Consider the following 102,577-nt stretch of genomic DNA (forward strand, 5'->3'; position numbering starts at 1 on the left):
AATTTGATAAAATGGAATTTGATCAAGTCCGATTTAAAATGGAATTGAATAAAATACGATTTAAAATGGAATTGGAATAAAATACAGTCTAAAATGAATTGGAATGCAATGCAATAATTTAAGATATAGATAAAAATACGATAAAGTTATATTTCGGTGTCACCCCTGCAATCTACCCCAATCAGTCCCACATATGCAGCTCTCAAATGAACCATTTTGTTGAAGTCCTGTGCTGTGTTAAATGTTATTTTCCACACATAAACTAAGTTGTTTTGCTATGGGGATCCCAATGGGTCCTTCCTTTAGGATATGGACCAAGGTACCCCCCTGTCACCCCTTATACAAATAGGATTGTGAGCCAGGTATGCTACCTCTGCCACTCCGCAAATGCAAAGACGCTCTTTGTAGGGTACAGAACGGAATCTGCCATATCTGACTATGTGTCAAGCTGTTCGAATCTCACTCGCATAAACATCTCCCTAAGATATTTTGGCAGTTGCAACTTCAAATAGCTGTCTACTTGGAAAGTACATTTGTTTTTGCCCAGCCATTTCAAGCTACCCACCTTATTAAGGATAGCTATATGGAAAGAACAGATGTTGGGTTTCAAGCTTTTATGAGATACGAAAGGAACAGCATGTTGCCAAGAGAAGTTTAAGAAAGTAACTAGAACATTAATGCTACAAATGGCAAGAGATATAAGACCATACTATTACTGGAAAGATACAGGTTGATGCAATGAAAATGTATAATAAAAATTAAGCTAAATTTAGTTTACTAGTAGTATGTATAAAATGAAGCAACAATAGCTAGAGTTAAATAATGATTAATAATGATAATACATATAGATATATCAGTTTGATAGGAAATTTTATATAAACAATACATGGAGATTATGAGAGGAGGTTTAAAAGCTTTATCTAGAATATGTTACAAAGATGTATTGTGACTGGATGATTTTAGGATTATTTAATGAATGTTATCATATAATCCTATATCTAGATTTATGAATGTTATATATAACAGGACGTAAAACAATTATAGTCAAATTAAGGTTGATATAATAATTGTGATATACATGAATATAGGTGAATTTAAAATATGCGATTTGATATGAAAAGCAGGTGGTGACTATGGAAGAGATGCATGGAAATACTGTAACCAATGGACCACTTTCTACAATTTGTCATGGAAGGTGAGGGTTTTTTTTAATTTTAATTTTTATGTTTGTTTGTCCTTGTTCAAAAACAAATAAAATTGTTTTTAAAAAAGGATCGCTATATCATTTTTGAATATTCATTACATTTGAAATAGCCTAATCAATAGTTCTTGATTGAGGATGCAGATAAATCTAGCAGAGACGATTCGAAGCTACAGTGGTACTGAAAAAAGGGACTTGTGGCAAGCTTTTCACACTTCCAACGGTGGTCATGTGATCAAAATTCAGACGCTTGGCAACTGACTCGTATTTATGACGGTTGAAAGTCTCACGCGATCCCCTTTTGCGATCTTCTGACAAGCAGAACCAATGGGGACGCCAGAGTCACTTAACAACCGCGCGGCTCACTTAACGGCGTGATTCGGGTAATGACTTTGGCAAGAGAGGTTGTCAAATATGGTAACATTCGCTTCATCTCACTTACCAACAACAACCAAAATTGGGCTCAATTGGGCTTGTAGACGGAGAACTACCTGTATAGCAATGGAGGCAGATAGTTTGTTCTCTCTCTCTAAAAATCCCTTCAGATGAATAAAAGACCTTATGCACATTTTCATCTCTTTTTTTTTTGAAAAAAAAGGGACAAGATCAACCAAGCTTAGGAAACAGGTTGTGCCCCGCGCCGATTTTAAAAACTCACCTTGCATTCCTGGAGTTTTTCCAACACTCCTGGCAAACCTTCTCATAGTTGAGGCGAATTCTCATCATGGACTGGACGTTGTGAGTGTCTTGAGGTGAGAAAGAAGAAAGAAGAAAGAAAGAAGGAAGGAAAGAAAGAAGGAAAGGAAAGAAGAAGAGAAGAAAGAAAGAAAGAAGAAGAAAGAGAGAGAAGAAGAAAGAGAAAGAAAGGAAAATAAAAAAGAATAAAGAGAAGAAAGAAAGAAAGAAAGAAAGAAAGAAGAAAGAAGAGGGAGGGAGGTGAGAAGAGGGGGAAAGGAAGGATAGAGAAAAAAAGAAAGGAAAGGGCAGAAGAGAGAAAGAGAAAATAAAAAGAAAGAGAAAGAAAAAAGAAAGAAAGAAAAGAAAGAAGAAGAGGAAGGGAAGTGAGAAAGAAAAGGGAGGAAGGGGAAAGGAAGGAGGAAGGGACAAAGGGAGGGACGGAGGGAAGGGGAAGGAAGGAAAGAAGAGAGGAAGGAGAAAGGAACGAGGGGAAGGAAAGAAAGAAGGAAGGGAGGAAAGAATGAGTGAACAGATAGAAAGAGAGAAAGAAGAAAGGAAACCGAGGGAAAGAATGAATTTGGGGAACCACCTTCTTAAAATCCCAAGCCTCCTGCCAGGCAATGGAATGGGCTGCTAAGTGGGGTTGACTTATGAGAAAGCGAATTCAGCCTCAACTTAAGTGGGGGACTTTGACTTAGTCAATAGTCTTTCTCTCTCTGCCCAGCCTACCCCACAGGGCTGGTTGTTTTAGGGAAGGAATCCAGGGACCACCCCGTCCGTCCGCGTCATTATCCCCACCCCCCCGTCCCCCTGATCCCCGGACGACTCTGCTCCTTACCTATCGTTTATTTAAATCCACCAGCGACTCGTACCATGCGTTGATTTCAGCCTTGGTATGCTCCAAAGGCAACAAGAGCTATGGGGAAAAAAAAGGGGGAAGGAGCAAAAACACGTTGAAGCGAAGGAGGGTTTCATCTGGGCAGAAACACGCAAGGTTTGGGTTGAAAGGATAAAGGAAAACTCCCCCAAAATTGGTAATTAGAATTGAGGTTTCAGGGCAAGGATTTCTGGCAAAAGGGCCACCTTTTCAACATTTCAGGTTTAAAAACAGAAATATACAGGTTGTCCTTGACTTGGAAGCATTCATTCACAAAGGCACTAAAAAAATGAACCACTGTTCACACTTTAACAACCGTTGCTGTGGTCACGGGATCAAAATTCAGACCCTTGGCAACTGGCTTGCATTTATGACGGTCGCAAGTGGTCACATGAGATCCCCCTTTGCGACCTTCTGACAAGCAAAGATCACGGGGGGAGACAGATTCGCTGAACAACTTAAACAATTGCCGTGATCCGCTTAACAGCTGTGGCAAGGAAGGTCGCAAAATAGGGCGAAGCTCACTTAACAACCGTCTTGCTCAGCAGCGGATGTTTTGGGCTGATTTGTGGTTTTTAAGTCAAAGACTGGAAGCTTCTTTTGGGATGGTAAAGGTAAAGGTTCCCCTCGCACATCTGAGCTAGTCGTTCCTGACTCTAGGGGGCGCTGCTCATCTCCATTTCAGAGCCGAAGAACCAGCGCTGTCCGAAGACGTCTCTCTGGTCATGTGGCTGGCATGACTCAATGCCGAAGATGCATGGAACGCTGTTCCCTTCCCACCAAAGGTGGTTCCTATTTTTCTACTTGCATTTTTACGTGGTTTCAAACTGCTCAGTTGGCAGAAGCTGGGGTAAATCACAGGAGCTCACTCCGTTACGTGGCGCTGGGAATCAAACAGCCGAACTGCCAACCTTTCTAATCGACAAGCTCAGCATCTTAGCCACTGAGATGGTAGTTGTCTACTAGTATGCAGGTAAGTTCATATAGTGACCGTTGAAAGTTACAATGGCAAAATTCACTGAATAAATCTTTCACTGAGGAACAGAAATTTTGACTGTGGTCTTAAGTGGAGGGCTACCTGTAAATGGAACAGTTCCTTCCAACCTTCCTCGGCCAGGTCTGGGCCCTCCCCAGAAAGGAACCTGCATTCTTATTTTAATATTTTGTTATATTTATATATTGTATAAACAGGGGGATGGAATCAAGATCACGTGAAGTGTTAATACCATTTATAAGGCCTTGGTAAGGCCACACTTGGAATACGGCATCTAGTTTTTGTCACCACATTATAAAAAAGACATTGAGACTCTAGAAAGAGTGCGGAGAAGAGCCACAAAGATGATTAGGGGACTGGAGGATAAAACATATGAAGAACGGTTGCTGGAACTGGGTATGTCTAGTTTAATGAAAAGAAGGACTAGGGGAGACAGGATACCAGTGTTCCAATATCTCAGGGGCTGCCCCAAAGAAGAGCGATTCAAACTATTCTCCAAAGCACCTGAGGGTAAAACAAGAAGAAATGGGTGGAAACTAATCGAGGAGAGAAGCAACTTAGAATAAGGAGAAACTTCCTGACAGTTAGAACAATTAATCAGTGGGACAGAATTTGCCTCCAAAAGTTGTGAATGCCCCAACACTGAAAGTCTTTAAGAAGAGGCTGGATAACCATTTGTCTGAAACGGTATAGGGTTTCCTGCCTAGGCAGGGGGTTGGACTAGAAGACCTCCAAGGTCCCTCCCAACTCTGCTATTGTATTGTATTGTATTGTGTATTTTTTGTGTTCACCTACCCCAGGGAGAATAAATGCTCGTTCCTTCTTTGGGCCAGAATTCTCTGATCTTCTAGCATGGACTCCAGTTCCATTTGCACAGAAATTGGGTTCTGTATTCTTTCACTTTCCATAAACTCTCTGTAAGATTAAAAGCAAACGCCGGGTGAGGAAAAGGGGAAGATTTAATTTTCTTTTTAGAAAGGAAAGGCTTTCAGAAAACTCCAAAGGAGGAGGCTGACTGTGGTTTTATTTAGTAGGTCAACGTTTTTAAAACTATGTTCTGCAGAATCAGGAGGAGGAGGAGGAGGAGGACTGTGGGGTCCTTGGTGCTCCCTGAGCTTGGGTGGTTTTCTTGTAGACGTTCATGACCCAACTAGGTAACATCGTCAGGGCTACAAAGGAGGGGGTTTGTGAAAAGGAGGAGGAGAGGAAGAAGAGGAAGGGAAAAGAGGAGAAGAAAAGGAGGAGGAGGAGGAAGTAATATGGGATCCTTGATGCTCTCTGAGCTTGGTGGTTTTCTTGAAGACGTTTCATGACCCAACTAGGTAACATTATCGGTGCTAGGAGGGAGTAGGGGGTTTGTGGAAAGGAGGAGGAGGAAGAGGAGGAGGAGAAAAAAGAGGGGGGGAAGGACTGTGGGGTCCTTGGTGCTCCCTGAGCTTGGTGGTTTTCTTGCAGGCGTTTCATGACCCAACTGAGGCAGGAGAGAAAGATAGTATAAAAGAAGGGATATGCTATTCTTATACTCATTTATACTCACCGGAAACTGGAAATGAGATGCTTCTTCTGCACGCCTTTCCAGACCTCCTTCCTCTCTTCCAGCTGATAGCGATAAGAGGAATCCCTCTTCAGGTCGGCCTCCATCAGGTTAAGGAACAACTTAGAGATCGCCCTCCGATTGGCCAGGAGAGCTTGGTTGATCATCTAGGAGTAGACAGGGAGGCAACCAGTTAGATTATGCAATACAAGAGCAGAGTTGGAAGAGACCTTGGAGGCCTTGTAGTCCAGCCCCCTGCCCAAGCAGGAAACCCTATACTGTTTCAGACAAATGGATATCCAACATCCTCTTAAAACATCCAGTGTTGGAACATTCACAACTTCTGGAGGCAAATTTTGTTCCACTGATTAACTGTTCTAACTGTCAGGAAATTTCTCCTCAGTTCTAGGTTGCTTCTCTCCTTGATTAGTTTCCACGCATTGCTTCTTGTCCTGCCCTCAGGTGCCTTGGAGAATAGTTGGACTCCCTCTTCTTTGTGGCAACTCCTGAGATATTGGAACACTGCCCTCATGTCTCCCCTAGTCCTTCTTTTCATCAAACCCAGTTCCTGCAACCGTTCTTTATATGTTTTAGTCTCCAGTCCCCTAATCATCTTTGTGGCTCTTCTCTGCACTCTTTCTAGAGTCCCCACATCTTTTCTACATCGTGGCGACCAAAACTGGATAAACTATTCCAAGTGTGGCCTTCCCAAGGCCTTATAAGGTGGGATTAACCCTTCATGTGATCTTGATTCCATCCCTCTGTTGATGCAGCCTAGAACTGTGTTGGCTTTTGGGGCAGCTGCTGCCCACGGCTGGCTCCTATTTAAATGGTTGTCCACTAGGATTCCAAGATCCCTCTCCCAGTTGCTACTATTGAGCAAGGTACCACCTATACTGTATCTGTGCATTTCGTTTTTCTTGCCTAAATGTAGAACGTGACTCTTTTCACCCTTGAATTTCATTTTATTAGATAGTGCCCAATGTTCAAGATCCCTCTATATCTTTAGCCTGTCTTCTGGAGTGTTGGCTATTCCTGCCAGCTTGGTGTCATCTGCAAATTTGATGAGTTCCCAATTTATTCCCTCATCCAAATCATTGATGAATATGTTGAAGAATACTGGGCCTAAAACAGAGCCCTGGGGTCCTCCACTGCATACTTCCCTCCATGTAGATGCAGTTCCAATGAGGACTACACGTTGAGTGCGGTTGGTCAGCCAGTCAGGTTGATAGCTGCCCTCGACTTACAACCATCTGTTTAGTGACTGTTCGAAAGTTACACCAGCGCTGGGAAAAAAGGGGACTTAGGTAAGGTGACCAGATTTTCAGATTGGTAAAGAGGGACACCATTGAGGGGGGGGGGGGGGGGGCTTGATTAAAAATTTTATTTTTTGTCAAAAGGTCACCCCAGGATACTGAAACCAGCATAAATACAAATCTGTTGCCAAACAAAATTTTGATCACGTGACCATGAGGATGCTGCAATGGTCGCTAAGTGTGAAAAATGGTCATCAGTCACTTTTTTCAATGCCATTGTAACTTTGGTCACTAAATGTTTTCCCCCTCCTCGAGACTCCTCACTTCTTCCTTCATTCCTCTTGCTTATCCACCTTATCCGTCTTCTGCTCTTTCCCTCTCTTCCTTCCTTTCTCCATCATCTCTTCTTTCCTCAGTCACTCCCTTCCTCCTTTTTTCTCTTCCTTCCTCCTTCCATTCTTTCAGCTTCATTTCTTTTGCCTATCTACCTTCTGTCTTTCTGCTCTTTCCATTTCTCTCTTCCTCTTCGCTTCTGTTCCTTCCTCCTTCCCTCCTTTCCTATTTCTTCCTTCTTCCTTTCTTCTGCCTATCTATCTTCACCTTCTCTGTCTTTCTGCTCTTTCCCTGTCTTCCCCTTTCCTCCCTCCATCCCTTCTTTCCTTTCTAGTTCCATCTTTTCTTCTTTCCTCTCTCCCTCTTTTTCTTTTTTCCTTCCTTCCCCCTTCCTCTTGCCTATAAACTTTATCCTCTTTGTCTTTCTGCTCTTTCCCTCTTCCCCTTTTCTTCCTACCTCCTTCCCTCTTTTCTCCCTCCCTCCCTTCTTCTTTTTCTTCCTTTCTTCTTCCATCTTCCTCCTCCTTCCATTCTTTCTCCTTCCATCCATCTTTTCTCCTTCCATCTTCTCCCCCCTCCCTTCTTCTTTTCCTCCCTCCTTCCTTCCTCTCCTTCCCTTTCTCGCACACAGGAAGGGGAGGGGGGCTTTCTAGTCGCTTTCACAGCATAATATCTTTATCTAACTTTTAAAAAACAGTGTGCAAATCAAACGAGATTTTTGTAACCTGCGAAGCACCACGTTATATTATGTTGTTACAAATTCGCAGCTACTCCATTCTTTCGGATAGGGAACTGCAATTCCCAAGATGCCTCAGGTCCTCAAAGCGCTGAACGCGGTTTTGCAATTGACTCCAGCGAGGCCCGGTAGCCGCCGGCTGGGGTGGCTGTCAGGGCACTGCGGAGCGGACGCGCCGTTTGTTACTGCTTCCAGCAATCAAGACGGACAAGGGAAGCGACTGAAACGGACGCTGGCCGCAGGAGAGCGAGGCGGCTGCCAGCCGTTTCACCTCGCGCAGAGAACTTCCACTCGGTCCTGGGGCTTCTGCCAGGCAGCACAAGCCCCGGAAGCGAGTGGAAGTTCTCTGCGCGACTGAAACGGATGGCGCGGCAGGAGAGCGAGGCGGCTGCCAGCCGTTTCACCCCGCGCAGAGAACTTCCACTCAGTCCCGGGGCTTCTGCCAGGCAGCACAAGCCCCGGAAGCGAGTGGAAGTTCTCTGCGCGACTGAAACGGACGCCGCAGCAGGAGAGCCGCAGGAGGGGGCGGCGGGACGCGACCACACCTCGCGGACTCGCAGTGTGGTCGCTGGGAACCGCGCAGCACAGGCGCTGCCACGCCGGCAGAAGCTCCGTGAGTCCGTGACCGAATGGAAGTTCTTTGTGCGAGCGGCGGCAGCTGTTTCACTCGTGCAGAGAACTTCCACTCGGTCACGAAGCTTCTGCCGCCCGTGGCGGCGCAGCACAGGGGCTGGCTGTGACCAATGTTCCCTCTAATTTTTTTTCAGTGTGAGCGGAAAAGTATAGTGTTTGAGCGGCACATTTTCATGCCTGAGCACCTGAATTTTTTTCACAGATGTCACCTAAGACAACAACGAAATCAGTATTATTTGAAACTCAAAGTTATGTTTATTCAAGGTACCCGCTTAATTAAAAGTGTTTTATAATATCAGTATCACTTAACAACGGTCCTGCTTAGCAACCAAAATGTTGGCTCAAAAAGTCTGGCTTTTGAAGCACGCAAGTCTTAAAGCTGTCAAGTTACAAGACTCTTGCACCCCTGACCCTTTAGGAAAAAACCCCAGGGGTGTTCAAACTTGACAGCTTTAAGACTTGTGGACTTCAACTCCCAGAATTCCTCGTCCAGTCATGTTGGCTCAGAAACTCTGGCATTGAAGCATGCAAGTCTTAAAGCTGTCAAGTTACAAGATCCACCAGGTTCGGGTCGTGAAGAAGAGAGAAAAGAGCGCTGTTCCCTTGTTGTCTTCCGGGGGCCCTGGAGGGAGGGAGGGAGGGAGGGAGAGAGGGCTCCTAGGGAGAAGTTGCCCACAACCTGGCAACGGTAGTGCTCAAACGTCCTGGTTACCCCGGTTGTGTGAATGCAGCCACCGCGATGCCTTCCTCGCTAATTTTGCTTGCGAGGCTACTGATCGTTTCCATCTTCGCCCCATAGAGCTTTGGGGGAAGATCTGAAGGGGATCGCCGCGTGTTTGGGCAGCGACAGGCTCGGACCCCGCTCCCTTTCCGCCAAGGGCCCCAGCAAGACTCACGAGGGACTCGCGCCCTTTTCCCCTCGTGCTTCTCACCCCCACAGTCCCAAAGGACAAAGGACATGAAGGCGGCGCTCCTGGAGCAAAAGCGTCGCCGGGCAAAACGAGCATTTGCACCTGCAACGGATGGTACCTTCGCTCCGCCAATGATAGCGCCCAGTCTTCACCCTCGCCCCGCCCCTTCAACCCCTATCCCGCCCCCTCCGAGCTAAGCGGAAATTCTCCTCCAGCCCACAGATTGCGGTTTGTAAAACTGTAATAGGTTTTTTTCGTACGGTAATAAAAGGCGCAAGGAAGGGTGGAAACTGGGAAGCCGCAGCTGTTTATCTTCAGAGCTGGAGGCAGGGAGAAAGACCCAAACATGGACCCTGGCTATCTCTCCTCCCACCTCCCCGCCCCGCAAGAGAGACATCAGCGCCGCCCCGAGGAACAGGAGAGGTTGCGGCCGGCACAAACTACCGTCAGTCGCTCCATGCTCTGCTCATCAAAACAAGTCTGGGGAGGTCCTTTGCGGGCGGCCAGTTCTAGCCGCCTGCAAAGGACTTCCCCACGTTTGCTTTGGTAGAAATCTCTGCGCGGGAGTTAGAAACTTCTGCGCGGGGATTTCTTGCCACGTGCGCGGCCACGCAGGCGCGCACCTTAGAGGGAACAGTGGCTGTGACGCGAGGAGGTGAAATGAACTCCACAAAGGGGGAGAAGGAGAAGAGGAGGGCTGTCTCCTCCCCCCAGCGCCTCCCGATTCCCACCGGTACCAATTCATAACATGATTACTCACCAGTGAGTAAGCGCAGCTGCAACCCCAAAAGATGAAATGAAATGGAGACTCGCGCAGGCGTGCTCAGCTAAGCGGAGTCCAGCCAATCAGTGAGCTGGTTGGGATGGAAAATTCTCAGCACGCGCCGTGTTGAAAATTTTCCATCCCAGCCAGCTCACTGATTGGCTGGAGTCCATGCCAATCCAATCAGTGAGCGGCAGGCTGGGCTGGTTTAAATTTGTAGGATAGAACGGAACAATGAGCCCGCCCAGCGAGCTAGCAGCTGATGGGCGGGGGAGCGAGGGAGCTGCGAGCGCCAAAAAAAGCGTGTTTTTTTAGGAACCTTGCGGGACGCGGGAAAATTTATGAAAAGGCGTGCCTGCCCCGCCAAATGCGGGACGTCTGGTCACCCTAGACTTAGGACAGGTTTTCACACTTACGAACGTGGCTGCGATCAAAATTCACAGCAGGGGTGAATTCCTATCAGTTCGGATGAACCGGCAGTGGTTTGGCGGGGTGGGTCGCAGGAACCCGCAGTGACCCAGGCCTGCCACGCCCACCAACCGGTTCTCCTATGGCACCGCCATCTTGGTTTTTGGCGCTGCCAAACAATTCTCATTGCACAAATTTAATTCCCCCTCTACCAACTTTCAACGTTTCGCCCACGCGCGGACCTATTTATGAGGAAATGTGCGAAGCGAGCGCATGTGCGCATAAATTTTGCACACACCGAACCGGCAGTGATGCCGAAAGCAACCCACCCAATTCAGAGGCTTGGCAACTGGCATGTACTGATGACGGTGGCAATGTCCCGGAGTCACATAATCCCCTTTTGCGGCCTTCGGGTGAGCACGGTCAATGGGGGAAGCCAAGTTCGCTTTTCAACGGGGCCGCTAATTTAACAACGGCAGTGATTCACTTAATAACTGGGGCAAGAGAGGTTGTAAAATGGGCCAAAACCCGCTTAGCAATTCTCTTGCTTAGCCACAGAGATTTTGGGCTCAATGATGCTTGTAAGTCAAGGGATGCGGTGGCTCAGTGGCTAAGATGCTGAGCTGGTCGATCAGAAAGGTTGGCAGCTTGAATCCCTAATGCCGTGTAATGGAGTGAGCTCCCGTGACTTGTCCCAGCTTCTGCCAACCCAGCTGTTTGAAAGCACGTTAAAAAATGCAAGTAGAAAAACAGGGACCACCTTTGGTGGGAAGGGAACAGCATTCCATGCACCTTCGGCATTGAGTCATGACCACGGAGAGGTCTTCAGACAGAGCGGATTTGAAATGGAGATGAGCACCGCCCCCTAGAATCGGGAACGACTAGCACAGATGTGCAAGGGGAATCTTCACCTTACCTTATGCTCATAAGTGGAAGAATATATGTATTGTTTTAGGTTGTGAAAGGAGATCACAGGACACGCGGGCACTGCAACCATCATAGATGCATGCCACTTACCAAGCATCCAAATTTGGTCACGTTACCATGAATTACTACAAGGGTCGTAGCTTGGAAAACTGGTTGTGGTTTTATGCTATGTCGTAACTTGGAAGAGTCAGTAAATGAATGGTTGTAAGCCCAGGATTTGCCTGTATAATGTTTCAATGGATTCTTACTGTCGACCACCCCCAGGCCTCAAAGAGAAGGATTTTACCATGGCTTCCTTGTGTATGAATCTGTGGACATCCGAGGATAAGACGTAAGAAATATCCTCCAGCATCTTGGTGTATTTGCTCAATACGACTGTGATCTGGAAAGATGGAGGAGAAGGTTAAGAGGAGAGCAGGCTTGGAAGGGACCACGGAGGTCTTCTAGTCCAACCCCCCTGCTCAAGCAGGGCACCCTAGACCCTTCAACTGATCCTTGGCGCAGTGGTTAGAATGCAGAACTTGCAGGCAACTTCTGCTGACTGCTGGCTACCAGCAGTTCGGCACTTTGATCCTGGTTGACTCATCCTTCCCAAGTCTGTAAAACGAGGACCCAGATTGTTGGGAGCAAGATGCTGACTCTGTAGAGAGAACTGTAAAGCACTGTGAAGCAGTATATAAGTCTAAATGCTATTGCTGTCTGCCTGTCAGTCTGTTTCTATCTATCATCCATCCATCTATCCATCCATCCATCCATCCATCCACCCACCCACCCACCCACCCACCCACCCACCTACCTACCTACCTACCTACCTACCTACCTAGGTCTGTCTGTCTGTCTGTCTGTCTGTCTGTCTGTCTGTCTGTCTGTCTGTCTATCTATCTATCTATCTATCTATCTATCTATCTATCTATCTATCTGTATCTATCTATCTATCTATCTATCTATCTAATCTATATATCTATCTAGATGTATCTATCTATCTATCTATCTGTATCTATCTATCTAATCTATGTATCTATCTAGATGTATCTATCTATCTATCTATCTATCTATCTATCTATCTATCTATCTATCTAATCTATGTATCTATCTAGATGTATCTATCTATCTATCTATCTGTATCTATCTATCTATCTATCTATCTATCTAATCTATGTATCTATCTAGATGTATCTATCTATCTATCTATCTATCTATCTATCTAATCTATGTATCTATCTAGATGTATGTATGTATGTATGTATGTATGTATGTATGTATGTATGTATGTATGTATGTATGTATGTATCTATCTATCTATCTATCTATCTATCTATCTATCTATCTATCTATCTATCTATCTATCTAGATGGTGGTGCAGTGGTGAGCCATAGAGGCAAGATTTTGATCCTTCCCAGGCCTGTAAAATGAGGACCCAGATGCTGACTCTGTAAACCATTTTGAGAGAACTGTGAAGCACTCTCTCTCCTTCTCTCCGTGTGTGTGTGTGTGTGTGTGTGTGTGTGTCTATATGATGATGCAGTGGTGAGCCAGAGAGACAAGATTTTGATCCTGACCAGCTTAAGGTTGACTCAGCCTTCCATCCTTCCGAGATGGGTAAAAGGAGGACCCATATTGTTGGTTGTGGGGGATAGACTGACTCTGTAAACCACTTAGAGAGGGCTGCAAAGCACTGTAAAGTGGTATATAAGTCTAAGAGCTATTGCTATTGCAGGCTAATGGCTGTCCAGTCTTATCTAAAAACCTCCAGTGATGGAACACAACTTCTGGAGGGAAGCCATTCCACTTTTGTTCTCACTGTTAGGATTTTTTCCCCTCTTGATAAGTTTCCATCTTGTTTTGCCTTCAGGTGCTTTGCAGGATAGACTGACCCCCCCACCTTCTCTGTCTTCTCTTTATAAATTTAGCCCTCCTCTTCCAGCGGCACTCACCCGTTCCGCTCGGGTCACCTCGGCCTGGCATAAAGCTTCATCCAGTTCTCGAATCCACTGCCTTCTTTGCTGGCTCTCTTGGAAGAGAAGGACCCACATTTTCTCAAAGTCCTGGAAAGAAGGGATGAGACAGCTAGTCAACACGTTCCTCTTCTGTTTCTCCTTTTATTCTGGACAATAACTTGGTCCTTAACACCAAGGAGCTTATAGTGGACTACAGAAGGAATATATCAGACATCCAGCCCTTGCTTATCAAGGGAGACCGAGTGGAGCAAGTGGCCAGTTTTAAGTTTCTGGATGTTGTCATAAGAGGAGGAGCTGACCTGGGGCAACTCACAATTGCAGCCCTGGTCAAAAGGGCCCAGTAGAGATTACACGACTTCTCAGGAAACAACAACCGAAGGGAAAACTGCTGGTGACCTTCTACCGCTGCACCATAGAGAGTATCTTAACTTACTGCGTCTGTGTCTGGTTTGCCAGTTGCCCAGTGGCAGATAGGACAGAGCTCCAGAGGGTCAACATCATTGCCCAGAGGATCATGGGTTGCCCCCTACCCTCTTTGGAAGAGCTTTATAGCTCCCGCTGGCTTAAGAAAGTTCAAAACATTCTTAAAGATTCATCTCATCCTGGGCACCCCCTTTTTTTTGAACTATTACCATCTGGCAGACGGTACAGGACAATGAAAACAAGGCTAAAGAGGCTGGAAAAAACAGCTTCTATTCCAGGGCAGTAACCCTATTGAAGTCTACGGTATAGGGCAAGATGAATGCAATATCAGGTTTTCAATTTCAATTATACAGAAAGTTAAAGGATGTGCGTTTGTGTTTTTATTTTGATAGTTACAATGTACATTTAATTTCGCTGTACCACGTGCGATGACAATAAAGTAAACAAAACTAAACTAAAGGCAGGCTTAGGATACTCAACTGGAATAGTTTTCACTTCAGATTTCCATGGAGAAATGTCTCTTACCAAGCTACAGATAGTCCTCAAGCTTACGACGCCCACTGAGCCCAAAATTTCTACGTTTGCTAAGCAAGAGAAAGTGAATTTTACCCCATTTTGTGACTTCGTCAGAACGTCGCAAAAAGGGAATCAGGTGACCCGCCAGGACACTACGACTTTCATAAATACGAATCGGTTGCCAAGCATCTGAATTTGGATCAGGTGACCGCAGGGATGCGGCCATGGTCGTTAAATGTGAAAAACAGTCCCAATTGACTTTTTTAAGTGCAGTTGTAGCTTCCAATCGTCAGTAAACAAACAGTTGTAAGTTGAGAACTGCATGTCGTGGTTTTCCCAGAAAAATGCAGTTTTAGAAGGAAAAAAAAAACATCCTGCAACTGGTAATTTCCAGCAGAAAATTTAGAAAAATGGGGGCCTGGATCAAACTCCACAGCTGGTTTATTTGCTCCCAAAGTGGGAAAATTAAGCCCTGGTGACTGAGAGTTTTGGAAAACGAAGCACTCACTTACCTCTATGGCGTAGGAGATTAAAGTGATATCACTTTCAGAGGCACGAAAATAAGATTCAAAACTCTGGTCGGATTCCTGCAACTGGGTCAACAATAATTTCCCAGGCTTCACATAATATTCTTCAATTTCCTGCAAACAAAGGTGGTTGGTTTTTTTGACGAATGAATCAGGACCTGTTTGGGTTCTGACATGATTATAGCTCGTTCCTCGAGCTGCTGATTCTGTTCCACAGAGCAATGATTGACTCTGTCATCTGCACCTCTATAACTGTCTGGTTTGGCTCTGCAACCCAACAAGGCAGACACGGACTTCAGAGGAGAATCAGAACTGCAGAAAAAACAATAGCTACCAACCTGCCTTCCATTGAGGACCTGCACACTGCAGGAGTCAGAAAGAGGGCTGTGAAAATATTTACAGAAGGAATATTTCCCTCCCTTCCGTCCTCTCTCTTTTACTTACTTACTTACCCCTCACATCCTGGATATAAATTGTTCCAACTCCTACCCTCAAAACGATGCTATAGAGCACTGAACACCAAGACAACTTGACACAAGAAGAGTTTTTTCCCAAATGCCATCACTCTGCTAAACAACTAATTCCCTCAACACGGTCAAACTATTTACTAAGGCTGCATTACTATTACTATTAGTCTTCTCATCGTTCCTATCACCCATCTCCTCCCACTTATGACTGCAGGACTGTAACTTTGTTGCTTGTATCCTTACGATTTACTTTGTTTTCTAATACCATTCCATTGCATATTTGTACCCTATGACTATCATAAAGTGTTGTACCTTATGATTCATGACAAATGTATCTTTTCTTTTATGTACACTGAGGGCATCTGCATCAAAGACAAATTCCTTTGTGTCCAATCATTCTTGGCCAATAAAGAATTCTATTCTATTCTATTCTATTCTACTCTATTATCAATTCTTATTCTATTCTACTCTACTTTATTATCAATTCTTATTCTATTCTATTCTACTCTATTCTACTCTATTATCAATTCTTATTCTATTCTACTCTACTCTATTATCAATTCTTATTCTATTCTATTCTACTCTATCAATTCTTATTCTATTCTACTCTATTCTACTCTACTCTATTATCAATTCTTATTCTATTCTACTCTATTCTACTCTACTCTATTATCAATTCTTATTCTATTCTATTCTATTCTACTCTATTATCAATTCTTATTCTATTCTATTATCAATTCTTATTCTATTCTACTCTATTATCAATTCTTATTCTATTCTATTCTACTCTATTATCAATTCTTATTCTATTCTATTCTACTCTATTATCAATTCTTCTTCTATTCTACTCTACTTTATCAATTCTTATTCTATTCTATTCTACTCTATTCTACTCTACTCTATTATCAATTCTTATTCTATTCTATTCTACTCTACTCTATTATCAATTCTTATTCTATTCTATTCTACTCTATTATCAATTCTTATTCTATTCTACTCTATTCTACTCTACTCTATTATCAATTCTTACTCTATTCTATTCTATTCTATTCTACTCTTATCAATTCTTATTCTATTCTATTCTACTCTATTATCAATTCTTATTCTATTCTACTCTATTATCAATTCTTATTCTATTCTATTCTACTCTATTATCAATTCTTATTCTATTCTATTCTACTCTATTATCAATTCTTATTCTATTCTACTCTATTATCAATTCTTATTCTATTCTACTCTACTCTATTATCAATTCTTATTCTATTCTACTCTACTCTATTATCAATTCTTATTCTATTCTACTCTATTCTACTCTATTCTATTATCAATTCTTATTCTATTCTATTCTACTCTATTCTACTCTACTCTATTATCAATTCTTATTCTATTTACTCTATTATCAATTCTTATTCTATTCTACTCTATTATCAATTCTTATTCTATTCTACTCTATTATCAATTCTTATTCTATTCTACTCTACTCTATTATCAATTCTTATTCTATTCTACTCTATTATCAATTCTTATTCTATTCTACTCTACTCTATTATCAATTCTTATTCTATTCTACTCTACTCTATTATCAATTCTTATTCTATTCTACTCTATTCTACTCTACTCTATTATCAATTCTTATTCTATTCTATTCTACTCTATTATCAATTCTTATTCTATTCTACTCTATTCTACTCTACTCTATTATCAATTCTTATTCTATTCTATTCTATTTTACTCTATTCTACTCTATTATCAATTCTTATTCTATTCTATTCTACTCTACTATCAATTCTTATTCTATTCTATTCTATTCTATTCTATTCTAATTCTATTCACGACCACAAATTGGGACTGAAATTCCGGTCCTAAGTTGAGACACGATCGGACCAGATTTCTCCACCATTTTTGACGGCAATTGTGAAGTGAATCTCGCAGTCATAAAGCCAAACCCACTCATCTGAATAGGCATTATTTATTTATTTTTGCCCTTTAAATAACTGGTCATAAATCAAGGACTACCTGTAAAAAGGAAAAAATCTGGCACGAGCTTAAAACAGCCGCCTCACCTTCCCGATGCATGCTAGTTCATGCCTGAACTGGGCCACATATTCTTCATAACACAACTTTTTGTTCTCGTAGATACGCTCCACAATATTGCTGGTCCTTTTCTCTGAAACTGAAAGGGTTGGGTTTCAGACAGTGATCGGGGGTCCTGCTAAGCCTTGCTTTGTTTAATTATTGGATATTAAGAAGCTGGATTTGGGGAAAGGCTGTTTCCTGAACTTCTTAACAGGCACAAAAATAGGAATAAGTGTCGGATTCGAGAGGCAGCTTCGGCTGCCTTAGGCATGGAAGCCAACTGGGTAACGTTGGGCCAGTACCTCGCTCTCAAGCCCAACCCACCGCACAGGATTGTTGTTATGGGGAAAATAGGAGGAGGAAAGGGTGTTAGGTACTTTCATTGTCTGGGGTTATTTATAAAAATAATAAAGTCAGGGTAAAAAATAAATCTTTTTTTTAAAATATATTTTTATTCTTTTTAAACAAAACAACACATACAAAACAAAGCAAGAGAAGGAAAAATAACAACTTTCCTCCATTTCATCAAGCATGTTGTTTGGTTACAAGTTTTTGTACATCAATTCTTAAGCTCAGGATTAAAATCACTGGTTTGCATTAAACATAACTGAATATTTCGCTGTCATTGAGCATTATGTGTTCAAATTACCATTAATATTCTTTCATTTGTAACAATCCTTATTTTCTTAAATTCATAATTATCTATCAAATAACGAGTCTTTAAAGTATTATAGTGTCACCTATCTCTCAGGAGAAAGAGCAAAGAATCGAACAAAGAATTCCCATTAATTTATAATATACATTCATATTTTCAATTGACCATAAAAAATAAACCTTAAAAAACCCGCAAGATCCTTCTTCCAGGATCCTAAATGGGGCTTTGCAGTGATATAACTAAATAAGTAAATTTTAAAAAAAACCAGAGATTTCAGTTCAACACAAATGGCAAGGCCCACAATTAAAAGTGTTAATAATTTACCTATGACATCGGCAAGGCCTCTGACTTCCCGCGCAGCAATGACGCTCTCGCTTTCTTTAGCCTTCGCATGTGCCAGAGCGACAGCCTTCCTGTGAGAGAAAAGGAGGGGAAAAACTTTGAAATTGAGCCAAGCCGTTTCTTAGAAAAACAGGCACGCCGCCATTCGCAAAGCTTTCCCAGATGGCTTCCCAGAAGCAAAGTCGAAGAGCAGGATTCACTTAACAACCGTTGTGACTTACAGGTATGTCCTCGGTTTACGACCACAACGGAGCCCAATCTTTCTGTCGATAAGCGGGGAAGCTTTGTTTAGGGACTTTCGTCCCGGGTGACCATCTTTTCTGGCCACAGTTGCTAAGTGAATCACAAGGTTGTTAAGTGAATCCGTCTTGCTCCTTGACTCTTGTTTGTCCGAAGGTCGCAAAAGGGGATCGTGTGACACTACAACCGTCGTAAATCCGAGTCGGTTGCCAAGAGTCCCTAATTTTGATCACGGGACTGTGGGGATGCTTTCATCAGTGTGGAAAACGGTTGTAAGTCACTTTTTTCATTCCCGCCCTAATTTCAAACAGTCACTATCTGAACTGTTGTATGTCGAGGACTACTTGTACTTGACCATTGCAGAGATTCACTTAACAATTGTGGCAAAAGGGTCGTAAAATGGCTTGTGATTCACTTTGCTTAGCAACACAAATCCTGGTCTCCATTCTGCTCATACTGACACGAATAACAGAATAATAACAGAGTTGGAAGGGACCTTGGAGGTCTTCTAGTCCACCCTCCTGCTCAGGCAGGAAACCCTACACTACTTCAGACAAATGACTGTCCAGTCTCTTCTTGAAACCCTCCTCTGTTGGAGCACCCACAACTTCTGGAGGCAAGTTGTTCCCCTGGTTTATTGTTCTTGCTGTCAGGAAATTTCTTCTTAGTTCTAGATGCTTCTTGTCCTGCCTTCAGATGGAGGTTGACCTCCTCTTCTTTGGGGCAGCCCCTCAAACATTGGAAGACTGCTATCCTGTCTCCCCTGGTCCTTCTTTTCATTATACTAGACATATCCAATTCCTGCAACTGTTCTTTGTATTTTTTAGCTTCCAGTCCCCTCATCCTCTTTGTTGTTCTTCTCTGCACTCTTTCTAGAGTCTCCACAGAGACTCTAGAACCCAGAGGTGGGTTCCTACCAGTTTGCACCTCTTCGGTGGAACCAGTTCGTCAAATCTACCTAACTGGTTAGAAGAGGTCCCACCAGTGGACCCGGAAAGCAGGCCACACCTACAGAAGAGGTTCCAAAAATTTTTGAAACCCACCACTGGGGCAGGCCAAGTTGGTGCAAGGCAGCTTTGCCAAGATTTTGTGTGTTTCTGTGTGATACCTGGTTCATTGTTTAGGTAATTGTGAGGTGGTTGCTGGTTCTGTGAGCTTCCTGGCACTGTCCTTTATAATTTCCCACAATGCCTTGATGGTTTTTATTCCAGTGGCTTTGTCTTTCCTGTTCTTAGGGTTAGGGAAAAAAACTGGTTTCATCTGCAGTCTTTGCAAGGTCCCCCACTCGGTCACATGGCCGGCCAAGCCACTCCCACCTGGTCACATGGCTGTCAAGCCACTCCCACAAAGGAGGCCACACCCACAGAGTAGGTTCGAAATTTTTTTGAAGCCCACCACTGCTCCACATCTACATGAAAGCTGCCTGGGTGACTAATCACCAGGAGACGGTGAATTCTAGTCCCAGCTCAGGCCTTAAAACCACCTGGGTGATTTCGGGCCAATCACCAGGAGACCCTGTATCTGGCTTGGCACCTTCCTTACTTGTATTGCACTGGATTTTCAGTGAGATCATCGTTGGGCATTGCCTCAATCCACGTCTGCTGGCGTTCGGACAAGAATCCATAGGTGGTCCTTCTTTCCAAATTTCTCACCAACGGGATCTTTCCTGGAAGGACTTTATGCCGGGAGATCTTGCTCCTAGCCCGCCCCAGAGCATGCACCAGGTTGATCTTGGCAAAGCAAAACAGAAAAGTGAAGAAAAATAGAAGTGGTTGAGACTATTATTATTATAATTATTATTACTTTTTTTACCAGCCATCTTGCCATGAAGATACTCTAGGCCAGTGTTTCTCAATCTTGGCCACTTGAAGATGTCTGGACTTCAACTCCCAGAATTCCCCAGCCAGCGAATGCTGGCTGGGGAATTCTGGGAGTTGAAGTCTGGACATCTTCAAGTGGCCACGGTTGAGAAACATTGCTCTAGGCAGCTCAGAACCATGAACCAAAACAAAGACGTAAGAAGGAAATTTAAACAACATAAAAATAATAAAAACAGACAAGAAAAAGGAAAACAATGAAAATACATTGATAGTAAAATGACAGGCCACTTTTGATTAAGGATTAAAAAATTGACTATTGTTCTTTCTAAATGGGGGGGGGCACCTTGGGACATTTTGCTTGATAATGATAAAAATGATTCTGGGATTTGATTATTAGATTTGTTAGAAATCTAATAATTCTAATTTCTACAGAAATACTGGGTGACATTGGAGTTTTATATGTTTATGTCTTTATTTGCTTAAATTCAAAATCAGATGATTACAGACATTTCATTGTAGAAGTATCTAGTACTGTTAGTGTGCATTTGTAGAATTCTAATTATGCATTTATGGGTTATGTTTTATTTAGAGTAAGAGGCTAGGATATAATATATTGGTGTTATTAGTTGATTCTTAGGCATGAACATTTTTAATGTTAGGTTTGCATCAGTGCATACAAGAGATGATTGGAACTGTACTAAATGTTCTTTTTTGTGTGTGCATATCACTGTTTAAACTTTCCCTATTGCCCCCTCTCTATTTTTCATAATTTTGTCTATTTTTGAAATTTAATTCTAAAAGGAAGGAAGGAAGGAAGGAGGGAGGGGGAGGGAAGGCAGGGAGGGAGGAGTCGGAGGAAAGTTAGAAAGGCAAGTAGGAGAATAGAAAGAAATAAGGTGGAGGGAGGGTGGGAAGGAGGAAAGAAAAACATGAGAAAAGAGAAGGAAGCAAGGGAGGATGGGAAGAAGAAATAAAAGGAAGAAATAAATATACAGAATAAAAGGAAGGAAGAGAGGGCTAGGAAGAAAATCAGGTAGGCAGGCAGAATAGAGAAAAAGGAAGGAGGTGAAAGGAGGGAAGGGGGAAGGAGGAAAAAGTTAGGAAGAAAGGCAGGAAGGAGAATAGAAAGAAGGTGGAGGGAGGAAGAAAGGAAGGATGAGAAAGAAGCAAGTGAGGGTAGGAAGAAGGAATAAAAGAAAGGAAGAAAAAATGTACAGAATAAAAGAAAGGAAGAGAGGGCTAGGAAAAACGGTAGGCAGGAAAATAGAAAGAAAGAAGGTGGAGAGAGGCAAGGAGGAAAGAAGAAAGGGGGAGGAAGAAAGGCAAGAAGGAGAACAGAGAGAAAGAAAGATGGTGGAGGGAGGGAAGGAGGGAGGAAGAAAGTAAGGAAAAGGATGAGAAAAAGCAAGGGAGGGTAGGAAGAAATAAAAGAAAGGAAGAAATAAATGTACAGAATAAAAGAAAGGGAGAGGAGATGTTGAAAGGCAGGCAGACAAATAAAAGGAAGCAGGAAAGGAGGGAAGGAAGGAGGAAAGAAAGGAGGAAGAAGAGAGGAAAGGAAGGGGGAGGGAGGGAGGAAAAAAAGAAAGGGCGAAGAAAGAAGGAAAGAAGGGGAGGAAGAAAAGGGAGGAAGAAAGGGAGGGAGGAAGAAAGGGAGGGAGGGTGAGGAAAGAAGGGTGAAAGGAAGAAAGGGAGGGGAGGAACAAAGGGAGAGAGGGAGGAAAGGAGCAAGGAAAAAGAAAGGAGGGAGGAATTCCAGCTAAAGTGTGCAGTTCAACTGCATAAAAAAGGCGGCGGGGGGGGGGGGGCTGAAGCTGAGGTTTTGGCGGGAGGGAGGACCCTTCCCTTCCTGCCTTCCCGGGCTCTCTTGGCACCTCGTCGTCGAAGATCTGCCTGTAGACCTTCCCGCTGGGCAGGACCCGGGCAACCCCCACCGTGGAGGTGATGGGGAGCACGTGGGAACTCTTGCTGGATTTGCACATGGCGGGGCGCCTCCCGGGTTAGGCTACAGAAAGAACGAAAGAAAGCAAACGGCGGTTAAGGAAGGAGGGGCATTGACGTATATCCCCCCCCCCAAAAAAAACATCTCTCTCTCTCTTCCCTCCGCCAACCCGGCCCGCCATCCACACGGCCACCTCCAACACGAGTCTCCGGTTGCCATGGTAACCCCGGGCGCCGGGACGAAGCGCGGCCTTCGTCTCGCGAGAACCTGCGGGAATCCCGAGCCGGCTTCCTGGTCCTCGAGCAAGCCGTTGCCTGGAGACGCCCCGCGGTTGCTAGGGGAGACGGGAAAAAAGCGAGGGGATGCTCTTGTACTCTCGCTTAGGTCCTTTCCCGGGGGGTGGGTGGGTGGGTGGGTGGGGTGGATCAATTAATGGGCAGGGATAAATAAACAAACAAACAAACAAATTTTATTGGTCGTCTATCTTCCTGCAGGGTAACCATTGTCTTCCCCCTCCCTTGAACGGAATGGGTTGGGCATCACTAAAAATATGCCCCCCAAAATATGCATTTCGCCCATTTTGGATCACGTATGATGGGGCTGAAAAGAAATTATTCTCCAGACTAAGGTGGGGTGGGTGGACTGATTCCAAGCTTGCCAGAGCTCCTGCCTTTGATTTTTTAATTACAAATATAAAAGTTCCCCTCGCACATGTGTGCTAGTCGATCCTGACTCTAGGGGGCGCTGCTCATCTCTGTTTCAAAGCCAAAGAGCCAGTGCTGTCCAAAGATGTCTCCGTGGTCATGTGGCCGACATGACTCAATGCCGAAGGCACAAGGAACGCTGTTCCCTTCCCACCAAAGGTGGTCCCTATTTTTCTACTTGCGTTTTTTACGTGCTTTCGAACTGCTAGGTTGGCAGAAGCTGGGACAAGTCACGGGAGCTCACTCAGTTATGCGGCACTAGGGATTCGAACCACCCAACTTTCAAATCGAGAAGTTCAGTGTCTTAGTCACTGAGCCACCGCATACCGTTACAAATATAAAATCTGCCTAATCAGAGCCCAATGCAAAAGACATATGTGTGCTCACTGACCAGCCTTGACATAAAAATCTTTTGAATTTAAAGACACTTTACTTCGGCATATCAAACCTTGGATAGAGTTGCATGTGTTTCAGTGCGCATTACTGAAAATGGGATAGAGTGAGCTTTATTCAACTCAAGTGTATACTGCAGCTGGCAAAAAAAGCCAACACAGTTCTAGGCTGCATTAGAATCAAGATCATGTCAAGCGTTAATGCTACTTTATAATGCCTTGATAAGAACATACTTGGAAGATTGCATCCAGTTTTGGTTGCCACAATATGAAAAGATGTTGGAAAAGAGTGCCGAGAAGGACAATGCAATGATTAGGGAGCTGGAGGCTAAAACAGATGAAGAACAGAAGCAGGAATTGGGTATGTCTGATCAAGAAGAGATTCAACCTATAACTAAAATGAAATTTCCTGACAGAATAATTAACCAGTGAAACAGCTTGCTTTCAGAAGTTCTGAGTACTCCACCACTGGAGGATTTTAAGATATTGGATAGCCTTTTTGACAGGATATTGTAAGGTCTCCTGCTTGAGCACGGGCTTGGACTAGAAGATCTCCAAGGTCCCTTCCAACTCTGTTATTGTTTTTGTCCTGAGGAATGCATACCCCATTTTTCCAGGAAAAGATTCATCCCCAAGCCAGTTCCTGACAAAATCTGCATCCTGTAATATGTTTAACCAGGCCATTTAAAATCTAGGAACTTATAAAACTCAAGGTTAATATTTGTTTACTTTTCAACACGCTGGACAAATCTTGGGTTGGTTTACAGTAAAACAATTGGGTTGGTTTACGGTTCCAAATACCAAATAATACACCAAATCAAAGCAACAGGTTAAATCACCAAGCAAGCTAAGAATGCAGACCAGGATAGAATGTTTAATGATTCCTTCCTTGCTTCAATGCATTTCTCAGATTTAAGATAGGATAAATGTCATCCTTTCACCACATGATTCTACGTAACAAGATTTCAAATCTCACTCCCTAAAACAGGAAAGGATAATTTGAGAACAGCTGGAAAGAGGCAATCCAATGACTCAACTTTGGTTGAGAGACTTCAGAAAGAAGTATCTGCCACGCTTGAGGTCCTCCTCAAACCCAGGGTTGACCCAAACAGACTTGATTGCATCATCTCCATGCCCCGTCAGCTCAGAGGATGGATTCTCTTAACATCCACATTGTTCGTTCAAACCCGAAGCGGGTTAAAACTCAGTTCCGTTTAGGGCCAGCTTTCTTGAGATCTTCAGGAAGGATGCGTCCTTTCTTCCGAGCTTTAGCCTTCTTCTTCTCGATCTTGGCCAGCTTCTTCTCCTGGATGTTCTTGCGACGTTTCTCTTGCCGCTGCTGCATTCTCTCTACCACCTGTTCCGTCCGCTTTTCCCACTTCCTCTGACGCTGGGCCTTACGTTTCTCTTTGCGTTTCAGGGCGGCCTTCAGCTTCTCTTCGTCATCGCGGATCTTCACGCCTTCGGCCTTGTAAAGGACATTGGTCCATTGCATCTTTGCCTCCAACTCCTTAGCCTTCTCCTCGTCTTTGGCCTTCAACTCTTCCAACTGGGTTTTCCGAGATTCCAGCCGGTTTAAGAGTTGCTTATAATTCTTGCCGGTCAGTGGTGTTATGTTGCCTTTGATGGATTTTCTTTTAACCTCCTTTTTCTTCAGTTTGTTCAGCTCCTCTTCTGCATGGATCTCCACTTTGTTAAACAAGATGTCAGGTTTGCTCTCCGCCTGCTGGGGCTCCGAAGCCACGGCGGGTGACGCCTCTTCTGCGGTTTCCTTCTCTAATTTCTCCTTCATTTTGATCTCCTTCCTCCGGCGTTTCTTTCTCTCTCGTTCGTATTTCCTTCGCTGGCGCTTCTCCAGCACGGTGGGTGAGAGAGTTTTGGCGCTAGCCTGCAAGGAATAGGAAACAATCCAAAATGTCATTTTGACCTGCTCGAAATGGACAACCTCGTTCCTAGTGGGCAACTTCGCTCCTAGCACAATCTCCAGAATTTCCACACAAATTAGACCCTTTTAAAAAACTTCCTATGAGGGTGTGAAAAGATAGGAAATCATTATAGTCCCAGACAAGTTATTTACTGTATAATTTAGACTATAAGACGCACCCGAGTATAAGATGCAGCGTGATTTCCAAGAGGTAAGAAAGCAAAAAACGTTTTTGTCCTCCCCAGCCCCTAGGAGCACTCTGCAGGCTTCAGCAAGGCTGGGGGAAGACACAAAAACACCTCACTTTTTGCCAATTTTCACCAAAACAGGGGCATTTTCCCCCTCCCCCAGCCCTGTTGAAGCCTGCACAGCAGTGGTGAGTTGCAGGAAGTACACCCTGGTACAAGCGTACCGGTGCCTGCCCGGAGCACCAGATACCATTCCAGTACGGTGCTTCGGAGGGCCCACCCGTCATCCTTACCTGTTTTTAAACTCTGCAGTGCTTCCGTGCACGCCGCATACAGCACCTCTGCGACGCTCCACTGAAGCGGAGCGGAATCCGGAACCTACCACTGCTGCAATGCTTCTAGGAGATGGGGGAAGGCAAAAATGCCTTTTTGCAAAAAAATGACCTGTTTTTTGCCCATTTTTCACAAAAATGGGATGGGGGGGCGGGCTTTGGGAGGCCAAAAATGGCTGTATTCAATGTATAAGACGCACCAACATTTTCACGCTCTTTTGGGGGGGGAAGGCGTGTCTTATACTCTGAAAAATACGGTAGGCCTGAAGGCAAAATTCAGAATACTACTCATTTTCCTCTGGACCTGGGAAAGCTAACTTTTAAAACCCATGTCTCCATCCTACCTTCCCAGATATTTCTTCAATTTTGTTGTGTAGCCTCTGCCGCAAGAAATCCATTGCAAAATTTGTGTCAGGTGCCTTTTTATTCCCTGGGTGGATTTAGGGGGGAAAAAAAAAGATTAAAAATTATAGCCCATCCGTGCAATACATCACAAGCCTTTCTTATTTTCCTCACGACAACCCTGTGAGGTGGGTTGGGCTGGGAAAGAGAGGGACTGGCTCAAAGTCACCTAGCTGGCTTTCATGCCTAAGGCAGCACTAGAACTCTCTGTTTTCTGGTGATTGGCCCAAAGTCACCCAGTCAGGTTTGGTGCCTCAAGTGGCGTGACCCGACAAAAGCGCGCCGACAAAACCGCGTTGCTAAAACTGCGGCGTCATCAATGCGCCGACAACAGCACGTCGACAGAAGGGCGCTTTACAACAGCGCATCGACAGAAAGCCGATTTAAGTTAAGGTAAGGGTTAGGTTTAGGGTTAGGTTTATGGTTAGCGTTACATTTAGGCTTAGGTTTAGTTTTACAGTGCACTTCTGTTGCCGCGCTGTTGTCGGCGTGATTCAGCGCTCATTCGTCGGAGCGCTTTAGAACTCGCAGTTTTGTCACTGCGGTTTAGTCGGGTGCGGTTTTGTTGTTCGCCCTTTTGCCGGTGAACCTCAAGTGGGACTAGAACTCATCGTTTCCTGGTAACTGAGCCAAAGTCATCCAGCTTGGTTTTGGGCTAAAAGAGGACCAGAACTCACCATCTCCTAGTGATTGGCACAGCCGGTTTTCATGTCTCAGGCAGGTCTAGAACTCACAGTCTCCCGGTGATTGACCCAAAAATCTAGCCAGCTTTCACGTCTAAGATGGGACTAGAACTCTGTCTCCTGGTGATTGGGCCTAAGTCACCTAGCCAGCTTTTATGCCTAAGGCAAGACTAGATTTCCCATTCTCCTGGTTTCTAGGCCAGCATGTCCACCATTAGACCAGTCTGGCTCATTTCCCCTTTCTATCACATTTTTACCTGTACCGCCAGGTGTTACCAACGTTTCTTTCCCATTTCTTTCCTCTGCACTGGCACCAGGTGCGATTGCAGTAACTGGCCCCATCTTCTTCGCATCGTAGCTTGCTGGTTTGGCTGGTCCTTGGCTGAATTTGCCCCTAGAAGCCCCCACTGTATTCTTCTTTTTCTGATTTTTTTCTTTCTTCCTCTCCTTCTTCTTCTTCCCGGGCTGAGTGCTCTCGTCCCTCAGCTTGCTTCCAGGCCCTCCTTTGAAAACAAAGCAATGGATTTATTATTTATTCACCTTAATTAATGGAATGATCGGACAGGGGGGAAAAAAAACCCTCTAGTGACTTTGCATAAAAAGCTGCAATTTGAGCTTTCAAAGAGTTTTAATCTCTGAAGGAAATCAGGGTTGCCGATGCTCAGCTTGTCGATCAGAAAGGTCGGCAGTTCGGTGGTTCGAATCCCTAGCGCCGCGTAGCGGAGGGAGTTCGCGTGACTTGTCCCAGCTTCTGCCAACCTAGCAGTTCGAAAGCAGGTAAAAAATGCAAGTAGAAAAATAGGAACCACCTTTGGCGGGAAGGGAACAGCGTTCCGTGCACCTTCGGCGTTGAGTCATGCTGGCCACATGACCCTGGAGACATCTTTGGACAGCACTGGCTCTTCGGCTTTGAAACGGAGATGAGCACAGCCCCCTAGAGTTGGAAACGACTAGCACATATGTGCGAGGAGAACCTGTACCTTTACTTTAAACCCCTACTGCTCTGCTCAACCCTAAAAACATCTTTACTCTTCTATCGGAATCTTCCTTCGAACCCCCAGAGTCACTCAATAAAAAGACGGGAGGAATATCAATTTAATCCATCAATAATGAAATTAAAAACTAAAATTAAATTAGTGGGGAAAACTCAAAAGGTGACTCTTCCACGTTCCAGTATAAAGCAAGGAGGCCAACTGGTGTATCAGAAATCATACCAAACTTCCTTTTCAGCGGTTCACGGAGTTCCTGGGCGCAAATTTTCTTCGCCAGAGTCTGCAAGTAAAAGTCTGCGGCAGCTAAGTTGGCCATTTTGAAGTGATAACCAACCAAGATCAAACCAGATCTTCTCCAGAAGAAAAGGGCCTCTGAAATGATGAGGGTTTCATGTGACCGTTCAGCCCGTCATCTGTTTGGCCCCCGAGATGAAATCCTGTCCAAAGAAACAACACCGATGAACAATGGGCAAAAAAGTTTTATTGTGAAGCCATGAAGCTGGCCTTCATGTTTTTTAAAATGCAGAGGGAAGATACAGCCGATAAATATTTTAAAGACTTAAATGTCAAGTTAGATTAACATTAATATCTATCATTAGATGTTTCATCTTGTTGTTTTTATCATCTATGCTGCCTAGAATCAGTTGATGGAAAGTAAGTAAAAGAAAGAGGAAGGAAGGAGGAAAGAAAGGAGGGAGGAAGGAGGGAGGAAGGAGGGAGGGAGGGAGGGGAGGAAAGAAAGGAGGAAGGGAAGGAGGAAGGAGGAAAGGAAGGAGAGAAGTTAGGAAGGAGGAAAGAAAGAAGGGAGAAAGGGAAGGGAGGAGGAAAGAAAGGAGGAAGCAGGAAAGGAGGGAAGGAAAGAGGGAAGGGAGGAAGGAGGAAAGAAAGAAGGAAGGAGGGAGGGATGGAGCGAGGAAAGGAAGGAAGGAAAGGAAGGAGGAAGGAAGGAAGAAGGAAGGAGGGAAGGAGGAAGGGGAGAGGGAAGGAAGGAGGAAGGAAGGAAGGAGGAAAGAAAGGAGGAAGGAGAGAGGAAAGGAAGGAGGGAAGGTAGGAAGGAGGAAAGAAAGGAGGAGGAAGGGATGGAGAGGAAAGAAAGGAAGGAAAGAAAGGAGGAAGGAGAGGGAGGGAAGGAGGGCAAGGTTAATAGATTAGTTAGTAAGCCAAACCCCATTTCCGGAGCAGGGAGGCTTCGGGGGCCGGGGAGAGAAATCCATCACCTGGTGGGGGTGTATCTGGAGCGGGCTGAGGCTCGAGGGCGCAAAAGAGGCGCACAAGGGAAGCCCCGTGCGCAAAGCAGGGCGCACTCCAGCGGCTTTTGCCCCCACGTGGCTGGAAAGGTAGGCTTTGCCAATCGATCCATTCGATCCTCTTTTGCAAACCAGCTCGGGGCTCGATTCCTGCAGCCTGGGAAGGGTATGGGATGGCGGAAGGGGTGGGGCCAAGCAGGGGAGGGGCGGAGCAAAAGGAAAAGCAGGGGAGGGGCGAAGAGGGGGGGGAGCTTTTGCACACGTGGTTTTGCTGCTGGCTGGTGCGCCGAAGCAGCGCTGGTCCGCATCTCGGGCGCGCGCTTCCCCCCGGATCGCGATTGAGCGGCTTTCTTTGCAATCCAGAGGATCGAGCTAAGCAGAGTCCTGACCTGAACCATTTCCCCATCCTGCTTGGTCGTGATGTTGGAACGTTTTAACTTAAACAGCCCAGTCCTGCCCCAAAGACAAATTCCTTGTGTGTCCAATCACACTTGGCCAATAAACTATTCTAGTATTCTACTCTACTCCATTTCATTTTTCTATTCTATTCCTTATTCTACGCTATTCATTATTCTATTCCTTATTGTACTCTACTCCATTCCATTTTTCTATTGTATTCCTATTCTATTCTACTCCATTCCATTTTTCTATTCTACTCCATTCAATTATTCTATTCATACCATTATTCTATTCTATTTTATTCCTTACTCTATTCTACTCCTTTCCATTTTTCTATTCTATTCCTATTCTATTCCATTCCATTTTCTATTCTATTCCTTACTCTATTCTACTCCATTCCATTTTTCTATTCCTATTCTATTCTACTCCATTCCATTTTTCTATTCTATTCTATTCCTTACTCTATTCTACTCTATTCCATTTTCTATTCTATTCCATTCCTTACTCTATTCTACTCCATTCCATTTTTCTATTCTATTCCTATTCTACTCCAATCCATTTTTCTATTCTATTCCTTACTCTATTCTACTCCATTCCATTTTCTATTCTATTCTATACTCTATTCTACTCCATTCCATTTTTCTATTCTATTCCTTACTCTATTCTACTCCATTCCATTTTTCTATTCTATTCTATTCCTTACTCTATTCTACTCCATTCCATTTTTCTATTCTATTCCTATTCTATTCTATTCCTATCCTATTCTACTCCATTCCATTTTTCTATTCTATTCCTTACTCTATTCTACTCCATTCCATTTTTCTATTCTATTCCTATTCTATTCCATTTTCTATTCTATTCTATTCCTTACTCTATTCTACTCCATTCCATTTTTCTATTCTATTCCTATTCTATTCTACTCCATTCCATTTTTCTATTCTATTCTATTCCTTACTCTATTCTACTCCATTCCATTTTTCTATTCTATTCCTATTCTATTATACTCCATTTTTCCATTCCATTCTATTCCTTATTCTATTCTTTATTCTATTCTAATCCTTACTCTATTCTACTCTATTCTATTTTTCTATTCTATTCTTTATTCTATTCTTTATTCTATTCTACTCTACTTCATTTTTCTATTCTATTCTAATTCTATTCCTTATTCTATTCTATTCTATTTTATTCTACTCTACTCCATTCCAGTTTTCTATTCTTTTCCATTCTATTCTATTCTAAGAAGAGACTGGCCAGCCCTTTGTCTGAAGCGGTCTAGGGTTGGACTAGAAGACCTCCAAGGTCTCTTTCCAACGCCGTTATTCTGCTAAATAACCCGTGTGGATGCCCAGAGCTGAATTTCCATGCTGCCACAGTGGTTGAAAGCGAATTAATAAAATCATCAAGAAAAAGAAGTGGCAAAGAGCCGTAGAGGCTCATTCCATAATTTAAAATTATGAATTCCGTGGTCCAAGAGGTCCGAAAGGTTGGTGACCCCTGGACTAGGACACTAGAACATAAACTAATCCACACAAATAAACTAAATTTTTTCACAGTTCGGTTTTATAGCAGTCTTTCAAAAGAGACTCTTCTGGTTCACATCTTTTCTCTTAGAAAGAATCGTCCACGCCTTGGGCACTACCAAACTCAGCTACCTTTATTTCAACAGTATTTTTAAAAAAACATAGTAAATTTTTCCATGAACAGAAGAAAAAAACCTGATTGGTGTCTTCGCATTTTCAACACTGTTAAAGGTTACCTGATTTTTAAAATCACATGTCTAGTGGAAAAGGTGTAGGTCTCTTAAAACTCGCTTTCCAGTACCTTAAACCCTGTTGGCTGGGTATTTTAGAGTTTGTCACAATATTTGGAGGTCCTGACATTTTCTCCTTCTCAAAGTCAGGGAAAAATAGATCTCACAACACAGGTCATTTTTTTTTTCTAGTCTGAGCATCTTAAAAACATCTCTGGGTTATGATGTGAAATATGTCAGGGTAATAATGATTTAATACTAACAAGCTGTTATAAGGCTGTAAACCGAGATGAGGATGAGGATGAACCAGCAGGGTTACTGCCACTTTAAGAAGCTGTATATATAAAGGAGGCCATGTGAGAATGTGTCTCTTCGTCTTCTATCTCCATTGTGGTTCTCCTTGTAGAAGACTGATTGCTTGCCTGGTATTTGCCTAACATGTGTATGTAGGTATATATAAGTCTTGTATATAAACCACTGTTTGAAAGACAAAACCTGTGTACTGTATTTTGCTCCCGAGTTGCCTCTAAATAGTAGTCACGCTGTGCGCAAAGAAAAAAAAAAGCTTTCCAGAATATCAAAACCGCGTTGCAAACACAAGAGCAACAAGGAGACAGCTTCTACAGATAGTCCTCGACTTACGACGGGAGCCCAAAATTTGTTAAAGGAGACAGTAGCGAAGTGAGTTGTGCTCCATTTTACGATCTTTCTGCGCCACTGTTGTGAATCGCTGTAGTCGCTAAATTATCCCGGTTATTAAGTGAATAGCTTCCCTATTGACGTCGCTCATCAGAAGGTTGCAAAAGGGGAATCACATGAGCTTGGGATGCTACGACCGTTGTAAATAGGAACCAGATGCCAAGTGTCCAAATTCTGATCGTGCGACCACAGGGAGGCTGCAATGATCGTCCACGTGAAAAACGTTGTTTTTTTTCCAGTGCCGTTCAAGAATGAAAACTCCAAGTATAAGCCCCTCGGCTTACGGATTGAATCCGATATTTCGGTTGCTGAAGTTTATTGTTGAAATGCCGCCCCTGCCCGGAGCGGGGAGCGATCCCTTTTTAGGAGTGCTCGGGGGCGCCCACCCCATGCCCGTTGATGTGAGGGTGTGAAGGCACCGAGGCCTGCGGGGCGGGAAGATTCTGCTCCATCGCGCTGGCGGCAGCAGCCAGGGAAGTGATGAGGCTTTCCAGAGGCGAGCCCGCCGATTCCTCTCTCCCGTAGGCTTCGGAAAGAGAGAGATTGCTGGCATCGCAGACGCCGTAGCTTGGCGGAACGAGATGCCCGTGAAGGCAGCGGGGAAAGAGACGAGAGAGAGAGGGAGAGAGAGGAAAAAGGGGGAAAGAAGAAAGCGAGAGAGAAAGAGAGAAGCAAATGCGTTACGAAAACAGCCATATCTTTCAGAAGGCAGTAGCAACAATTTGCAGGCTCCCTCTTCAGAATCAGATTTATATATATATAAATATATATATATGTATTATGTCACAACCCCTGTTATGCCCAAATATGGAGGTAGCATACTGCTTCCTTTCTCTGTCTATCGGCTCACCCCAGGAGACCATCCAGACAGAAAGCCATTATTTTTAATGTTGTCTTTTTGTTACATTTGTGCTGATACTTATTTATATATATATATTCAGCCCCAGGCAGTCCTGGGTTTACGACAATTCACTCTTGCTAAGTAAGACAGGTTGTTAAGTGAACGGTGCCTCACTTGATGACCTTCCTTGCCACCGCCGTTAAGGGGATCACTGCAGCTGTTCCATTAGTAACGTGGATTGTTCAGCAAATTGGGCTTCCCCCCCTTGAGTTGGCTGGACAGAAGGTCACACCAGCTGGGGAGATTTTAAAGGGAAAAAAGCAGTGCTTTTCTATCTAGGAGCCTTTGGTTACTCTTTCCTCTTTTTAGAGGTGGCCCTCGACTTACAACAGTTCATTTAGCGACCGACGTTACAACGGCACTGGAAAAAGCGACTTCCGAACCGCTTTTAACACTTACAAATTTCAAAATTCAGACGGTGACAGAAGCAACTCATGTTGAACCCTGACTCATGTTTTTGCGACCTTCTGACAAGCAAAGCCAATTGGGGGGGGGAGCCTGATTCACTTAACAACCATTTGACTAACTTAACAACGGCAGTGATTCACTTCACAGCCAGGCCAACAAAGGTGGTTAAATGGGACAAAGCTCCCTTAACAACAGGAAGGTTGGGCTCGATTTGGTCGTAGGCCAAGGACTACCTGTATTTTGTAGGGGATAAATCTCACAACTCCTGCCCCTCCAGGAGCCTTGCTCGAAAGCCAACAGAAATTGCAAAAGATGGCAGATACAGTAAATTGCCAAAAAGAGAAGGCACAAGCTAAGCATAAGAAACAGAAGGAAGAGTAAGGGGATCATCAGACAAGCCGTTAAATATATATAATACATAATCAAGAAATAAAATAAAAACTAGCCCAAAGTTGACATTTTTTTATCCTACCAGAGTTTTATTTATAATAAAGCTGCAGCAATCATTAGGAGATTGGCATATATTATTAAAGATATACGATTAAAAAAAAAAAAAAACTAAGAACATCATCGAACTCTTAAATTAAGATCCCGGCAATTGCAGACCAAGGTTGGGGCAAAAAAACTCCCACCACTACCACATTTAAATCCCAAACTAGCAAGATTGTCTTGGGGCATTTCCCTTCTTAAAAGTTGCACGGAATTGCAAGCAAGGAAATAGGAGTGGCTTGACGGTTTTGAGGATGGACAGAACCAGCCCCGGAAATATTTAATATTAAGCACGGGTTTAAAAAAACAAAACAAAACAAGAGTTTTAAAAAGTTTCAGAATGCAACCCCTGGTCTCCAAAAAGAGGCCACAGTCTGGTTACCCCGAGATTTCTCCGTGGATTTATTTGTACCTGGAAGAGTAATACTCCTCTTCCAGTTCGTAGAGGTCGATGGAGATTTCGTCCCGCAGGGCGATGAGTTTCTTGTCGCATTCCTCCTGCAGAGCCCGCAATTGCTGATTGCGCTGGTTGATGGCTTCGTTGACCGAAGGAAAGTCATTAAGGATTAAGAACTGCTTCAGATCGGACACCAGCTTCATTAAGGACTCGCCAGCTCGGACCTGACGGGGAAAATCCATATACAATGGTTACCTGGGCAGTCAAATGCTTTGAAATTCAGCGGATTTGACACGGAAATTTTATCTCGGGAATAGAATAGAAATTAGAATAGAATAACACAGTTGGAAGGGACCTTGGAGGTCTTCTAGTCCAATCCCCCTGCCTAGGTAGGAAACCCTACACCACTTCAGACAAACGGCTATCCAACATCTTCTTAAAGACTTCTAGTGTTGGAGTATTTACAACTTCTGGAGGCAAGTTGTTCCACTGATTAATTGTTCTCACTGTCAGGAAATTTCTCCTTAGTTTTAAGTTGCTTCTCTCCTTTATTAGTTTCCACCCATTGCTTCTTGTCCTTCCCTCAGGTGCTTTGGAGAATAGCTTGACTCCCTCTTCTTTGTGGCAGCCCCTGAGGTATTGGAAGACTTCTATCATGTCACCCCTAGTCCTTCTTTTCATTCAACTAGACATACCCAGTTCCTGCAAACGTTCTTCCTATGTTTTAGTCTCCAATCCCCTAATCCTCTTGGTTGCTCTTCTCTGCACTCTTTCTAGAGTCTCCACATCTTTTCTACATCGTGGCGACCAAAACTGGATGCCGTATTCCAAGTGTGGCCTTATAAACTGGGATTAACCCTTCACCTAATCTTGATTCATCATTTGCTTCTTTCGATGCACAAACTAGAGTAGAGATGCCAAACCTTTTCGGTATGGTGCTGAAAAGGGAGTGCGCGCACACTCTTCGGGAACGCGCCTCATAAGAGAAGCTGCCAAGCGGGCATGAGCACGCCGGGAATTGAACTTCCGGTTTCCGGCAAGGGCATGCGCTCTGACCAAGCTTGTCTTCTGGTCACTGACGTGAACGCATGCACAGTAATAACCTGGCCAGAGCATATGAGCACAACAGAAACTGGAACACTAGCTCTTCCAGCTTCCGGCACTGCCGTATGTGCAAATAACCAGCTGATCGTCACATGGGTGAGAGCCAACATGGCTCCGTGCGCCATTCGGGCACGCATGCCATAGATTAGCTAGGCGTTGCCAGTGTCAGCTGCCTTGTGCCTCACTACATTATTCCTTACGGGACAAATTTGGTCTTCATCATTTTCGTTATAGCAATAGCAATAGCAACAGCAGTTAGACCTATATACCGCTTCATAGGGCTTTCAGCCCTCTCTAAGCGGTTTACAGAGTCAGCATATTGCCCCCAACAACAATCCGGGTCCTCATTTCACCCACCTCAGAAGGATGGAAGGCTGAGTCAACCCTGAGCCGGTGAGATTTGAACAGCCGAACTGCTGAACTAGTAGTCAGCTGAAGTAGCCTGCAGTACAGCACTCTAACCACTGCGCCACCTCGGATGGTAGATGATAGAGGAAAAGAGGATAGATATAGACAGATAGCTACAGATAGATGATAGAGATGATAGGTGATTAGATAGATAATAGGATAGATAGAGATAGATAATAGGATGGGTAGGTAGGTAGGTAGATAGATAGATAGATGATAGATAGATAGATAGATAGATAGATAGATAGATAGATAGATAGATAGATAGATCTGCGCCACCTTGGCATCACACCTCCAAGAATCAATTCATGATGAGTAACAAGGTACCGCTGTGTTTGAAAACATGGCCAAATTTTATCCAAGTTATTAGCAATTTTGGTCATGGATGAATTTCTTTCCCGCCCATCTGGTGGGACAGGATTAAAACCTAGACTGATCCTCATGCCAAAATTTTTCAACAATTGGTTTAGTTAAATTGATTTCTTAAATGTATACGCATCAAGTTAAATTAATTAAAGGCAGGTTTTGCAACTCAGCTCCGAGCAGAATCCTCTGCAGAATATCTCAGCTCTAATCCACTCACAATATTTGCCGCTCGGACGTGCATCTCGTAGTTATCCTGTTCGCCTTGGGTAGCGCGAGACACTTGGGTTTCTTCTTCGATCTGGAAAAGGAAGTAGGTACAAAAACTCCAACCAACTGTGTGTTATTTGAAAAGCTGTCAAGCATTTTTTCCCTCTGCCCTAATAAAAAACGGGTCCTCTCTTTCTTTGCACTGTGTAATTGCACAGAGAATAGAATTGCACTTCGCTTACTAGAATAATCCTGTTCTGGCCGAGGCTTCCCGAGAGCATGAAAAAACTCCTTGTTGTCCCGACAAAAAACCCTTTTATTAATTTGCTGTGAATTCTGCCCATTCACATTCAGCAAAGTCTTTCAAGGGAGGATTTATAGTCACAGACCTTATCTGGCTTGGAGAGCTGCCAGGCCAATATCTGCAGAACTTGGCAAGGAGTCTCGGAAAGTCATGAACCAATTAAGTGAACTAATTGTCTCCTGCAAACTCCACTCCCCTTTCGCTCCTCTTTTATTTCCTCTGGGAGGGGCCATTCATTGTCCACCTGTGGCCTTACTCCCAAGTTGACCCCTGTTCCTTAGCTGTTCCCTTCATCGGGCAACTCTGCGCACACTGGGAACAGGCTCCAGCTGTTCTTCTGTCCCACTGATGTCCGACTCTGAAGGCAGCTGATAACTGGCTCTGACCCTCTCTCTGCCTTTGACACAGTGCCCTCGTCCGAGCCTTCCCCAGACTCCAGGACTGGCCCAGGTTCCTCCCCAACCTCCTCGCTGTCCGAATCTGCTGCCAGTTCCGCTGGCTGCTGGCAGGCCACAACAATACCTACTTTTGCAGACTTGATTATTTCTGTAAAGTTGTCCATGATGGATTTGACATCATCTTTCAGCCGCTTGTTGTAGGACTGGAGGAGAGTTTCTTTACTTTGGGTTAGGACTCGTTGCTGCGACATGACTTTAGGAGAGAAACGGACCAAGAAACGGCATCGCAAATAACAAATCCAGGGGAAAAATGTATTAAACAAACCCAAATCTATAAACATTTAAAAAAAAATATTGCCCACAAACATTCCATTTCAGCTTTCAGGGTTAAAATTTGTGCCTTGTGTCAATGTTATTCCCGAGCCATACATTGGCCTGCAAGCACATCGATATTAAAAAGAAGTCATAAATAGTCCCCCAAAAAAGGTGATGGTTTTTTTCTGGTATATACATAGGTATGTATAAATATGAAGCCAATAATCAAGATTGAGAAGCCGAACATCACATGTCAGAAAACTATATAAATTCCATCTCTATTTAACTAAACATAGTGGGGAGGCAGATCTGGAAGCAAGTCTGCATTCACACAACAAATGAACCACAAATAATCCCCTCCATTTTAATCTACTGGATCGAGCTATTCCTTGTATCTTTAAAATGTATATTGTTTTATTTGTTTCCTAGTATAATTTGACAAATTCCTTGTGTGTCCAATCACACTTGGTCAATAAAGAATTATATCTATCTATCTATCTATCTATCTATCTATCTATCTATCTATCTATCTATCTATCTATCTATCTATCTATCTATCTATCTATCGGAGGGAGCACTGTAAGAATAAGGCTAATGAGGACTAGAACCTTGCTCCATACATTTAAAAGACCTGAAACAAAGTATTGCAAAAGTGGTTTGAGACAGCAATGCAATTACTTTAAAATTGAAGCTCTTACCTTATCAACATCCACCCTTTTCACTTCCACTCCTTAATCAAGCATTTCTAATCCGAAAAGGGAGTTTTTTCACGATGGCATGAATCCTGAAAGCTGATTGGTTGCTTGGGGAGCGAGACCCTCTTCCTGTTTTATTCAGTTGCGCCGCAAGGGGTTGGACACCCCCCCTCGAGGACTCTCTAGGAGCTCGCGGAAGCCCGGTAGTCGCTTATCGTCTCTATGATGACAAAAATCGCCCAAGACCCGTCTTCCTCTTCCGCATCTTCCCGCGTGATCGAGCGCCAAACCTCTCGCGAGAACCAGCGTGGCTGCGATATATTACCCAGAAGGCACCGCTCTCTCTTTTTCTTCTTCCAGCCAAGATGGTGAGTCCCTGCGACGTGTTGGGTCTGCCGGTGGAAGGGAGGACTTCCAATCCGGCGCCATCCGCCCGTCGGAGGCCCTACTTGGGGGTCTTTATCGCGCCCCGGAGGGCCAGGAACTCCGCCGAACCGGAGGCCGCTTCTATTGGGAGGGGAAAATGACGGGAAGCCGGTCTTTGGATAGGCTGGAGTTTTCGGCCTCGCTGGTTTTTGCAAAGATCGGTCGGCTGGAAGCAGCTGCTGAGCTACTGCTGCTGCTGCTGCTTCGGGCCTATCGGCCGATTCAATCCTACCAATTGGGAGCCAGAACAATGTATTAGGCCAGGGGTCCCTAACCTTGGGAATAAGCAATGCTTGTGGACTTCAACTCCCAGAATTCCTAAGCCAGCCTTGCTGGGTTGAGGAGTTTTGGGAGTTGAAGTCCGCTATTCTGAAAAGGTGCCAAGCTTGGAGATCCCTGAAATTAGGCAACAGTTGCTTTGGTACCGTCTCGATTTAGAGCAGCGATCTTCAAATTTTAAGATTTGTGGACTTCAACTCCCAGAATTCCCCAACCAACATGGCGTGATTAGGTTAGTTGGGAAATTCTGGGAGGGATGAAATCGCCAAGTTTGGCGATTTGGAGGGATGGAAGCAATAGTCTTAGTTGGGCGAGATTAATATTTATGCTGCTCTATGAGATTAATAGAGAAGGTAAAATTGGTAAGTGTAAACGGATTTGCATTGCATTGGCGACAAGTTTCCAGATCTGTTTGAGCAGCGAGGTTGGGAGTTCGAATCCAGCGCCGAGTCTGATTCCCTAGCTTGGGAACAGTCCTTTGGACATAGCCGTCACCCACTTGAGCAAAAGGTGTATAGGAGACGATGCATTTACATATTTGGCGGTAGGTGGAACGATCCAGATTTGACTTGTGCTTCACTTTTGCAGCCCAAGGGGAAGAAGGCCAAGGGGAAGAAGGTGGCTCCGGCCCCTGCTGTGGTCAAGAAGCAGGAGGCCAAGAAGGTGGTGAACCCGCTCTTTGAGAAGAGGCCCAAAAACTTCGGCATCGGTGAGTTGGGAAAGAGAAGGAGATGGATGGGATGGGGGCCTTATTTGCTGATCATGCAGGGAATTCGAGGAAAACTGCATTACATCTTCATAATTTGTTTGGCTTGGGAGTCCTTGGTGCTTCTGAGCTTGTTTTCTTGCAGTTTATACAGTCTTTGGACAAATGCAGGGATATTTCCATTTGGAGAAAACAGACACTGTTGATTTTGGTTTCAAAACTTTCTTGAGATTGCATTTCTGAGCTTCTTAAAGCCATTTTGAAGAGGCACCATAGGAGTGAATAAATATTGAGTCTCCAGAATCTATGCAACAGTGTTGGAGATGTTTTGTTTTTTTTAACTTCCCTGAAGAATCTGTAAAATGTTGAAAGGTGAAAGAAAAATATTAGCCATTCTGGCTTTAAAAGGATATCCTTGGGGGTCTTGAAATGCTTATGATCACTTAAGAAAGACCCTCTCAAAAATCCTTTGGAGCAAGACACTGAGAAAGATGCATTGGTTATGTACTTTAGTTAGCATTTTGGGTGGGATAGTTAGATCTACAAAGGTGCTTTTAATGTATCCTGTGCTGAAAACCATATATTGACTGCCAGTTAGCTTTCAAGCCATTTTCTAGGTGTTACAAAGTCCTGAACAGGTTGGGATCAATTTATTGGGGGATATTTATTACTGGATTTTAACATTCTGGAGAAATTGCCCTGCTTCAAGTTCATTACAGCTGTTGGGTGAGGCACCTGAAGGTTAGGAGGAAACCACATTCTTTTATTATATATTAGAAAACATTATTGTTGCCCTTGATTCTTCATGGAACTGTTCATTCTTTGTTGCTTTTGCTATTAATAAAATAAGGTTTGCTATTTCATATAGAAAACTCAAATTATAGGTCGGGTTAATGTATAGATTAAGGAGTGGGGGGAGAATCTGGCCTTTTGGGTGTGGCGGGTCTGTTTTTTGGGGAAGTTTAATTAGTTTATTAACTTGACATGTCATCCCCCAAACTTACAGTTGAGCAACTTTTGAACTTAATGCTGTGAAAAGGGTGCAAGCAAATGATGGAAAGAATATTTGCTAACTGAGTGGCAGTGCTGACAAGCTTTTCCACCAAGATCTCTGATGCTGATGCCCCTTTTTTTTGCTCGGGGGGGGGGGGGGAAGCTCCCAAGCTTTACAAAACGATCCTCTGAGTTGATGCTGTTATATAAATAAAACAAAACTTCAAACTTCTTTCAGGCCAGGATATCCAGCCCAAACGAGACTTGACCCGCTTTGTGAAATGGCCTCGTTACATCCGCCTCCAGCGCCAGCGGGCGATCCTTTACAAAAGGTTGAAGGTGCCCCCAGCGGTCAACCAGTTCACCCAAGCCCTGGACCGCCAGACGGGTAAATGGTGATTTTCCCCCCTGTTTTAATTGTCAGAGGAAGGAGGCTGAGCAGAAGGCTGCAGGGGAAAAATGGGTCTTCCTATATAGAGATACTCCTTGACCTATGATGAGAATTGAGCCTGGAATTCCATCCATTAAGTTGTGCGGGTTGTTAACCAGTTCACCCAATTTTATGTCCTCCATTGCGGCAGTCATTAAGTGAGCAGGTTAGTTAAATAATTTTAGGGGGTGTTATTTGCCAGAAGCTAGAAGTAAACATTGTTTTCCAGCAAAAAAAAAAAACATAAATTGCACTCGTGACTGTGGGACACTAAAAATAGCCATAAATTTGGGGGTGGGTTGACACACACTCAAACTACAATTATGGGAGGAGGGGGCTCAGAAACTTAGAAGTAGCTCTGGGGAGATTTGCGGTTGCTAAGTACAGCATGCATTTCATTGCTCACAAGCATTTTGGGGTGCAAAGAGCATAGTAATCTGCATGCCAATAAAAATTTGACTTGGGGGTGTGATTTTGCTGGCTAGATAATGAGCGGTATGTGAAAAGGGGGGGGGGGAGGAATCCCTTTTTCGGGTTCAGCCTGAAGGTGAAAAGGTTCTCTAATGTGCAGATGATGGAATCAACTATCTGAGCTTTCTTGACGACCCCCAACCACCAAGATCGCTGATGCACAAGGATTCTCTGTGAAGCTGCTAGGAGAATGGGCAGAGAAATCCTCCGGTCCTCATTTAATGTCTCCTCTCCACAGCGACTCAGCTTCTAAAGTTGGCTCACAAATACAGGCCTGAAACCAAGCAAGAGAAGAAACAGAGGCTGTTGGCTCGGGCGGAGCAGAAAGCGGCGGGGAAGGGCGATGTTCCAACCAAGAGGCCACCTGTGCTGAGGGCAGGTAACCTTTTGAGTGTCTCTGCTGTCTTTCCCAAGCTTGGCTAGCTAGAAAGGACAGCCTTCCCCGGGGTTTTTCTCTTGACAACCAGCTATCGCAATGATGTATGAATTTCTTCACCTGAACTGCAGATTGAAGACCAAAAGACATTGGCTATTTAACTCTGAGCTTTAGCAGGTTGGCCCATTCCGTACAATCCCGCTTGGTTAACGCTGTAAATTTAGCTCACTGGTCTTTTTTTCCCCTTCTCTCAGGTGTCAACACAGTCACGACCTTGGTGGAGAACAAGAAGGCTCAGCTGGTGGTGATCGCGCACGACGTAGACCCCATTGAGGTAAAGCACATGGGGCAGGCTTTGTCCTTTTGCATTTCCAAATTCTGTGCTGTAGTTTGGCTGAGTCCCAAACTCAACGCTGCCGTCTCCCGGGCTTTGGGTTAAAGGAGCAATAGCTTTCAAAATAAACCTTGACTCCCAGACAGGAATATGTAGCATTTCACCGCCATTCTCATTTTTCCTTTCCTCTTTGACAAACGTTTAGGGTACAAGTTAGTCTTATATTTGAAGGGGGGGGGGGGGAAATGCAGGAATAAGGAACCTGAGATCTGTTTCCTCAATTTTCTAATGTGAAACTTAGATCTAGGGACTTCATTGTTTTTTGGGGGGGGATAGTTCCTTTGTCATTGCTCTTCTCAGATTCTTTCATAGTGACTCTCTTGGTTCATTTGTGGGGAGGGAAAGCCAGACAATTTTTAAGTCTGGAAGCGGCTGTTCCCAAAACAATTCTCAACGTTCTTTTGTGACTTGCTTGGGCTTGGCAATTGCAGTGATGTTTGAATTTCTTCGTCTGACTCCCCTGTGGAGAGCAAAACTACACGAGCTTTTTAACCCTGAGCGATTGCCATTCCCCAAATCTCCCCCACCCCACCCCCATTTCTCTAGTGTTGAAGATGCAGCCAGGGTCCCCTTATTGAAAAAGGTTTTATTTTCTTCTCCCTGGGGCAGCTGGTGGTTTTTCTGCCCGCCTTGTGCCGGAAAATGGGGGTCCCCTATTGCATCATCAAAGGCAAAGCCAGGCTGGGTCGCCTCGTCCACCGGAAAACCTGCACTTGCGTGGCCTTCACCCAAGTTAATCCGTAAGTAGCCCTGAGTGGAGGCTGGTCCTGCCAACCGCTGTACATGGCAGATCTGATTGGGGATTTGGGTGCCAACTGAGCAGTCATCATTTCAATAACTGCTAGAAGGTCATAGACTTGTGGGTGGCCGCACCATTAGGAGAGCAGCTGAATACAGGTAGTCCTCCAGTTAACGATCACAATTGAGCCCCTTGCTAAGTAAGGTGCTTGTTAAATGAGTTTTGCCCAATTTGCTGCAGTTGCTTTAAGTGAATTACTGCAGTTAAGTTAGCAACATGGTTTAAGCAAATCCGGCTTGACTTTGCTCATCAGAAGGTTGCAAAAGGGGCACTGCGATTGTCATAAATACGAGACAGTGGCCAAGTGTCTGATTTTGGATCATGTGACTATGGAGAGGCTGCTATGATGCGAGACAGGGTAATAAGTCAACTTCTTTCAGTGACTTTGGGCAGGGACTAAAACCCACCTGTATGTTTCTTGCATGACACTTTCATCTTGAAATGGTGGCCTTGACCCCTGCAAATTGCTTGGCCATAACTTTTTTCTATAGGGCTCTATAGGTGGCTCAGCAGCTAAGACGCTGAGCTTGTCGATCAGAAAGGTCGGCAATTCAAATCCCTAGCGTCACGTAACGGAGTGAGCTCCCGTGACTTACCCCAGCTTTTGCCAACTTAACAGTTTGAAAGCAGGTAAAAATGCAAGTAGAAAAATAGGGACCACCTTTGTTAGGAAGGTAACAGCGTTCCGTGCACTTTTGGCGTTGAATCATGCTGGCCACATGACCACAGAGACGTCTTCGGACAGCGCTGGCTCTTCAGCTTTGAAACAGAGACGAGCACTGCCCCCTAGAGTAGGGAACGACTGGCACATTTTGTGCGAGGAGAACCTTTACTTTTAACTTTTTTCTATGCAGTGAGGACAAAGGAGCCTTGGCTAAACTGGTGGAAGCTGTTAAGACCAACTACAACGAGAGATACGATGAGGTAAGACTGAGCCTGTCTGATTTTTTTTGCTTTGTTTGCTTCTGCTTGCGTAGCCTGCTAAAACATAGTTTCTTAAGAGGCTTGAAATATATATTATTTAGCACTCTAATTTATAGCTTCTGAGTTACTGCAATACACAGTAATTTGGAAAGAGGCTGTAATTGCAAAGAGGTGGGCAGTATGGCAGAATCAGCATTTCTTCCTGTTTGTAAATAAATTATTTTTTTTTTCCTTTCCAGATTCGTCGTCACTGGGGAGGAAACGTCTTGGGTCCCAAATCCGTCGCTCGGATTGCTAAACTTGAAAAGGCCAAAGCAAAAGAGCTGGCCACCAAGCTTGGATAGATGTGTCAGTTTTTCTGTACATAAAAATAAAATTCTAAACAAAAAGGCTTCTGCGTGTGCTTTGATGTTACTTTAAAGGGTTTTTTTTTTTTAAGTCGTGGGTAACATGCAGCTCTCTCCCATTTTTATAGAAATAAATGGAGGAAATACTAGGTTTGACCTAATGCTGCTATTGCCCTAATAGGCTAAGCTTGTCAATCAGAAAGGTTGGCGGTTCGAATCCCTAGCTCTGCGTAACTCCCGTGACTTGTCCCAGCTTCTGCCAACCTAGCAGTTCGAAAGCACATAAAAAAAATGTAAGTAGAAAAATAGGAACTATCTTTGGTGGGGAGGGAACAAGCGTTGAGTCATGCCGGTCACATGGCCATGGAGACGTCTTCGGACAGCACTGGCTCTTCGGCTCTGAAACGGAGATGAGCAGCACCCCCTAAAGTCGGGAACGACTAGCACATGTGTGTGAGGGGAACCTTTAATACTCCTTCCCCTTCCTATTTTCCTAACAAAAACCCTATGAGGTGGATTGGGCTGAGAGAATTACTGGCCCAAAATTATGGGCATTCTTTGCAATAGTTCTTTGTCGTATTTTCTATTACGCCCTCATTAAATACCAGGAAGAGTTGAACACTCATTTTATTCACATATTTTAAGAAACATGATTCAAATTGTCACAAATATAGAGTCCAATGCTAAAGCCTCTAATTTTAATTGATTTCTTGTTCATTGACGCACCCACATTTGAAAAGACTTTTTCCTTCAAAACTCTCCATTATTTGTCTTCTGCTAACCAGTAACATTTCCCCAAATACTTGAGGATCCGCTTACTTTTCAGAGATGCTCTGCCTGGTTTCCAGCAACTCCTGGCTTGGGTGAGGTGTCCATCAAGAAGTCCCCAATCATCTTCCAAATGCTCCACTCTCTGACTTGGGATAGGTGGCCACTTTTTAAAGCCGCACCCCTAAACCACGTTCTTCAGCAGTTGTAGGATTCAGAAAGGCACCTTCTGAATGAACCTCTTGTACCACAAAAAGGAAGTGGCTGCACATAGGGTGTACCTGAACAGAAAGAAAAATGTTTGATTTTAACAATTTGGAGTACAAATGTGTGGATCGCTTGAGGGTTTACTCCTCATCTTTCCCACTCTTGGCCGCTCCCACCCCACCAGCTAAAACCAATGTGTTGCTACTCACCAAGTAAGTATATACTGCATGTGCTCGTTTCGTAAAGTTACTCTGGTCTGGCCCCCGATTGGCCCCCCGGGAACTGAGCTTCCTGTGGGTATAGAGAGAATTGGAGCGCGATTCAGTAAGATTTTCCGTGTGTTGCTCACCCATAAGTTCAATAAACTTCACTTCAAAGCGCTCTCTTTAAATATTGCTTCAAGAAACATTCTGTCCTTTGATGTGCATGGATTTTTTTTTAAGTCCCATAATTACCAAAAGTTGGGCTTTTCGTTGGAGACAACCTCTCTGCCAATAAGACTATTGGCCTATCTTCCCAAGGGGAGTGTATATTAGGGTGTTTATCGATTGCTTCCCATTACTTAACACCTTGAAGCAGTTTTTAAGCTTCAGTAAATCTTGACTCTATTTAGTACTAAATTAACCAAGATAATCACGCTGATTACATGTGAGGGATTCTGTGCCATTAATCCATAATGCCACTGCCACACATGAGCCTTCTGGTGTTGAATTTCATCAAGATCTACATTCTTCACGTGTGCAGCTAAACTAGAAGCAGGCATCTGTGCTTGGTTTGGCCTTACAAATCAGAGGTAATATTCAGCAGGTTCTGATCAGTTCTGGAGAACCAGTAGTGGAAATTTTGAGTAGTTCGGAGAACTGGTAAATACCACCTCTGGCTGGCCCCGCCCCCATCTATTCTCTGCCTCCGGAGTCACAGCTGATCGGGAGGGAATGGGGATTTTGCAGTATCCTTTCCCTGCCACGCCCACAGAACCGGCAGTTAAAAAAACATGAACCCCATCAGTTGCAAATCCCACAATTCTTTGCCTTTGGTGAAAAATTTAAATCTAAAGCACCGTATTTGGGGCCCACCCAAGTAGGCTCACCTGTTCCACTCCAATGATTCCTTAACCGATCAAGCTGACATCTGATGCTAGTCAATTTTAAATTTTGCCTAGGGAAAATTTAACATCCAGGAAAATCAGAGGGCAGGGCAGTGTTCGGGCGGGGCAATGTTCGGGAGGGACTTACTATAGTCAGCGTCGATAAAAATGGGCTCGGCTCCGGTGACTCTAGCCATGGCATCCAAATCACGGTAAAACCAAGCGTTTTGTTCGATGTTGTTCTCCGGCACAAAAGCCCTCCGAGGTTCTGATAGCCTCACCAACCCGGTGAGTTCAATATCGTCTTGGATCTAAAAAAGAAAAAGGGGTGGGGGGGAATCCAACTGCAATTTCTGTTCTTCAAAACTTTTTGACTAGTTCAATCCAAAACAAATATATAAAGGAACAAAACCCGTTTTGACACGTATTATAAATTATTTCTATCGTGGGATCTGGTTGTCCCAGGCAGTATGTGCATGGAAAAAAAAGAGGATAGATGCTCAGCATGAAAGTGGGGTGGCAGGACTGACTGGAACAGACCGAGGCGGTGAGGAACAACAATTTTGAGACAGGCTAAGGACATGGTTGGCTTAGCCATTAAGGTGCTAGCTTTGTTGACCAGAAAGTTGGCAGTTCAAGACCCCATCATCGTGTGATGGTGTGAACTCCCATTCCTACTCTATAAAACCTTATTAAGACCACACCTAGAATCCTGCATCCTGTTTTGGTCAAAAGATGTGGAGAAAGAGTGCAGAGAAGAGCAACCAGGATGATGAGGGGACTGGAGACTAAAACATATGAGGAAGGGTTGCATGAACTGGGCATGGCTAGTCTAGGGAAGAGAAGGACCAGGGGAGATGGGATAGCAGTTTTCCAATATTTGTGGGGCTGTGACAGAGAGAAGGGAGGGTCACGCTATTCTCCAAAGCACCCGAAGGCCAGACAAGGAATAATGGATGGAAACTGAAGAAGGAGAGATTTAACCTGGAAATAAGGAGGAATTTTCTGACAGTGAGAACAATCAACCCATGGAAGAGCTTGGCTTTGGAGCTTCATCCCTGGAGGCTTTCAAGAAGAGTCTGGACTGCCATCTGTCAAAAATGGTGTAGGCCAGGGTCTCCTGCTTGGTCAGAGAGTGGGACTAGATGACGTACAAGGTCCCTTCCAACACTGTTTAATCTGTCTTTCTAAGTAGAGAGGACTAACCCATGGAAAGCCAACAGCGTACCTGTCCCTTTAATCTGGTCTCTGGATTCATCTTCTTTCTGGGAACAAATCCTCTGTTGACTAGAATCGTTATCCTGCAGGTTTAAAAAACCACAATAATAAAAGTCACTCAGGGGTGACAGCAAGGCTGCATTTTATTTACTTAAATCATTTATACAGCCGCCTATCTTTCATCCCAACTCTCGGTGGCTACTTAAACCTTGGAGATGATAATATACACACCCGAGGTCAGTGCAGTAAAAGGGAGTGATCACGTGGGCTCCGCTCTCTACGTTAGACATGATACGGCCGGCATTCCTGGCTTCTTTCTCGGGATCTACTGGGGTTCGCGGGATCACATACAGCTCTTTGGTGTGGTCAAAATGACCTCTGACCTTGACTGGCACGTATTCTAATTCGTTCAGTTCATAGAAGCTGCAGAAAAGGAGCAAGGCAGGAAGGGGAATCTGGGTTATAGCTTAGACAGCAAAAGAGAAATTAAAATGTTTTGCCAATTAATATTGCCGTTTATGAACGAGAGCAAGGGAAAACGGACCAACTACACTGCCTGTAACGGTAAAGAAAGAGACAACGCCCTGAACTTGCTACAAAGAGAACTTAAACAAGCCAGCTGCTTGAATGTACAATACATATCTGTTTTCAAATGCTCAGAAAATTGTAATGTCCTGCTACTTTTGTGTCCCCGTATGACATAGTTTCTGCCAATTAGCTAGCAACTGGAACAATTATGTCTGCCAGGGCTACAGTTCTCATAAAAGTAACAACCAAAATAGTTTGCAGTGAAATGAGGCAATCAGAATTCCGAAAGGTGAACTAAGCATGTGGGGAAACCTCTGTCCTGGCAGCCATTTTATTGTTATTTATATACTATACTAGCTGATCATTCAGTGTTGCCCGGGTATTTATAGCGTGGAAATGTCCAGGCCAAACGTAATTTCTAATGTTGTATTTTCCCCCTTACCAGAGGGAGCCCCATTGCGCTGTACAGTAGAAGCCATTTTAAGGCACAACAGGCTGTATCTTAACAGAACACACACACACACCAAGAGGTGTTAGGAGTGTCTCTCTTCCCCCCACCCCCTATTTTTTCCAGAGGCTCAAGTTAGATCAGAGTTCTCCAAACTGGGCCGTTTTAAGACTTGTGGACTTCAAGCTCCCAGAATTTCCTCAGCCACCTACGCTGAGGGAATTCCAGGAGCTGAAATCCAAAGGTCTCTTAAAAATTGCCAAGTTTGGAGAACCCATGAAACAGACAAAAAGAGAATGTGTTTTTTAGAGAACTGAAGAAAGCAAGAGTGCATTCTGGGCAGGAAAAAGGAGCGGCAGCCAACAGTGGCACCGGTTTTCTTCCTGATGAAAATAAATTAAAAAATTGTGAGTGGTCTTCCCACCAAAATCAAAGTGGAGGTACCTATTTGATGCTCTCGGTAATATTCTAAATTCTCTTTACCATTCCCAAAAAACACTTACTCTGCTGGCAGTGGAATTGGCTCAGCAGTAACCCTGCTGTCCAGTTCGGCAATCAGCTTCCTCTTCCATTCCCGCCGCCGAACCTGAGGTAAAGCACAAAATATTGGACTTTTGTTCCATTGTCAAGTAGGAGAAACACATCTCAGTCTACAGAATTCCTCTCTCACAGCAGCACTATCTATCTACCCAGCATAGTAGGAAGCTTTTAAAATTCGCTTTTCTGAATAAATTAGAATAATAAGAGTAACACTCGGAAGGAGTGCCGCACACACTTAAAAGAGCCTTTGCTCCACAAGAGCAATTATTAATAGACAGGCATTTCTTTAAAGGAAGATTTTGCTGTCTAGTAATTGAAAACCAGAAGATTAAGCACACTGATTGTTAAGCACATCACGCATGTCTTTTATTTACAGATAGTTCTCAACTTACAACCAACAATCAAACCCAATCCAGCTCTTTGCCACTAGCAGCACTTCCCTCCAGCCGTTGCCCAAAGCCCCCCCACCAGGAGGTTGAAGCAGACCCTAAGTTGGAATTTCTGCCCCCCTCCAGCCCCCATAAAGTGACCCCAAAGGGGGAGACTCTCTGCAACAACACAAGCGTTCATTGCAGGTACCCAGCTCAGGGGCCGTAGTTTGAGGACCCCTGATTTAGTGCAATATAAAAAATGCAGATAATTTTTCTACGGACCACCAAAGTTTTCTCACTGACCACCAGTGCTCCACGGACCACCGGTTGGAGACCACTGCACTAAGCTACCCAAAGGTTCCAAGCAGCCAACCTTCACTTCATCCGTCTTATTTACCTGCCAAGAGCCAAGGAAAAATGAACCTATTGGGATGAGCAGAAGTCCCCATTTTAGTATATTTTCTTCTGTGGATCTGGCAGTAGCAGCTGAGGCAAAATTTCTGGCTGGATAAAGCCTCCAGGATAAAATCTCTGGGAGGGGAAGAGAAAAAAAAAATACTATTAGTGGCAAAGCTATTTGTAAAAACTCAGGTTTATTTCTCAAATTTCTACCTCACTCATCTTACCTAGCTGACTCTGAGCAGTTTATTAATAAAATAACATACTGTTGAATATTTTATTGTAAGCTGCCCAGAGTTACTCAGAGCAGATGGGCAGCATAGAATAATCAACCCGACTGCTGTTTGTCCCTATTTGTTGCACGGATGCTTTTACTGTCTGAATATTGTTTCAATGTTTTTATGGTTTTTAGAATGGCAAGAATTGCAAGGTTTTTAAAAAAATAATTTGTAGAATTGCCCAGAGTCCCTTGATTAAGCTAGAGAAATTGAATGAATGAATGAAGTAGAAATGTCACGAGTGAATGAATAAAAATATAAAGCAACAGTGGTTTAAAAACAAAAAAACCCACAGGTGGTTCAGTGGCTAAGAAGCTGAGGTTGTCCATCAGAAAGGCCATCAATTCAGCGGTTCGAATCCCAAATATAGGTCTCCTGCGTGAGCAGGGGGTTGGAGTAGATTACCTCCAAGGTCCCTTCCAACTCTGTAACTGTTAACTCACTTGGGGGCTGCTGTAAAGTATCTTTCAAACAGCAGCGGGCGAAGGACCTCCTTCCATCATTCAGGCAGGAAAACTGAAGGAAAAGAGTAGAAGTTGAAGGAAGCCTGGGAAAAGAAATCTTAAAGTCAACAAATTCCAATTTATTTGATTTATTTCACCACTGAAATAAAGTGGTGAACTTCAACCCAACCCCTCAACTCATTGAGAAGAGGGACCGGCCTACCTCGCAGGGCTGTAAAGAGAGCGAAGCTAGGGCCTTCCAGCTGCTTGGCACGCCAATGCCCACAAACCTTAGACATGGGCTTTCAAACAACCCCATGCCATTGAAACCTGCCCCCCCAAATATTTGGCACTCCAATGCCCATCATTCCCATTTCAAACTAGCCATGGGAATGCAAGCTGGGGCTCTCCCAACTGCCTGGACACTCCAATGCCCATAACTCTCAGCCAGGCCCTTTCAAGCTACCCATGCTACTGAAATCTGGGTTCCCCCAACTGTTTAGTACTCCAATGTCCATAACGCTCAGCTGGGCCCTTTCAAACTACCCATGTGACTGCAAGCTGGGGCTCCCACATCTATTTGGCACTTCAATACCCATAACTCCCCGACAGGGCCTTTTAAACTATCCATGCCACTGAAATCTGGGCTCACCCAACTGTTTGGCACTCCAAGGCCCATAATTCCCCTTTCAAACTAGCCATGGTAATGCAAGCTGGGGCTCCCCAACTGCCTGGACACTCCAATGCCCATAACTCTCAGCCGGGCCCTTTCAAGCTACCCATGCTACTGCAAGGGCATGGTATTGCAATGCCCATCGTTCCCCTTTCAAACTAGCCATGCTAAAGAAAGCTGGGGCTCCCCCAACAGTTTGGTACTCCAATGCCCATAATTCCCCGCCGGGGCCTTCCAAAGAGCCCCGTCCTGGGCTGAAAGCGGCTGCGGGGACAAGGTCAAAGGAGCCCAAGCGGACGAGCGAGGCTCGACCTGCCGAACAGCCGCCTGCGAGGGGCCGAGCCGGCGTCGCTTCCCTCACCCGGAGCCTCCCGAGGGCGCCCCTCAGTCCCCCGTCGCTTAGTAACCGTTGCCACGCCGCCATCTTGCCCTGGAGGGGAAGAGGAGGTCAAACGGGAGGGCACTTCCGGGTCGCGCCGCCGCGACTTCCGGTGCGGCGTGGAAAGATGGCTGAACCGCCGCGCGGGCGAGAAGAAGGAGACGGAGAAGAAGGCGAGGCGGGATCGTCTCTGCTTTCCCCCGAGCTGGAGCGTTTCCTGCAGCGGCACCCGAGCTTGCGAGTCCTCCCTCCGGGGAAAAAGGTGACCGGCGCTCCCGCCCATTCCAGGGTCTGCAGAGCTCGGATGGGATGGTGGATGGGAGACCACGAGGAAATCCCAAGGGGGTCCCGTCCCCCCCAGGTTGCGCGTGGATTGGGCTTTTGTCTTAGGGAGGCGGCTCTTGTGGAGAGGTTAAATTGACAGCGCCTGCCCTGCTTTCTCCAGCCTCAGAAGCTGAAAACAGCAGATGGGATGGGAGACCACTCAGAAATCCCAAAGTGTAAAACTCAGTTTGAATTGGTCTTGGCGGAGGCAGGCTGTTCTTGAGGGCATGTTGGCTTGGCCAACAGCTGGGCTGGTGGATGGGAGACCACTCGGAAATCCCGCAGGATTGGACCAAGCTGGTAAAGTTCCCATGTGAAACTTGGAAATCTGGAGGATGCGCTGGCTTTGGCAGCACCTGGTCTGCCTCGCCTGGTCTCTGATGCTGGAGAAGGCTAGGAGGATGGACCTTCAGAGGGGAGACCACTCAGAATAGCAATAGCAATAGCAGTAGACTTATATACCGCTTCATAGGGCTTTCAGGCCTCTCTAAGCGATTTACAGAGAGTCAGCATATTGCCCCCAACAATCTGGGTCCTCATTTTACCCACCTCGGAAGGATGGAAGGCTGAGTCAACCCTGAGCCGGTGAGATTTGAACCGCTGAACTGCTGATCTAGCAGTAGCCTGCAGTGCTGCATTTAACCACTGCGCCACCTTGGCTCTTCCCAGGGTAGGCAGTTGCCCAAACTGGAGGGTTGCGTTTGAGTTGCTTTTCACTTTGGCATGTTGAACGTATGTTGACTTGGCAGCGTCCGCCTTGTCCAGCCTCTGAAGCTTAAAAAAATTAAAAACAAAAAAGCTGGACAAATGAACGGGAGACCACTCAGAAATCCTAGGACAGGCAACTCGGAAATCCCAGGGTGGACAGTTGACCGTGCTGGAAAATTCCATTTGAATTGGCCTTTGCTTAGTCAGCCAGTGGCTCAGTGGCTAAGATGCTAAGCTTGTCAATCAGAAAGGTCGGCCGTTCGAATCCCCAGCGCCGTGTAACGGAGTGAGCTCCCGTGACTTGTCCCAGCTTCTGCCAACCTAGCAGTTCAAAAGCACATTAAAAAATGCAAGTAGAAAAATAGGAACCACTTTTGGTGGGAAGGGAACAGCGTTCTGTGCGCCTTCGGGCATTGAGTCATGCTGGCCACATGACCACGGAGACGTCTTCGGACAGCGCTGGGTCTCCAGCTTTGAAACGGAGATGAGCACCGCCTCCTAGAGTGGGGAACGACTAGCACATATGTGTGAGGGGAATCTTTACCTTGAGAATGGCCTGCCTCAGCTGGTCTCCAAAGCTCAAGAAGTCTGGGCTGATGGACACTTGGATGGGTCACCACCCAGAAATCCCAACAACATTCTCATTGGTCTTTATTTACTCTGCTTTTCTCTTCCAGGTGCGCTTCATGCTGACTGGCCATGAGCTCCCTTGTAGGTTACCTGAACTCCAAGCTTTCACAGCTGGGAAGAAATACCTGCGCATGAGCAAGACCTCCGAGGTCTTGGACTACAGCGAGTACGAACCGCACATCGTGCCAAGCACCAAAAATCTGTATGTGTGTTTGGGAGACAGTGCCCCAGCAGGGCTAACGGTTGAGTTTGTGCAATGGGCTCAACCGTGGTTAGCTCAAAATGGGGTTTCTTTCTTTCTTTCTTTCTTTCTTTCTTTCTTTCTTTCTTTCTTTCTTTCTTTCTTTCTTTTTCCTTCTTTCTTGCCAATTTTTTTTAATTTTTTTAACCTACATATGATATAATCCAAAGTATACCAATGCATTTTAGCATTTTTTGAGTATTCAATAATATATCAATTCCTTTTGCCATTAAGCCTCTTCGATTTTTATTTGTTCTTCTGCTTTCCAGACACCATATTATAGTCGATTTCATCTTCAGCTCTCCCTCTGTTCTCCTCCCTACCTTCTTTCTTCCCTCTACCCTCTCTCTCTCCTCTACTTCCCCTTGCTCTCTCCCTCTCCTCTCCCCTCTTTCCATACCTTCCCTCTCTCCTACTCTTTCCCTGCCTGCTACATCCTTCTCGCCTATCTCCTTTCTCTCTCTTTCCCTCTCTTTATCTCCCTTCCATTCTCTATTTTACGTGGTGTATTTCCACCGCATTTTAGCAAAGAAATTGGGGATTCTTCAGTAGGCAACGTGCGATGCATTTAACTCAAAACCAGCCAGCCATGTTACAAGTCCGTGGGGTAGATTTATGGCGGAATCGGATGGGCAGTTTGGTGTACCATAATGTGCAAACCTGCTCCAATTCGGTTACACACCACCAATGGCTTCCCGAGATTGCAATTTGCAAAAATCTCAGCCACATTGGAAGGTTAGGTGGACGAATGCTTGTTAACCTGTACCAGGCAGTTCGCTTAGTGACTGGTTCGAAGTTATGGCACTGAAAAAAGTGACTTTTGACACATTTTTCACACTTAGGAGTGTTGAAACATCCCTATGCTTGCGTGATTTACATTTGTATGCTCGACAACTAACTCAAATTTATGATGCTTGCAGTGTCCCGGGGTCATGTGGATGCTTTTGCGACCTCCTGACAAGCAAAATCAAGGGAGAAGCCCGATTCACTGAACAACGGTGTCCCTAATTTAACAACTGCAGTAATTCGTTTAACAAATGTGGCAAGAAAATTTGAAAAATGGGGCAAAACTTGCTTGAATTTCTCACGTCGCAACATAAATTTTAGGGTTAATTGTGGCCGTAAGTTGAGGACTACCTGTATTCATTTAATAGTCAATCTTTTTCATAGGTAAAAGTTCCTTCTCTTTTTTCTTCCTTCTTCCTTCCTTTCTTTTTTCTTTCTTTCCTTTTTCTCTTTCTTTCTCTTTCTTTCCTTCCTTCTTCCATTTCTTTCTTTCCACCCACATTTTTTCCCCTTTTTTTAGGAATCAGCTATTCTGCAAACTCACCCTGCGTCATCTCAATAAGATCCCAGAGCATGTTCTCCGTCACGTCCAAGGCCGGCGTTATCAGAAGGCGCTCCGACGATGTGAGTTGGCACCGGTGCCATTTTTCTTTTCATCTTGTCTTTTCTTAAACGGTTCCTTTGTTCCCTCTTCTTCCTCAACCTACCCCAGGAAGTGGGCAGATCAGGTGCTCCAATCCTTCATGTTGTTTCTAAAGGCGCGGGGGGGGGGGGGAGCTTTCCTCCAAGGGGTAAGTAGTAAAATCTTTATTACGGTCAAGGACCAGCAATACACATTCATTTTTACACTATATTAAAAAATGCTAACCTTAAAATATAATTAAAAAGTATTGACATTAAAAGTGGATAATAACATAATGGTCCCAAGATTGTTAAAGGTATGTCCAGATAATTGGTACAAGATAGTACTATACTTCTGTAGCCAATTTTTTTCTTATGGACATTGCAGCAGCACAGAACTTTGCCACTGCATACATGGTAACCGGGTTAGTGTCCTGGAGGAGAAAGCCTAGATAAAAATTGTCTGCCCTCCCTGGCAATCTCTTTAATAAGGGGAGAATATGTGCAGACCTACAAGCTCTGTATAGCTCGCAGTGTAATAGAACATGTGAATTATCTTCCACTTCTCCTTCACCACATATACAAACCCGTTCTGCTATAGGTGTTCTCTTATACCTGCCCTGGAGGAGTGCTGAAGGAAGAAGGTTAAATCTGGCTCTGAAGAAAGCTCTTCTTTGTTTTGGGGAGATCAGGTCATTTAGATATCTTGCCGATTCCCACACACACTGTTTGATTCTGTCCCTACTGTGGAGAGGCAACCTATTTAGTTCTTCTTGGAACTCCATCTCCCTCATTCGATTAATTACTACTTGCTTTGCTTGCTCAAAGCCTCGAAAAGGAAGAGCAGAAATCTTTCTTGACGGGATCCTTTTCTCTCTCTTCTATACAGATGAAGATTGTCAGAAAGAAGGGCTGGAATATGTCCCAGCTTGTCTCTTGCATAAACGTCGACGGCCCCGGCAAGAAACAGACAACGGTCTTTGCGAAAGGAGGGGGAAGCCAAGGGGGGCATTCTGGGAACCTCCCGCCAGTGATGAAGGGGGCAATGAAACCGACGACAGCCTGAGTGATTTGTACCCAGGTAAGTGAGGTACCTCCTGGGGTGGAAAGCGATGGCAAATCTAGACAGCATCCTAAAAAGCAGGGACACCACCCTGCCAACAAAAGGGCGCATAGTCAAGGCTGTGGTTTTCCCAGTTGCAAAGGACGGCTGTGAAAGTTGGAGCATAAGGAAGGCTGAGCGCCAAAGAATGGAGGCCTTTGAACTCTGGTGCTGGAGAAGATTCCTGCGAGTCCCTTGGACTGCAAGGCCATCCAACCGGTCAGTCCTAGAGGAGATCAACCCTGGCTGCTCTTTAGAAGATCCTGGAGAGGAAACTCAAATACTTTGGCCACCTAAGGAGAAGGAAGAAGGACTCCCTGGAGAAGAGTCTCATGCTGGGAACGATGGAGAGCAAAAGAAGAAGGGGACGGCAGAGGAGGAGAGGGCTGGATGGAGTCACTGAAGCAGAAGGCGTGAGCTTAAATGGACTCCAGAGGGTGGGAGAGAAGAGAAGGCCTGGAGGAACGTTGTCCATGGGTTCGCAATGGGTCTTCGCAACTAACAACAAGAAAGTGAGCTAGAATGCCAAAAGGAGATCTGGATGCAAGCAAAGACGTAGCAAGTCCTGGGTTTTTCCTGTTTTCCTCTGCCCACACCATTCTCTTTCCTTGTCTGTTACATCTATTGTAATGCTTAAGGGGAAACGCATCACTGCTTTTCACAAGCGGCTGTGGGAGACCCTTTTTCACTCAAGTTGCAAATGTTTTAAATGATGAACCAGCCAAGAAATCCCAGTTTGTTTTATGTGCATTCCTTCCTTCTTGGGTGGAGATCTTAACGCTTCCTGCAGCAATCCTTGCTTTCTTCCTTTCTCTCCCCCCTTTAACCTTTCACTGATTAAAATTTGTAGCCGTTAACTGTGATGATTGTTATCTTTGTAAGGTTTCTGGTTTCAATGTTTCTAAGGACGAGCAGCACACACAAATCCAATAAATAAATAGAGTAGAATAACAAGAGTTGGAAGGGACCTTGGAGGTCTTCTAGTCCAACCCAAAACTCTACACCACTTCAGACAAATGGTTATCCAGCATCTTCTTAAAATGAAATAAAAAATATTTTTACCTAACTGCGTTATGAGGAATGGCAGCTTATTCATTCAGAGTTTAGCTGTCTTCTAAAGCCGTAACTCTGCTCTTAGGAATATGCCACCGGATTTGGTTTCTGGAGGCAGGATTTATAAAGGCCCGGGTGTTGATTTTAAGGGGTTTTTCCCCCCCTCCCCTTTAATGCTGCTTCGTGTTTAAACATTAACGTTGCATGCTTTATTTTCAAAGCTGAACTGTTCCCAAGGAAAAGCGCCACAGGCGAGGAGACCCCCGACAAATGTATGAGTGACAGCGACGACGAACCGGCGAGGCCAGGGGTGGAAAACGGCAGCCGAGTTGAACCGAGGGAGATCAATTCACAGACAGCCACGAAAAGGAGGAAGGTAAACTTTTCCACTTTTTTGCTCGCTTTGGTTAAGATTTAGGAGACTCCCATAATGCTCCACTTGTCTCCTTTTAATCCCTGCTTACACTGCATCCATTTCTGACCCGTTAGGAATTTGGGGATAGTCCCATTCCTTCACCCTATTAGTGCCACTTAGATATTAGAAGTCATTGCTGTTTTCCAATTCTTCACACATTTGTTCTTAGACAGACTGAGACTGTTTGCTATTGACACAATGCCGGGTTTTGCAGGATTTAAATAACCCTTTTTATATTCCCAGGAGTGCTCAGATTAAATAGGTGGTCATATTTTGGGTAGTAAGATGATTCTGGCACAGATTGCCAGTCTTCTGACCGAGGTTTCCCGAGAGCCTGAAGCAAACTCCTTGTCCCAACAAAAAAAACCTTTTATTAATTTGCTGTGAATTCTGCCCATTCACATCTAGCAAAGTCTCTGAAGGGAGGATTTACAGTCACAGACCTTATCTGCCTTGGAGAGCTGCCAGGCCGATCTCTGCAAAACTTGGCAAGGAGTCTTGGAGAGTCACGAACCAATGAAGCGAACTAATGGTCTCCTGCAAACTCCACTCCCCTTTTGCTCCTCTTTTATTTCCTCTGGGAGGGGCCATTCATCATCCACCTGTGGTCTTACTCCCAAGTCGACCCCTGTTCTTTAGCTGTTCCCTTCATCTGGCCATTCTGCGCATACGCACACTGGGAACAGGCTCCAGCTGTTCTTCTGGAGAGCCAAGGTGGCGCAGTGGTTAAATGCAGCACTGCAGGCTACTGCTAGATCAGCAGGTTAGCGGTTCAAATCTCACCGGCTCAGGGTTGACTCAGCCTTCCATCCTTCCGAGGTGGGTAAAATGAGGACCCAGATTGTTGGGGGCAATATGCTGACTCTCTGTAAACCGCTTAGAGAGGCCTGAAAGGCCTATGAAGCGGTATATAAGTCTACTGCTATTGCTATTGCTATTCTGCCTCACTGGTGTCTGACTCTGAAGACAGCTGATAACTGTCAGACAGCCCTGGCCCCCTCTCTGCCTCCGACACAGAGCCTTCATCCGAGCCTTCCCCAGACTCCAGGACTGGCCCATCTTCCTCCCCAAGCTCCTCACTGTCCGAATCTGCAGCCAGCTCCACTGGAGGGCCACAACAGCCATACATTCCCATGGTTTCCTTTCAAAAACCATCTGAGCATGGATAGTGCATAATTCTAAACATTACTGAGGACTTTCCCTCAGGAATATATAAAAGTATTAGATTCCGATTGCCAAATCCTAGTTAGTAAGCCTTTGCCCTGTACTCATGAGGCCTAGAAACTTCTTTTTTAAAAAAAAACAACCAATTTCTCTACAAGTTTCCACTTACTGTCTGCTTTTTTTTTTTTTTTTGTCCGTCCAGAAACAAGTCGGCCCTCACAAGAAGAAATTTAAAAAGTGGAACAGAAAATCTAAAGAGCTTCGGAAGAGCAATTAACAGGAATGGAGTCTTTCTGTTGGGTCAAGTTCCAGTTTTTTCGTGTGGCGAGAAGACTCTCTTTAGACCTCAGGAATGTTGCATTTTATTTAACTATGGTCCCCTTTTTGGGGGAGTGGGGGATTGTATACATATCATTCAGTGGTGGGTTTCAAATAATTTAACAACTGGTTCTCTGTCCTAATGACCAGGTAGGTGGGTAGGTGGGGCTTAGTGGTGATGTGACCGTGTGGGCGTGGCCAACTCAACATTACTCAGGTCGATGGGCACTTTGCCTTAGCTATTACAATGTAATAAGCGTTAACCGGAGAGGCAGTTTCTGTAAGCAGGGCAATAAAAATTAAGCTAGAAACAACACCAGAATGTTTCCTTCCTGCCTTCCTTACAGGATTAGCCCTGTAAAGTGGGGAAAAACAAAAGATTTCTTCCAACAACCGGTTCTCTGGACCTCTTAGAAAGTTAAGAACTGGTTCTGAGTCCGAGGTGGCGCAGTGGTTAGGGTGCAGTACTGCAGGCCACTTCAGCTGACTGTTATCTGCAGTTCAGCAGTTCTAATCTCACCGGCTCAAGGTTGACTCAGCCTTCCATCCTTCTGAGGTGGGTGAAATGAGGACCCAGACTGTGGGGGCAATATGCTGATTCTGTAAACCGCTTAGAGAGGGCTGAAAGCCCTATGAAGCGGTATATAAGTCTAACTGCTATTGCTATTGCTATGTTCTCCCAAATAGGTGCGAACTGGCTGAATTCCACCACTGATATCATTGTACTTTGTTTAAATAAAGTTGTTCAACTGGTGCTGCGTTTCCAAAATTCTTCACCTGACAATCAAAGGCAGAATTGCCACGTGGAAATAGTTGCCAGAATCCCAAACTTTGATTCAATTTCTAATTCTGCTCGTCGCTAAGCAGGGAATAACTGCAGACGGTGGGCCAAACAATACTTATTTTTCTAGGAATGGATTAAAAGAGGGAGCCTCGGCAGGGACATTTCCCGTTTTAAAAATCGTGATAAAACAAGAATACGAATGCAAAAAATGGAATAAACAGCAACTGCTTCACTTGGGGGTTTGACCTTGAACTTGGAAAAGAAGGCGCCACAAATATTTTCAGTTTTAACATCCCAGCTCGGCCTTCTAGCACAATCAGATTAGAGGTTCTTGAAACTTTTGTGCTGTTAAAAATCTCTGGAGCAGTGAAAGGTCCCTCAGCTGAAGCGGGAGACCAATTATAGGTAATCCTCAATTTATGACATTTGTGCCCAACACTTAGGTTGCTAAGTGAGATGTTTGTTAAGTGAGTTTTCCCCCTATTTTACAACTTTTCAGCATTTTCATGTGATGGGAATTTTGGCACTTGGCAATTGAATCCTATTTATGATCTCCTTTTGCAACTTGACAAGCAATGGGGGAAGCCAGGTTCAGTTAACGACCGTGTGAACTGCAGCTGCAGTGATTCACTTAGCAACTGAAAGGTCGTAAAATGAGGCAAAATTAACTTTGCTCTCTTGCTGAGCAACAAATTTGAGAGGCTGAATTGTAGCCATAAATCAAGGACTACCTGGGACCTGGGTACTTGAGAGACCGCCTGCTGCCAATTACCTCCCAAAGTCCCGTCAGATCTCTCAGGGTTGGCCGCCTCCGGGTTCCGTCTACCAGCCAATGCCATCTGGCTACCACCCGGGGGAGGGCCTTCTCTGTAGCAGCTCTGGCCCTTTGGAATGAACTCCCCGCGGAGATCCAGACCCTCACCTCTCTCCAGGCCTTCCGGAAAGCCGTCAAAACCTGGCTGTGCCGGCAGGACTGGAGTTGATGAGTTCCCCTCCCCTCTCGACTGGTATGGCTGTGTGATTTTCGTGTATTTTAATTATGTGTACTGTTATTTATGTTCCCTTTCCCCTTTGAGTTGTTCGCCGCCCTGAGTCCCCCCTGGAGAAGGGCGGCATACAAATAAACCAAATACTAATACTAAATACTAATACCTATGCACAATTCGTTTGTTGGGGGAAATATCCCCTCCTATCCCGAGTTAAAAAGTGGCTGGGAGATATCCCGAGTTTGCTCTTCCTTGTCACAGAAGGAATATTTTTCAAGTGCTGCAATCATATAAAAATTCTCTTTTAACTCCTCTTTTTTGGGGGGTGTGACAGTTACGATTTATAACTTGGATGGCCTGTTCTCCATCTGGGATGTGACTTCATTTTAATTACAACTTGAGTGTCAACCCCCCAAAAAACCCCAAAAAAGATAAGACGCAACACCCATCACACTGGAAAAGTACACAGCAAAGGTTTATCGGATCACAGTAGTTTAAAATTTAAAAACAAAAACACAGTTGCCAAAAAGAAATTTTAACCCTGGCAGAGAGACGCAGCCAAGGCAGCTGCTGTTTTCGTTCCAATTTTGCAGAAGATTATAGGAGAGAGGAAAACAGTGCAAGAGAAAAAAATAAAAAACCCCAAAAACGTTCTCGAATGAAGAATCATCCATGAATCGGGATGACGATCAGCGCAGTCGTGAACTAAAGCAACATTTTAAAAAGAAACAAACATGAAAAGAGATTGCGCCTTTAAAAAGGGAGAGAAAAACAGAGGCACCTCTATTAAAAAAAAATGATGCCAGTTTTGTTTGGTTTTCAATTCCCAAAACTGTGAAGTCAGTTCCCAGATGCTGAGATGCTGTGTCGCTTATTTTTCCCCCCCCTCCTCATCCTCCGTTCTTCTCTACCATTCCTTCTTCTTCTCGTCCATGGAGACGCCGCCGGGACCCAAGGCCACCACGAGAAGCAGGCCTCCGATGACCGACATGGTCTGGAAGAAGTCGTATTTCAGGAAATCGTGCATGGGTTTGTAAGTTGGGACAGTCCAGAAAGCGTTGAAATACAGGTTGATGGCAAAGAGCCAGATGACCAAAGTTAAGGCCGCCAGTTTGGTTTTGAATCCGATGGCCACCAGGATGATCAACGCCGTGCCCACCAGGTTCTGCAGGATCTGCGACAACCAGGGAGAACATAACCGTGAATGAGAGCTAGGCAGAAACCCAGCTAAACCCAACAAAGCTGGCCTCTCCATCAGGGTTTCCCCTAATGGTGCTGTTGTGGCCTCTCAGACACCGGCCCCTCCGGCAGCCGAATCGGAGGAAGAGGAAGAAGCGTGGGAGTCAGGCTCAGCATCAAGGCAACCTGAGAGGTCCAAAGGGGAAGAGGGAGTGGACAGCTGGCAGAGAGAGTGAAAGAGACAGAGGTGAAGCCTGGGCTTCAGCCCTCAGATGGAGAGTCAACAGCCCCCAGGTCTGGAGGTGCCTGATGAGGAAAAGGAGGAAAAACTAGGTCCATTGCCTGATGTACGGATGCGCAGAAGGCAGAGGAGAGGAGAGCAGTGGAAATCTATGGGCCGGTCCTCGGGACGGAGGAGCCACTGCTGCTAGTAAAGCCCCACCCTATCTCTGGGGATAAAAGGCAGGGGGTGGAGATGAATAGATGTGGCAGAGGAGAGGAGAGCAGTGGAAATCTATGGGCCGGTCCTTGGGACTGAAGAGCTACCGCTGCTAGCAAAGCCCCACTCTAACTCTGGGGATAAAAGGCAGGTGGCAGAGATGAACGGATGTGGAAGAGGAGAGGAGCACAGTGGAAATCTATGGGCCGGTCCTTGGGGCGGAAAAACCACCACTTCTAGCGAAGCTCCACCCTAGCTCTGGGGATAAAAGGCAGGGGGCAGAGATGAATAGATATGACAGAGGAGAGGAGAGCAGTGGAAATCTATGGGCCGGTCCTTGGGACGGAAGAGCCACTGCTGCTAGCTAAGCCCCACTCTATTTCTGGGGATAAAAGGCAGGGGGTGGAAATGAATAGATGTGGCAGAGGAGAGGAGAGCAGTGGAAATCTATGGGCCGGTCCCCGGGACAGAAGAACTACCGCTGCTAGCAAAGCCCCACCCTATCTCTGGCGATAAAAGGCAGGGGGTGGAAATGAATAGATGTGGCAGAGGAGAGGAGAGCAGTGGAAATCTATGGGCCGGTCCCTGGGACAGAAGAACTACCGCTGCTAGCAAAGCCCCACCCTATCTCTGGGGATAAAAGGCAGGGGGTGGAAATGAATAGATGTGGCAGAGGAGAGGAGAGCAGTGGAAATCTATGGGCCGGTCCTTGGGACGGAAGAGCCACTGCTGCTAGCAAAGCCCCACCCTAGCTCTGACGATAAAAGGCAGGAAGTGGAGATGAATGGATGTGGCAGAGGAGAGGAGAGCAGTGGAAATCTATGGGCCGGTCCTTGGGACAGAAGAGCCACTGCTGCTAGCAAAGCCCCACCCTAGCTCTGGGGATAAAAGGCAGGGGGTGAAGATGAATGGATGCAGGGCAGAAGCCGAGGAAATAACAGAGGCTCGATGTTAGTCACTTACCGAAAAGAAACTAACGTCTAAATGCAGGAGGGTCATAAACATGAGGACTAGAAGCACCCGTCCTCCCAGCTGCATGTATTGCTTTGGGGAGCTTTCCCGCATGGTCGGTACCCCCGCGAACATGCTTTTCCCTTCCGACCGAGACTCCGCCAACAGCAGCAGTAAACCCCCTCCCAGGGCAAGATTTCTGCAGGGGGAAAAAAACGAGAAAAAAGACAACAGACCCCCAAGATGTGGGTCTTCAACAGAGATGGAAACATTTCAAGGCTGCCTTCTATATCATTCTGGGGTTTCCCTGTCCCCTTTGGGCACCGTTTTATTTTATTATTATTTTTGATCAAATTTTTATTGTTTTTTTTCCATCTATAACAACTTACAATCATCACCTTAACGTTGTGTCATCCTACCTGTAAATATCAATCTTATCCTGCTTCTCTATGTACATTCATTTACAGTTCTATACATTTCTCTATTGTTTCTTGGCTAGATTAATTTTATTTCTGTTATGCAACCACTTATACCAATTACCCCAAATTTCATAGTATTCAGACTCTTCTTTATCCTTTAATCTTAATGTTAACTCATCCATTTCTGCGCAATCTAGAATTTTCTGAATCACTAATTCATCCGGGGGAATATGACTCTATTTCCAACATTGGGCAAACATCATTCTGGCTTTAGTATTTAGTATTCATAGATATTTAATTTTCTTTCTACATTTCCTCATGGTTATTCCCAACAGAAAGAGTTACGGTTTGCATTCTATTTGATCCTCTGTAATTTGTTGGATCCATTTCCAAATTTTAATCCAATATTTTTTGAGTTTTCGGACAGCTCCACAATATATGATAGAAAGTCCCTTGTGTTTTTTTGGAGGTTGGATTCATTTTGGCCAATCTCATTGGTGGTAACTGCCAACCGTGGCACGACAAAACCGCGGTCCACTAAAGCGCGCCTGATTAAAGCGCGTCGCTGACATCATCAGCAGCGCGACAACAACGACCGCGGAGAAAAAAGGGCGCTTTAAAAAGCGCTTTTAAAGCAAGCCGATTCACGTAAGGGTTAGGTTTAGGGTTAGGTTAAGGGTTAGGGTTACGTTAAGCGTTAGGGTTAGGCTTAGGTTAAGGGTTAGCGTTAGGTTTAGGGTTAGGTTAAGGGTTAGGTTTAGGGTTAGGTTTGGGGGGGTTAGGTTTACGCGTTAATTTTAGCTTTACCGCTCACAGCGTGCTTTTTTCGTCGCGCTGTGATGACGTCAGATACGTGGTTTCGTCGAGCGCGCTTTAGTCGACTGTGGTTTTGTGGTGGAACCATGCCAATGATAACACATTTTGTACATGTTTTCCTTGTACGCTACCGATCTTGTTCGTTTATAATTTGGGTTCCAAATTCTTTCCCAATCCACTAGATCTATATTGTGGCCAAAATTTTTGGACCACGCTATCATGCAACCCTTAACTACCACTACTCCCAATGTCACTTCTAATAAATATTTATACATTTTTGTTATGAATTTATCTTCCATTTTAAAAGGACTGTAAATTTGACGGACAAGGCAGTGAATTTAAAGAGCCAATTTGGTTTTGATCCCTGATTTCAAACCTATCTACCCTGAAGGCGGCATTTATTTTCGTTGTGCCACGTGCAATGACAATAAACTAAATTAACTAAACTAAGAAGGTTCTAAATTCGGAATACGTTTGTGAAGCCATGCAAAATGAGACATACCTCATCAAAAACTTCACGTCCCATAAAATACTGTATGCAATTGTCTAGAAGGGGGAGGGAAAAAAAGAAAACAAGATAGAGATGAGGAAAAGCTGGAAAATATTCTTCCTTCTGGTCAATCCCACTTCAATCCCTTTTTACAAAATTCACTCGGGATTTTTTCCTGCAGTAGGTTTTGGAATGGAGAAATTCACAAGCTAGAACAATTAACTAGTGGGACAACTTGCCTCCAGAAGTTGTGAATGCTCCAACACGGGAGGTTTTTAATAAGATGTTGGAGAAACGTTTGTCTGAAGTGGTGTAGGGTTTCCTGCCTGGGCAGGGGGTTGGACTAGAACAGTGTTTCCCAACCTTGGCAATCTGAAGATGTCCGGACTTCAACTCCCAGAATTCCCCAGCCAGCATTCGCTGGCTGGGGAATTCTGGGAGTTGAAGTCCGGACATCTTCAGATTGCCAAGGTTGGGAAACACTGGACTAGAAGACCTCCAAGGTCCCTTCCCTGTTCTATTTCTTACCTGTAATGCAATAATTCCGAATAATCCAAAGCAGGCATATTGAACAAAATTCCTGCTCAGCACAAGAATGCAACCGCCTAGGAAGAAAATGTAAAAAAAAAAAATGCAGAATTATGACCCCGATAAAGACCCAAAATTTCCACCGCTAAGTGAGACATTTGTGAGGCGAGTTTTGGCCGACCGTTTTACCCCTTCCTTGCCACAGTGGTTTACAGAATCACTCCCCCACCCTGTTGACTTGGGTTGTTAGGAGGTTTGAAAGGGGGAATCACCTGACCAAGGGGATGCTGCCAACGGTCGTAAGTTTGAAAAATGGTCATAAGTCACTGTTTCTCAGTGCCGTTGTAACTTTGGTCACTAAGCGTAATTGTTGTAAGGCAAGAGCCAATCACCAAGAGACTGGGAGTTCTAGTCTCATGCATGAAAGCCAGCTGGGTGACTTTGGACCAATCACCAAGAGATTGGGAGTTCTAGTCCCATCTTACGCATGAAACCCAGCTGGGCGGTTTTGGGCCCAGTCATTCGGTCTTAGCCCACACCTCGCAGGGTTGTTTTTGTGGGGAAAACAGGCAGGCATATTAGATACGTCCACTGTCTTGAATTATTATCTTGAATTATATCTTGAATTATATCTATCTATCTATCTATCTATCTATCTATCTATCTATCTATCATCTATATATATATATATAATCTCTCTCTCCTCTCTCATCTATCTATCTATCTATCTATCCATCCATCCATGTATCATCTATATCTATCTATCTATCTATCTATCTATCTATCATCTATCTATCTATCTATCTATCTATCTATCTATCTATCTATCTATCTGTATATATAATCTCTCTCTCCTCTCTCATCTATCTGTCTGTCTATCTATCTGTATATACAATCTCTCTCCTCTCTCTCCTCTATCTATCTATCTATCTATCTATCTATCTATCTATCTATCTGTCTATCATATATATATATATATATATATATATATATAAAATCTCTCTCTCCTCATCTGTCTATCTATCTGTATATACAATCTCTCTCCTCTCTCATCTATCTATCTATCTATCTATCCATCCATCCATCCATGTATCATCTATATCTATCTATCTATCTATCTATCTATCTATCTATCTATCTATCTATCTATCTATCTATCTAATCTATCTATCTATCTATCTATCTATCTATCTATCTATCTGTATATATAATCTCTCTCTCCTCTCTCATCTATCTGTCTGTCTATCTATGTATATACAATCTCTCTCCTCTCTCTCATCTATCTATCTATCTATCTATCTATCTATCATCTATCTATCATCTATCTCATATATATATATATATATATATATATATATGTATGTATGTATGTATGTATGTATGTATGTATGTATGTATGAATGTATGTACATACATATCTATCTATCATCTATCTATCTAATATATATATATACACACACACACACATACATACACACATACATATATAATCTCTCTCCCCTCTCTCTCTCTCTCTCTCTCTCTCTCTCTCTCTCTCTCTCTCTCTCTCTCTATATATATATATATATATATATATATATATATATATATATATATATATATATATATGTGGGATGCCAAGCCAACCAATAAAGGTGCCTTGTGAACTCCAGCTTCGTGGTTCCAATTCCTGATTGCGCCCCCCGCCCCCCCAAGAAACCCATCCCATCATCCACCCCGTTGGGTCACTTACTTAACTGCCCGAAGAGGTTAATGAAGACAAAGATGGAGGCCAGGAGATAGCCGCAGTTCCATGTGCTGTCGATGTAGTCCCTCTGCTCGCTCCACTGGAACCACATGCGAATCCCGTCTTCCAGGAAGGTGCTGATCAGGCACAGCCGGGCCACGTGGGGAAGGTACTGTTTCGTCACCCGTAGGAACTGGCGCACGAGAGGAGGGAGGGGGGGAAACAAGGCAGGTAAAGAAGGTGGCGAAAAGCCACGTTCCCACTTCGCTCCACTTCCTTTCCAAGGAAGACCCCAGAAACGCCAGGAAGGGATCGCGTAGATCCTTCTCCCCTTCCCCGCCCTCAACCGGATCTAATTCTTCTCTTGAGGATGTATCCTGAGTCATTGTAGGCACGCCTCGACTTACGACCGCAATCAAACCCACCCCCCATTCCCATTGCTAAGAGTGTGGTTATGCGAGCTTTGGGTCCCGTGACCCCGGGAGAATGTGACCGTCATAAATCCGAGTCAGTTGCCGAGTGGCTGAATTTTGATCATGTGGCCGTGGGGAGGATGCGGCAACGGCCGGAAGTGTGAGAAGCAGTCATAATTCACTTTTTTTCCTGTGACGGTTGTAAGTGTGAGGACTGAGTATAAGTCACCTCTTTCAGCGCCGCCGTAACTTCAATCCGTAAACAGATGATTATAACTAGAGGATTACTATACTGCCATCTGTCAGAAATGGTGTAAGGTCTCCTGCTTTGGCAGGGGGTTGGACTAGATGACCTACAAGGTCCCTTCCAACTCTATTCATCTGTTAAAGCTCTCAATCCCTCTATTTAAAATCATGCAGAGATCCCAACCCAATCGTAAACTTTTCGGATACTCCCTTATTTCAAAAGGACTCGCTGTCTCTAATCAAAAACACCATCTTCCTTGGAAAACACCCCAAAATTTGGAAACCCCCTATCCCAAACATCCAGATAATTAAACAGATAAAAGTATACAGGTAAATTAAACAGGTAAAATTACACAGATAAGAACCTGCATATGTTCAAACCCCAGAATTAACTCTGGACTGCCCCGAACATGTTTATTTTATTTCTTGATTGAATTTACATTCCGCCCATCAAGCGGCTGCTGGAACACTGAGCTACGTATTTTGATTCACAACAGGACAGAAGAAGGAGGTTTTCCTATCAGCGGAACCATCTATAATTGTCAGATAAGCTTAGCAGAGAAGCGGAAACTTGATCAAAACTTGGTGAAGGCTTCTCTGCACTAGGAAGCAACTGTAAAGAGCCTCCTCAGATGCCACCAGATACACACAAACATACATATACATACAGACATACAGACATATACAGACAGACAGACAGATAGATGGATGAGAGAGAGGAGAGATTATATATACAGACAGATGATAGATAGATAGATAGATAGATAGATAGATAGATAGATAGATAGATAGATAGATAGATAGATAGGAGAGAGATTATATATACAGACAGACAGACAGACAGACAGATAGATAGATAGATAGATAGATAGATAGATAGATAGATAGATAGATAGATAGATGCACTTATATACCGCTTCACAGTGCTTTCCAGCCCTCTCTAAGTGGTTCAGAGTCAGGATAGATAGATAGATAGATAGATAGATAGATAGATAGATAGATAGATAGATAGATAGATAGATAGATAGATATAGATAGATAGATGATAGATAGATATAGATAGATGAGAGAGAGGAGAGAGATTATATATACAGATTGTATATACAGATAGATAGACAGACAAACAGATAGATGAGAGGAGAGATTTTATATACAGATAGATTTATAGATAGATAGATAGATAGATAGATAGATAGATAGATAGATAGATAGATAGATAGATAGATAGATAGGAGAGATTATATATACAGATAAATATACAGACAGACAGATAGATGAGGAAAGAGAGATTATATATACAAATAGATATACAGATAGATAGATGAGAGAGAGGAGAGATTATATATAGATAGATAATAGATAGATAGATAGATAGATAGATAGATAGATAGATAGATAGATAGATAGATATCAATGTAATGTAAGAAGACAATGTTATTTGTATATCATCTGTTTTTTATGTTAATCTGTATGGCAGAGATAACACTAGGATGGTTGCACTGCATCCAATACATACATACATACATACATACATACATACATACATACATACATGAAATGAATTTAAAAATTGTTTTGTAAAAAAAGTTGTGGAATATAGCTATTGAACTGTTTGTTTTTAAAGGCAATTTTACAGCAGCCGGCTCTTCTTTTGCTGCCAATGAAATGGCTACGGCAAATCAATCAATTCATGATAAATTAACCCGTCCACATTAAGGGCAAACATGACCCCCGGCCTCTCCAGGTGGTTCCTATCGAAGATGCAGAGACCTGGAAAGGAAAGAAGCAGCAGGCAAAGAACAAACAAACATCAAATGTTCATAACAAAGTAAAGAGGAGGAGAACCGAGAGACGGGATGGTGGTTTGTCCTGATTGGTGGTTTTGATGGCTTCGCCATCAGGCTTAATGCAGTTGTGGTTTAATGCAGGTTTAATGCAGTTGTGGTTTGCTATGAGAAAACATCACGGCTCATAGATTTACTGAAAGGTATCGTTTTCTACATGTTTAGTGGCTCGGCATGTTGTGTGAATTAATCCCCAATGAACAAACGCATGGAATGGGGCAGGGTGACCCTGGTTACAATTATATAGCTTGCTGGGTTTCCCCTACGTTGCCAATAAACCCAGTTTATCAAGATAAGAGAATATTTGTAGCTGGATTTGAACCATGGAGTCTTTGGTGCTCTCTGAACTCGTGGTTTTCTTAAATATGTTTCGTGACCCAGCTAGGGAACCTCATCAGTGCTAGAAGGGAGTGGGGTGTGTGAAGAGGAGGGGGAGGAGAACTGTGGGATCCTTGGTGCTCTCTGAGCTTGGTGGTTTCCCTATAGACATTTCATGACCCAGCTAGGGAACATCATCAGTGCTAGAAGGGAGTGGGATGTGTGAAGAGGAGCAGGAGGAGGAAGAGGAGCAGGAGGAGGAGGACTGTGGGATCCTTGGTGGTCTCTGAGTTTGGTGGTTTTCTTATAGACATTTCATGACCCAGCTAGGGAAAATCATCAGTGCTAGAAGGGAGTGGGGTGTGTGAAGAGGAGGGGGAGAACTGTGGGATCCTTAGTGCTCTCTGAACGTGGTGGTTTTCCTATAGACATTTCATGACCCAGCTAGGGAACCTCATCAGTGCTAGAAGGGAGAGTGGGGTGTGTGAAGAGGAGCAGGAAGAGGAGGACTGTGGTGCTCTCTGAGCTTGGTTGTTTTCTAACAGACATTTCATTACCCAACTAGGGAACATCATCAGTGCTACAAGGGAGTAGGATTTGGATAGAGAGGAAAGAATGGAGGAGAGAATAACAATGACTATGGGATCCTTGGTGCTCTCTGAGCTTGGTGGTTTTCTGGCAGACGTTTCATTATCCCCAGCCCTCCTCGCATAACACTGATGATGTTACCCAGTTGGGTAGTGAAACGCCAGCAACAAAACTACTAAACATGGGGGGGCGGCAAGGGCTCCCCAGATCCAGTTCCTATCAGGTTCTCAAAAGGCCCCATGGTTGATTTTGTTTTTAATTTATAGCCTTTTTTGGGGGGGGTGGGGGCAGGAGACCAGCCAAGTCACATTGTGGATCCTTTCTATGGTGAAAGATTGTTGGCAAGGTTCTTTCTGCCAATTGTTGACCAGACTTCTATATTTTTCCAATCTTCCTGTTTACTTTTTAACAGCAGGTGAATTCTTCTCAGAAAAAAAAGAGAAGAAAAAAGGCAACCTGACCTAACTTTTTGCCCTGCTCATAAGATGCTGGGGGGTGGGGGTGGGGGAATAACACAGCGACAGAATAGAATAGAGTTTTGGAAGGGACCTTGGAGGTCTTCTAGTCCAACCCCCTGCTTAGGCAGGAAACCCCATACCGTAAACCAATGGTTAGCCAATCTCTTCTTAAAAAATTCCAGTGTTGGAGCAGCCACAATTTCTGGAGGCAAGTTTTGTTCCACTGGTTAATTGTTCTCACTGTCAGGAAATTCTTCCTTACTTCTAGGTTGCTTCTCTCCTTGATTAGTTTCCACCCATTGCTTCTTGTGCTTTGGAGAATAGCTTGGCTCCCTCTTCTTTGGGGCAGTCCCTGAAGTTTGAAGGAGGGCTAACTTACAGCTTTCATTCATTCATTCATTCATTCACAGAGAAGACTAAGCAGAAAGTTCTTTTAAATCGTTGCCTCAGTTCCCCTAGCACACCTGTGCTAGTCGTTCCCGACTCTAGGGGGTGGTGCTCATCTCCATTTCAAAGCCAAAGAGCCAGCGCTGTCCAAAGACGTCTCCGTGGTCTTGTGGCCGGCATGACTCAACGCCAAAGGCGCACGGAATGCTGTTCCCTTCCCACCAAAGGTGGCTCCTATTTTTCTACTTGCATTTATTTACGTGCTTTCGAACTGCTAGGTTGGCAGAAGCTGGGATGAATCACGGGAGCTCCCTCCGTTACGCGGCGCTGGGGATTCGAACCGCCGAACGTTCTGATGGACAAGCCCAGCGTCTTAGCCCCTGAGCCGCATTGCGTCCTCACAATATATAGAAGCAAGACTCATCCTTACCACCCAAAGAGCGCAGAAAGTCCTCAACTTACAACATCCCCTTTAGTGGACCGTTCAAAATGACAACAGCGCAGGGGAAAAAAAGTGAGTTGTGATTGCTTTTCACACAACCGTTGCAGGCATCCCCGCAGTCACATGATCAAAATTCAGACCCGGCTCATATTTATGACGGTTGCAGAGTCCCCGTGTGTGTGTGTGTTTGTGTGTTTTACAATTCGCTTAACCACCAGGTCCCTAATTGGCCAACGGCAGTGATTTGTTGCACAATTGTGGGAAGGAAGGCCGTAAACGGAGCAAAACCCGCCTTGGTCGTAAGCCGAGGACTTCCTGTATTTTACAATTCTGCGGGACAAGAGGGGGGAATCTTAAGCTGACCCAGAGTCATCATAAAAGCAAGATAACCTAGATAGGCTGACCAGATTTTTTGGTGTCCTCCAAAAAAGAATTTTTTAAATTTAAAAAAAATCATTCTTTCTCAATCAGGCATTTTCAAAACACGCCAGTCTGCAGTTTAAGTTGTCCAGGGCTTTCAAACCGTTCCTTTACGCGTCCGTTTGAAGTAACAATGGCACGAGAAAAGTGAATTATGATCGGTTCTCGCAGTTATGACCGTCGTAGCATCCCCACAATTGTGTGAAAATTCAAGCGCTTGGCAACTGGGGTGTATTTACAACGGAAGGCGCGCCCCAGGATAGTGTGAAGCTTTTTTTTTTTTGCTTCCGACAAGCAAAACCAGAGATTTGCTTAACAACCAAATGATTCACTTAACAAAAAAAGTTTGTAAAAATCAGGCCTGAGGCCACTTAGCTTAGAAACACAAATTCCGGTCCCGATTGTGATTGTTAATTGAAGGATTAGGCTGTCCCCATCGGGCTCCTGCCCACCGTCAAGCAGAGGCATAACCCAAAAGCATCCAGAAAAAGGAGCACGGAGAACAAACCAGCCTACCGATCCTGCATCAAACTAGGTTAAATCCTAGCCAGTGGACCCCATTCCTCAGTGCTACTAGAGAAAGATGAAGGAAGACAAAAATTCAACACCACAAACACACACACACACCTCTGTTAGGCCAGATCTACCATTTTGTCAAAGAAGCCGCGTGTGCGTTTTTGCCCAAAACGGCAACCCCTTACCCTGGCCTCGAAGTGGTTTACGGCTTAAGGGTGTGTGTGTGTGCCAGGCTAAATCCAAGCTTGTTCAGCAATCATGGTTAAATGCACGCTGATCTTCGCTTCAGGGTGGGCGCCTTCTCTCCAAGATGGCAAAAAAACCCACCCATCCTTTCTTTTAAAAATAATAATATAATAAAAGGACTCTTTTGTTCAGCCAAATCTACCTATTCAACTCCAGGGTGAGATGGGGCAAGTGCCTGGTCACCCCCTTCCCCAAAAAAGCAGGGTCAGCTCTGATAGGGTGGGAGAGGGGGGGTGGGAGAGTCATGCGCCCCACCACCCTGCCCCTCCCTCCCCAAAAGGACCTAGACTTTTCTTAGCTTTCCCTCTTTCTTTGGCTTGGTTTATTTATTTATTTGGCAAATAATTTACAAATGGACACAATCTATTTCCAATCCCAGGAGCAAGGAAAGATCAATGGGAATTGGCACGGGCTTCTTTTTTTGAAAGGAACCCCCCCCTCCCTCATCTCTTTGCAAACCAAAGGGAAAAGCCCCCCTCCCCAATTGGAGACCCTCTGCCACCCACCTCCCCAAACTCACCTGATCTGCAAAATCTTCGGCGCTGCCCATCAGGTCGTTTTGCCCCATGGCTTGGCTGGCTGGCTGGCTTTATATTGATGGTTTCTTTCCTGGGGGGCAAGGGGGGGGGCAAAATCTGCTGGGAAAGACGATTTGTAGGCAGCCGCCGCCGCCCCCCACGGCTGGTTGGAGAGATGCTGCTGCCGCCCCCGCCGCGATTGCCCAAGGAAGTGGCGGAACCGCTTTTGCGCTCGCCTCGCCTTTGCCTTGCCTTGCCTGGGCTGTGCCACGTAGGCCGATTCTTAAAGGAACCGCGCAGCCGGCAGGGAAGGGAAGGGAAGGGCGGGCCGACGGCGGGCCAGGCCCACGCGAGGGCGGGCAATGGGGGCGGGGGGGAAGAAAGGAAGGCCGGCCCCACCCCGTCTCCCGGTCCCGCCCCGGTGTCTGGATCCCCGCCCGCAGGGCCGGAGGTTGGAGAGATGCGTAAAAACGCGCGCTCCGCCCGGCGTGCAAAAAGAGGACCAAATGCGGGGGGTGGGGGGGAGGCGTTCGGTTCCCCCCCCCGCCAGATGTTGCTTTGGGACTTGGCTTCCCAAAAATGAAAGGGCGCCTTGGTTTAGGCTGCATTTGGCATTTTGAACCACCCGTTTAAATCCTCTGGCCAGATGTTTTAGGCTGGGTGTGTCATTTTGCCTTTTTTGATCCGCCTGTCATGTCAGCCAGCCAACCAGATGTTAAGGCTGTCTTTGGCATTTTAAGCCACCTATTTAAGTCATCCAGCCAGATGTTCAGGCGGGAAATGGCAATTTGTTTTGCCTTTTGAGCCACCTATCATGTCAACCAACCAGATGTTTAGGGTGGCTATGGCATTTTGGGCCACCTATCAAGTCACCCAGCCAGATGGGTATGGCACTTTCCATTTTGATCCACCTGTCATGTCAGCCAACCAGATTTTTAGGCTGCATTTGGCATTTTGAACCACCTATTTAAGTAATCTGGCCAGATGTTTAGGGGGGAATATGGCATTTTTGACCTGCCTATCAAATCATCCAGCCAGATGTTTTAGGCTGAATATGACATCTTGATCCACCTATTGTGTCAGCCAACCAGATGTTTGAGCTGGATTTTGCAGATTTTTTTGCCTAGCTATCAAGTCATCCAGCCAGATGTTTAGGCAGGATATGGCATTTTGCATTTTGATCCACCTGTCATGTCGGCCAACGAACCATATGCTTAGGCTGGATTTGGCATTTTACACCACCTATTTAAATCATCCAGCCAGATGTTTAGACTGGATATGGTATTTTGATCCATCTATCATCATCAGTACGAGCACCTCACTGAGGACTAGGAGCATGGGCTGTCCAAGCAGAGGGAAGACCTGCGGGAGTGCAAGGCCAGGTGCCGGCGCCTGGAGGCTCAGTGGGCTGAGATGGTCAGCCAGTCCAAGGCCATGATGCAGTCCCACTGGAACGAGGCCCTCCGGCTCTTCCCCACCAGCGGCTCTTCCCTCCAGCCTTCACCCAAAGCCCCCCACCAGGAGGCTGAAGCAGACCCCAAGTTGGAATTTCTGCCCCCCTCCGACCCCCACAAAAAGACTCCGAAGGGGGAGACTCTCTGCAGCAACCCAAGCGTTCATTGCATGTATCCGTCCCAGGGGCCGTAGTTTGAGGACCCCTGATTGAGTGCAATATAAAAAATGCAAATAATTTTTCTGCGGACCATCCAAATTTTCTCGTAGACCCCCAGAGACCACCAGTTGGTGACCACTGGGCTAAATGGTACTTGGGGAGTTTCACATTTCAGGTATTTTGTTGTGTTTACTTTTCCAAAGCTTTCCTCTTGGACTTGGTACTGGGTTAATGTTTGATGGAGGAATAAAAGCTGCCCATTGTCTTTCCCCCCTCTTCTATTCTTAAAGCAGCCTTTCTGGAAAAAAAAAAGTTAATTTGGGCAGGAGTTTTGTGCCTCTATTTTTTTTTTTCTGCAACACAGACGGATGCAAAGAATGAATTGAGCTGCTTCTCTTGTGTTTTTTAGCTTCAACACAGTTTGAATTGGTGGGGTCCTTGGTGCCCTTTGAACTGCGGGGTTTTTTTTATTGGTTACCTAGTTCAGTGTTTCTCAACCTTGGCAACTTGAAGATGTCCGGACTTCAACTCCCAGAATTCCCCAGCCAGCATTCGCTGGCTGGGGAATTCTGGGAGGGGAAGTCCAGACATCTTCAAGTTGCTAAGGTTGAGAAACACTGACCTAGTTGGTAACGAGCTTTTTCCCTTAACAAACTCTTGCTGAGAATCACGGGGGCAAATTAATCTCTAAATATATTCTGTACTTGCCCAAGGGGGAGAAATAGGGGTGGTACATTTTTTTTACAGAACAAACTGCCTCCGATTGGGAGAATTTTTTCACCCCAACTTTCCGCATCACTTCGCTTTCCTTTGCAATTCCTCCCAAGGGATTCTGCAGCGGCTAAGAAGACCCCTTGATTTTCCCAAACGGAAAAGACCCTCCCCTTCTCAAAAAAAAAAAGTTTGCCTGTTTCGTGCGGGGTTTTTTTTGGGGGGGGGGGAGGTTGGAGGGGAGAGACAACTAAAAGCACTTTTACAGATGCGGCGGGCGCGGCGCGAGTTGAAATCTTATTTTCCTCGGAGCGTCCGGATGGATGGATAATGAATGGATGGATAATGGATCGAGAAAAGGAATACGGAATGGGGCGTGGACGGAAAGGGGAGGGGAGGGGAGGGGCAGGAAGGAACGATCTCCGCGGGGAAGGGGCTGCAACAACCGTTTGCGACCGACGCCCCCGCCCCATTATTGTTCAGAAGCCATGGAGAAGTACCAGGTGGGGCGTGGCGAAGTTTGCGTCGGGAAGGGGTGGGGGAAGGACATTGAAGACCCCCTCCTTTTTCCCCCCCAGGAAAGAGAAAAGACTCATTTTTGGAAAAAAAAAAAAAAAAGGGTGGGTGGGCGGTCCGTATCCAGACTAAAATTTAAAAATTGACCCCCAGATTTAAAATTGATGGGTTTAACATTTTTTTGGTCTAGTGGGGAAAGCACCAGGCTAAAAACCAGGAGAGGGGGAGCTATGCTTTAACTTGTCTTCCTGCTTATCCAATCAACCACAGGTTAAACCAACCAGGGTTCAGTGTAATGCGTGAAATCAATCGGTGATTGTGTGTATGTTTATAATATATACATATATATAGCTAGAGAGAGGAAATAGAGATATTGAGAGAGCAGATGAGACAGAGATAGATTAGAAGATGAGAGACAAACAGACAGACAGACATAGATAAAATAGGTAGGTAGGTAGATTAGATGATATTGAAGAGTGGCTAGAGAAATAGATTAGATGGCATATATAAAACAGACACAGAGAGATGATAGATGATAGATAGATAAATAGATAGATAGATAGATAGATAGATAGATAGATAGATAGATGATAGATAGATAGATAATAGGATAGATAGATGATAGACAGAGACAGACAGACAGACAGATATAAGGATAAATTAGGTAGGTAGGTAGATTAGATTAGCTTGATAAAAGATTAGCTAGAGAAAGAGATTAGATGACAGATAAGACACACTTACATATGATTGATTGATTGATTGATTGATTGGTAGATAGGTAGGTAGATAGGTGATTAGATTAGATTAAAGATTAGAGAAAAAGAGATTAGATGACATATATAAGACAGACACAGATAATAGATAGATAGATAGATAGATAGATAGATAGATAGATAGATAGATAGATAGAATAAATTAGACATGTAGGTAGGTAGATTAGATTAGCTAGATAAAAGATTAGCTAGAGAACTAGAGATTAGATGACAGATAAAACACACAGACATATGATAGATAGCTAGATAGATAGATTAGATTAGATTAGATTAGATAGAAAATTAGAGAAATAGAGATTAGAAGACATATATAAAACATAGACAGATAATAGATAGATAGATAGATAGATAGATAGATAGATAGATAGATAGATAGATAGATAGATAGATAAGACAGATAGGTAGGTAGGTAGATTAGATGAGATTGAAGATTAGCTAGAGAAATAAAGATTAGACGACATATATAAAACAGACACAAGACAGGCAGACCGACAGATAGATAGATAAAGACAGACAGATTTGATGACATAGCTAAGAGACACCGAGATTAGATAGCTAAATTAGATGGGATAGGTAGACAGACAGACAAATGCTTGGCCATTATGGAGGACTTGTATAACATTACTAAAATATTATCTGTTTGCTGGCAATGCAGATTGTGAAGGAGCTGCCCCCGGGGGCTCTGGGAATGATGCTGGAAGTAGAATCCAGGGCCAAAGGAAGAGATACCACAAGAAAGAAGCACATGTTGAAAAAGGTGAGGGGAGAGCAAGGAAAGGCATGTCACTATGGCAACTGGATGGGACTCCCAAATACATCCCCGTGAATTATCTCAAGAGGCCAACCCGCAGGTCGAAAAGGATGCAGAAGGCACCAACAAAACACTCTTGGAATAAAATCACCTTATAAATAGAACAAAATTAGGCTTATGGTTCACCAGCCCAGCTTTAGCCAGGATTTCACCGATGGCTTCGGCCTTGCCGTCACTTTCAAAGGATTTTGATGTTCAGCCTTTGATATCCTGTTTAATATTCACCAAATCTTTCTGCTTCTTTCAAGCATTAAATTAGAATAAAATCAGCCCGCTGGCAGGAATGGATATAAACAGAAACAGAGTTGGAAAGGGACCTTGTAGGTCATCTAGTCCAACTCCAAGCAGGAGAATCAACACCATTTCTGACAGAGGGCAGTCCAGTCGCTTCTTGAAAGCCTCCAGGGATGAAGCTCCCACAACTTCCGAAGGCAACTTCTGTTCCTTTGGTTGATTGTTCTGTCAGGAAATTTATCCTTATTCCCAGGTTGAATCTCTCCTTGTTTACTTTTCATCCAAACAGGGCGCGCACGGGCTGAAAACGGGATGCAGAGGCCAAAAATAGGGTGTGCGGAAGTGGCGATAAGCCATGGCAATCCCTGCAGCCTGAAACAGCTGATGGTCGGGAGGCTGATGTAACCGACAATCAGCTGCTTATGGTAATCAGGCTGAAACTGAAACTGAAATAGTCTGTTTGCTGTTTGCTGCAAGGAGGCAAATTCCTGGGAGACACAGGCAATTTTTCCCCCTTGTTTTCCTCCCCAAAAGCTAGGTGTGGTCTTATACTTTGGAGAGTCTTATACTCTGAAAAATATGGGTATTTAAACTTTATTAAAAAGGATGATCTGTTTTGACTCTTTGCCTCTTTGGGGCAGGTCGAATGCATTGATGAAAATCAGGCGAACAACGCTCTACAAGAGGTAATGTGTCTTAATTGTCCTTATTTAAACTATATTCCATAAAATAATGATCTTTTGCTTATGCTGTAATTATGAAACAATATGCTGGTGATTTATTCCTGCCTTATAAAGAAAGAGGAACTTTAGGGCTTATGTGATGTGGCGGCTCAGTGGCCAAGATGCTGAACTTGTCGATCAGAAGGGTTGGCAGTTCGGCGGTTCGAATCCCTAGTGCCGCGTAACGGAGGGAGCTCCCGTGACTTGTCCCAGCTTCTGCCAACCTAGCAGTTCGAAACCACGTAAAAATGCAAGTAGAAAAATAGGATCCACCTTTGGTGGGAAAGGAACAGCGTTCCGTGCGCCTTCGGCGTTGAGTCATGCCAGCATGTGACCACGGAGACGTCTTCGGACAGTGCTGGCTCTTTGGCTTTGAAACGGAGATGAGCACCGCCCCCTAGAGTCGGGAATGACTAGCATATATATATATATATGCAAGGGGAACCTTTATCTTTAGCTGTGGGTTAAACTGGAGTTTTCCAACTTTGATTCTAGGGCTTGGGTTCGCACAAAATTATTAACAAAGTCGGTGAAAGTCCTAGCAACACCATTCTCACAATACGTGAAGTGTTAGTGTTTAATCACACTTGGTAGTTTTCTTTTAAAACGACTTTGTGAGTCTGCTTAGTCGGGTTAATTTATCGCGCAAATTCAACATTGGAAGAATTTAGTCAAAGAGCAGAGTTGAATGTGACTGAGTTTTACACACCTTTTCCCCCCCCTGATGGGCCATTTTTTTCCTTACAGGTAATGGAGCTGTTGAAATTAAAGCATAAGAATATTTGTGCTTACACAGAATTTTTTATCATTTGGGACAATAAGGTGAGAAACAGGATCACTGAAGTTGCAAGCATTCTTGTTATGGCCCGCCAGTGGCCAGCAGAGCTGGCAGCAGATTCGGACAGTGAAAAGGTTGGGGAGGAAGATGGGCCAGTCCTGGAGTCTGGGGAAGGCTCTGATGAGATGTCGGAGGCAGAGAGGGGCCAGGGCCATATGCCAGTTATCAGCTGCCTTCAGAGTGAGACATCAGTGAGGCAGAAGAACAGCTGGAGCCTGTTCCCAGTGTGTGCATGCACAGAGTTGCCAGACGAAGGGAACAGCTAAAGAACAGGGGTCGACTTGGGAGTAAGGCCACAGGTGGATGATGAATGGCCCCTCCCAGAGGAAATAAAAGAGGAGCGAAAAGGGAATGGAGTTTGCAGGAGACAATTAGTTTGCTTCATTGGTTCGTGACTCTCCAAGACTCCTTACCAACTTTTGCAGATATCGGCTGGCAGTTCTCCAAGCCAGATAAGGTCTGTGAGTGTAAATCCTCCCTCGAAAGACTTTGCTGGATGTGAATGAGCAGAATTCACAGCAAATTAATAAAAGGGTTTTTTGTCGGAACAAGGAGTTTGCTTCATGCCCTTGGGAAGCCTCAGTCAGAATAATTCTGAAGGGTTTTTTAAAGAATTTAATGGGGCTGGGAACAGGTTATTCCAACCGTTAATTCTCTTTTCAGATTTCTTCTCTCTTCCTTTGTCTGGTGATGAACCATTCCCATCACGAGGATCTCTCCTCGCTTATCAAGGCCAAGAGGCTGAGACACGAGGGATTTCCGAACAAGGTCAAACCAAAGCTAGCTGAATCATCGAGATCTTTGCAAATCCGGGCCCATGTTTCCCCTGTAGCCATGATGTCTTTGAAACAGCATCCTAGATCAGCTGAACATGGGGACGAATAATGGACGCAAATTCCAGTTCTTTCTCCCCACTTTGTAGAAATCAATCTACTTCTTGGAATGTTGGGTGAACCAGATATTGTTATATATTAAGTCATCACATGGTTGATTTGTTTAAGCTAAGCGTGCTCCTTGTACACAGTGTGGTTTTCACAGAATAGAGCTGGAAGGGACCTTGGAGGTCATCTAGTCCAACCTTAAACCATTTCTGACAGATGGCAGTCCAGTCTCTTCTTGAAAGCTTCCAGGGATGAAGTTCCCACAATTTCTGAAGGCAACTTCTGTTCCACTGGTTGATTGTTCTCCCAGTCAGAAAATTTATCCTTATTTCTAGGTTGAATCTCTCCTTGGTCAGTTTCCATTCATTATACCTTGTCTGGCCTTCTGGTATTTTGGAGAATAATTTAACCCTCTTTATAGCAGCTCTTCAAATACTGGAAGATTGCGATCACGTCCCCATTAGTCCTTCTTTTCTCTGGACTGGCCAAACTCAAATCTTGCAACCGTTCTTGAGACTAAACATATAGGATATGTTTAGTCTCAAGTTTTAGTCTCACCTTTAAACTTTTTTTGTTTACTTGGATGAGTATGAGTATGAGTAGTTTATTTATATGCCGCCCTTTTCCCTGGGGGGACTCAGGGCGGCTTACAATTCGGAAGGAAGGGAGAACAAACAGATTAACACATAAGACAGTACATCATTAAAAGCACAACATTCATACAATTCGGGTGGGTTACGGTCTTTAACCCCAGGCCTGTCGGAACAGCCAGGTTTTAAGGGCTGTGCGGAAGGTCTGGAGGGTGGTGAGGGTGCGGATCTCCACGGGGAGTTCGTTCCAGAGGGTCGGAGCTGCCACCGAGAAGGCTCTCCTCCGCGTGGTTGCCAGTCGACATTGACCGGCAGATGGAACTCGGAGGAGGCCTAATCTATGGGATCTAATTGGTTGAGTGGAGGTAATTGGATGGAATAGAATAGAATGGGAATAGGAATAGGAATAGGAATAGAATAGGAATTCTTTATTGGCCAAGTGTGATTGGACACACAAGGAATTTGCCTTTGGTCCATATGCGCTTAAGTGTACATAAGAGAATAAAATACATTCATCAAAAATATAAAGATGCAACACAGTGATAGTCATAGGTTACTAATAAGCTATCAAATTGGCAGTAGGAAACAAATAAAAACAATATAAATTGAAAGAAAGAAGCAACCTGCTTATAGTCATAAGTGGGGAGAGATAGATGCTAGGAAGAGAAGAATAATAGTAATACAGTCTTAGTAAATTATTGACAGTATTGTGGGAATTAATTGTTAAGCGCAGTGATGGCATTTGTGGGAAGAGGGGAGGGTTGCAAAATTGTGTAAATCCAAGTAATACCAATCTCAAAGTTAAAAAGGAAACAAAAGAAAAGGTTCAGATGCAGCAAAACAAATTCTTTTAAATTTGCAACTCGACTTAATGAGGGACCGGAATTAACGTTGTTAAACGAAGCGGTTCCCAAGGGAGCTGCTCCTGCCCCTCCTTTTTTTCTTGCAATGGTTGATAAGCAGACTGTTGCAGTCATTAAGTGAATCATGCGGTCGTTAAGCAGATCCGGCTTCCGCCACTAACTTTGCTCGTCAGAAACCTGGGAAGGTCCTTTAATCCAGTGGTCTCCAACCTTGGCAACTTTAAGACTTGTGGACTTCAACTCCCAGAGTTGACTGGCTGAGGAACTCTGGGAGTTGAAGTCCACAGGTCTTAAAGTTGCCAAGGTTGGAGACCACTGCTTTAATCAACCAACCAATCAATCATCAATCAAATCTCTCCTGCTTTTATGGGCATCCTTTGATACATTCCAGGATGAGATAAATATCTTCCTTCGTCCACTTGCATAACTGTAATTTCATTTTTTCCACCCTTTTCATTGTGAGTCAAGAAATCTCGATTCTTCCTAAACCGTCTATATATTTCTCTCCGCAGGTCATTCGGATATTCATAGGACAGATGGTGGATGTGTTAGTTTACATCCATCGGCTAAATATTTTCCACCGGTGAGAAGGATTTGATTATTTTGGGGGTTTTAGCAGGAGGGACACACACAAACCTCATCAACTCGGGGGTGGCTAGTCTAGAGAAGGACCAGGGGAGACAGGAGAGCAGCCTTCCAATATTTGAGGGGCTGCCCCAGAGAGGAGGGGGTCAAGCTATTTTCCAAAGCACCTGAAGGCCAGACAAGGAACAATGGATGGAAACTGATCCAGGAGAGATTCAACCTGGAAATGAGGAGGAATTTTTCTGACAGTGAGAACAATCAACCAAAGGAACAGAAGTTGCCTTCGGAAGTTGTGGGAGCTTCATCCCTGGAGGCTTTCAAGAAGAGACTGGACTGCCCTCTGTCAGAAATGATGTTAGGGTCTCCTGCTTGGGCGGGGTGTGGTGGACTAGAAGACCTCCAAGGTCCCTTCCAACTCTGTTAAATCTGATCTGATTTTCAGACGTTGAAGTTCCAACGGTCAAGGCCAGCCGTGCTCACACAATTGAACTTCAGTTGTTCAGCAACTCAGCTTCCCTCATTCGACGACGGTTTTAACTGTTTTGGTTTTTAGCAAAAACTACAGCTAACCGTTTTATTTCCTTAACCACCACTCCAAAAAAAAAAAAAAGGGTCCCCTTTTCCTAGACTTATGACCACGAGGGGCAGGTTCCACTGCAATTGTAACTCGGGGACTATCTGTCTGCTTAGTTTGGCAGGATTTCAGTCAGTAAGCGAGGAACAATAAACTGCTTAGACCAGTGTTTCTCAACCTTGACAAAGTGAAGTCCTGTGGACTTCAACTCCCAGAATCCCCCAGCCAGCATAGCTGGCTGGGGAATTCTGGGAGTTGAAGTCCACAGGACTTCAAGTTGCCAAGGTTGAGAAACACTGGCTTAGACAAAAGAAATTCCATGCAGGATTTTTTGTGTGGGTTTTTTTGGGGGGGTGGGTGGGGGTGGCTAGCCTGCCTGACGGTGGCCCCTCTTTCTGCTCTGTTTCAGGAATCTCAAGCCATCGAACGTCCTTTCCACTGGTGAAGCCTCCTTCATGGTTTGCGACTTCGGCTCGGAAACCCTCATGACGGATGAGATGAAATGGAGAATAAGGGCTGAAGAAGGTCAGTTCCTCTCGCTGGTTTCCATCCCTATCAAAAATTAAAAAATAAAAAAATTTAGGTATTTTTTTAGGTATTTATTGAACATTTATAGGCCGCCCTTTTCCCTGAGGGGACTCAGGGCGGCTTACAACAATGAGGGAAGGGAGTGCAAGACGAGACATAAAAGAAAAACGTGAGTAAAAAAATTAACCATAAAACACAACATTCACTCAACATTCGGGCGGGGAGAGAGTAAAATCCTATCCCCAGGCCTGACAGGATAGCCAGATCTTGAGGGCCGTGCGGAAGGCCTGGACTGTGGTGAGGGTGCGGATCTCCACGGGGAGGTTGTTCCATAGCGTCGGAGCTGCAACTGAGAAGGCTCTCCTCCGCGTAGTCGCCAGTCGGCACTGACTGGCGGATGGAATTCGGAGGAGGCCTACCCTGTGCAATCTGATGGGACGCAGGGAGGTAATTGGCAGGAGGCGGTCTCTCAGATAGCCAGATCCACTACCATGGAGCGCTTTATAGGTGGTAAGTAGGACCTTGAAGTACACCCGACGATCAACAGGTATCCAGCGCAGCTCACGGAGGATCGGTGTTATGTGGGCGAACCGTGGTGCGCCCACGATCACTCGCGCGGCCGCATTCTGGACTAGCTGAAGTCGCCGGATGCTCTTCAAGGGCAGCCCCATGTAGAGCACATTGCAGTATTCCAGCCTAGAGATCACAAGGGCTCGAGTGACTGTTGTGAGGGCCTCCCGGTTCAGGTAGGGCCGCAACTGGCGCACCAGGCGAACCTGGGCAAATGCCCCCCTGGTCACAGCTGACAAATGATGGTCAAAGCTCAGCTGTGGGTCCAAAAAATCTGGGAATGTGCTGAAATGAGTAAATTGACATTTGAAATGAGAGAAGAAGAAGAGAAAACAATTTTATAAGATATGGGATTTATTTTACCAATGGTTAGACCAAAAAAAGATGGAAATGAAATATGACTTGAGAATTTTACAATACAAAGACAATGGAACGGCACAGAATATAATATAAAGATGTACTCCAACAGGATGGATTTAGGAGGATGTCATGAATTGTTATAATATAAATTAATTCAAAGTTTAGAATATCTCGTATAAAATGAAGGAATAATAGTCAAATAAAAGATTAATAATGATAATGATGTATAGATATATATTAGATAATATGAGACTTGATATAAACTGTAAGTGAGGACTATGGAGAGAATGCACAAAGAACAGGAAGTTCCTGTTCGTATTGTTAATTGTATAAATGTGGTGCATGTCTAATTTGTGTGTGTGTGTGTGTGTGTGTGTGTGTATTTTACATGTCTGTTAATAAAGATCTTTTTTAAAAAAAGTTTTGTAACCAACCGACACTCTGGATGTAACTGGAAGATGTTTTTATGTTGTGTTTGTGAAAGTTTATCTTTAAAAAATAATAATTCTTTTGATTAAAAAAAATCTGGGGGGCTTGGAAAATATTATAAACTAAAGAGAGGATGTATATGTACGACCCCTGTTAGTTTCAAGGGAAGGGGGAGTGATGGAATACCAGGCACTTCTCCCCTTACAACAATTTGTTCAATGGTGAAAAAAGTCAGGTTCTACATTTAGGCAAGAAAAACGAAATGCACAGGTACAGTATAGGTGGTACCTGGCTCAATAGTAGCAACTGTGAGAGGGATCTTGGAGTCCTAGTGGACAACCATTTAAATAGGAGCCAGCCGTGTGCAGCAGCTGCCAAAAAAGCCAACACACTTCTAGGCTGCATCAACAGAAGGATAGAATCAAGATCACGTGAAGTGTTGATACCGCTTTATAAGGCCTTGGTAAGGCCACACTTGGAATACGGCATCCACTCTTGGTCCCCATGATGTAAACAAAAGATGTGGAGACTCTACAAAGAGTGCAGAGCAACAAAGAGGATTAGGGGACCGGAGATTAGAACCATTCCATTCCCCACCATCCGTTCAGAGCTGAAGAAGCTTCTTGGATGAGAAGTGAAACGTTTTCAGAGAAAAAAAGCAGAAAGTTCCCGTGCCTCTTGAAAAAGACAACCATGAGCTGAGAACTTCCATGGACTCTCACTTAACAACTGCCTTGCTTAGCAACAGGCGTTTTCAACTTTTCTGCTCAGTTTCATAAGTAAAACACCGGCCTTGGCTATCATTGGCAGGGATTTTAAAAATGGTTCTGGGTGGGTTTCCTTTTCTGCAGAGCCCGACTCTAAATGCTGGATGGCTCCAGAGGCGGCCAATTTTTCTTTTAGTGACAAATCCGACATTTGGTCGTTGGGCTCCATGTTGCTGGAGATGATAGCCTGCTCTTACTCAAAGGTATGTTTTATCCTTCCCGTTAGAGCACTATAAAGGGAAAGGTTCCCCTCGCATGTATGTGCTAGTCGTTCCCGACTCTAGGGGGCGGTGATCATCTCCGTTTCAAAGCCGAAGAGCCAGCACTGTCCGAAGACGTCTCTCCGTGGTCATGTGGCTGGCATGACTCAACGCCAAAGGCACATGGAACGCTGTTCCCTTCCCACCAAAGGTGGTTCCTATTTTTCTACTTGCATTTTTTTTTTTGTGAAAAAGATTTTTTATTTTCCATTTTCATACGCTTACATATATACTGTGCATAGCCGGGGCCATACAACATTAAACAATAATCGCAGCAATTCCTCTTGTCAACAATACCCCCAAAAATAGAAACCCAATATACCTCTTCCACTCTCCGTACACCTCTTTCTTCCACCCCCCTCCAACTTTCTATCTTCCCTCCATCATCCCCCTCTAGCCTACTTCCCCTCCCCCTCTACCACTCCTCTCTCCCGATCCACTCCCTCCCTTCCTTCTCACCCTCCCTCCCATCCTCTCTCCCGCCCTCTCTACCCATTTTTCTTCTATCCCTCTCCTCCTCCCCTTGGTGTACCTCCACTATATGTCAATGTACTTAACTTATCCTGTTTTTACAGAGAAATTAAAGAAAAACAGTATACATGTGAAATTGCATTACATTGAGATCTAAACCATCGTATCTAACCTAGTATATATCCCTCCCTCCCACCACCCTCCCCACCACCACCCCACCTCCCTCCCCCCCGACTTCCCAGAGCCCGTACACGGTATAGATTTTTAACAAACACAGTCTAAAATATATTGAGAAATAAGAAGTAAAAAAAAGGGTTAATATCTCTACATTGATCTTAGCTTCTTGCTACGCTAACTTTGAAGAGTTTAAATCATTCCTGATCTACTTGCATTTTTGACCTGCTTTCAAACCGTTAGGCTGGCAGAAGCTGGGACAAGTCACGGGAGCTCATATGAAAAGTTTTTATTTTTATTTTTCCATAACCACTCTTAACATTAGTAATCTTACAGTGTGTCACCTGGGTACAATCTTTGTGTCATCATATTTAACAGTTACATCTTTTTAAATCTATTTTTACCTTTACCTTTTAGTTGCCTTCTAATTCAACTCTTCCTCAATCATTCTGCGTTCTTTTCCAAATTATTCAGTTTTCTCTTTCCTTTTTGTCTATATTCATTTTCTATCCAGGGATAAAAACATCCCCATATCTTAGAATACCCTGATTCTTCCTTATCTTTGATTGCCAACGTTAATCTGTTCATTCCTGCACAGTCTAATATATATTTTAATTGCATCTCCCTGAGGGATTTTTTTCCATTTTTCCAATTTTGTGCAAATACAATTCTAGCTGCAGTTATTACATGAATAATTAAATATGCATTTTCTTTACTATATTTTTCTGGTAAAATACCTAACCAAAACAGTTCCGGCTTTAAATCAATATGCTGCTGTATCCTTCTTTCCAACCACATATGAATTTTTGCCCAATATTTTTTTTTGCGCATGATCCCGGCATCTGGTGACACTTCCAACACTTTGTTGATTTAGCTTTAAACATTTTTTGCCAATCTTTCCGGCAACATGTGCCATCTGTAAAACATGTTGTCCAAATTCTCTTTATATACTGTTGCCATTATATACTGTTTATAATTCCTTTCCCATAATTGCTGCCACTTCTCAAATTGTATTGCATATCCGACATTATTCGCCCATGCTGTTGTGGGTATTTTGTAGGTGAAGGAACCCACGTTGTTGCTGCACAACATTAAGAAGGAGGCCAGAGCTCTTGAGGAAGCTGTGAGTGGTATGAGCCAGCTGCACCCCTTGCTGTCTTCCGTCCTCTTTCTGATGCTGAAGATTGATCCTTCTGTGCGGTCAACTGCAGAGTGAGTCCCAGCCGAGATTGTCCCATTAGAATATAGAAGAACAGAGTTGGAAAGGACCTCAGAGGTCTTCTAGTCCAACCTCATGCTAAAGCAGGAGGCCCTATTGTCAGCGTTCCAAGTATCATGCAGAATTAAATCAGAGTCCAAGGCAAAACGATCCTTAAAGTTCCAATTTAGTAAACCAGACATCTTAGCACATCTGTGGAATCCCAATTCTGGAAGTTATGTAGGATTCCCACCTAGCTGAAAGTTCATGATCTTGTCCTGACACCCACAAATCCATCACATGGTCCAATCTTCTTTTTCCACGCTGGCATCTCCACCCAGCTGGTTCCGGTCAGGTGTCGAGGTGCGGAGACAAAGAATAACCTTGAGCTTCCTATACCATCTCGGACAGATGGCTGACCAGTCTCTTCTTGAAAGCCTCCAATGATGGAGCACTTGCAACTTCTGCAGAGAAACAATTGCACGGATTAATTTTTATCTCACTGTCAGGAAATTTCTCCTTAGTTCTAGGTTGCTTCTCTCCTTGATGAGTTTCCATCCGTTGCTGCTTCTCCTGCCATCAGTTGTTTGGAGAATTTATTGACACCCCCACTCTTCTTTGTGGCAGCCCCTCAAATATTGGAAGATGCTATCATGTTGTCCTGTTGTAGAAAATGACAGGACACACAAGCCAGCTCTTCAGAGAAGGAAGTTTATTTGTGCAAAGAATAAATGTCCTGATCACTGAGTGAAATTCAGGAACTTCCTATTATAATTTATCACTTTCAGCTAAAGCCATCTGTTAGTTTTGGAAACACCCCTCAAGATTTGCCCTTGAGTTACAGCAATATTATGTCTACAGGATGTCATAATACATGGGTCAGCTAACCGACATGCATAGCTCGTATTTTGAGGAACTAACAATATGTGTCTACCAAACAGATTAACAGCCAAGCCACCAATGGGCTAAAATAGATGTTTTGCCTCAGCATATTTCATGTACAGACTTGCTTCTAACCCGTTTCTAACCGTACTACGTCCTAAAAGCAAACCTTGCAATTTCTATGTGAACAGTTAAAGCTTAATATCATGAAACCCTAGTTTGGTTCAGGCTTGAGGCCTACTTTGGTTCAGCCTGCCACCTTAGTCCCTAGTCCTTCTTTCCTACTAGACATATCCAATTCTTCACCCCTCGTCCTGCCGCAACCGTCAACTTTGAAAAACGTCCATGTGTGCCTTTTTTAAAAATTCGGTTGTAACTTGTGGTCTCTAAATGGATGGTTGTTAAGTCGAGGATTACATTCTTCAGCCAAGTTGGATTCAGGGAAAACTGTTTCTCTCCTCTTTTCCTGTAATTATAGGGAACTGGTGGAAAACCCATTTATCCGAGAATGCCTTGTTGAAGCGAAATCTCCTCTAATAAAGGTGACAAAGAAATTCCCCGGGTTTCCTGGACATAATTCAGACTGATAGGATCCAGACAATTCTAGGTAATGCCGGCTAGTAATTTAGCACGCCCCTTTTTGTGTTTTGTTTTGTGAAGTCTTAAGGAATCCAATGTACAATATATACCGTATTTTCCGGAGTCTAAGACGGAGTATAAAAAGTTGCTTTTTGCTTTTAATCCCCTGCAGAATTCATGATGTCTTACCCGGAAGCCGAAGAAGCCCAAGAAAAGGCTATCGAACGGCTCCAAAGCCTGTTGAACGAGGGAAAAGGTACGTCGGATAGTGGGGAGAATGGAAGGATTTATGTTCCTTGCAGGCAACTGCTCGCTTGCATCCTTTTAGAGAGTCGTTGAGGCCACTTGGAGGTTTATCTCTCTCCTCAGGGTCACCTGAGTGGTGCAAAATGGGCCTGGAGCCTCCTTAGCACTGCCGACTTAAGGATTTTCCAAGCATTTCTACACTGTTCCAAAGAGAAATAAAAAGCCGTGCTCCCAACCAGTGACGTGCAGTCAGGGGAGGCAGGGCCTCACCACTGTCATCATGAAAAGAAAAGAAAAAATTAAAAGGAAAAAGGCTGAGGTAGTTGCTGCCAGAGTCACAGTGGATGACTCTGCTTAGTGCTTCACTGTTTAAAAAAGCCTCTAAAAAGTGCCCTCTACAGGAGGAGGAGGCGGGGGAACCATGTGCCTCATTTAGTCTATCTTTATGATCACTCGAGCAGAGTTAAGCAAGGGTTAAAGCCGAAAAATTCCGTATGTAGATGAGACACGTGGTTCTCTCGCCTCCTCCTGTACAGGGCACTTTTTAGAGCCTTTTTTTAAACAGTTAAGCAGAGTCATCCATTGGAGACTCTGGCAGCAGCTAACCCAGCCTGACCTCAGCAGCTCTTGCCTTTTTCCTTTTACATTTTTACATTTTCATCATGGCAGACAAGAGCAGAGTTGAAATCCTCTGTGACACGGCTGGAAAAGGTATGTGGGTCGGAGGGAAGGGGGAGGAATTCAAAATTAATGTAATTTCCGAATGCCCTGCCGCTGTGTCCGACATAGGGCGGCTTTTGCCCGCTTGCCTCACCAGCCATAAACCTCACCGCACGTCACTGCTCCCAACCCAGGCAAGTTATTAATTAGGCACGAAAAACGAAAGTGAACAGCTGCAGTTACTTCTCCCTACAGTTGGTGTCAAGGTGTTCCTTCACCTGGTGGAGCCGGTGATCGACGCCATGAATAACACAACGATTCTGTTGAGACGCTGCTGGCTGGGTTTTCGTTGCTGCTCGGAATCGCTGGGCGAGGTGAGAGAACCAACAACCATTAGGTTCTCTGTGCTAACCGAAATTATTATTTATAGCTGATAACCTGGCATAGCCCCGGTATGTATTTATCCTAATCCTGTATAAGAGGGAGCCCCCTTGTGGAGTACTGCGAAGCCGTTACTATGGCAGCTCCACTGTGCTGTACAGTAGAAGCCATTTTAAGGCACAACAGGCTGTACCTTAACAAACCTGAATCCAAAATGCACATGATCACTGTCAAAAGTACCGTGACTTGACACCATAGATATAATTCAGTCCTTTTAATTTCAGCGGGCCAGGCATTCCAGAGTTATGCTGGAACACACACATGCACGGACACGCACACTCCAAAGGGTGTTAGGGGTGTCAAACCCTTTCGGCACAGAGTGCCCAAAGCAGAACATGCATGTATGCACATGCATGTGTACTGGAAATGCACACCGCTTGTTTTCGGCTGTTTTCAGGCTGCTTTTTGGGTCATTTTCAGGTTGTTTTTCAGGCCGTTTTCAGGCCTGAAAACAGTCCAAAAACACACCAGAAAATGACTTTTTTTTTTTTTACCAGTTTTGGCCATTTTCAGGCTGTTTTCCGGCACTTTGACCCATGTGAAGACCAACTGGCCAGGGGGCATCTGTGCCAGAAGCCAGAAAGCAGTTGGCGATGCTGCACATGCCCAGAAGGAGCTCTGGGTGGCACCACTGGCATATGTGTCATAGCTTCGCCATTATGGGATAAGTGATTTATTGCCACCTTCTCTGTAAACACAACACACCTACTCCCATGTGTTTGCAAACTTTAGAAGGCACAAAGGGAGATTTTTGTGAGTTTCCGGGGATCTTCGGCTTGGAAAGAAGAGCTGGGACCAGCCTAGATCTTTGCAATGGTGGCCAGCAGCTTAGATGTTCCTATGCTGATGTTCTGCTTCTGACAGCTGTTGCAGAGAACTTGAGCGTGGAGATCTTGGCTGTGGAGAGCAACCTCAGCTGCCTGCTGAATTCGATGAGGACCCATCCCGACCACGAAGAGCTGCTCTGTATGGTCTCCACCTTGTTTATGATGATGTCCTCCAACGGTAAGGCGCACCCACTAGACCTGGTGGCCTTGCTGGCTGGGAATGCTAGCACGGCTCAGGTGGGCCTAACAATCCGTTGTTGTTCACCTCCCTTCTCTCTTTTTCTTCCCCTTTCTAGAGGCAGCCGCGGAAGCCCTCAGAGGGGCCAACATTTTCACGGACATCTTGACCATCATGTGCACTTTCGCTCACAACAAAGAAATCTGCCTTGCGTGTTGTGGCCTCATTTGGACGCTGGCTGTACAGGGTGGGTAGAAAACGAGTCACGGGACACCTCCGGTTGCACAGCTGGAAAAGAGGGTCTCCACTTGGACACTCGTCCCCAGCTCTTCCAGGCGTTTGTGGCCATTTTGGATGGGGAACATCCTGTTGTAGCTCCTTATGAAGTTCAGGAGGTAGACAGGACATGGAGGGATTGATGAAAGCAGCCAGGTTAATCTATTCTAGCGTAAGGAAGGGGCTGCCCCAAAGAAGAGGGGAGGGGTCATCCTGTTGTGGTCCAGCAGGAGCTGTTGGAGCCGCAAACAGACTCCGATAGCGAGGGGCCCTATGAGTCGGCTCTGGAAGATGTGGAGGACCCTGGACAGGGTTCAGACTCCAAGCATGGACCAGAGAGGCTGGTTGGCCACCAGGAGGCGCTTGAGGCATGGAGCAGCGGTGAAAGCCAAAGGAAGTTGATCCCTGACGTCAGGCCCTGGAGTAGTGGGGAGGACCTAAAGGAGTTGGTCCCGATGCCAGGCAAAGATGGGTAGATAAGCGCCAACAGCAACTACGGAGATATAGAAGATAATTGGGGCCAGGTGGTTGTGATTAGGCTCTTCCCAAGAGAGTATATAAGAAGAGACTTTGGGAAGAGGCTGTTTGCAGGATTCAACTATTATACTAAAGCTGGAGAAGCTCTTGTGCGTATTTCTTATCTGCGGAAGTCTGGGTTGCTGCCAAAGTCTTGTCGGTGTGTTAATTTACTGTGAATAAATTGTCTAGCAGTAATCTTGTGTCGGCGTGACTCATCATACGGAGGGTGGGGTCAGAACACAACCTATTTTCCAAAACACATAAAGGCAGGACAAGAAACAACAGATGGGAACCAATCAAGGAGAGAAGCAACCTAGAACCAAGGAGGAATTTCCTGAAAGTTAGAACAATTAATCAGTGGAGCTACTTGCTTCCAGGAGTTCTGGATGATCCACCACTGGAGGTTTGATGACCATTGTCTGGAATGGGACAGGGTTTTCTGCCTCAGCTGTGGGGGAGGTGTTGGACTAAAAGACCTCCAAGGTCCCTTCTGACTCTTCTTACTTGAAGTTATTTCGGCTCAACTGTAGTCATAAGCAAGCACTTCAGGCCTAATCTATTTGCCTTGTTTTGTCAATTCAGTGGCCGACGTGGGACAGAGCCCACTGAAATACGCCACGGAGCTGGTCTCCCTCATCCTCCACATACATCTCCATCACGTGGACGTCGCAGAGGCGGCCTGTAGTGCCTTTTGGGCCCTTTCTCTTCACGGTGAGTCACCACAATATAATCGCGAATGGGATTTCTGCTGTAAGTTGCTGTGGGTTGTTAAGTCAAGATGGAGCCAGTTTTATGACGACTTCTACAGGGGTCTGTTAAGCGAGTCCAGTGAAGACAGCTTCTGGCAGTGGGCATCATTTGCAGAAATGACTTACTCTCTGGAGACAACATTGTGGAATGACACCCCTAAAACCTCTCGGTGGGTGTGTTCTTTTAAGATATAGCCTGTTGTGCCTTAAAATGGCTTCTACTGTAGTGTGGTACAGTTGCCATGGTAACAGCTTCACAGTACTCCACAAGGAGCCCCCCTCTGGTAAGGGGGGAAATCCAACATTACAAATTACATTTGGTCCAGACATTCCCCCCCCCCAAAAAAAAAAATACCCAAACAATGCTGGGTTATGAGCCAGTAGAATGTAATAATGTCCCATCACAAGGAAATACTGGTGCAAAATTCGGAAATGGTTGGAAGAAACCGTGGCCCGACAAAACTGCGTCGCTAAAGCCGCGACGTCATCACCGCGGCGACAACAGCGCGGCAACAGAAGGGCGCTTTAAAACAGCGTGGCGGCAGAAAGCCGATTTAAATTAAGGTAAGGATTAGGATTAGGTTTAGGGGTTTGGTTTAGGGTTAGGTTTAGGGTTAGGTTAGGGTTAGGTTTAGGGTTAGGTTAGGGTTAGGGTGCTGAGTGCTTCGGAAGGCGCGGATTTGCCCTCCGCGGTTATGTCGTCGCGCTAGGGTCGCCTTTTTCCTTAGCGCTTCGGATGGCACGGATTTGCCCTCCGCGCTTATGTCGGCGCGGATAAGGGCTTCACGGTTTTGTCGGTGAACTGGAAGAAACTACAGAACGAAAAATAGAACTGAAACCAGAAGCATTAGGAGTATTAGAACAAAAAATGGATAAACAATCTCAATCCCTAATCATACACATACTCACTGCAGCCAGGATTGCTTTCGCACAAAACTGGCGGGGGGAAAAATCAATACACCCGCAGATGAAATAATAATTAGAAAAATACTTGAATGTGCAGAGATGGATAAAACGACAATAGAACTAAAAGAAAGAGAGGAATCGATTTCTATAAAATATGGAATAAAATCTGTAAGTGGCTAGAAAACAGAAGCCAAATAGAAAATAGAGAATGTAAATATATGGTGATATAAATAATCAATATTATTATAAGTGTTAGCACTACTGTTGTTATATTATAGGACAAGGTAAAATCATAGGAAGGCAATGCAGAATGGAGAATTATAAAGGTTAACAGGAAAGGTGATATAGAAGGCTGTATAATTACTTTATATTGTTATGTATTTTTGTGTTTTGTTTTTTCTTGTGGTTTTTAAAGATTAAAACAATACAATAGCAGAGTTGGAAGGGACCTTGGAGGTCTTCTAGTTCAATCCCCTGCCTAGGCAGGAAACCCTATAACGTTTCAGACAAATGGCTATCCAACTTCTTAAAAACTTCCAGTGTTGGAGCATTCACAGCTTCTGAAGGCAAGGAGTTCCACTGATTAATTGTTCTGTCAGGAAATTCCTCCTCAGTTCTAAGTTGCTTCTCTCCTTGATTAGTTTCCACCCATTGCTTCTTGTTCTGCCCTCAGGTGCTTTGGAGAATAGTTTGGCTCCCTCTTCTTTGTGGCAACCCCTGAGATATTGGAACGCTGCTATCATGTCTCCCCTAGTCCTTCTTTTCATTAAATGACATTAAACGACTAAAAACGTTCAATAAAAATCATTTTTAAAAAAAGAGAATATAATAATTTAATCGGAGGTTTTCTCTGGCTTCCCTTGCAGGATGCATAGATGAAGTCAAATACGAGCCTTATTCTCTGCTTTTGCTTGAAGCCATGAGGCAGCATCCTGGCAGTTCCATATTGGTGAAGAATGCTTGTCTCGGGCTGGCCAGCCTCCTGAGGACATCCGGTAAGAATTCTCAATCAATATCTCAAAGCCCCAATCCAGAGGTGGGTTCCTACCAGTTCGCACCTATTCGGTAGAACCGGTTCGTCAAATCTACCGAACCGGTTAGAAGAGGTTCCACCAGTGGACCCGGAAAGCAGGCCACACCTACAGAAGAGGTTCCAAATTTTTTTGAAACCCACCACTGATCCTCGGATATGATTATTCTACACTGTCATGCTCATATTTATAAAACTCAGAGCCTCTGTGAAAGGTAAGGATGACTACTGCGTTTGTGGTGCAATCAGAACATTCCGTGTGTTGAAGTTGTTTTAACGCAAACCAAAGATGCCTTTTAAAAAATCAAGTTTACATCATATTCTGATGCATGCCAGTGCTGCGTGTGAGGTAATTTAAGGTGGTTCTGACAAGTGTCGTCGGCATCTTCATATCCGGTCACATGGGCAGCAAGCCACTCCCATCCGGTCACATGGGCAGCAAGCCACTCCCACAAAGGAGGCCACACCCACAGAGTAGGTTCGAACAATTTTTGAAACCCACCACTGCCCCAATCGCTCAGTGGGACCTCGGCTGACGACCGTAAGCCATTCCCAGACTTCGATTGGCACTCGGTTTGGTTGTGACCAGAAGCAAGACAAGCTGTGCATGAGCACACACACCAAAAAATTGGTGCAGCAGGGAAAATCACCGCAGCTGTCTTTATTCAGCACCCGAGGATGTATTTGTGATGCGAGTGAAACATTTAGATGATTTTCCCTCTCGGCATCCGAATGGTTCATCGTCTGAGCCGTTCGGGACCCGAAGTCCCACTGTATTCATCTACCAGGCCGTGGGTTTCCCAAGGCATTGCTTGAAAAAATCTACAGCCACCGTTAAGCCCTTGTTGCAAAGCGAGAGGGTTCTCAGCCGAGTCTCGCCCCGTTTTACAATGTTTCTTCCGGACGAAGAGCCACCGCTGTCTGTGGTCATGTGGCCGGCATGACTCAATGCCCGAAGGGGCATGGAACGGTGTTCCCTTCCCATCAAAGGTGGTCCCTATTTTTCCACTTGCATTTTTTAACGTCCTTTCGAACTGGTAGTTTGGCAGAAGCTGGGACGAGTCACGGGAGCTCACTCCGTTACGCGGCGCTCGGGATTCGAACTGCCGAGCTTTCTGATCGACAAGCTCAGTGTCTTAGCCCCTGAGCCACCGCTTAAAATGTAATGGTTTAAGCAAATAATTAACAGAATTAGATCAGATATTAGCAGGGAAAGATGAAAAGTTAATAAAGAAACTATAGAGCTATATGTTAAATGTTAAGATGGAAGAGGAACAAGTAAAAGAAGAAGAGTGTTAAGGAGCTGAGCTAGATCGGATTTAGAGAAGGCTGGGAGGAAAGATGGATAGGATTACGCTGGGCTTAAACAGGGCAGAACTCATACAAAACTGCAACCACCACCCCAGTCCCTGCCACACATGCACACGTGACCCCCCTTGCTCCCTCATCCCCCTGCACATGCAACGCGCACCCCCTCCTGCACATTTTTGGCTTCCGGGTTAGTGCAGGCGGCTTCCCAGGTCCAAAAGGGGTGGGGCCACCACGTGCACCCCCCGTGAGGGTTGTAAATTCAGCCCTGTGTTTGATGAGGGGTGAATCGTGGCTTTTCCTTGGAGTATACCTTATGATTAAGAACAGTAAACCCAAGATATATTCTAAAAAACATATTTTTATTGTAAATAAATAACAAACAAACTTACTGGCTAATAACTACATTCTGGTAAAGTTCCTAGCCTACCTCCTCGTGGCAGGCGAACCAGAAACAGAAAGAAAAAGGGAAAAGGGGCATGCGTAGTAGGCTTACAGAGAAGAGCCAGCCTACCGTATGTCTTAGAATATGAGCACAGCTGGCAAAACAATAAAACACCGTGACACCCCGAAAATGCAATGCTATGCATGTGCCCCCCCCTCCCAGCCCCTGCGTGCATGGCAGGGACCTGAAGACTAGCTGGTTGGCTCAGTGGAGCAAGGCTGGGGCGACGGCTGGCAGGCCCGCAGAGGGCTCTGCGTGCCACCTGTGCCATCACGGTTTGCCGTCATAGGGCCTGGACTGTCGTGCTCGCTTCCTTACACGGGATTTGCTGGAGGTTTAGAAGCAGGGAAATCAACCTATGTGTGCACGGATGAACTTTTTCACTGCAGGAAAGTGAGAGGGGAAAATCCCGTTGGGGATTGAATGAAATCTCTTCCTTTTCAGAGTTTATCCGGTTTCCGATTCATAGTGACGGACGAGAAGGGCAACGGGATCATCCTGCTAAAGATTGCTACCAGATCCACAGGGAGGATCCCGAAGTCGTGGAAAACATCTGTGTCCTGATCGACGAGATGTTTAAATACGGTAAACATTCGGGCAGAAAACCCCGTCGGCCCAGCCCCGTGAACCAACGGCAAAATGATTCCGGCCTTTTTAAATTTCTTTAAATCGCAGACAAATTATTGTAGAGATGGCCTCCCAGAGCATTACGGACATGCTGAGAGAAATGAAGGACAGATTTACTTCTAGTTTGGTAAGGAAGAGGAATATTAAGGGGACGCTTTTTGTGGCAACAAGGTTTATTTCAATCCAGTCTGGCCTAAGTCATCGAGGTCCGAAAAGGGACCAAAGGAACTCAGAAACAGATGGGTAAGCAAGAAGGGAGAAGATGAAATTGCAAGGTGTTGTTGTGGTACCTATTTATGTACTCGCATTTGCGTGCTTTCGAACTGCTCAGTGGGCAGGAGCTGAGGTAAGGAACTCTAGTGCCCAGCAGTGGCCAGCGGAGCTGGCAGCAGATTCAGACAGTGAGGAAGTGGAGAGGAAGATGTGCCAGTCCTGGAGTCTGGGAAAGGTTCTGTTGAGGGCTCTGTGTCAGAAGCAGAGACGGGGCCCAAGGCTGTATGCCAGTTATCAGCTGCCTTCAGTCAGACATCAGTGAGGCAGAGGAACAGCTGGAGCCTGTTCCCAGTGTGCACATGCACAGAGCTGCCAGATGAAGGAAACAGCTAAGGAACAAGGGTTGACTTGGGAGTAAAGCCACAGGGAGATGGTGAATGGCCCCTCCCAGAGGGAATAAAAGAGGAGCGAAAGGGGAGTGGAGTTTGCCGGAGATAATTAGTTCATTCCTGCATTCTTGCCAAGTATTGCGGCGTCTGAAAGGTATCGGCCTGGCCACTCTCCAAGCCTGATAAAGTTAGTAATGTGAATTAACTTGAAAGGTCGGTAATAGTGAACTATCTTGAAAGACTTTGCTGGAGGAGAATTCACTGTAATTTTAATAAAAGGGGTTTATCAGGACGAGGACTCAGCTACTGGGGAAGCCTAGGTCAGAAGAAGTGTTTCTTTATTTACTTAACAGTTGTTAAGTGAATTTACAAGTGTGTTTTTGATAACAAGACATCAGAAATTGGTCTGATGCCCCAATGTTGTATGCATTTTTTCTCAGGAAATAGTTGCCCTGTCAGAGAAGGCACTCTCAAAACTGGAGAAGAAAGGTGAACATTTCTTAAATTTAGCTTCATTTATCTAAATTTAAAAAATGCTATTTTCTAAAAGAAAATCTTTTAAAACGGTACTTTTTAAAAATGTAACTTCTCCTCAATTTGTACACTCCACAGGGCTTATAATGCACGACCCCTCATAGAAGATTTTTTTTTAATAAAAAATTTCTCTCTTCGCCCTGTCAATTATGAACAGGAGGCGAAGCTGGCCGTCTTTTACAGAACTTTGGAATTTATTTGCAAAAGGTTGAACGGATATTGTATTTTGCTGAAAACATTAAAAGTTGTACAAATAAATAGGAAAACGAGTTGCAACGATGAAGTCTTTTTCAACAGGTGATTTTGCACGGCTCAAACCCAATCCATGGAATACAGCGAAAAGGGGGAAAAGGATGAATTTGTTTTTAAAGGTTTTTGAACCACCAGGTAGCTGGAAAGAGGGCGTGTAGGTACAGATTTAGGCAGAAAATAGATAGATAGATAGATAGATAGATAGATAGATAGATAGATAGATAGATAGATAGATAGATAGATAGATAGATAGATAGATGTTAGGTAGATATAGATAATAGATAAAATAGATAGATAGATAATAGATGATAGATAGATAGATACGGTAGATAGATAGATAGATAGATAGATAGATAGATAGATAGATAGATAGATAGATAGATAATAGGATAGAGATAGATAAGAGATAGATGGATGGATGGATGGATGGATGTTAGATATAGATAATAGATAGATAAAATAGATAATAGGATAGATGATAGATAGATAGATAGATAGATAGATAGATAGATAGATAGATAGATAGATAGATAGATAATAGGATAGAGATAGATAAGAGATAGATGGATGGATGGATGGATGGATGTTAGATATATAGATAGATAATAGGATAGATGATAGATAGAGTAGATAGATAGATAGATAGATAGATAGATAGATAGATAGATAGATAATAGATAGAGATAGATGGTATGTATGTATGTATGTATGTTAGGTAGATATAGATAATAGATAGATAAAATAGATAGATAGATAGATAATAGGATAGATGATAGATAGATAATAGGATATAGATGATAGATAGATAGATAGATAGATAGATAGATAGATAGATAGATAGATAGATAGATAGATAGAGGTTAGGTAGATAAATATAGATAATAGAATAGATAATAGGATAGAGATAGATAGAGGTTAGGTAGATAGATATAGATAATAGATAGATAATAATAATAGATAGATAGATAGATGATAGATGATAGATAGATAGATAGATAGATAGATAGATAGATAGATAGATAGATAGATAGATAGATATAGATAGATAGATGATAGATAGATAATAGGATAGAGATAGATATAGATAGATATAGATAGAGGTTAGGTAGATAGATATAGATAATAGATAGATAGGTAATAAGATAGATAATAGGATAGATAGATAATAGGATAGAGATAGATAAATAGATTAGATAGATAGATAGATAGATAGATAGATAGATAGATAGATAGATAGATAGATAGATACTCTGCTTTCCTCTGCTATATTACTGCTAATTTTGGAATCTCAACACAATTTCAAGAGCATCTGCATAAGGCAGGACAGGTAAGGAGAAAAGATGGCTGCTATTTCACTTAAATGCTACTCAAGCATAGTTTGGGCAGTTAAAACTCAAGTGATTTAAAAGGAATCCTTACTGGTGTCTGCAGACGAAGTGGCCTAAGAAAAAATGTAAAAAATAAAAGTGAACTGTTATTGCTGGTACTCTAGCTGTGGAGGTAGTCCCTCACTTATGACAAAAGTTTAGAATGGATTTACAGCTGTCAGCACTGCTGTTTACCATGGCTTTTGCCAAAACCTTTCGGCTTTTGGCAAAACCAGGCCCCCCCACTGGTTCGCTTAACGACTGCCAGAACAAAGGTCCTAAAGTTGTATCATTCACCACAATTGAAACTGTTTGACCATTATCACGTTACAAACTGGACGGGCAGGCGCCATTACGGTGGTTAAAGGTCGAGGATTACCTATATAAACCCTGCAGGAGGACATTTCCATAGACGGGGAAGAGGTTTTCGCTTTTAAAAACCAGAATTTCATTCTTCTTTCTTAAGATCGCCCCAACGCCTCACCATCTCCAAAGCTGGTCGGCTCTTTTAACGCTTGTTTTGAAAAAAAAAAGTAAAATATGATTCAAGAGGCAGATGAGAAATCTAATAGGGACGGCAACATGGTCCAAAAGAGGAATCCAAATTGCCATTTTGCAAACATTCATGGACCTGATTCAGGGATCGAGGAGCCTGGCCCAGCGACGTGCACAGGATTTTTTTTTTGGGGGGGGGGGGGGTTTGATCCTCAGCTGATCCAACAGCTGATCCCTCACCACTTAAGTCAGAAGAAGATCAATTCAGCAGTTTCCCAATCCATGACCGACCGCATGGGAAGTTTCATCTTAGAATAGAACAACAGAGTGGGAAGGGACCTTGGAGGTCTTCTAGTCCAACCCCCCTGCTTAGGCCGGAAACCCTACACCACCTTCTCCATCTTCTGATGGAAGTAAAGCCCCCATCCCCAATTCATTTCTCTCCGATATCCAATGTAGGGCCGAAAGAAGAGCGGCAGAATGGATCGGGCAAAACGTTTGATCTGCAGATCAAAAAACAAAACACAGCCGGACATCAAAATGGTCCAGATTTAATTTTCTTGGCTTTGGGGTTTCTTTCAGAGATGCCTCCCACTGTTTTTCACCAAAGTGTAAAGCGCATGGCGGCTTGAGCATCTTGGACCTGAGAGAGAGAGAGCGAGAGAGAGGGAGAAGCAGGGAGTGAAATGCAAAATTGTGCTGTTTGGAGTCGATCCGAAGAAGACAGGCTAGAAGGTGTTAAGGATGAAGCTCCAGAGATACAACCTCGCATCTGTTTTTAAAAACTTCTGCAGCCAGCCAGACCTCACCCATGACCCCCCCAATCTCAATGGGGCAGAACGTTTCCTCCCATCATTTTGCTAGCCTCCGGGTCGAATATTGTGGCCCGCCAACAGAGCTGGCAGCGATTCGGACAGTGAGGATGTTGGGGAGGAAGATGGGCCAGTCCTGGAGTCTGGGGAAGGCTCTGATGAGGGCTCAGTGTCGGAGGCAGAGAGGGGCCAGGGCCGTTGGACAGTTATCAGCTTCTCGGAGTCAGACATCAGTTGAGGCAGAAGAGAAACAGCTGGAGCCTGTTCCTAATGTGAGCATGCGCAGGAGGCCAGACGAAGGGAGCAGCTAAAGAACAGGGGGGCGACTTGGGAGTAAGGCCAAAGGTGGACGGTGAATGGCCTATCCCAGAGGAATAAAAGAGGAGCGAAAGGGGAGTGGGTTGCAGGAGACATTAGCTAACTTCATTGGTTCGTGGCTCTCTGAGACTCCTTGCCAAGTTCTGCAGATATGGCCTGGCAGCTCAAGACAGAAGGTCTGGACTATAAAGCCCCTTGAAAGATTTTGCTGGAGGGAATGAGCAGAATTCACAGTCAATTAATAAAGGGGTTTTTGTCAGGACCAGGAGTTTGCTTCATGGTCTTGGGAAGCCTCGGTCGGAACACTATCGGACTGAGTGAGGGACCCCCCTGGTCTCTTCCAAATCATTGCTAGCCTCCGGATCTATCCACAGGACCTGGGTTCGAATCACTTACGAATGTGTTCTGACGTTTGCACTTTTACGTTGAGAGTTTCTCGCACAGCAGTTGAGGGAGGGTTCTCAGGCTCTGAGGAAAAAGGAAAGATCACGAGAGAATGACGCTTGAATGTCCTGTGCTGGCAGTCCCCGGTTTAAGGCCGCAATTGAGCCTCACATTTCTGTCATTAGCAAGACA

The 102,577-nt window shown here is 44.5% G+C and overlaps 9 protein-coding genes, 1 long non-coding RNA gene and 4 other non-coding genes across 19 annotated transcripts in view; 9 read left to right on the plus strand and 5 right to left on the minus strand.

Annotated features, from left to right (window-relative positions):
- Positions 1 to 512, plus strand: part of LOC116519377 (surfeit locus protein 2-like) — a 5,022-nt gene extending 4,510 nt beyond the window's left edge. The window contains 1 exon segment of the mRNA XM_032233229.1: positions 350 to 512. Coding sequence (XP_032089120.1) covers positions 350 to 512 — 163 coding nt within the window.
- Positions 513 to 4,541: 4,029 nt separating this feature from the next.
- LOC116519378 (coiled-coil domain-containing protein 180-like) lies at positions 4,542 to 22,334 on the minus strand. The gene is made up of 9 exons (XM_032233230.1): positions 22,150 to 22,334; positions 19,998 to 20,185; positions 18,198 to 18,286; positions 17,206 to 17,315; positions 14,661 to 14,789; positions 13,186 to 13,296; positions 11,538 to 11,633; positions 5,288 to 5,451; positions 4,542 to 4,665 (listed from the first exon to the last, which is right to left on the minus strand). The coding sequence occupies exons 1-9, from the start codon at positions 22,255 to 22,257 to the stop codon at positions 4,542 to 4,544; spliced, it is 1,119 nt and encodes a 372-aa protein (XP_032089121.1). The 5' UTR covers positions 22,258 to 22,334.
- A 1,833-nt stretch (positions 22,335 to 24,167) lies between these two features.
- Positions 24,168 to 29,210, minus strand: LOC116519684 (surfeit locus protein 6-like). Its single transcript, XM_032233698.1, has 5 exons — positions 29,052 to 29,210; positions 28,057 to 28,271; positions 27,100 to 27,345; positions 26,102 to 26,187; positions 24,168 to 25,201 (listed from the first exon to the last, which is right to left on the minus strand). The coding sequence occupies exons 2-5, from the start codon at positions 28,148 to 28,150 to the stop codon at positions 24,518 to 24,520; spliced, it is 1,110 nt and encodes a 369-aa protein (XP_032089589.1). The 5' UTR covers positions 28,151 to 28,271; positions 29,052 to 29,210; the 3' UTR covers positions 24,168 to 24,517.
- Positions 29,211 to 31,113: 1,903 nt separating this feature from the next.
- On the minus strand, positions 31,114 to 38,084 carry LOC116519171 (mediator of RNA polymerase II transcription subunit 22). Of its 4 annotated transcripts, none has more exons than XM_032232913.1 (5): positions 37,925 to 38,084; positions 37,040 to 37,164; positions 36,220 to 36,300; positions 34,140 to 34,348; positions 31,114 to 32,455 (listed from the first exon to the last, which is right to left on the minus strand). In XM_032232913.1, the coding sequence occupies exons 2-5, from the start codon at positions 37,160 to 37,162 to the stop codon at positions 32,245 to 32,247; spliced, it is 624 nt and encodes a 207-aa protein (XP_032088804.1). In that variant the 5' UTR covers positions 37,163 to 37,164; positions 37,925 to 38,084; the 3' UTR covers positions 31,114 to 32,244. The 4 variants fall into 4 exon arrangements, with proteins under 4 accessions (XP_032088804.1, XP_032088805.1, XP_032088806.1 ...); XM_032232914.1 differs by having other exon boundaries at positions 31,114 to 32,496; XM_032232915.1 differs by lacking the exon at positions 31,114 to 32,455 and adding an exon at positions 33,389 to 33,590.
- A 122-nt stretch (positions 38,085 to 38,206) lies between these two features.
- Positions 38,207 to 44,110, plus strand: LOC116519172 (60S ribosomal protein L7a). The gene is made up of 8 exons (XM_032232917.1): positions 38,207 to 38,289; positions 39,215 to 39,335; positions 40,564 to 40,713; positions 41,465 to 41,605; positions 41,857 to 41,936; positions 42,606 to 42,736; positions 43,650 to 43,719; positions 43,959 to 44,110. The coding sequence occupies exons 1-8, from the start codon at positions 38,287 to 38,289 to the stop codon at positions 44,061 to 44,063; spliced, it is 801 nt and encodes a 266-aa protein (XP_032088808.1). The 5' UTR covers positions 38,207 to 38,286; the 3' UTR covers positions 44,064 to 44,110.
- LOC116519719 lies at positions 40,378 to 40,451 on the plus strand. The gene has a single exon (XR_004256670.1). It is a non-coding gene; the product is annotated as a small nucleolar RNA SNORD24 (small nucleolar RNA).
- Positions 41,322 to 41,387, plus strand: LOC116519721. Its single transcript, XR_004256672.1, has one exon. It is a non-coding gene; the product is annotated as a small nucleolar RNA SNORD24 (small nucleolar RNA).
- On the plus strand, positions 41,697 to 41,774 carry LOC116519715. The gene has a single exon (XR_004256666.1). It is a non-coding gene; the product is annotated as a small nucleolar RNA SNORD36 (small nucleolar RNA).
- Positions 42,422 to 42,499, plus strand: LOC116519713. The gene has a single exon (XR_004256664.1). It is a non-coding gene; the product is annotated as a small nucleolar RNA SNORD36 (small nucleolar RNA).
- A 558-nt stretch (positions 44,111 to 44,668) lies between the features above and the next one.
- LOC116519430 (surfeit locus protein 1) lies at positions 44,669 to 51,493 on the minus strand. Its single transcript, XM_032233289.1, has 9 exons — positions 51,388 to 51,493; positions 50,354 to 50,426; positions 49,631 to 49,764; positions 48,826 to 48,908; positions 47,578 to 47,769; positions 47,357 to 47,429; positions 46,277 to 46,439; positions 45,251 to 45,332; positions 44,669 to 45,115 (listed from the first exon to the last, which is right to left on the minus strand). Exons 1-9 carry the CDS (start codon positions 51,448 to 51,450, stop codon positions 45,049 to 45,051), a joined length of 930 nt encoding a protein of 309 aa, XP_032089180.1. The 5' UTR covers positions 51,451 to 51,493; the 3' UTR covers positions 44,669 to 45,048.
- On the plus strand, positions 51,493 to 58,936 carry SURF2 (surfeit 2). 2 transcript variants are annotated; one of them, XM_032233290.1, is made up of 6 exons: positions 51,493 to 51,667; positions 53,115 to 53,269; positions 54,615 to 54,718; positions 55,605 to 55,796; positions 57,092 to 57,246; positions 58,652 to 58,936. In XM_032233290.1, the coding sequence occupies exons 1-6, from the start codon at positions 51,533 to 51,535 to the stop codon at positions 58,724 to 58,726; spliced, it is 816 nt and encodes a 271-aa protein (XP_032089181.1). In that variant the 5' UTR covers positions 51,493 to 51,532; the 3' UTR covers positions 58,727 to 58,936. The 2 variants fall into 2 exon arrangements, with proteins under 2 accessions (XP_032089181.1, XP_032089182.1); XM_032233291.1 differs by having other exon boundaries at positions 53,115 to 53,233.
- Positions 58,937 to 60,985: 2,049 nt separating this feature from the next.
- SURF4 (surfeit 4) lies at positions 60,986 to 73,798 on the minus strand. The gene is made up of 6 exons (XM_032232838.1): positions 73,484 to 73,798; positions 67,092 to 67,278; positions 65,360 to 65,436; positions 64,844 to 64,887; positions 63,119 to 63,305; positions 60,986 to 61,711 (listed from the first exon to the last, which is right to left on the minus strand). The coding sequence occupies exons 1-6, from the start codon at positions 73,529 to 73,531 to the stop codon at positions 61,445 to 61,447; spliced, it is 810 nt and encodes a 269-aa protein (XP_032088729.1). The 5' UTR covers positions 73,532 to 73,798; the 3' UTR covers positions 60,986 to 61,444.
- On the plus strand, positions 71,658 to 90,686 carry STKLD1 (serine/threonine kinase like domain containing 1). 2 transcript variants are annotated; one of them, XM_032232837.1, is made up of 12 exons: positions 71,658 to 71,853; positions 77,749 to 77,850; positions 78,780 to 78,824; positions 79,608 to 79,682; positions 80,362 to 80,466; positions 82,545 to 82,615; positions 83,601 to 83,716; positions 85,930 to 86,048; positions 87,811 to 87,962; positions 89,309 to 89,437; positions 89,582 to 89,665; positions 90,571 to 90,686. In XM_032232837.1, the coding sequence occupies exons 2-10, from the start codon at positions 77,782 to 77,784 to the stop codon at positions 89,415 to 89,417; spliced, it is 861 nt and encodes a 286-aa protein (XP_032088728.1). In that variant the 5' UTR covers positions 71,658 to 71,853; positions 77,749 to 77,781; the 3' UTR covers positions 89,418 to 89,437; positions 89,582 to 89,665; positions 90,571 to 90,686. The 2 variants fall into 2 exon arrangements, with proteins under 2 accessions (XP_032088728.1, XP_032088727.1); XM_032232836.1 differs by lacking the exon at positions 71,658 to 71,853 and adding an exon at positions 76,226 to 76,307.
- A 7,830-nt stretch (positions 90,687 to 98,516) lies between these two features.
- On the plus strand, positions 98,517 to 99,213 carry LOC116519130. Its single transcript, XR_004256625.1, has 2 exons — positions 98,517 to 98,712; positions 98,836 to 99,213. It is a non-coding gene; the product is annotated as an uncharacterized LOC116519130 (long non-coding RNA).
- Positions 99,214 to 102,577: the final 3,364 nt, after the last annotated feature.

This window comes from Thamnophis elegans, chromosome 16, assembly GCF_009769535.1.
Source record: "Thamnophis elegans isolate rThaEle1 chromosome 16, rThaEle1.pri, whole genome shotgun sequence".
NCBI lineage: Eukaryota > Metazoa > Chordata > Lepidosauria > Squamata > Colubridae > Thamnophis > Thamnophis elegans.

Bases quoted from the DNA above. Each gene is read 5' to 3' on its own strand.
- LOC116519378 (XM_032233230.1), bottom strand. From the start codon at position 22,257: ATGTGCAAATCCAGCAAGAGTTCCCACGTGCTCCCCATCACCTCCACG. The intron at 20,186-22,149 runs GTGCCAAGAGAG...TGCTTTGCCAAG, and splicing joins GGCAGATCTTCGACGACGAG to ATCAACCTGGTGCATGCTCT. The intron at 17,316-18,197 runs GTAAATTATTAA...CAACCCTTTCAG, and splicing joins AGGCCTTGCCGATGTCATAG to TTTCAGAGAAAAGGACCAGC.
- LOC116519684 (XM_032233698.1), bottom strand. From the start codon at position 28,150: ATGGCCAACTTAGCTGCCGCAGACTTTTACTTGCAGACTCTGGCGAAG. The intron at 27,346-28,056 runs GTATGATTTCTG...TTGTTTTCAAAG, and splicing joins ACCGCTGAAAAGGAAGTTTG to GAGGGCCTGGAAGCAAGCTG. The intron at 26,188-27,099 runs GTAAAAATGTGA...AAATCCACCCAG, and splicing joins GGTAACACCTGGCGGTACAG to GGAATAAAAAGGCACCTGAC.
- LOC116519171 (XM_032232913.1), bottom strand. From the start codon at position 37,162: ATGTCGCAGCAACGAGTCCTAACCCAAAGTAAAGAAACTCTCCTCCAG. The intron at 36,301-37,039 runs GTAGGTATTGTT...TTCCTTTTCCAG, and splicing joins AAATAATCAAGTCTGCAAAA to ATCGAAGAAGAAACCCAAGT. The intron at 34,349-36,219 runs GTGAGTGGATTA...TTTCCCCGTCAG, and splicing joins ACGTCCGAGCGGCAAATATT to GTCCGAGCTGGCGAGTCCTT.
- LOC116519172 (XM_032232917.1), top strand. The intron at 39,336-40,563 runs GTGAGTTGGGAA...AACTTCTTTCAG, and splicing joins GCCCAAAAACTTCGGCATCG to GCCAGGATATCCAGCCCAAA. The intron at 43,720-43,958 runs GTAAGACTGAGC...TTTCCTTTCCAG, and splicing joins ACAACGAGAGATACGATGAG to ATTCGTCGTCACTGGGGAGG.
- LOC116519430 (XM_032233289.1), bottom strand. From the start codon at position 51,450: ATGGCGGCGTGGCAACGGTTACTAAGCGACGGGGGACTGAGGGGCGCC. The intron at 48,909-49,630 runs GTAAATAAGACG...GCTTTACCTCAG, and splicing joins TTTTCCTTGGCTCTTGGCAG to GTTCGGCGGCGGGAATGGAA. The intron at 47,430-47,577 runs GTGTGTATATTA...TTAAACCTGCAG, and splicing joins TTTTACTGCACTGACCTCGG to GATAACGATTCTAGTCAACA.
- SURF2 (XM_032233290.1), top strand. From the start codon at position 51,533: ATGGCTGAACCGCCGCGCGGGCGAGAAGAAGGAGACGGAGAAGAAGGC. The intron at 54,719-55,604 runs GTGAGTTGGCAC...TCTTCTATACAG, and splicing joins TCAGAAGGCGCTCCGACGAT to ATGAAGATTGTCAGAAAGAA. The intron at 57,247-58,651 runs GTAAACTTTTCC...TTGTCCGTCCAG, and splicing joins CAGCCACGAAAAGGAGGAAG to AAACAAGTCGGCCCTCACAA.
- SURF4 (XM_032232838.1), bottom strand. From the start codon at position 73,531: ATGGGGCAAAACGACCTGATGGGCAGCGCCGAAGATTTTGCAGATCAG. The intron at 67,279-73,483 runs GTGAGTTTGGGG...CTCGTGCGCCAG, and splicing joins CCGAAGATTTTGCAGATCAG to TTCCTACGGGTGACGAAACA. The intron at 61,712-63,118 runs GTAAGTGACTAA...TGGTTGTCGCAG, and splicing joins TAGACGTTAGTTTCTTTTCG to ATCCTGCAGAACCTGGTGGG.
- STKLD1 (XM_032232836.1), top strand. The intron at 77,851-78,779 runs GTGAGGGGAGAG...TCTTTGGGGCAG, and splicing joins AGAAGCACATGTTGAAAAAG to GTCGAATGCATTGATGAAAA. The intron at 83,717-85,929 runs GTCAGTTCCTCT...CCTTTTCTGCAG, and splicing joins GAGAATAAGGGCTGAAGAAG to AGCCCGACTCTAAATGCTGG.